Source organism: Paramisgurnus dabryanus, chromosome 5, assembly GCF_030506205.2.
Source record: "Paramisgurnus dabryanus chromosome 5, PD_genome_1.1, whole genome shotgun sequence".
Classification (NCBI taxonomy): Eukaryota; Metazoa; Chordata; class Actinopteri; order Cypriniformes; family Cobitidae; genus Paramisgurnus; species Paramisgurnus dabryanus.
The window spans coordinates 25,090,496-25,234,674 of record NC_133341.1 but is presented as its reverse complement, the minus strand read 5'-3'; the positions used below and the strand labels follow the sequence as shown (position 1 = coordinate 25,234,674).

At 38.4% G+C, this 144,179-nt stretch overlaps 3 protein-coding genes and 2 long non-coding RNA genes across 11 annotated transcripts; 3 read left to right on the top strand and 2 right to left on the bottom strand.

Moving 5' to 3' along the window:
- The first annotated feature begins 12,984 nt into the window (after positions 1 to 12,984).
- arhgap20b (Rho GTPase activating protein 20b) lies at positions 12,985 to 59,925 on the top strand. The gene is made up of 15 exons (XM_065250025.2): positions 12,985 to 13,173; positions 14,116 to 14,186; positions 14,706 to 14,843; positions 14,934 to 15,080; positions 23,937 to 23,978; positions 24,103 to 24,193; positions 24,308 to 24,385; positions 24,728 to 24,794; positions 27,813 to 27,974; positions 40,912 to 41,081; positions 43,122 to 43,283; positions 43,440 to 43,549; positions 46,305 to 46,494; positions 56,234 to 56,348; positions 58,072 to 59,925. The coding sequence occupies exons 1-15, from the start codon at positions 13,090 to 13,092 to the stop codon at positions 59,691 to 59,693; spliced, it is 3,249 nt and encodes a 1,082-aa protein (XP_065106097.2). The 5' UTR covers positions 12,985 to 13,089; the 3' UTR covers positions 59,694 to 59,925.
- A 24,409-nt stretch (positions 59,926 to 84,334) lies between these two features.
- gpr83 (G protein-coupled receptor 83) lies at positions 84,335 to 87,325 on the bottom strand. Its single transcript, XM_073814857.1, has 4 exons — positions 86,796 to 87,325; positions 85,492 to 85,617; positions 85,127 to 85,260; positions 84,335 to 84,818 (listed from the first exon to the last, which is right to left on the bottom strand). Exons 1-4 carry the CDS (start codon positions 87,111 to 87,113, stop codon positions 84,341 to 84,343), a joined length of 1,056 nt encoding a protein of 351 aa, XP_073670958.1. The 5' UTR covers positions 87,114 to 87,325; the 3' UTR covers positions 84,335 to 84,340.
- A 6,387-nt stretch (positions 87,326 to 93,712) lies between these two features.
- On the top strand, positions 93,713 to 136,040 carry LOC141282245 (uncharacterized). 7 transcript variants are annotated; one of them, XM_073814850.1, is made up of 21 exons: positions 93,713 to 93,848; positions 96,851 to 96,915; positions 101,384 to 101,447; positions 101,833 to 101,879; positions 113,274 to 113,339; positions 113,444 to 113,512; positions 113,617 to 113,685; positions 113,963 to 114,031; positions 114,136 to 114,204; positions 117,581 to 117,618; positions 117,747 to 117,816; positions 117,939 to 118,142; positions 118,239 to 118,435; positions 118,530 to 118,563; positions 118,676 to 118,713; positions 133,858 to 133,885; positions 133,976 to 134,173; positions 134,281 to 134,450; positions 135,178 to 135,243; positions 135,383 to 135,407; positions 135,563 to 136,040. In XM_073814850.1, the coding sequence occupies exons 4-21, from the start codon at positions 101,867 to 101,869 to the stop codon at positions 135,580 to 135,582; spliced, it is 1,443 nt and encodes a 480-aa protein (XP_073670951.1). In that variant the 5' UTR covers positions 93,713 to 93,848; positions 96,851 to 96,915; positions 101,384 to 101,447; positions 101,833 to 101,866; the 3' UTR covers positions 135,583 to 136,040. The 7 variants fall into 7 exon arrangements, with proteins under 7 accessions (XP_073670951.1, XP_073670953.1, XP_073670955.1 ...); XM_073814851.1 differs by lacking the exon at positions 93,713 to 93,848 and adding an exon at positions 95,610 to 95,769; XM_073814852.1 differs by lacking the exons at positions 113,444 to 113,512; positions 113,617 to 113,685 and adding an exon at positions 113,790 to 113,858.
- LOC135739183 (uncharacterized) lies at positions 128,531 to 131,737 on the bottom strand. The gene is made up of 4 exons (XR_012336776.1): positions 131,492 to 131,737; positions 131,167 to 131,270; positions 129,048 to 129,119; positions 128,531 to 128,962 (listed from the first exon to the last, which is right to left on the bottom strand). It is a non-coding gene; the product is annotated as an uncharacterized lncRNA (long non-coding RNA).
- Positions 136,041 to 139,796: 3,756 nt separating the features above from the next.
- Positions 139,797 to 143,786, top strand: LOC141282244 (uncharacterized). Its single transcript, XR_012336775.1, has 3 exons — positions 139,797 to 141,138; positions 141,364 to 141,998; positions 142,456 to 143,786. It is a non-coding gene; the product is annotated as an uncharacterized lncRNA (long non-coding RNA).
- The last annotated feature ends 393 nt before the right edge of the window (positions 143,787 to 144,179 follow it).

The following is a 144,179-nucleotide window of genomic DNA, read 5'->3' as shown; positions in this document are numbered from 1 at the left end:
TCACAAGTCAGTCAGTGACTGTGGACAGGGCTTTATCAGTGTGACATCATATTAACAAGAGAATCAAAACAGCATGTCTATTGAGACTGCTCTGGTTTAATAGGAATTATAAAAGGAGGAGTAGGTACTGTAGATTTTTTTCATTGTAAGGTGGTTTTGTTCACACACTGCCAAGACACATCTAAGTGGAAATACTTTGTAAACTTTGCATAAAATGGGCCGTTTAAAAACAAACTTAATACCAGAATAAATATTACAATTTTCATTTGTCACAATACACAGTACAATAGTGAAATGCGTACGACTTTCATTATAAGAAAAACGAAGTGATAAAAAATAATTAACAATGTTAAAAAAGTAACTCTGAATTAGTGTTAGTGTTAATGCATTAATGAAGTGATGTTAACAAACACAGTCACTGAAGAAAAGATAAACAAGAAACAAAAAAAAACACAAAACCCCCTAAACACAACACAAACAACCAAATTAAAGACAAAGTCTTAGATAAACATCAAATCAGATGAGCACATTAAATCACCAAAGGAAGATTAAACAAACATTATTATTTTTCCCTTATTTAAATCTAGTTCATACACATGCAAAAGTTCTTATTGTGAATTAACAGACCGTTATATCTTATTGAAAACAAGTTTTGTTTAAAATCACCATTATGGTAATCAGAGTTTCTTTTGGTTGGGCTCTTGACCCAGCAATCATAAAATTATTTTCTCCTTTTTCAGCAATTGCAGGAATGTTTCACTCCAAACATTTGTGCATTGATTAAGAAAGAGCTTAATGAAGTAGTACTTGAGCTGCAGTTGATAGCTTTGACAACTTTGGAATGATTGTGATTAAAACAAGAAAATGTTGGAGTGGGATAACTTGGTGAAACATTATTCTGCATATTAAATATGATACATCAGTATTAAATTGTATTATCATACAAACCTCAATACAAATGCATAAATTATTCATGCTGAAATGCATGAGTCATAGAGTTTTATAACTGTGTTGATACCCAGCATGCATTGCAGAACAAAGTTTTTTATTCTTGATTATCACCACTTTTGAAAAACATATTCTGATTCTTGATATCTGTAAAAGGTTACACTTTATAAAACATATTTTTTGTTTCTTCACCACTATACTGCTGTACAGGGCGTCGTGTGTTAGCTCAATAAAACTGTACGGGGATTTGTAATCGCTTTAGTCCCCTTTAAATTTCTTTTGAAAACGGCAGCAGGGCAGACCTCAGCTCTTTCCCCTCTGAGACTTTGCATCTGTGCAATACAGTAAAATACTCCAATAAGGTGACGGAGCTAGTGGTGTCTGGAATGCCGAAATTTAATGCGCTACTTTCACTCCCTCGAATAATTATTTTCCTGTTGACCTGTTTATTTTCATGTGTTGCAGCACAGCACATTGTTAAAACAAATATTAAGAAAATATTAACATACGTTGCACATTTTTTTACATAATGATTTCATCTTAGTCTGGTAAAGGGTGCTTAGTATTAGTCTTTCTGTGGACTTAATAAAATGCTTATAAATTGGGCTTTTTCACTGTTTTACAACAGAACTCGACACCATATTTTTATTTCTTGAAGTGATCTTTTTTTTCTGTGTTGATGAGAGTGTGCACGGCATGGTGCTTCCTACCCAACAATAGTACATGTGCACAGATCTAAATGAGTTCCTGTTTGTGTCTTTTAGATTTACGGACAAATACACAATTAACATGTTTCAAAGTAGACGTCTTAGTGACGTAAACAACTGATTATTTTAAAGGGAAAGTTCACCCAAAAATGAAAATTCTGTCATCATTTCCTTACCCTCATGTTGTTACAAACCTGTATACATTTTCTTTGTTCTGATGAACACAAAGGAAGTTATTTTGAATTTTTTTTGTAACTAAACCGTTTGTGCACCGCATTCACTCCCATAGTAGGAAAAAAGAATGCAATGGAAGTAAATGGGGTCCACGAATGGTTTGGTTAGAATTTTTTTTCAAAATATCTTCCATTGTGTTCATCAGAACAAAGAAATTTATATGGGTTTGTAACATCATAAGATTGAGTAAATGATGACAGAATTTAATTTTTGGGTGAACTATCCCTTTAAACATTTTATTGCATTCGGTTTTATAGGCCTACCTGTTGAAGTCTACCTTAATAAAAAAACAAGAAGAGAAAATCTGTCAAACCATAACCATTGACACAGTTCAACAGTGATGGGAATAACGGCGTTATAAGTAACTGGCGTTAGTAACTGCGTTATTTTTTTCAGTAACGAGTAATCAAATAAATTACTGACATTAAAATGCTGCGCGTTACTAAAATTGATCTTACTGTAGTGATTTTCAGCCGCCTTACGCTCACTCTCTCAGCCAAACACTATTTTTCTATTGTGTGTGTTGTGAGAAACATAACGGATGATGATTGGCTTAATTTCCATCGGTAGCCAACCAGAGGCAGAGTTCACAAAAAGGCCCGCCCACACGCGCAGTCCAAGTCCGAGGAGCGAGCAGCAGTGTTAAAAAGTCTGAGCAACTTGATCACTTTGTCGCTAGATTTAGCAACTTTCTATCACTTTAGCGACTTTACAGGACAAATCTAGCTATCTTTTCTGGCGTGGTTGGAGACTTTTGTAGACTGACATGAAAATACGCGTCGTTTTCTCTTCTCAACGAGCAGCGGTGCTGCTGCTGACTGTGCCCCATCTCAAAGCACTGACATGCAGCCCGGTCATCGCGCATCAATCACTCCGAAAACACAGGCGACAGGGCGATGGCAAGTACAACAAGCTCAAAGGTAGCGGTCGCAAACACGAAGTATTAACCCTTGTGCATTGTTCAAATTTACTACCCTTTAGTGTTGTTAGTGGATGAAAACATCCACTAAATTCAACGGCTATAAAAATGTATCGGATGAATATTTTTTCCAAATTTTTTTACATAAATCTGTTAATCAACCTCAGTACTGATCAAAACTACCAAATCTTCACAAAAATTCAATGATTTTAACTCTTTAATTGCCAAGTTTATAAGTGGTGTCACTGATTTGGGGAAAAAACACACACAAAATGACCGATTTTCAATATAAAATGTGATTGTAAACTGGATTTTTTAAAACCTTTTTCACAGTCTTGGGCATGCCAAAGATTGGTAAAAACATTGGCTTTGAAGCATTTTTAGTTTTTGTGCAGCATCAGTTAAAAAAATTTTCTCCCTCATTTATTGTTATTGGCTGTTTTTGCCCCATTGACTTCCATTATAACCACATTTTTTGATTGCAGAGCTATGACACCTTTTTATCATGCATTTTTGAATGTTGTTGTTTTTTCCTTTTGCTAAGAGGTCAAATTAGTCATTTTTACTGTTGATCACCATGTGGCACTATTAACCCTTTAGTAGCCCTGTGCAAAAACAAAGCTTAATTTCTGGCGTGTACATTGTGTTTTATGGAGTATAACTCCATAATAAAAGCATGTGTGTGTGTGTGTGTGTGTGTGTGTGTGTGTGTGTGTGTGTGTGTGTGTGTGTACCTGGTAATTATCACGTTGTGGGGACCAATTGTCCCCACAAATATAGGAATACCAGTGTTTTTGTGACCTTGTGGGGACATTTTGATGTCCCCATGAGGAAACAAGCTTATAAATCAAACAGAATGATGTTTCTTGAAATTGTGAAGTAGCAGACATGTTTCTGTGATGGTTGGGGTTAGGGAATGGGGTAGGTAAGGGGAATAGAATATACAGTTTGTACGGTATAAAATGCATTATGTCTATGGAATGTCCCCAAAAAACATGGAAACCAGAATGTGTGCATGTGTGTGTGTGTGTGTGTGTGTGTGTGTGTGTGTGTGTGCGTGCGTATGTGTGCGTATGTGTGTGTATGTGCATGAAAAAAAGATATTCTGTAAAAATCTTCTCTGCATTAGACATTAGATTTATGAACATCATTATTATGAACACATAAGTGTTTAGTCATTCCAACAGGACTTGCAGCATATCACTTGGTGCTCTCTGCAAGTTTGTCTGGAGGGACAGCAACTCATGCACGAGGGAGGTGAAAAGCTGTTTAGGAGAAGTCTTTGCTAGAAGACCTGGGAAAATCTCTGCAGCAATATTGAGGAGAGAGCATCACCCTCGCACACCAGTTGCTACTGCACTGGTGAGAGAGATTCAGTCTCCTGCAGCTGTCTCTTCAGACACAAATCCACAGACACCAGCAGGCACCAGCAGCTCAGGAGTGAAGAGGGGAACATGCAATTGGTGCAAAGAACAAACATGTCAGCACTTGCATCTGTTGTGGTGGACACACTTGCAGAGAGCACCAAGTGAAATGCTGCAAGTCCTGCTGGAAATACTGAACGCACCCCCGGCACACATACACACTAAAAGTTAGTTTGATTGTTTAGTTCTCCATCCATCCTCTACTCTTGCTTCATTGTTCAATTTATTTGAAGTTGTTTTTGTGTTCATAATAAATGATGTTCATAAATACGATGCAGAGAAGATTTTTACAGAAAATTTCCCTAACCCCAACCATCACAAAAACCCTTCTCCTACTTCACATTTTCAGGAAACATCATTTTGTTTGATTTATAAACTTGTTTCCTCATGGGGACATCAAAATGTCCCCACAAGGTCACAAAGACACTGGTATTCCTATCTTTGTGGGGACAATTGGTCCCCACAACGTGATAATTACCAGGCACACACACACACACACACACACACACACACACACACACACACACACACACACACACACACACACACACACACACACGCACACACACAATAATATGCTTTTATTATGGAGTTATACTCCATATAACTCAATGTACAAGTCAGAAATTAAGCTTTGTTTTTGCACAGGGCTACTAAAGGGTTAATAGTGCCACATGGTGATAAACTGTAAAAATTACAAATTTGACCTCTTAGCAAAAGGAAAAAAATCCAACATTCAAAAATGCATGATAAAAAGGTGTCATAGCTCTGCAATCAAAAAATGTGGTTATAATGGAAGTCAATGGGGCAAAAACAGCCACTAACAATAAATGAGGGAGAAAAAAATTAAAACTGATGCTACACAAAAACTAAAAATGTTTCAAAGCCAATGTTTTTACCAATCTTAGACATGTTCAAGACTCTGAAAAAGGTAAACAAAAATCCAGTTTACAATCACTTTTTATATTGAAAATCTGTCATTTTGTGTGTGTTTTTTCCCCAAATCAGTGACACACCTTATAAACTTGGCAATTAAAGGGTTAAAATCATGGAATTTTTGTGAAGATTTGGTAGTTTTGATCAGTACTGAGGTTGATTAACAGATTTATGAAAAAAAATTTGGAAAAAATATTCATCTGATAAATTTTTACAGCCGTTGAATTTAGTGGATGTTTTCATCCACTAACAACACGAAAGGGTAGTAAATTTGCCCACGGTATATCGTTGAGTTTTAAAAAAAATTCAAAGCATTTTCTTAAAATATATGTAAATATAAGATTTGTCACCAAAAATCATTCAATTTGCTAAAACAGAGAGAAAGTTACGGCCAAATTAAGAGTAAAAAAAACTCTGTAGTGGATGAAAACATCCCCAACAACACATGAGGGTTAAGCACTACTTTTCCATTGTTGAGGTGAAAGGCAGGAATGTTTGTGTAATGTGCAACTTATGCCCGTGAAGAAAAAGTCTCTCCACGTCTGTGGCAAGTAATTCTGATCTAATAAAGCACCTCACATCGTCACATGCTGCCACAAAATTAGTGATTTCTCTTTAGTATCCATTTTAGTCATTTAACATATTTAATTTTGTAAGGGGCATTCAAGTTATTTGAAATATTATTTTATTTTATAACGCAGTAATTACTTTTCCTGGTAATTAATTACTTTTATAATAATGTAACGCAGTTACTAACTCAGTTACTTTTTGTGAGAAGTAATTAGTAACTATAACTAATTACTTTTTAACAGTAACGTTCCCAACACTGCAGTTCAAATGTTGAAATATTTATATTTTAAATGAAATTAAACACACATATTTAATCATCTTTATTTGCTTATATTAATAGATTTTTTAAAGACATTTTAAGAGCTGCAAATTAAAACGTGAAATGACAGTAAAAAGCATGATTTGCACTGTTTTTCACAAAAAAGTTGTATAAAATGATAAACTTCACATATCACCCTTGGTGTTTCGCTGTGGGTGCAATGAACAGCAGGACTTATTGAAAATGCAAATTAATGATCTGCCCCGATGCGTTCGGAGCGGCAGTTTCCCCAGTAAGGACTATAAACAAAGCAACGCATCAGGCCACCTGACTTTAAAATATGCAATCAGCAATAGAAAGTTACGTGCTTTTACTTGTAACTAAATGTGGGTGACGTCTTGTTGTTAATCTTTTCTTGAGTGAGTGTGTTTGTTTAAGTGAAACGCAATAAAAAATAAGGCGTAGACATAGCATGCATATGTAGGAGTTCCCTTTTCAGAAGCAAAATTTATGGCAGGATAGAATTTAAATGCATCAGGCAGGGTAATTAATATTTTTATATTAACCCGTGTTTTTTTTCTTCTTTCTGAAAGCTCTAAAAGTGTTGATGTTGGCTCTGGGCAAGAAATTAAACTTTTAAATGAAAACATAGATTGTCTTGATTAAAATGTATCAATGTCATGTGACTAGGGTGAAAGGTCACATGACCAGATCAGGGCTGCGTTCAGCCCCGGCAAAACGTTGCACAACGTTTATTAAACTGAAACGGTGATGCATTGAACATCCTGTTGTGATGACGCAAGAGTTGCAACTACGGTAGCTGAGAGGCCATTCTTTGTGTTCTTTTTTAAATGTTTCTGAAGCCTGATGAAATCGTTATAAATGTGTGTTTAATACTGTAAAATACCCTCGATGTTACAGTCACTGACCTTGCCGTCCAGAATGAAAGACAACATACCAACTTGAACCCATTGAGAGAGCTGTCTCTTTACTATCGCGTGGTTTTATACATCTTGCCGCTGATTGGGCTGACATTTCTGACACACCCACCAAACAAGAGAAAACGCTTCTAAAACCTGTTGAATTCCGTTGCACACCGTTTCAAGGAAACATGTCGTTCAACCCGGAAACCGTAGCAAAACGTTGTGCACCGGTGTGAGATTGAACGTGCCCCAGTTTACTTCTTGCTTGCACATCTAGAAGAAGATGTCTACCTCAGACTACTACAAAAAGAAGTAAAACATCTTAATTAACAAATAGAACTATCAATTTTGTAGGTGGGGTCACTTACATATATATTTTGAGAATTTTTTTAACGGTCACAATTGTGACCGGTAGTATAACACACTTTTTCTAATGTAAATATGTCTAATTGAATTTTAATGAAGTCCGGCTATGATGTTTCCCACCGGTCACTTTTGTAACCGAGTATAAAACCTAATATTTCACTAACTTAACCAACATAAAATCAAAGAATGCATAAAGTTTGTGTGTTAGGGAGGTCTAAGGAGTAAATTGCATGTATTCAAATTCCAAGAAAAAATTTGGGATTAAACGGGTTAAGGTTTGCACTCGTCAAATAACTAGTATTTGCATCATTATTTAACTCATAAAAAGTAAAAAAAAAAAAACCGTTATTTTGTGTATTTGGTATAATACAATGTGCTTATGTGGTTTATGGTTCAATTAACACATTATTTTCCACATACCGTATGTTTTGTAGCTCCAGATTTCACTCTCTCCCTGAAACGCATGGATTTTGTGCAAAAACTCATAGATTTTTGATGTGTCCCTGATTAGCCAGCTAATCTGTGCGTTGTGATTGGCCTGTGTATCTCTGACGTCAGCCAGAAATGTGACACTCCTCACCATGTTTGAAAGATTTGTGCACAATGCAATGCTGACAGGAGTTATCTTACAGGCTGTAAGTCCAAGTGGGAGGAATTATGATAATGTCGGTCTTGTGTACATCACCAATCCCAGGAAGTAAACTGTTGCCTACAAGTTTGTTGTAGTCCAAGAGATTTATGTAGGAGACGATAACTCGTGTCAACGTTAACTATGTACCTTTTGCATATTGTGCAACACACACACAATTGTAAAATCTCTTGTAAACTCTTTACGCTAATTCCATCTGCTTTTTGTAGATTGCGTTGGACCTTATTGAAATACTGGTCCGCTCCGAACGTGGCAGCTATGGTCTGGATCCATTGCAGATCCGGCCCGGAGTTTATTGCTATCATGTTCTTTTACGTGCACCTTGTCAGTAAATCACCCGTGGAAAGTTTCCCTCCCATCAATGCTTTTTTTTAATTGCGCTTTTACGCTAATATGCCATGTTTAGTAAATCTGGCTCAATGTAAGGGACAATGTATAGACAGCAGGTTGTTATTGCAGAAATAAGCCCTAAAAGTGTGATCAGTATTTTTGTATCACACTGAACGGGCTTATTTCACGATAACAACCGGCTGCCTGTTATCCCTGCTATCTACCTCATAAGTAATGTAAGGAACATAAATATTGATTTGAATGAGCATCCGGGTAACCGTGTGTTATCAGTTTTGAGCGGTTGTTATCTGGGATTAGCAAACCTGCAAATGTCTCGATTGGCCAATCAGAATCAAGCATTCCAACATGCCAGGTAATAATCAATTTTATAGTAACTTTCTTACATAACTGTTGTATGAATATCCCAAATACATTTGGGGTTAAACCGATATACAACACAATAGCATTCTTACTGGTGTGATTCATTACTTAAATAGTGCTTAAATAGCTTTGACTATAACTATTGAAACAGAATTATACCAGTCTGGAATGAAAAACATGCTCGATCTTTGCTGGAATACAGGCAAAAGACATTCAAAAAGTTGTCTGGTGGGTAATTACGATTATAGTGTATTTGTGAAGAGGGAAGAATTGTGCATAATAAGCTTTTGTGGAAATGTGCCGAAATTGTGTGTCGGATGACGATTATGTTAATGCATAGTTGCATTCATAGTGTGAAACTACAGCACAAAGGAGCGGATGTTATAAGGAAAACAGCAGATGGACAAATAAAGATAATCTGAGGGCAAGAACCGACAGACTTGCAGGGTAAAGCTCTCTAAAATGATAGAGTATTCACAATATCACGGAACTTGACACCAGTGTCTTGTGTTTTTTCCTGTTCCTCATTAACCGTCGCAGTAAAGCCTACTTATATTGTATTGTGAGTGATCTCTGACTCACGATCATGACTTTTCTCCAACCTCCATCTTTCACACTGTGGCTGACTACGTGTCACAATGCCAGCAATATTTCAGTCCTACGGTCTTTTCTCACAGTCCGCAGGATAGAGAGATATAGAATTTTCAGTTAAACCCCTCACAGCTCTCACAACTAAACAGCACTTCCTTCGAAGAGACACTTCACCCCCCTCTGTGTTATACGTGCTGTAAAGTAAGCTGGTATACTTAAATGAAATACTACTAATATAAGGGTGGCAAACCCAAGAGAAAAAGTTTTGAGGAGTACATCAAAAGATGTTGATCCTGCGGGCTTTCGGATTTGGTTTGGATCAGATCTTAGCTTCTCACTGTGTCTACGAAGTGTGTGTGAAGATTAAGATCAGCAGAGTGTTTAAACCACATTAGTCATGATGACACACTCGTATCTCCTTTTCTCTCTCACACGCACAAAATGATAGAGATGTACTGTAGTTATTATCTGCAAAGACATATAATATATAGATCTGTTCTTTTTAAATGCATTCCTTTACATTGCCACTGTGCACACAAAGAGCTGCACAAACGGTCTGTGTGTATGGGTTTTGGCAAAACGTATACATTTAATTTTGAATACAACAGATCAGATGAGACTTTTGTGTGCTATAAAATATGGTTTTACTGAAGCCTATGGCTACATGAATGCATTTGGCAGATGCTTTTCCCCAAAGCATAATAATAATTTGTATAGTAAGCAGTGCGTGAAATTCGTTCAGTGCCTATTTTAATTTATAGTATGTATATTAGTACTGCATACGCATCCCCTGGGAACTATGCATGGCCTTGTTACCTTTATTCTCTACCAGTTTTAAAACAATTAGAATTTGTTTGTTATGGCTAATTATAAAAACTATTGCATTTATGAGGCATCCTTACTCTACTAACACCGCACTTTGTGGACTTGCATGAGCTAAACTGCCTGAACACATCACAAATCGGGCATGTTTGTACATTAGTGTTTGCTTAAATGTGTTTGTTGTTGGTTGTGTAATTACTTTAGATTTACACAAAATGCAACAGTGCAGTGGAGTTAAAGGTCTTCCTGGTTACATTTAATGAAAATTCAAGTGTAAGCTATAAATTATAGGGTACTCTTGCTCTTTGTAGGTTGTGGGTGTATATGTTTTCATATGAGCATGAGTGTCCTTGTACGCGTGGTGTGAGAGAGCTTTCAGTATCTCTGTAAATAATCTGATGTGTGTGCAATCACCATTTCAACACTTAAACAGCTAAAGCCCATCTCTTAAAGGGGAACTTCTAATGTCAGTTTATCTTAAAGGGGAAGTGAGCTTACATCATGACGTGTCTTAAGCAAGTAGCCTACTTTCATCAGCTTTTGCTACATAGTGTAGCTATGAATTTTTCAAGCACTTAAATGTCCAAATAATTGTTGGAGGTTTTCACATGGGTATATTTGTAGCAATATCCAACTATACATCGTATAGGTCAAAATCATTGATCTTTCTTTTATGCCAAAAGTCTTTTAGGATATTATCTAAAGATCATGTATGAAGATATTTTGTAAAAAACGTAAATATATCAAAACTTTATTTTTGTGACTGGATGCAGTGCTAAGGACTTTATTTGGACAACTTTAAAGGGTATTTTCTCAATTTTTTTTGCACCCTCAGATTCTAGATTTTCAAATAGTTGCATCACGGCCAAATATTGTCCTATCCTAACAAAGCATACATCAATGGAAAGCTTATTTGTACAACTTTGAGAGGATGCATAAATCTCAAATTCACACAAGAGTTGGATGACTAATTATGTAAATAATGAATAAAATAATTCACTTTATTATGAACACCATACTAATACTGTGTTTGACCCCCTTTCGCCTGCAGAACTGCCTTAATTTTACGTGGCATTGATTCAACAAGGTGCTGAAAGCATTCTTTAGAAATGTTGGCCCATATTGATAGGAAAGCATCTTGCAGTTGATGGAGATTTGTGGGATGCACATCCAGGGCACGAAGCTCCCATTCCACCACATCGCAAAGATGCTCTATTGGGTTGAGATCTGGTGACTGTGGGGCCATTTTAGTACAGTGAACACATTGTCATGTTCAAGAAACCAATTTGAAATGATTCGAGCTTTGTGACATGGTGCATTATCCTGCTGGAAGTAGCCATCAGAGGATGTGTACATGGTGGTCATAAAGGTATGGACATGGTCAGAAACAATGCTCAGGTAGGCTGTGGCATTTAAACGATGCCCAATTGGCACTAAGGGGGCTAAAGTGTGCCAAGAAAACATCCCCCACACCATTACACCACCACCAGCCTGCACAGTGGTAACAAGGCATGATGGATCCATGTTCTTATTCCGTTTACGCCAAATTGTGACTCTACCATCTGAATATCTCAACAGAAATCGAGACTCATCAGACCAGGCAACATTTTTCCAGGCTTCAATTGTCCAATTTTGGTGAGCTTGTGCAAATTGTAGCCTCTTTTTCCTGTTTGTAGATGAGCGGTACCCGGTGGGGTCTTCTGCTGTTGTAGCCCATCCGCCTCAAGGTTGTGCGTGTTGTGGCTTCCCAAATGCTTTGCTGCATACCTCGGTTGAAACGAGTGGTTATTTCAGTCTTCTATCAGCTTAAATCAGTTGGCCCATTCTCCTCTGACTTCTAGCATCAACAAGGCATTTTCTCTCACATGACTGCTGCATACTGGATGTTTTTCCCTTTTCACACCATTCTTTGTAAACCCTAGAAGTGGTTGTGCGTGAAAATCCCAGTAACTGAGCAGATTATGAAATACTCAAACCGGCCCGTCTGGCACCAACAACCATGCCACACTTAAAATTTCTTAAATCACCTTTTGTTTCCCATTCTGACATTCAGTTTGGAGTTCAGGAGATTGTCTTGACCAGGATCACACCCCTAAATGCATTGAAGCAACTGCCATGTGATTGGTTGATTAGATAATTGCATTAATGAGAAATTGAACAGGTGTTCCTAATAATCCTTTAGGTAAGTTTAGGCGCATTAAACAGTTGAAAGGTGCATATTATATCTCTTGATTTTTCCTCTTATAAACTTTCAGAAAAACAAATTGACAAAAAATGGTCCATAGCTGTCACGGGGACACTAATCTTTCTAAGTGGACTGAGAAAGTAAACATATAACTGCTTACGTGACTCAGACTTCCGTATCAATGCTCTGTGGGCGATGCAGGGCATAAAATAAAGTTGTGGAGAAGTTTTTCAGTCTTCATAAGCTTAATCGATTCCCTGGAAAGAGAACTATTTTGACCTCTGTTTACCATGATTTGTTAGCTAAAGAGTTCAAAAATGTTGTTTAAAATGACCAATAGAGCTGCAGCGAGTTTAAAGTGATGCTGGAGTGGTAGTATGATCATCACAAGGACTTTCAAAGCAACACCAAATTGCAGATGATTGCAAGGCTGCAGCTATTTTAATATTTACATTTTCTGTAGTGACAATGGCATCCAGTGGGGGGCCTTGGAACTGCAGTGATCATTGAACCTCCATGTCCATATTTAGAGAGAGTGGGAGAAAGCGTGTAAGCAAAGGGAAATGGAGAGAGAAAGAATAAACAGGGTTATGAGAAGCCCTTGCCAAAGAGGGAGGGTGGATAAGAAGAGGACGGTAAAGAAAATTAAAGAGAATAGGGAATACGTTTTGAAGAATGGGAGATGGGTTGGGTTTCACACATCATCACAAGTTCAAGACCACATCATCTAGGTTGATAAATTCAATAAAAAGTTTCATTTCAGGGAACTGATACAGCTTTTTTGTGAAATAAGAAGATTCAGAGCAGCTTTGCTGAGGATAATTGACTGAGGAAGATGGATAAAAATGAGTCCGCAGTCAAGAGCTTCAAACCCTATTGACCTTCAATCTGCCAGCAGTGGGCCAATGACCAAGCCTTCAGAGAGAAAGGTGAATATACTCACAGGCATTAACTGTTTTGCATGTCTGTGTGAGAAATCTCAGCATAAGATTTAATTTCTATGAAGAGATGTAAAAACTCTTCCTTTCTACGAAAACCAAGCTTATTATGTGAGCTAATGTCATTTTTTGTGATTTATTGTTTTCTATAAAATCATAACGCAAAGATAATTATTTGAAAATATAATCTTGATATCTTTATATATCTTTATGTAATCTCAATTACATTATGAAACTTTAGCCTTTATTTCACAGACATTCACAAAAGTAGGCGTTATTTTCCTAACAAAATTGTTGTGTTTCCTCCAACATCCAGTATGTTGGGGTTGTTGGTTTTGCCTCTGCAAAAAAAAAATGAAACTATTAATCATTATCATTGTGCCCTTGTGCAAACCACCCTGGTAACACTGGGAAAGTTTTCCAGGTATTTTGTTTTTTATGTCATCATCAGTCTTAAGTATGAAAATCTTGAACTGACTTATAGGGTTTGTGTTCACTTTAGCAGGGAGATTATCAAAAAAAAATGTACAGACTCACAGACCTATGTAATAATTTAGCTTATTTTCTTTCAAATTTCTTTCAATTGATTTGTGTTCCCAGCTTGCATGTGTGTGTACCTGGTAATTATCACGTTATCATGTTTATTGAAAGATAGGAATACCAGTATTTTTGTGACCTTGTGGGGACATTTTAAGGTCCCCATGAGAAAACAAGCGTATAAATCAAACAGAATGATGTTTATTGAAAAACTAATGAACCAGAAAGTTTTCTGTGATGGTTGGGGTTAGGGTTTGGGTTCGGGGAAGGGAATAGAATTTACAGTTTGTACAGTATAAAATGCATTACGCTATGGAATGTCCCAACAAAACATGGAAACCAGAATGTTTGTGTGTGTGTGGTTTTATATATAATCGATATTTTTTTAATTTGTAGAACATGAAGTCTACAGTACCAAGAAGAAAAAACGGATCTGCAGTTATTAAAGCTTTCAAAACCAGGCAAAGGTACAAGCAAACAACACATGCACACACACCCACACAGATACACACTTATTCACTGTGTATCTGACCAATCCCTTGGCACAGGCTACAGGAATCACTGTGCCTTATATAGGCAAGAATGCAACAACTGACACAAACACTCACGTTATTAGAAAGTTGGCAATGTGCGTCATTCAGAGAGAGAGAGAGAGAGAGAGAGAGAGAGAGAGAGAGAGAGAGAGAGAGAGAGAGAGACCCAGTCCAGAGGAACGACTAGGGAAGAAAAGCTTTCTTCTCAATTTAACATCAAACGGTGAATCAGGCTGTTAACTAACCCTAAAATTCCTTTAATGTACTTCAGTTCTAATGCACGTAGAACAAGTATGAAACATTTTTTTCATCTTAAAGTGCACACAGGATATGCGAAAAGATACAGTATGCACATATCAAGAGACTCAGAGATTAATTTGCATATCTTGCAAACATGCTTTGTTACTAATAAACAGCAGAAATTAATTTTACATTGTTTTGACCCTTCTACAGCGATAGATATGGGGCATGCCATGTATCCCAGAATGCTACGCTGTTGATGGAAGACCATGCTCATCTAACCAATGGCTTGCAATCAAAAGATAGACTTCTATTACTTTTCACAGATTCTCTTATCGTCGCCAAAACTAAGTATGTCAGTATTTTAGTATGTGCATTTATATTAATATGAGCATCAGTACATTTTTGTTTTTTGTGTACTAAAGTGTGTTTCTTTTACAGGTCTTTATATCTGAAACTTAAAGCTTGTGTTAGACTCTCAGACATATGGCTAGGGTCCTGTATTCATATCATCACAGACAGGAAGGTCACCTCCAAGAACTCGTTTGTGATTGGCTGGCCAACCACCAATTATGTTGCCACTTTTAGGTAGGCTTTCAAAAGCACACTATAGTTTTACATAATTATCATATATGAGATCATTGCAAATAAAACCATTATGCCTATCTTGGTAATTCAAACAGATATAATTAATGGGTTTATTCATTATGTTTGGAATCTCTGGAGCTTTAATTGAAAGCGTTAATTCTCTTTTTTATTGTTTTTTAAATTGATTTTTAACATTTATGTATACAAACATCTTATTACCAACAACACAAAACATAAAAGGTACCAAAAAAGATTGGATAAATAATAAGATAGTGATTCTAATAGAAAGTAAAACCATAAAATAAATATTGCATTTAAAATAATAATTGGTGAATAAAAACACATAAAAATAAAATAAATAAATAAGGTATATAAAATAAAATAAACTACATTTACAGTGTCCAATATGTTGATCTAATTTTTTTTCAGTGTTTTACAGTCTGGTTACCACCTTCTTTCTCAAAGCCTTTAAACATCACATTTTCTCTGCCATGACCTTTACATTTGACCATGGACATGGATTAGCTAGGCCTTGGTTTAATAATGAAATATAACTATTTTTAACAAACATGCTAAAAACATGAAACATTTTTAGGCAAAACAAAGAACAGCTCTTAGCTCATAGCTCTTAACACCTTTAGTCGCACTTCCAAATACGATGAAAAAATTTGCCCTTAGCATTGTTACACCTTTGACACAAGTTAAATTGATGCAAAATTATAGGAGTTATAAAGGTCCACATTAGTCATTTGCAATAGTTTCAATCGTGCACTCATTGTTTGAATCTGAGTTTTTTTTTCATGCCTCGTTTCAATCACTTATTTCAATGTCCTCATTAGCATCCATTCTCCAAGCCTGTAATTTTGTATCCGTCGATTCTTGTGAACCCAAGTTCACTATGCCATATAACAAAGAATTTAATAATTTACCAAAACAGCCTTTTGTCATTTCCTTTTCTTGAATGAACATTGTGGTATATTAAGGGCATTACTTTGTGACTTGTGTATAAAACTACGTAATTGCAAATATTTGTAATAATGTTTTCAAGGCACATTATACTTATTGACTATGCGGTGGTTTCCCGGACAGCGATTATTTTAAGCCTTAGTTTAATTATGAAATATAACTAGTTTTAACAAACGTGCCTTACTAAAAATATTACTTGTGTGCATTTTGAGGCAAAACAAAGAACTGATGTATTTTAAGATATGCCAGTGCAAGTTCTTTTCAGCTTGGACAGCTCTTACATTTATTTTAGTCTAGGACTAGTCTAATCCCTGTCTGGGAAACCACCCCAAAATCCTCAAATATTATTAATTTATGGTTAATTTATAAATTCCCTATTTTCGTAATCCCCCTTTTTAGCCCAGATCTTAAAATCTGCGGCACATCTTCCTGGAATAAATTTAAAGTCACTCTAGATGGGGCTAAAATAAGACAACAGGTTGGGAATTTTTAAATATAGTTTTACATCAAAGCATACTTTGATTATATTCGTCACTATAGACTTTTAAAGATCTTTAAGATCTGATGAGTAAATATATAAATTTAGCGGTAGACCTGATTTTACAATACATTATGTGGTGATAATAAAACATAATTGTTTTAAGTTGGGCCACCCAATAGTACCACTTTAAGTTAGGGCATTGAAGTCCTCCCCTATCATATAGAGAGAGAGGGAGTTATGTGTGTCTATTGTTTTAAATAAATTTAGTAAAACTATTTGTAAGATTTTAAAAGAGGTTTGAGGGGGAGACCGGAATGTTCTGAAATAAATATAAACTATTTAAAATATTTATTCTACCAATTAGGAGTAAAGATGACCAAAATAAATTTCTTCTATTTCGTCTATCATTTTCATTTAATAACATAATAGAACATTTGGATTTATTCATTTTGTAACCCGATATTTTTATTATTTATTTATATTATATTTTTTTAATATTAAAATGTATCTGTCAAAATAATGTGCAGCATTCGTGTAACCGTGTGTTTACGTTTTGAGCGATTGTTATCTGGAAAAACCAAACATGCAAATGTTGCAACTAGTCAATCAGAATCAAGCATTCCAACGAGCTGTGTAATATGGCACATAACACAAGTGAAAGTGCTAATGTACCGAATATCAACATGGCTGTGATTTGATAGGCATATGGCTTAAAGCTTATTAAAGCTTGCCAAACCAGACTACTTCATTTTTAAAGTGGTATTCTTGGAATTAAACAACATCTGCTAAAAATGTAATAGTGCTTTTTGCTTAATTTAATTAGCTTTTTTATTTATTTTATTTCTCACTCCCTACTTAACACATCCACACTCACACAGATGCACACAGTCATTACTCTGCTCATTACTCTGACTGTGCTGATGATTTCTTCTTACTTTAATTGCTCCTCTTGTCCTGCTTGCTCCTTTTGATTTTAAACAGAATCAAAATGGCTCTTTCCTTCAAACATTTAATGATCTTGTGTCCATGATTTAACATGTTAATTTGACTCTCTGCATGTATGGAGGTGCTGTCATATAATTAGACTATCATCAAAAAGTTGATTTATTTCACTAATTCAATTCAAAAAGTGAAACTTGTATATTATATTCATTCATTACACACAGACTGATATATTTGAAATATTTCTTTTAACTTTGATGATTACAACAGACAACTAAGGAAAATCCCAAATTCAATATGTCAGAAAGTTTGAATATTACTTAAGACCAATACAAAGAAAGCATTTTTAGAAATCTTGGCCAACTAAAAGTATGAGCATGTCCAGCACTCAATACTTAGTTGGGGCTCCTTTTGCCTGAATTACTGCAGCAATGCAGTATGTCATGGAGTTTATCAGTCTTTGGCACTGCTTAGGTGTTATGTGGGCCCAGGCTGCTCTGATAGTGGCCTTCAGCTTTTATGCATTGTTGGATCTGGCATAGCACATGTAGGCAGCAGTGGCCTAGTGGTTCATGTAGGTTGTCTATAGACCGGAAGGTTGGTGGTTCAATCCCCGGCTCCACCGGACCAATTGTCGAGGTGTCCTTGAGCAAGACACCTAACCCCAGCTGCTCCCGACGAGCTGGCTGGTGCCTTGCATGGCTGACATCGCCGTCTGTGTATGAATGTGTAAGTGAATGGGTGAAATTGAGGCTAATTGTAAAGTGCTTTGTATGGCCATAGGTCAGTTAAAAGCGCTATATAAATGCAGTCCATTTACCATCCATAAGGCATCTTCCTCTTTACAATAAAAAAAGAAAATGGTCAGGCGAGTTTGCTGGCCAATTAAGAACAGGCATGGTCCTTAAACCAGGTACTGGTAGTTTTGGCACTGTGTGCAGGTGCCAAGTCCTGTTGGAAAATTAAATCTGCACCTTCATATAGTTGGTCAGCAGCAGGAAGCATGAGGTGCTCTAAAACTTCCTGGCGTACAGCTGCGTTGACCTTGGACCTCAGAAAACACTGGATCAACACCAGCAGATGACATTGGACCCCAAACCATCACTGACTGTGGAAACTATACTGGACCTCAAGCAATGTGGAATTTGTGCCTGTCCTCTCTTCCTCCAGACTCTGGGACCTTGATTTCCAAATGAAATGAAAAATTATAGAACACACGGTGTGTGAAAAAGATTAGGGATGCACCGAATATTCGGCCACCGAAAAAAAGAAAGACTTTTATCACCGAAACAATACGGCCGAAATGTTGTGATGACGCAAACAGAAACCGCGACCTGCACGTGCTTGTCTGAAGCAACGTGGATATATTTAACCGCAAAAAGGCGCTAAAGTACGCACAGAGGCACCTGCGGTTGTGTCCGGTCCAGATGTGATCATCACAGTGAGTACGCCCTTCAAAGATCAGAACTCTTGATGTGTAAACTTTAGAGAGAGTCGCGCAAATGTGTCTCATACTGTATAGTCCATTAAAGGTATTGCGGAGGATTTTCTATTTCCGGGTGGATCATCAACACTATTGGTCCTCCTAGTTGTCAATCAGGAGTGTTGTGCAATTGCATTTTTTAAAAATGTGGATAAGGCGGTTCTTTTCTAAAATTCGAGAAAATCCTCCGCTATACCTTTAACATACATGTGCCGAATAAAGCAATGAAAAACAACGTAATGTTTTTATGCTGCGCTGTTTGGGATTCGCCTTCGTTCTCTGTGTGCGCGCGCGTTTAACGGAAAATCTTTCTGTTATTGACAGGGCACATATAAACAAAATTATCTCCAAAGTATTCTTTTTCTAATAAAAACATTTGTTTATGTCTTAAGTGTATGTATAGATTACAGTCACAAACCAGTCTCTGCTTATTTAAAGAGACAGTAACCTCAATTAACCTACTTAAGTCTAACAAAGAGACAAATAGCTCTAAAAATAATATATTTAATTTATACAATAAAGACAGTGTTATGACTCATTTAATTCGATTTCTGTACCTAATGCTAATGTTAGCCCTTATTAATGTGCAGCTTTGTTCTTTTTTATAAATGTTTGTAATTTCTTTATTTGTTATTAGATTTTCCCCACCCCCTTTTTGCTGATCTGAAAAATAATCCGATCCGTGCCTCAAAAACTGTAATGTGATCTGAACTGTGAGTTTTGTGATCCGTCACACACCCCTAGTAAAGTTAGTACACAGTGATAGCCATAAATGCATTTGTACTAATAATTGGTATAATAATTTATTTTGGTGTTTCGGTTTCGGTTTTTCGGCCTTGGTTTCCTCATTTTCGGTTTCGGCCAAGAATTTTCATTTCGGTGCATCCCTAAAAAAGATAGAACTGGCCAGTGATGATGCAATTGCAGTGGTCTGCAACCACTGGTGGAACACCCCCCCAGCAAAATGTGCACTTCTTCCACTATTTTATGAGAAATCTGCCACTCCAGCCATGGATAAACATGGCATGAATGTTCTTAGACAAGCTATTGAATTTTTTTAATCCTGGACAAATCGCAGTCACTACATTTGACCAGCAAATGTAGTGACTGTTAAAAGTTAGTGCAATGGAAATGGAGTTCATGTTGTTATGCTAGGAGGATTACACACAGAAATGGCCCTCTAGAATACACTTGGCGACCTCTTAAGAGTGCTCTGGTTGGACGACAGCACTCACTGAAGCAGAAGTAGCATCTTCTGGAAAGGCAGACTTGTTTCTGAAAGTAGCACACCTAACTCGCACCAGGCGTGCCCACCAAGGGACTCTACTGTCACTTCACAATCTACAGCAGGAAGCTTTTAAGCTTATTGCTGGCCCCAAAGATGAAACTACCTTTATCACTTGGAGACATTACATGCTGACAAAAAGTCCAACTTTCATGTATTGGGATGTAATACTAAGATCTAAAGATCTAAGACCTAAAACCCTCATTCTTATTTTTGTCAGAGCTCACAGAGAAAATAACTTCCTTCTATGTGTAGAAGTTTTTGAAGAACTCATCCCTATATATTTTGCCTTGGACCATACAAACTATGCAAGATGGATGTCTGTCCACATCAGGGATATGAAGTCTTTGCCCAGCACCATCAATGATTCATTTGAAAAGCATTCACACTGGGCTCTTTCAAAGACATACAACAAGTTCTCTGCAATACCTTTCGACCAAGCTCATGAACAAGAGAATAAGATTGTGAAAGGTTGCAGTCGTGCAGTAGGTCTCACAGAATCCAAATGCTTTCAGACCATAATCTCTGGACCAGAGTTGGGAAGATTGCTGAAGAATTTGTAGAGGACTTTTTTCCTAAAAATGACAAAGATAATCCTAAGAACTTTCAGCATCATGAATAGTGTCTTTCCACACAGAAGACATTTTAAAGACATGTAGCCAACCTGTCTGAAACTGTTAAAAGAATGGGCAACCCTTTTTTGGATGATTTTAAAGATCTAATCACTCTTGGGAGTCGCGAAAGTGCAGATGAATCTGTGGGTAAACAGTGTTCATCTAAGGGACTGTTTACACTTGGTAATAAGATGTGTTTTTGTCGATATGATAACAAGTGGACAATATAGACACATCACGTTTACACCTGGTATTTAAATCCGTCTCGTTTGTCCACTTTTGTCTGTTTCTGTCATGATTACTTTGAGGGGGTGGTCTTTGGAAACTGTGGGCGAGTCTCTCTGCTGTCATTTAAACGCGAGCGGGAGTAATGACGAGTTTATATGGACGCAAACTAATATTATGTCAGAGTCCACTGCTTGTGTTGTAAGTAAACATGCTGCACAAAGTTTTGTACATGTATATGTTAGAGCTTTCTCTGAATTTTCAGCGCAATTAATGAAATAAGATTGCGCAACTTTCACACACTTGCAAAATAGAAACTGCGGAGATCAGCCACTTTAGTTTTATCAATGAAAGGCTAAAAAAAGCGCTGTACACCGTGTGTTTGTGCCAGAAGTCAGAAAAGACATATGTCTTTCTGTGTTCAGTATAGGGATGTTGAATTATAGGGATAAGAATTAAATCGATTAAACTTAACGATTGTCGAAAAAGCAAACACTTGTGTGCGGCACTTGCGCAAAGCACATACACTGCCGGTGAAAAAAAACTTGTGATTGACGAAAACGCATGTTAATGCCAAGTGTATACAGCCTTTTAGTATATAGCATTTCATCCTTTTAATATCAACAGTTTGTCAGGCAATCCATCCATGATCCTATCAACAGGAATTAGTTTCAACTCTTTAAGCAAACTCGTCGCAAGACATTAACTACACACAGGAAGAAGATTAGAATGCTTCAGAAAGTGTGACACTCTTTGAGCAGCTGTAAATTGCAATGCAATTTGATTTGGATGAATACTTTGCACATGAAGTACAATCCTTCCCTCTTTGAAATTGAAAAGCTTCACCTGCCAGGCAGAAAGTCTGACTTACTTCATTCATGCCTTGAGCGTCGTGGGCAATCACAGCCACCCTCATGCAAAGAAAGAGCTTGTTGCTTTTCTTACATCTAAGACTGAAGAGTTCAATTGGCCCCCAGACAAATCTCTTTATATCATATCAGGGCAAGATGTATCTTCCTTTGGTTCCAGCAGCAGCATGAGCAGCTGCAATCAAGAAGAAGCAGACACCCGGATTGTGGTTTATTTACAGCATGCCCTGAAGAAATGTGCAAAAACTTCCATGTGTGTACTGTGGACACTGATGTCATTGTGATTCTTGCAGGTTTATTCCATGATTTACTTGTGATTCAACCTTTGACTGACATCTGGGTGGCATTCGGCATGGGCAGATTTTACCATATCAATAGCATATGTAAAGTCTGGGTAAGAACAAGTCTCAAGCACTGTTGATGTTTCATGCCTATTCAGGGTGTGATACAACATTTGTTTTCACTGGAAAGGGTAAGAAGTCAGTTTGGCGCCCTGGCAAGCCTATGATGAAGCCACTGAAGTTTTTGCTTCCCTTGCCAGAAATCCATTCCAAAAATTAGATGCTGCTTCATGGCAGTTCCAAAACCTTGAGACACTGACCGTCATCCTGTCAGTCAAGCCTGATTGTCCAGAAGAAGAAATAACTCTTCTGCCATGGGAGTAGGACAATGTAGAAAACTCACCCACCCACCCACCTGTGATACTTTTATGCAGCACATCAGAAGTTTATCATATTGGAATCTGGCTGACCAGCACACTCTCACAGCAAGGTATTCCTTCTTCAAGGGACTATGATGGACCAAGGAATCAGGATCTTGGGAACCTGTTCGGATGACACTTCCAGAAGTCCCCACAGCCTGCAGGGAACTTATCAAATGTTACTGTAAGGGGGATTGTTCAACCGGCAAATGTGGCAAACCAAGTCTAGACTGCTCACTTATTTTCAAATGCAACTGTAACAACTCATAATTATCAATTACGGGGCCAATAAAGATCACACTGCTAATACTTTGACAGGTATTGAAGCTTTAGTTATGTTAAAGTTCATACACATAAATAAATATACAAAATTATAACTTTGGGATTCATTTGAACTCTTTATCTTGTGCAGGAACTTGAAAATTGCTTTGTTTTTAAGCATATTGCATTAATGATTATTTACTTCTAATATGACATGTTACAAATATATTTTCCAAGGGCTCCTAGGCCAAAATTACACTACACTCTCAGAAATAAAGGTACAATACTGTACCTTTTCTGTCACTGGGGCTGTACCCTTACAAAAAGTACAGCTTTGCACCTAAAGATTTCATTTTAGTACCTCAGAGGTACATACTGGGATTAAAGAGAGCTTATTCGTACCTCAAAAATACATATTAGTATTTCAAAGGTACATATTGGTACTAAATGTTTACATATCTGTACCTAATGGTTCATACAACTACCTTCTTAATAAAGGGTGCTGCTCCACTGACAGCTAGGGTACATATTTTGACTTTTTTCTAACAATGTAGGTCCTAAAGGTACGGTAATCTACCCAAAATTGTATTCTGTTTTTTATTAATGTAAAGGTATCAAACGGAAACTTAGAGTACAGCCCCAGTGAAAGAAAAGGTACAGTTTTGTACCTTTATTTCTGACAGGGTATAATGAATGAAGATTATTATACAAGAAATTTGTGAAAATAAATACACTTTTTTGATGACATTCTAATTATATGACCAGCACCTGTATGCCACAATTTTCACACTGCCAAGATGACATCATCTAAATAATTTTCACACTGCCAAGATGGCATCATCCAAATGTGAACACATTTAGATGGACAAAGTATTGGATTGAGCCACAACAAGTTTTTATACAATTGTACGAAGGCTGATAGAAAGACGATTCAAACCATAATCAACATATCTCATGTTTTTATTAATTCAAAACCACATTCTTGATTTGCATATAAATGTATCATTATCTTTCTCTCTCTTTCTCAAAGTTCATCAGAAACAAAGGACAGATGGTTGCAAGCTCTTCAGTGGTGAGAAATAAACAAACCACCCTCAAGTTTTCTGTCCAAATTAAACAGTTTCTGCTTGAATATTTACTCAGTTTTCCCCATCTGTTTTTTGTTTGTTTGTGTGTAATAATGTCCGATTTCTCAGGCACACCAAAAGAGCCAGGCAAAGGGTCTTGCCAAACGCCATTCTTCTCTACGTCCTGCTGCTCTGCCACCCAGATGACGACAGTCCAGCGGTACACAAACCTCTCCCATACCTCGGGGACCTAAAACTATATCTTTGTTTATATGTAGAGCTTACTTGCGCTCTTTTTTCTTGTTTTTTTGTTTACGTGTTACTGGCTGTCAAGACCGTTGCTGTGGCGGTGGATGTGAGCACCACAGCCGAAAATGTGGTGGATTACATCCAGCAACATTGCAAACTGATGGTGAGTTGTACTTGAAACCTCAGTGTGGTTCTCTTGGTGTCAGTAAACTGTAATAGTAGTTTCATAATAGAGGGTGATACTAATAAGATACTTGGGCATGTTTTTGCATTCATTAACAGCTTGTGGATCTAATTGTGTGCCTATATCCTATATGATACCTAAATTGGTCATCATTTAAGTGCTTCTCTTATGATCTGGATGTCGTTCTATTGCTGAATGATAATGTAAACATCAGTAAATCTGTTGTGCCAAGTTTGTCCATTGGCATTTCCTTTATTTTAATAACGGTCATTTCCTTTTCCTGTCCCTTTCCAAAACATAATAACCACTTCCTGTTTGCAGGGTGAAGCTTCGGACTACCAGCTGTGTGTGAATTATGAACAAGAAGAGGAAACATGCACCCTTATTGGTGATGACACTCAAGAAACATGAACATACAATATGTAGACATTCGACAAAACTATATCTAGATTATGGGTTTCCATAATTATATATAATTCATATCTTGGAAACTTACCTCGTATGTATGAGATGTAAGTGAAATCATCTTGAGAAATAGAAGGAAATTCAGCTTTTATTGTGATTTCAATAAAGTACAGGTAGTTCAGTACACAGTGAAACGAAAGTCACAGTGTCCATATTTTTTTACAGTCAATGGGTGCTTAATTACAACAACACAGAACTACTCCATTGAACATTATTTTTACACAAAGTTAAAGGTCCAGCCTGGGTTTTTAGCAGTATCTAGCGGTGAGATTGTGAATTGCAACCAACCACGCAATAAGTAACTTAGCAATCACAGTTCAAACATGACGGCACCTGAGACAACAGAGGGACGAAACACTCTGTAGAACAGTTTGTCCATTCAGGGCTACTGTAGAAAGATGGTGGCAACTTCCATGTAAGGAGACCCACGGTGTTAAATCAATACAATCAAAATATTGGCTCGATATTTGATAAAAAACTTCGGTTGACGAATGAGAAACACATTCAGAATTCTAATGGGATAATTTCTCAAATGTTCTTATGCCATCCTTTTATAGAGATGGGGGTTGTGATTATTTTAAGATATCAATATATTTTTAGTGAAAGATAGATTATCAAACAGTCTCTTGTTAAATATACTTGACAAATGTCTATTTTAGTTACCCAGAATAAGAGACACGGGTTCAGGACCGGCGCTATAGGGGAGCACTATACAGTCCCCTCAGATCACATTAATGTTGAATGGGATTTTAATTATAAAATGTTCTACTTAAAAATCACATTTACCTAGTGTATTGTCTTCCTAGTGAATAATAAGCTAAAATAGCAATATCAGGACGGTCTATGAGGCAAAGTCGAATTTTGATTGGTCTCTTGACTAAGTGTGCTCCCCACCCTAATACCATTATGGCTAAGAACATTCCAAAATTCCAAGATTGTATATTGCATTAACTAATTTCACCATGGACATTCGAAAATGGATTCAAAAGAAAGAAACTACAGCAACTGCCACCACCTCGGGGTCTGAGCTTTAAAAAATAGTGTTGTGCTGCATTTTTTTGTTGTTGTATATAGCTTTGTAAGAGTGTTCCTTAAGCAACAAAACAATGGCGATGCCTCAGAGAATTACAAGATGTTGTGCAGTATCTTTGCATTGCCTCCCCTTTGATCGAGCATGCATAATAACCTGCACATTTTTTAAAGCATGATCCCAACATCTATAGCAACTAAATTACCATAGTGTCTCATACTTGAGGAAAAGCTGATTAAAAAAAGCTTTTAGTTTATGTTTAAGTACTGTAAAGTCTTGTGAAAATTGAATGTAGTCACCTACCTGATATCATCCAGCATCCAGGACTTTGCAATTACCTTTTTATGCAAGTTGCATCAATGACAACCCAAAGATAGATTAAACTTGTTCTTTAGATTATATCTAACAGCGCTATCCAGGGATAATGGAAAATGAACCAAAAACATTTAGATTCTCACAAGAGATAGAAAGTCTGCTGCATCTCGTATGCAATTTGATTGATGTGCACACAGGCACACAAAGAAACCTCAGGTCATATGTGTACACGCGCAAGGTTTATTTTAAAGGCTACAGAATAAGAGTAGATTGTTTTCAGATAATCTAAAACTTAATCAGGTGAATGGGTGTCGTTAACAGATTCCAAACCAGCCTGATCTTACAACATTATGTGGCGGTTTCCCGGACAGGAATTAGACTAGTCCTAGACTAAAACATTTTTAAGAGCTGTCCAAACTGAAAACAACTTGCACTGACATATCTTAAAATACATCAGTGCCCGTTGTTTTGCCTCAAAATGCACACAGGTAATGTTTTTAGTAAGGCATGTTTGTTAAAAACAGTTATATTTCCTAATTAAACTAAGGTCTACTCCTGGATTAAGCTAATCCCTGTCCGGGAAACCACCCATATGTGAAATACGCATTATTATGCTCAGTTTTGCGTGGCCGTGCCACGACTTTCTTTTCCGTGTCAGTTTATGCCATTCCAGCATCTACAGCTATATTCATGGCAAGAACAAGTTAATCCATACACAAGTTTTATTCAGACAAGTTGATCCATACACAGGTTGGGGGAGGGATCTCCAATCTGCCTTATTTGTACAGTATGTTTTTGGCCTGTTGGAGGACACAGGAAGAACATCCAAACTCCACACAGAAACGCCACCTGCCCTGGCCGGGGCTCCAACCGGGGATCTTCTTGCTATGAGGCAACAGTGCTACCCATTGAGCCCCCGTGCTGCCCCCGTGCCACCCCTGTGCCAGTTTCACTTATTGGTTACTCAACTGTTTTTCCTATTTTCTAACATCCCTTCGGTTTGAGATTAGAACAACTTTCTGTTACATAAAATTACATCCTTACCCAAACCCAACTCTAACCCTAACGTCAGGCGACAATGGTTTAAAAAGCATACGGAAAAATAGTATAAACCAGCACTAAAAGTGACATCCTAACGCAAACAGCAAACCTAACCCCAAACCGAAGCGACAATTGTTTAATAATAGGAAAAACAGTTGAGGAACCATTATGTGAAACTGACACAAAAAAGAAAGTCGTGGCACGGGCATGTAAAATGGTGGAAATACGTGACAATCTCTTGCAAAACTGAGCAAAATAATGCGTGACTATTTCATGGAAATTTGTAAGATCAGTTGCATCCATTGACTTGAATTCCTTTTGCACACATACAATATTTATGCAATGCTAGGTTGTTGTTAACCCAACCATAAGTAGAAACGACTCAGGTTTATTTGTTAACCCAATATGTATTCTTTTCAATGTTTACCCAGCGTTGGGTTAAAAAAAACAGAATTTAGAGTGTATAAAACTGTATTTGCCTCCTGCAGCATTTTTAAAGATTTCCTGCAACGTAAAAACTGATTTGAATCCTAATTTCCTGCCTTTATTTCCCAGGCCATGAGCTTCCATTCTTCATCCTCCATCATTCCTTGCAAAGTCAACAAGAGCATCTGCACACACCCAGTGAGCAACTGCAGGAAGTGTTTAGTGCTGCCCAGCACACAGGAGCCACAAAAACGCCTCACTTCACCCTTAAATCTAGGACACACACTCCTGGTGAGTGCACTTTCTACACACATAAACATTTGTATGCCCGGACACGAATACAGGCTTTAATGTGCAGCTCAAAGAGTGGTCTCCATTGATGTCTGTGGCTCTCCAGAGCTCTGTAGACCAGTCTGAAAAACCCGCTGTGGTTCTTGACTCCAGGACGGTTTAGGAATATAATAGCCTATTAGTCAAATGTCAAAAACAGACATAAATAAGAGAACAGAAGAGCATATTCAATTTTAATGTAATGAAGAGATGCAGATATGTCGGCTCATAAACGGTCAAAAAAGCAATTTTTCACACCATAGTTTAAAAACAGCCGCTAGCTATGACCTGTCAATTAAATAAGAAGAAAAAAATGCCTGAATGAATTATCTGAATGAATTACAATCAGAAAATGTAATCTTTTGTATTTAGTTAATGCAAGTTAATGTAACCACCAAACAGCAGATATTAGTCTGAATAATCAGCTATCGGTACAGTATCGGTGAAAAAATGTCATATTGGTGTATCTCACTGAGACATACAGAGTAGACTAAAGGATTGAGTACAAGTAAATACTTTTTAGTTCATGTTGCCTCAATGCTTATTAAATCTACTGTAAATTTCATACACACCTTTGAAGTTTTCATGCTAAGCTCTTGTTGGGTCGGAAAATAAGCCTATTTATTATGGTAATGTCTATTTTATCATCATGAAAGCATTTGTAAAAGATAGAAAGGTTGAAAAGGAAAACAGCAACCCTGAGGCACTACAATGTTGATGATCAGAGTATGGTATTTTTGATCATTAACTTTAACAGTCAGTGACCTGTTCCTCATTATAGGCAAGATCCCAGTGACACAAACCAGAACGGAGCTGCTTAAATAAAATGGTGGGACTGTTTATAGGATAGGCAGAGCTGAAGTCATGGAAGAGGAAGCAAACAGTTTTGTAGTTTATAATGAACTGTCAGGTTTACAGCATCTTTGACAGACCTGTTTTCGGAGAAGGCAAATGGAATGGCCATGTCTGCAAAGATGGGCTGGATGTTTGGTCTCCAAGGACACTCTTTCATGTTTTATCGATCACACATGTGAAGAGAACAGCAACAACAGTTAATCGTTGTTGGTGCAGCTACTGGACGTCTGAGCTTCTGAGAATTATTGTTGACTGTTATTTAGTGTGTATTAAAATGAACTACCTTTTGCTGTGCTCAGGGCCATAACTGCTATGTTATTATTATGTCTACACTGTAGTATACAGTGGGTACGGAAAGTATTCAGACCCCTTTACGTTTTCACTCTTTGTTTCATTGCTACGGAAGCACACATGCACTATTATTATTTTTGATTGCTTGTTTTCTCTTGATCTCGATCTTGCGTCCTTGTGTTCTCGCTCTACGTCATCATTAACTGTCGAATTTCAATTCTCAAGAACACAAATACAGAGGACGCATGAAAAGACCCGGATGTGTTCTTGATATCGAGGATGCATTGAGTGCAGACTTGCGCGCTGAAATCTGCGAAGGTCAGGTGACCAACAGGAGATCACACACATCTCACTTCTCGTGTTCTGTGTTCTCGCGACCTTCTGTGTTCGTTCTTCCAAGGTCACCTGGCGTGACCAGTCTTCAAGAGAACGCATTCTTGGAATTGAGAAACAGCCATCGCCTTTATTATACATATCTTTAAGGTTTACTTCCTGACTCCTGAGCAGGGAGCTACACTGCGACCAAAATGGTCGCATATGCGACCTTTTGAACTGCCGTTGCGACCCTAATTTTTAATGGGTCGCAAATGTGCTACCTAATGTTTTAGACAATATGCTATGATTTACTATGAGCATTTATTAAAACAGAAATGTGGATTTTAAGAATACGTTTTATAACATGCTCTGACCCATCAACACGTTGGCTTCATTTTGCGTGAAAGCACGTCGTGTCTCTCCCTATCAGTGTGCGTTTGCGTGCTCAGCTGTTTCTCAATGACGCAAGCGCAGTGTCTTCCATGTTTCTGAACTTGAGCAGAGGTCTTTCTTCACTGAGGACGCGGGACCCGTATGGTTCCGGGTTTATATTTTAAATGGTCTGTCGGGTCCGGTTAGGTCCTAGTTTAATTACTTTGGGTCCCAAGTCTGATTAATGTTGTGTTTATAACCCGAGTCGATCGGAAAACGTGCAGATTCAGCGTGCCTCCGGTTTCTATGGCGATGGTTCTTGTTACGACCACGCGCTGCATTTGCTTTCTCACATTTTTTTTAAGATCTTATTATTATTAATAAACCATATCTTTTCTAAAACCATATCCATATTAAGTTTGGACAGAGATTGTAGCAAAAAGCAATGCTAATGTCAAGTCAATATCACTGAACGAGCAAAGCAATGTAAAGTCTGTCACCGGGACAGCAAGTAGACTTTTAAATCTGAAAAAATGAGTGGATTAAGCTTTTTAAATCGACAAGAGAGAAATAGAAAGATAGAGCAAAAGCAGTAAAAGTGCCTATCTAATAGAAATTATTACCATTATAACATCAGTCATAACATCAGTCACATTTATAATCTATAGACCTGCACTGTCTATTAATATACTATACATAGTATTGTATTATATTGAGTTTGATAAAAGGGGTCTAATTGCTTCATATATCAGTGCAAAAACAGTAAGTGTTTTCGTGGTGCTTTGACAAACAGTGTCAGCTTTGTTAATGGCAAAGAAAGTTTGGGGTGGTTAGATTGATGAAATATAATGTGAAATTAAAACTGCAAGCAGTGATGGAAGGGCCCTCGCACACATGACACCGCCACGCCGTGGCATAAGAATTAAAGGGAACAGTAGTAAATAGGCATTTAAGCATGTAAACATAGGTGAACCATTTAAAAGTGTGTGTGAGTATGAGTGACTACATGTAAATATTGGCACGTAGATGGGTTCAGTCCAGGACTCTTATTGATCATTTAAAATGTAGGGCAGATCTGACTTTGAATAATCAGTGTAAAACATGTTACTTCTTGTTGCCAGCAGGTGGCGCTATGGCTATAAGTGACTATTGGCATGTAGATGTGTTCAGTCCAGGACTCTTGTCAATTATGTAAAGTTTGGGACAGATCAGACATTGCATAATCATTGTAAACATGTCACTTCCTGTTGCCAGCTGGTGGCGCTATAACTATAAGTGACTATTGAGATGAAGATGTGTTCAGTTCAGGACTCTTATTAATCATGTGAAGTTAGGGAAAGATCGGACAATGCATAATCAGTGAAAACATGTCACTTCCTGTTGCCAGCTGGTGGCGCTATGACCATAAGTGACTATTGACATGTAGATGTGTTCAGTTCAGGACTCTTATTAATCATGTGAAGTTTGGGACAGGTCGGACATTGCATAATCAGTGTAAACATGTAACTTCCTGTTGCCAGCAGGTGGCGCTATGACCATAAGTGACTATTGGCATGTAGATGTGTTCAGTCCAGGACTCTTGTCAATTATGTAAAGTTTGGCGACAGATCAGACATTGCATGATCATTGTAAACATGTCACTTCCTGTTGCCAGCTGGTGGCGCTATAACTATAAGTGACTATTGACATGAAGATGTGTTCAGTTCAGGACTCTTATTAATCATGTGAAGTTAGGGAAAGATCGGACATTGCATAATCAGTGTAAACATGTCACTTCCTGTTGCCAGCTGGTGGCGCTATAACCATAAGTGACTATTGACATGTAGATGTGTTCAGTCCAGGACTCTTATTAATCATGTGAAGTTTGGAACAGATCAGACATTGCATAATCATTGTAAACATGTCACTTCCTGTTGCCAGCTGGTGGCGCTATAACCATAAGTGACTATTGACATGAAGATGCGTTCAGTTCAGGACTCTTATTAATCATGTAAAATGTAGGGCAGATCTGACTTTGAATAATCAGTGTAAAGCATGTTACTTCTTGTTGCCAGCTGGTGGCGCTATAACCATAAGTGACTATTGGCATGTAGATGTGTTAAGTCCAGGACTCTTATTAATCATGTGAAGTTAGGGAAAGATCGGACATTGCATAATCAGTGTAAACATGTCACTTCCTGTTGCCAGCTGGTGGCGCTATAACTATAAGTGACTATTGACATGAAGATGTGTTCAGTACAGGACTTTTATTAATCATGTGAAGTTAGGGAAAGATCGGACATTGCATAATCAGTGTAAACATGTCACTTCCTGTTGCCAGCTGGTGGCGCTATAACCATAAGTGACTATTGACATGTAGAGGTGTTCAGGTCAGGACTCTTAGCAATCATGTGAAGTTTGGGACAGATTGGACACTGTATGCCTGAGTTCCAGCAACCTGTTTCATAGCGAAACATCAAACTTTGGCTGGCCGAAACAGACACAAATTTTAATACAGAATCAAATCCTTCGCAATTTAGCATCACAAAGGCCTTAAGATGAGACTCGCCAAATATGATGATGATCCGACAAAAACTGTAGGAGGAGTTAGTTAAAGTATGACTGCTGGAAATGAGAAAAACTGAGCCAAAATCTGAGAAATAATTCAAAATAGCTGACTTCCTGTTTGGTTTAGGGAATTGCTCCAAGAGACTTTTTTGTAGGGCTTGTAATAATACATGAGCATACCGAAATTCGTACATGTAAGTTAAACACAGTCCAAGGGCTGCTGCATTGAATATTTGAAAGTGGCGCTAAAACATGTTCCTTCAGGTTGCCAGCTGGTGGCGCTATGGCTATAAATGAAAATTGTTATGTAGGTGTGTTCAGGTCAGGACTCTTAGCAATCATGTGAAATTTGGGACAGATCGGACATTGTATGCATGAGTTCCAGCAACTTCCTGTTTCATTGGAAAACATCAAACTTTGTCGGGCCAGAACCGACACAAATTTTTACGTTGAGTCAAATCCTTCGCAATTTAGCATCACAAAGGCCTTAAGATGACACTCGCCAAATATGAAGCTGATCCGACGAAAACTGTAGGAGGAGTTAGTTAAAGTATGACGCCTGGAAATGACAAAAACTGCGCCCAAATCACAAAAATAACTCAGAATAGCTCACTTCCTGTTTGGTTTACGGCTTCGCTCCAAGAGACTTTTTTGTAGGTCTTGTCATGCTACAGAAGCGTACCGAATTTCGTAATTGTACGTTAAACACAGTCCGAGGGCTGCTTCGTTGAAAATTTGTAGGTGGCGCTATAGAGCCATTTTCCCACGCCTAATTCCAAAGCCTACACCTCATGTAAATTGTCATCACTCTTGACATCTGTGCAAAATTTCATGAGTTTTCGAGTATGTTTAGGCCCTCTAAAGTCCCGCTGAAGTCGGAGAAGAAAATGAAAAATAATAATAATAATAACTCCTTGAAGAACAATAGGGTCCTCACACCCCGGTGTGCTCGGGCCCTAATTAATATTAATTTTCAATGAATCAAAGTATTGTGTTGTGTCACACATGATTAGTCCTACGTCACATGTATAGTAGACCATTATTTGTCAGGGGGTAATAATTGCCCTTTTCACCGGCTACCACCACCAAGTACATTTCAGATCTGTGGGAAACACTGCAACGTTTAAGAAAACAAGGCGGCATGTGGTTTAAAAGATGGCAAGTAAAATAAAAAGCATATCTGTATGCAATACAGTTTCATTATTGTTCATTATTATCCAGACTGAGAGCGCCTTAATATAACTTGAAAAAATATGTGCGACCAAATCATATTTTGCGCCAGTAACTGAAAAAGTTGGTTGCGCAAGTGCCACCAGTGGAAAAGGTTAGTGTAGTTCCCTGCTCCTGAGGTACCTCCATTGTCAGTGTTGGTAAAGTTCACTTTCTACATGAACTAGTTCAGTTCACAGTTCACAAATTTTAAAGTGCCCGTATTATGAAAAACTCACTTTTTCTGGGTTTTGGGGTGTTATTTTGTGTCTCTGATGCTCCCACACGCATACAAACTTGGAAAAAAATCCATCCATGCTGTTTTGAGTGAGATACAGGTTTCTGAATGTCCTCTGCCTTGAGTCTCAGATTGCGCGAGTTAAAACTCAGCTCCGTTGTGACGTAACAAAAAGTTTCGTCACATTCAGTTTGAATTTTCCCGCCCACCACCCCACTCGCAGGTCTCCACCCACCAGGTAGCTAGAGAGCATAGAGCAGTCACTTGAATGAGACCCTCTGTGCTGTTATCATGTCTCACGGAAATAACAGCGCTATTTGGATATTATGGATTATACTTCCACCTACTTTTAAAAACAAAGTTTTAACGCGTGGTTATTGGAACCCGGAATATCTTATATACAGTGTGTTACGACGCAAACAGTCCTCAGATTGTAGGCGATAAGACCTTCATGCGAAATCTGATGTAAACAACAGACTATGTATCTATATTTCACGGATTATAAGCATTTGTGGACAAAAATGGTAATTGGATGTATTTTATTGGACTTTCATGGATCATTCACACATCTGAAACAGACTGGATTTGATTCGCGATCGCGTTGTTTCATCATTAAAGGTAAGAAGTCACGTTATATTTTGCATGTTGTCATCTTCTGTCACAAAATACTACATTTATGATGCTAGAGCTAAAAGCTTTTTGCCAAACTGACCGAGACCGTACGCCCCGGCTTTTCTGACGAGGCGAGCCTCTAATAACTTTACGGTCCGCATAGATATATACACGGTCCGGACCTCCCGCTAGCTTCTAGCAATTAGCATGTGGTCCACAAGCAGTATACATCCCCGCCGGGTCTTAATTTCTGTAATTTGCGAAAATAATGCATTTGAAAATGTTTATAACGGGAATATGTTAGTATTGTCCAGGGAAAACGAGTGTATTGTTCAGACTGCTACATCACAATTTACGCTGGAATCTTTGTGTGTCATGATGAGTTTGACACACCGAGACTGGGCCTTACAGCCCCGGCTTTTCTGAAGATGCTAACCCCCGAGCCTTATAACTTTACGGTCCGGACCTCCCGCTAGCTTCTAGCAATTAGCACGCGGTCCACAAGCAGTATACATCCCCCGCCGGGTCTTAATTTATGTAATTTGCGAAAATAATCCGTTTGAAAATGTTTTATAATGGGAATATGTTAGCATTGTCCAGGGAAAACGAGTTTATTGTTGTGACTGCTAACGTAACATCACAATTTACTCTGGAATCATTGTGTGTCATGAGTTTCTTCTCCTGTAGTGTACTTATTAGTGATACTTTTCTGCATGATTTGTCTGTTGGCAACATAAACCGTTAATAATAATAATATATAAAATAATAACACAGTATGGTCTGTACTGCTCACGATACCACTGAGCATGCGCACGATCACATGACGTTAGTAGTGGGGCGTGATCAAAGGAGCAGTAGCTCATAAATATGTAAGACTAGCTCAAAACGGCACAATCTGAACTGCCCTGAAACAGAGGCTACTAGAGATGGGTAACAATCTTTTCCTACAAGCTATTTCGAGCAAACAACTTTTGAAACATGCTTTATGGAACTCATACACCTATATAACTTGTGGAAAAGCAGTCATAAGATGGACACTTTAAAATGAACTAGTTCAGTTCAGTTCATATTACAAAATTTTGAACTAGTTCACAGTTCCAAAAATTAACTAATTTATAGTTCTTTTTCCCCATATTATTTAAAAAAAAAAATATTGCCATTATAGCCCATATAGAACCACAGACAGCAATTATTTGATCAGTTTTAACACTGATGATAAATGCGTCAGATTTCATCTTCATATCCAACTTTAAATCCTTATCCAACCAGGGTTTACATTAGCATTGACTGTCTTTTAATTTTTGTATTTGCTTGCACATACCTTGAAAGGCTAGCCGGGTGCATCAAGGGGGTCGCACATCGGGCGAGAAGCGCTGCGAGGCGTCGCATGTAGGACAAATCACAGGTATTGCACACCGCACGTGCACGTTAAATAGCGTGAGCTTAGTCAAAGTCTATTTTAAGATCCAGAATATGCGTAAGCAGCCTTTGTTAATCGTTAACGATTTTGAACAAATATGATGTTTGGCGCGGCAGGGATTTGGATATCAGCAGCGTCTAGTCAGTGTTGTTTGATGACGCATGCAGTCTGGTGGCGGTGTTGCCAAATTGGGTGTTTATTCCGCTACACATTAAGGCCTGTTTACAGTGTGTTTTGGACGGGTTTTCGCCTGGAAGACTCTATAGAAATCTGGCACCCTATTGAATGGCATTAAAGTGAGAGAACGTGCCGTTCACAAGCCCCAGAATGAACGAGTTCACAGTAACGTTCATCAGCCAGTAATACAGTACGTTCAGTTCACGTTCGCCCAAAAGATGAACTAGTTCATGAACTTTCTTTCAATGAACTCGTTCAGGCACAACACTGTCCATCGTCCTGTCCCACAGTTCTATGCATGTGTGCGGATGGGGAACGTGATTGGTCGAGCCTGGTCTCATCACTTTTTACCTGCTCCCTGGCTTGTTATTATTTTCACCTGTGGCCCTCATTAGTTCTCCCTATCTAATGTCCTTGTGTTTGATGTACTGGATTTGTGCGTTTGTCTCCATGCCTGTGAGTATTGTGACCAAGTTTTACCTAGTCGAGTGGAGTGTATGTTATAGTGTCAAGTTAATTGCTTAGTGTTTTGTTTGTAGTCTAGTCAGTGTGTTGTATATCTTGTTTAATGTGTTTTTGCCCCCGTATGGGCTTTGTTTTTCTCCTTTCATTTAATAAATTGTAATTGTTTACTGTGAATTGTCTGCGTTTGGGTTTGTCTCTTGAAAAACCCTGACAGAACTGTTTAATTAAACTGATTGGAGTTGATTAGGAAAGGCAAACACCTGTGGATAAGACCTTACAGCTGACAGTGCATGTGAGAGCAAATGAGAATCATGAGGTCCAAGGAGCTCAGAGACAGAATTATGGCAAGGCACGGAAGGTTACAAAATAATTTCTCCAGCACTCAAGGTTCCTAAAAGCACAGTGGCCTCCATAATCCTTAAAGGGAAAACACCATTATTTTTCTATATTTTACTATGTTCTTACCTTAACTTAGATGAATTAATACATGCCTATCTTTTTTCAACGCATGCACTTTTAATCTTTGTACAGCGCTTTGTAAATGTGTTAGCATTTAGCCTAGCCCCATTCATTCTTATGGCTCCAAACAAAAGTTTTATTTTGTGCCACCATACTTACTTGTGCAATTACTCATGTAACAGTCTTTAAATAGGGAAAACATGGAAGTGTTTGGTGGCTTCTAAATTCATCCCTGTTTGGAGTCATAGGAATGAAGGGGCTTTGCTAAATGCTAACACATTTATATTGTGCTATGCAAAGATTAAAAGCACATGCCTTAAAAAAGATAGGCATGTATTTGTCTAAGTTCTGGTAAGAACATAATAAAATATAGCTGCAAGCAGCGATTCGGGGCCAAGCACCTTTAGCGCAATGAGCACCCAAAGCACAGCAAGCAACATAGAAGGTATCAATAACCCAATGCTCACTGACCACCCAAGGTGCATCAAGAACACAAAGCGCAGCAAGTACCCAAAGCGTTGCAATGACAGAGCAGAACCACCGCAGTGCAGAGCAGCAACAGAAAACATGGCAAAAATAGAACATATGTGAACTACAGACAGGTCAAGAAGAATAGGTGGGAAAGAACAAAACTTTAATAGAAGAAATTAACACCTGCCTCAGGTGGGATTCGAACCCATGAACTCAGGATCTCTATGCATACCACGTAGTGGATGCGCCACTCAGCAGACACAGCTCAAGGGGCAGCAGGAAAGAGATTACAGAAATGCAAGCATTGACATATGCCAATCACCAAAGATGTAGAAATGACACCGCAGAGCAGAAATCACAGAAATACAATGTATATGAGAATCAAAAAGCTCAAGTGAGATTGAAGACAAGAAGAACATTCCGTAGAGTAACGCTATAAAATGTAATATAAAGTAATTAACTATGACAAATACACAACATCACAGGGACGATCAACTTTACAGAGGTTTTTCTCAAAAAAATTCCTAGGTGCAAGAAAAATCTGTTCAGTCATTTCTGTGCGGATTGCTCCAAACATTATACGAGCAGAACCTGGCATAAAATAAACAAAATTTGTAAAAGGAGTAGCGAAAAAATCATTTACCATAAGCCTTACAATAACACATGAACAGAATGATGGAAAATGACAAACGAGGTATCGTTGCAATCGGCATAAACCAGTGAATACAATTTCACAAAGAAAATTAATATCCGACAAAGTATTCAGAAATTATGAGCAGTTCTATAAGAACTGTTATAGTTTATAACCCCTAGGTGGCGCTGTATTCTGACTTCCCAGATACAATCAGGACATCATGCCGAAGCTTCCTACCGATTTTTGCGCCAATATATCCAATACTTCAAAAGTTATAACAATTTATGACAAATTTCAAAATGGCGGACAGGCGGTTCGGTCAAACCCGGCATAATACACATCGACAGATGCGGCATGAGGTAAGGAATCCGTAGACACCAAGATCATAATTTTCTGACAAACGATTCAGAAGTTATGCGCAAAAATAGCCTTTTTTCCTATCTCATGACCCATAGGTGGCGCTGTCACCAAATTTGGCATGGACCCCCATTTCATGGTCGACATGAAGCGTACCAAATTTCATCTCGATTGATCAAAGAATGACCGAGATACAGCTTCAGAACCAATTTTGCGTCAATCTCGTTAAGTTCACGCATTAAATACTTTTAAATAAAGAAAAATATCAAAATTCTGTTCAGTCATTTCTATGCGGCTCACTCCAAAGATCACATGTGCCAAATCTCATAAGAATTGAACCAAATTTGAAGGAGGAGTAGCGAAAAAACGAAATACTGTACATTTCAAAATGGCCGCTACTGTAATGGGTGGAGTCTTACTGTAAGGTATTAAAAACAATAAGCATGAGGAGAGCAATCACGTGTACTAAGTAGAATTTTCATAGAGCAAATGGATCATGAGTTATAACCATTTGAACATTGAATTTTTGAGATGATGGTGGCGCTATAGAGTTACTGCTAGAGACCCCATTTTTGGCCAAATGACTATTTATGACCACCACTACAACTGTGCCAAATTTCATCATTTTCCTACATACGGTTCATAGGGCTGCCATAGACACCAATGGCTAAGAAGAAGAAAAAAGTACAATTCCAATAGGTGTCTCAGCACCTTCGGTGCTTGACCCCTAAATATTGAACAACTGTGGTGTTTTCCTTTAAATTGAAGAAGTTTGGGGCAACCAAAACTCTTCCTAGACCTGGCCATCCAGCCAAACTTGGCAATTGTGGGAGAAGAGCCTTGGTGAGAGAGGTAAAGAAGAACCCAAAGATCACTGTGGCTGATCTCCAGAGATAGAGTTTGAGTTTGGCAAAAAACACATGAAACAGAAGAAATGGACAGCATGTGAGTTAAATATGAGTGTCACAGCAAAGGGTCTGAATACTTGTGACTGTGTGATATTTCAGTTTTTCTTTTTTAATATTTTTTTAAAAACATTTCTACATATTTGTTTTTGCAAGATGCGGTGCTTAGTGTACATTAATGAGAGATAAAATGAACCTTTTTGATTGTAGAAAATGGTTGCAATGAAACAAGAGTGAAAGATGGGTCTGAATACTTTACGTACGCACTGTATATATATAAACATTGTCTTAAAGCCAGCCAAGCCAAGCCAATTGTTTCCTTAAGAAAACTATAACCTTTAAGTTAATGTGAATCTATTCTATAAGAGTGTCTCTTTGTTATGAATCTCTAAAGCATTTCATAATGTTAACAAAGACAGTGGCTGTGCATCACAAGGTCACAAGGCTTTTTTCTTAATGTTATTATTACTGTAGATTCTGACCTGCACATTCTGGAACTTATCTAATAGATAAACAATTACCCACACAGTTCAGCTCAGCCTGCACGCCTCACCCTAACCACTCCATAACCATTCACATCGCAACCATTACCACCACTATTAAACTGTTTGACAGACAGCACCTCTTGTTGACCTGTGACTTTTCACATCACAGTTACATTTAAAAGCTAAATCAATTCACTATGCTACAACAGGTGCACCCGACATCATTTTTACATGAAAGATTTTCAGTATCTCAGCGAGAGAAAAAAACTGATTAAACAATTATGTTTGATTGATCACAGTATTACAGAATATTTAACTTTGAAATAAGCATTCCTTATTATCATATAATAAATGATAATAGGTCATTTAAATTCCTGTCTTGTGTAATTTAATGAAGCACTTGATTAAACATAATGGTGCCAGCCGAGGTCATTTATTAGTAATGGCAGTCCTGCATTTGATGCAGAAGAACATTCAGTAATGCAGGCTTTTTTGATGTCTTATTCTGAAAAATCTCATGCTTAATTCTCTCCTCTTGCAATGCTAAATACAACATTACACTCTACATAAGTTTATGGAAAAATAAATAAATGCGGTGTTCGGAGAAGAAATACTTGAGAACCCTGAAAATGATGCATGCTGTGAGAAAACGGGTAGAAAAAGGTCTGTCTGTCTGTTAGTCTATAGTGTATATGTGTTTGTATAAAGACATCATTACACAGTATACAACGTTTTTCAGTCCACTTGCATAGAAGCCAAATTGATTGAACGACGGCGACACAAAACTACCGTGGATCACATTCAAATATCGGTCCCTTGTGAATAATGGACCTGAATACAAGCAGAATAGGGCAGTCAAATGGATCACAGCACCGTGTGTGTGTTTCAGTTTCTTCATACCTACATTCTTACTTTCATTATTGCATTATTGTTTATTCTATAGTGATTTGCACTTAGAGGATTTTGCAGCGAAAGACAGTCAGATTTGTTAAATTCCAATGAAATGAGTGAAGTGACATTTCAATTACTAATAAGCTTCTTTCACCAATGCTTAAATAGGATTTGTCCGTTGTGTTTTATTGTCAGGTACTTTGCTGAAACACAAAAGAAAGAGGTCTCTAATTGATTGGGCTCTAAGGAGGGGACACTTTAACCAATCGGATGACCACGTCGAGCAACACACCGCCTCTCAAAAGCTATTCGGCCAGTCTCTTTCCTCTATCTGTACTAATGGAAACCTGCCCAAGCCGATAACGGTAAGATTTTTTTTTAAGCGATACTCTAGCCAAATATAAAAATTAGCCCATTATGTACTCACCCTCAAGCAATCCGAGATACATATTTCCATTATCTTTAGTAAAAATCCTTGCTTTTCCAAGCTTATAAAGGGAGAAAACCTGGGATCAGGGAACAACTTCTGACTTTGAAAAAAAGTACATTCACAGAAGTAATCCACACGACTCCAATGTGTTAAAGCAACACTATGTAGTTTTGTTACATTTAAATAATGTCTCTAAAATTATTTCAGTGATAGAACCACTTTTAACTGGACAAATTGTACTGTTGCTGCAATCTGAGCAGCCTCCTAGCTGCTACAAGCACACTCTGAAAGTGGCGGTGGAGGGTAGGAAACACAGCCCCGCCCCTCCCCCTGCCTGCAGAAGAGTGTCTGATAACAGGCACTGTTGCGCTTTTCAACCACATGGGGGAGCTGTAAATCATTTTTACATGGAAACTACATAGTGTTGCTTTAATGAAGGTATTTTGCTGTGATATTGTAAGAAAAATATCAAAAATGTTAACTTTACAAACTATAATAACTAGCTTCCGGTAATGACACCATCTTGGACTCACGCGATTTACGAGAGTCATTGCTCAACATTCCTATGGCAATGAACATTCACTATGCTAAAACTCTTGCATGAATAGAGGGTATGCATTGACGTCACTTTTCCACTTATCAGACAACTGACAATTATCAGCAAAAATACTTTAGTTGGACTTGATAGTGACCCTAGCAACTTGTCAACCCACCTGTGGTCAGTGGATGTTGTCATGAATGATCCATTTACTTCTCCTTTCGGTGTCTTTTGGCAGTCTGTAAAACAATAGCTCCGAATTCTTGTTAATCTGTTAGTACAGTCTATCACACAAATGCTTTTTCCCATGTAGACGCGTTTTCCCCATGTTTTCGCTGAATTCTCAATGTACACAAATTCTGCCGCTCTGTCTTTTGCCACTCAAGTACGCGTAACCACAGTCACTTTCGCCGAAGGTAATGTCACACATATAAAAGTTTGAAATCTGTAAAATGGCATTGATTACCGCAAAAGGCCTTTATTAACCCCTTGGAGCCATGTGGATTATTTTTGTGAAGGAAAAATTTACTTTTTTGGATTTCAAAGTCAGAAGTTGTTCTATGATCCCTACTAAAATAACTCCTAATTTGCTGGACATACGTATCTCGGATTGCTTGAGGGTGAGTAAATCATGGGGTTATTTTGATATTTGGCTGGAGTATTCCTTTAACATCCGTACTGTATTTTCCACCATGCTTCAGGATTATCATGGCTCCAGTGCTGTAGATCTATGATCACAGCTTGAAGTATATGGTGTTATTATGGCCATTTCAGACATCCCAAGTCTCCCGGAAGTTCCGGGAGTCTCCCGCATATTGATAGCAGCTCCCTGATGCCCGCAAATTTGTTACAATCTTCGAACGAGCAAAGGTGTCGCGCACATGGCAGAGAGGGAGGGGGAGACCTTGCGTGTGTGTGCTACTGTGTGTCTTATTAAGCATGTAAGACAGAAAGCATCCTGATTGGCCTGTTTCGGTAAATCAACCAATCAATTGTCAATGTAAGCAGGCTTTTATATCTTCTCCCGAACCAAATTAATCAGTGTATCTACATTTTCTAATACATTATTCTAATCTTGTAAACATTAGTTAATGCACTGTGAACTAACATGAACAAACCATGAGCAGCTGTATTTTATTAACAAAGATTAACAAATACAGTTACAAATGTACTGCTCATGGTTATGTTAGGTAATACAATAACTAATGTTAACAAATGAGACCTTATAGTAAAGTGTTACCAATTACTGCATAGGCCTATGGAAATAAATATTATGCTTTTTATTACGCTTATTGTCCTCCTTTCTTTTTTGGCCGGGGGGGGGGGGATTTAAAAGGCATTTCAAAATAATATTTCTTAAAAATCTTTTTTTTCTTCTTTGTAATGTCAGAATAGGCATTTGCCTGTTTATAATGTGTTTTTTTTTTTTCTTTTTAGGACTTGCTATACCTTCTGTTCTGTGAGGGTCCAGAGACGTGTGGAATATTTCGGCGTTCTGCGAATGCAAAAAACTGCAGGATTCTAAAGGAGCGAATTAATTCTGGGAAAAGCTTTTCACTGCATAAAGAATCTGTGTTCGTCTCTGCATCTCTTATTACAGTCAGTACTTAGTCATCCCAGAGCTCAAAGTTCAGCTTTGAATATACATTCACATAGCCTCTCTTATGTCTCAAGAGCATAATTTGCTTTATGCTAAATGCATTAAATTTTTCTTAGATTTTATCCTACATTACAGTATTTTTTTTGTGTGTGTAGGAGTTTTTACGTGAACTGCCTGATGGTGTGTTATGTTGTGACCTCTATGAAGACTGGATGGAAGTTCTCCAAATCGAGGATCAACAGCAAAAACTTTATAAAGTCCGAAGGTGAGAAGAGTTGAATGAGCTAACTGTGCACTAATACACAACCTGTTCACCTGGTTGCTTTATAATTGCACATCAACACTAGACACCAATTATTAACCTTAGCTCTGAGTCAGTTGACAAGTCAGGAAACCAACTTTTCTATGGTATAACTCCACTTGTAGTGTATAATTGTACATCACCCAAAGAGGCCAATTATTAACCCTTGCTCTGAATTGGTTTACAAGTCGGGGACTGTATTTTCCACTGAAAAAAGGCAAGTGCTACTTGTAATATGGTAGCTGTCAGATGAAACCATTACTTTAGAGATGTTTAAAGGCATTTTGTGATTTTTAGGTACTCTTGTGCTTTCCACAGTGATATGCTATTTTTGAGACACCAATGTGTGCCTGTAATCAAAGCTTCAAACAGATGGTGTTATTATTATTATACTGTAGTCCATAACTTTAAGGTTGCAATTTAAGCTTTTTAAGACGTCTTGTCCTTGAAAAGATTTAATACTTAATATTATATATACATAAAAGGTTTTCAATATTTTTTAGAAACGGAAACGGATGCCCAGTTGAGGGAGTGGGTGTAAACATAGCATTTCTCAAAAGCAATTTTTGTAGGGGACACAAGTAATCAACAGGATCTCACCAAGTTCCATGGGATTGTCACAGAATTTTTCCGTGGCATAATCACCGATTTCCCCTTTTTTGTGGCGGCCATACCACATAATAACATAGCAACTATATCAGCAATTCAGCCATGCAACCCAACGGATTGGCGGTCAAAGAGAAACCCATCTGCGTTCCCAAAAATAAAAAGGATAAGAAAAACAAGGACAAAGAGTACTATATCTGATCTTACAGACATCCCCCCCCCCTTATAATCCCATCCACAGATCCAATGTTCCGATCTCACACATAAAAGGGGAGGGGAGATCAACTTGTTTATAGTAATTGAGAAAAAAGACTGAAAACTGTCTTAGCTTTACCTCCATGGCATTCTCACGGATTGGTTACTCAACTGCTTTTTCCTATTTTCAAAGCATTGTCGCTTCGGTTTAGGGTTAGATTTGGTGTTTGCGTTAGGATGTCACTTTAAGTATTGGTTTAAACTAGGGGTGCACCGATATAGCGGGCGATGATGCTTGCTATGCTTCTCAATGATTTATGGTGAAATGCCGCTACATCCAAAAGCCAGGGGTGGTGTCGTGCAGAAACTCAAAATGTGCTGTAGACGAAGAACCACACAAATGCAGCTCCAGGAAATGGCTTAAGGAAATATTTATATTGCTGTTCTTCAAACCTTTTAAGGTATTGATAATAAAGAATATGAATAATGATTATGTTTGACGAGTGTTGCTTTTTCAAATGCATGTTATAAACGAGACAAATTAACAGTGATTTTAGATCGATAAGGAATTACTGATCAAAAGCCGTAGTAACTTACATGAAATAGCTGTGAATAATATCGGCTGTGCGATTCAGAATAAATATCGGCCACGTATTATTAGTGTATATCGGCATTTATCGGTGCACCCAGTTTAACGATTTATTCTTTTATATTTTCTAAACTTTAAACAATTGTGGCCTGGCGTTGGGGTTAAGGTTGGGTTTGGGTAAGGATGTCATTTTATGTAATCTAACCCTAAACCGAAGCGACAATGGTAAGAAAATAGGACAAAACATTTGAGTAACCAATCCATGAGAATGCCACGGGAAAAATGAGCAAAAAAGTCTGTGACTATTCCACGGAAATTCGTGAGATCAGGTTGCAAGTAATAAATTATACATATGTAAGATGTGCACACAAAGGACCGCCAAACCTGTGTGTCATGAGTGTGGAGGACAGAACCCAAGTGCAGACAGCTCTCAACCAAAAAAAGACTTTTCTTATACTGTATAACAAAAACAACCTCAAGGGGGTAAGCAAGGCAAGAATACAACTGATAACATATAACAAAGACAGGGCAAAAAAAAACAGGACCCATGAAGGTGACATACACAATGATCCCCACAAGACATCAAACACAATGGCTTTAAATAGGGAAGAACTAAACTAGGGAACGAGGACACACAGGTGAAGTAAACTAATAATGATTAATTAACAGGGACACAGGGGCCGGGCAAGACTTGTATTTAATAATAAAAGCTATGTGACCCTCCACACCAAAACAAGACAACAGTGAGGGCTGCCATGCTGAATATGAGGGCTGCCATAACCCTGTCACATAAAACAAGTAAAAAGTAAAAATACATACAAAGCTGACAGGATCATTACAGAATTCCCCCCAAACTACAGGCCACCCTACAAGCCACGTGACTCTCCACACGAAAACAAGACAACAGTGAGGGCTGCCGTGACCCTGTCACACAAAACAAGTACAAAGGCATACAAACCTGACAGGATCATGACACTGTGAAGCAAAGAAGAGTGGACTTTTCCCCCAGTTTGCATTTGTATTTTTACTACTTACACAATTATTTAGTTTTTACAGTTTATTTACAGTTTATTTTATAATAATTGTGGTTTTGATAATACTGCATCCCATCCCTCCACAAATTTATGTCTATGCCTGTATACTGGATGGATGGATCCAGAATTAATCAGTATTCTCATCCCTTACATGCTAAATTAAATAATCACTAATATTAATTATTGTTTGTACTTAATATTTGGTATATGTAGCTACATTTATTATAAAATCTGCCTTGCCAGAGCATGTGTGGTTTCAAGATATCCTAGCTTTGTTTTCTGTGTGTTTGTGCAGTTTGCTCTCCCAGCTGCCGGAGGAGAATGTTACCTTGTTGTGTCACTTGTTTGGAGTGCTGTACAGGATACACAGCCACTCACATGTAAATTTGATGACAGCAATGAACTTGGCCCTCTGCGTCGCACCAAACATGCTCTGGAAATCATCCCAGATCAGCCCTGAGCAGGAGGGAAAGAACACCTTGCAGGTAAACCAGTAAAATAGCAGTTACATGCACAAAAATTCATATATACCACTTCTTTACTTGGGTAGATGACAAGTAAAACATATTACACTTTAATTCAACATCGAGGGCCCTATCTTAACGATCTGAAACGCAAGTGCGAAGCGCAATGCGCAAGTGACTTTGTGGGCGGATCTTGGGCGCTGTTGCTATTTTCCCGGCGGGAGAAATAACTCTTGCGCCAGGCGCAAATCAATAAGGGGTTGGTCTAAAGTAGGTTCATTATTCATAGGTGTGGTTTGGGCGTAACGTCAAATAAACCAATCAGAATGCTATCCAACATTCCCTTTAAACGCAAGGGCGCAAGTTCCAATGAGGTTTGCTATTATTATAACGGATTTACCAGGCGCACGCAAGGAGCGGTTCACAGCCGAGGAGACCGACGTTCTTGTAAGAGCAGTCAAAGACAGAAAAGTTGTTTTGTATGGGTATAGGAGAAACCCACCCAAATCAGCGTAGGTTAAACAGGCGTGAGAGGAAATAGGCACAATTGTCTCATCAGCTGGCATCCCCATCGTTGCGTCAAGCGCTACAATTATGTCAGGAGACGGGGGAATCCCAAGCTTGCCAGCATAAATCGGGCACGCCGTGTAACTGGAGGTGGATCTGCCTCTACACAGATCTGCATCCACCCTCACCGCTAAAAGGGTTTGGGGGCTTTGAAATCGGACCCAAGAAACGCAAGCAAGGTCCAACCCCAAAGTACACTAACAAATCAAGTTCATATACATTACGGTTTCTTATGAAAATATTTTAATCGTTATTTGCATGAGAATTTTTTAACGCAGCCATACAATAAATTAAAACTATCACCACAATGATCACCACAATGATTTCCCTTATCTCATGTGTTAATATTTTTTATTGTAACAATTTTTGATTTGCAAAAATAACTGTTGCATCTGTGTAGATTAGATAAGCAAAGTGTGTGCGCGTCGTGCACGCTATACATTATGGTCAAGCATGCGCCCTTAAAATAGCATAATGAACCACGCGCAACGCACCACTGACTTTAGACTATTTTTTTTTGGTCAGTGGCGCAATTGTTTTTTGAAACTGCAAAATAGCATCAGGGATGGTTTGTGCCGGAACACGCCTCCTTTTTTGCGCTGAACCGCCCAGGGAGCGCAAGTTTATTCCCTAGTTGCCGACGTGCGTCTGTGGAGGGAAAAACCCGTGGTGCGCCGGTGCAAAATACGAATGATACATGCGTCACTGACAAAGTCAATTGCGTTGGGTGCAAGATAGGGCCCAAAATGTATTATTATTATTTCTTACAAAACTTTGTCATTATTTATCAATCATATAAAAAAAAGTATAAAAGGTTTAACCACCAAGCTGTTATATCGTCAAACATCACTCTTAATATACGGTTATTAGTATTTCAGTACCGGTGCATCACTGTTTACTTGATTGTTTAAGCAGACAGTATCTGCGTTTACAGTGCAGAGAAACTATGCTTTGAAGATGGTATCGTTTTCAGACCAGTAACTGGAAGGTTATAGATCCAAAGATTTTGATTTAATGCCGCACACAGCATAAAAGCCTCATTTTTCTGGCAGTTTGCTCAGCACCAATGTTATGCCACTAACACGCTGTCTATAAAAGACACGGGAAAAGCAGACCGCTCTCATTATACCCACTGAAGCTGTCTGTAAATGTCTGAGGCACTGCGACTGCTATCTGCTTTTTTGACCGCTTAGACTCAAATTTAATGATTTCACTCACACATATTTAAAAGCTTGGCCTTGAATTTTAATGAACATTTTTAAATATAGCTTACATTTATATCTGTTTCTGTTCTTTTTTATATTTAATTCCTTCACTCTAAAAATGGCTGGGTTATTTTTGACACATAATGGGTAAATATTGGACATAACAAATGCTGGGTTAAAAATGACCAATGTTGGGTTTGATGCTATGCAACCATGGAGTATAATAACCCAGCAGTTGGGTTAAAACAACCCAGCATTGGGTCATTTTCAACCCAGCAGTGTGTTCTGTCCAATATTTACACATTATGGGTCAAAAATAACCCAGCCCTTTTTAGACTGTTCGTATATAACTATATACAGTATAATGGAATATGTGTATTATATAAATAAATGTAATATTATGCAATGAATTTCTATTGAAAATGAAGTTGGAGACTTTTAATATTCAAACAGTTGATTAGTTTGGATACACAGCTATTTCAGTGTTGCTAAATTTATTGAGCACTGAGCATTACTCATTGTTATTGAATGTGCTAAGGCCGCTGCTTCGTCTCTTTCAGAGTAGACTGACTGGAGTTTTTGCTCATTCGGACACATTAAGTGTAGATGGACCTCATCCCTTTTATGCAGTTTATCACTGCTGACATCACAGGTGGATTCTTAAAAAAACCCTGAGCTTCAATGATCAAATAAGCAGTCACTCACATACATTTTCAATGTTGCAGAATGATGCATCCAGAGCCCACTTCAGTTTGCAAAGCACATACATGCAGCTCTTACCTCAAGAGAAACTAGTAATTATTTTCAGCAAGCAGAGTTTGGATTGTGATGCGTCTCATGGCTGCTGGCTAAGACCTGAAGATGCAAACAAATAGATTTCCTGATGCCACTGATAATAACAGTTATACTAACAAAATCATGTTCCTTTACAAAAGTTATGCTTTTGTCAGAGTACATAATAACTTTCTTAATGTCTGAGAAGAAAAGATTTGAGAAAAATCGCCCACAAACAGCAATGATGTTGGTACAGCATCTTCCAGCATGGACAATTTTCAAAGGAGACAAACAAAACCCTGACCCCTTGGTATTGTTGGATTTGGTTAGTGGGTGATATTAAAATTGAAGGCTAGTATTGGGAGGTACAGTATGATCTTATCGGCAGGAAAAGCGAATTGTGAGGTGGGTGGCAAACATGGAGACCGGTTTTAATGTAGAGCTAAAAGCCTTTATTTTAGACAGAAGATAAACACTTCAACCAGAAAAAGAAGATTGCAGCTGCTGGTAGAGTTTGATAATGCCTATTAAATTACAGCAGGCCACTGATAGCACTGCAGCACACAAACAGATTTAATCCATATGTTTGGGAATAAGCCAGTGACATCGAAGCAAAAACTGATTTAGGGATTTATAAAATGTAGTTGAAAAAGCGGAGCTCAGTTTCATTAAGATTGTCAAGATTGAGTCAGTCAGGTTGAGGTGATTCATTTTGACTTCATCTTGCTGGGTCTAGCTACGTTAATCACATCTCACTCATGCATGTTTCTCAAATAGATTAAATATTACGGAAACATTTTTTCATCCGCTGATTTGCGAGTGCTTTCTCTAATTTGGCCTACATGACATGTAAATGAAATTCCATCTTTTGAAGAAAGCGGGACAGAATGGGTTGCCTGGATACCTAAAGATTACAATTCTTATTAGATTCTGGCCACTATAGCAGCTTATTGGAATCTTTGGGTGAAATAGTGAAAATAAATACATTATTGAGCCTCATCTTCACTCTGCAATTGGGGAGCTGTGTATTATGTATTTGGCATTTTATCTAAAGTGACTTGCAGTACATTTAATCAATACATTTTAATAAACATGTGTGTTTCCTTAGATCTAATCTCCCTTAGTTCCTAATGAGGGTCTGGAAACCATGGCCACCTTGAATGGCCAAGGACCGCCCAAGAGGCAATATGACTAACACGTAAAGCAACTAATCACGTTTCTCTTTGTGCCAAATCTCTAAAGTGTATTACAACAATACTTTTATTAAAGCATTTTATTACCGATGTAAACAGAAAAGCTTTTTTTCGATCAGACGGCTTTGTGTTGTTTCCGGGTGGGCCGCTTATGAACGCGACCCACACATCTTCCAGAAATCTTGTATAATTAAATCAATCAGAGGACGACTTTGAAATCTGCTGAAGTGTTTCCAAAAAATTGCTCCATGTGCATTAGATGTTCGGCCAACAATTCATGAGCATGACGTCTGAGGCTGAGACTATACTTTAGATCAAACCCATGACCATAACATATCAGACTCTGTGTGCTATATACCCATAATCTATATTATTATTCAGTAGATCCTTGACCTGTATGATCCATTGAAGGGAAAAGGGATGTCTATGAGCTCATCTCATCTATTATTGAGAGGGCCTACAATACACAGGGGTGCCACTACTTGTAGCAATTTTGTGTTCTATCTTTTTATTTATTCATTTATTCTTTATGCTATTCCAGAATCTATATTCATGGCAAGAACTGGTTAATTTATACACAAGTAAATTCATACACGTGTTGGGGAAGGGACAATTTGGCATCTCCAATTTTGCCTAACTTGCACGTTATTGGCCTGTGGGAGAAACCGCAGTGCCCGGAGTAAACCCATGGTGACACAGGGAGAACATCCAGAAAGGTCACCTGACCTAGCTGGGGCTCGAACCAGGTCTCAGTGAAATACTAATTACCACTTTCAACTGGGAGAGGAGTTGGGATAACTTCCCGGCGAGGAGCGGGTGAAAACAAGGCTTGTATGTATATAAGTCCGCTAGCGTCATGGTGGTAGTTAGCAAAAAGTCTGGCAAAGTCTGGCACTGGCATAGTTTGCTAACAAGTGGCTACAAAGTTAAGATCTAAATCTGGACAAAAATTACATTCTTCTAATTTTCACTGGTGATAAATGTAACCTATTGAATATTAAATGTACTATTAGGTAGTGGTTTGCCCTAAGTGACTTTAACATTACAGCAAACGGAAGCTCTGTGAATAAATTCTATATACCTTTCTTTTTAAAATATATAAGTAATTGTCAGCCCAATTTCACACTGTCTGACTTCTGTAGCCTGTCTTTTAGTTTCTATATCCAGACTTATACTTCCTTGTCAAAGACGTCTCTAATTTGACAGTTTACAATCTCTCACTTTGTGACAGACTGACTGATTCTAGTCTTGAGGCTTAGACTGGATGAAACCATGCAGTTAATTTTGTTTTACTGGAATCGTCCACACCCTCGGTGGGTCCATGTATTATTCATTCGTTTTTTGCTTTCACATATGAAAAAAAAACAGAGAACAACTCCTTTTTTTCGTTTTCTGTTTTTTTATTTATTATGATTTGATTTTTGGTTTCTGTTCTTGCACGGAAATCAGAAAAACCACTTGATATTCCAATTGGGTCCTGTGGGTGGTGCTAAATCTTATTAACAGGATTTGCATTCATTGTTTAAAAAAAAATCAATTTTTTTTTCTTTTGTGCTGCTTCGTTTTTATTATATTTGACATTGAATTAAGGCGTGACGTCACTGATTTAAAAAATTTAGTGTGTGCTACTTTGGTTTTTAAATATTGTAACAGCACATTTATAGGTCATAGCCTATTGAGGTCACGTAGCCCTCCACATGCTCCAAATTCACCTAAAATACCCTTAAACGTTTGTGCTTCGTTTGTGCTATTAAAATTTTTGTTTGTGCTGCTTCGTTTTTATAATATTTGACATTGAATTAAGTCAATGATGTCACTCAGCCCCCCACATCCTTCAAATTCACCCAGACTATTCTAAAAAATGATGTTTGTGCTGCTTTGGTTTTTATATATTAAAAGAACATTTATAAGTCATACTGAGGTCACTTAGCCCTCCACATGCTCAAATTCAAGTCTTAAACATTTGTGCTTCGTTTGTGCTGTTGAAATTTTCGTTTGTACTGCTTCATTTTTATAAAATTTGACATTGAATTAAGGCAATGATGGCACTCAGCCCCCCTCCCACATGCTTGAAGTTCACCCAAAATAGGCTTAAATGTTTGTGCTTAGTTTGTGATGGTTTGTGCCGGGAACATTTTGGTTTGTGCTGCTTTGTTTTTTTAGATATTAAAATAACATTTATAGGTCATATAATTAATTGATCATAAATCAATGGTGGTCAATCATCATCCAAACAACATACAATATTAGGATTTTAGAGTAAGTAACATAAGCCTCATGTACTGGGAGTATTTTCTGACATTCCTTAGAAATATGAAACTATCATTCTTGGTAAACAAATAATATTTTATTTTGATCTTCAAATGCAATTTTCGTATACAAAAAAATTATACATAATGACCGAAAAAGATGTAGGCTGAAGCATTTGCTTGTACGCCACCCAATTCAGTGGCTTTGTATATCAAGATAAATGATTAAAGTAATAAAAAAATCTCTAATTGCCAGGTAATTTTTTGAGCTGTGCAAACCAAAATAAATGACTAAAAATTAAACAGATATTTGTGGGTAAAATGTACACTTTTTTTAGAGAACGTACATCACATAAAATAAGTATTTAACTTATAGAATATTTCTATCCTTAATATTTCTTGTGAATTTTAATCAATATATTTGCGAATGTCACACATATTAAAATTTTTCAAACAAATTTTTACATTGTATTATCTGAGTAAATTAAGGCAATAAATTAAGTAGATCACATGTTAATTTAAAAATCACAGATTAACGGTTTTTAATCATCAGAAGAGGAAACATCTAAAAAACTCTTCAAAAATCCAGGAAAGTGTTGCGCTTGAGTTCAGCACCACTGACATCACAGCTAACGAAGCCAAAGTACACTGTAGTGAAGGTTTACAATAAGTTTTTAAAAACCTGGTATTGTATGACTTCTGGTGACTTCTTTTTAAAATGGCTTGGCAAACAACATTTTTTAATAACATGTTCCTCTGGCAGGGGCGGAGCCAGACATTGTAGACATTGTAGACCAAATAGGGGTTTCAAAGCATGGTCCCCTGCTGATATTTTTTCTTCATTTACGGCAGCTTTATAAACATTTTTTTTAATCTATAAGTGTTCTCTGTGTTGTCATTTTGAAACTGTTACATAACAAAGTTTGACAATGTGATACTTTAACTTTTCTTATCCAGAAATAGGCAAAATATGTTTGCTGTAGGCTTTCCAATAACTATAAAGCTACATAAGAAAGAATAACAATTTTGACTTCATTGACAGAACAATTTCTCCCCTGCTTATGAAAGCATTCTCTCTCTCTCTCTCTCTCTCTCTCTCTCTCTCTCTCTCTCTCTCACACCTATTTACACTGATAGTTATCACACATAAGGATATTTTAATGTTAAAGATTGAGGATTCACATTTTATCAATGTATTTCTGAGGTGAAAGCTTTGCGAATTTCAGTGAAATGCATATGGGCAAAACATGAGCTGCCTAATTAACGATATACTTTCTTTCTCACCTTCTTACTTCTGACGTCTTCAAAAAAAAATCGTACATCCATCTATAAAAAGGGATATGTGCAATGAGCAAGGTTTTACAAAGTTTTAATTCACTGTGATTAAATGTGCTTTAAAAACAACTACCAACGACAGTGTGCAGCAAAGGCAGACTAAACCAGAGCGCTAACAATAGCCATTAGCCATGCAGACATAGGTGTCATTTACACTGGGGACGCTGGGGACATGTCCCCACCACTTTTTGAAATGGCTGATTTTGTCCCCACCACTTTTTGAAAGCATTTGGTTAAAATGTTCTGAAAAATCAAGCAATACCTGTGCGACTTACACTGCGAAAATGTCTTGTTTGTTTTCAGTAGAAATATCTAAAAATTTTTAAATTAAGATGCTTTTTCTTGATGAGCAAAATTACCTGATAAAATAGACAAAAAAAAATACAATTTAAGTGAATTTGTGATTAAAACAAGCAAAAATATATGCCAATGGGAAAATCTTTTTTCTTAAAAACTTAATTAAAGCAAAATGTTTCACCCCATTGGCAGATAATTTTGCTTGTTTTAACTAGACTTATTTTGTTACGTCAATTTGCTCATTAAGAAAATACATCTTGATTTAAGAATTTTTTTATATTTTCTACTGAAAACAAGACAAAAATGTTTTTCAAGAAATAGTATTTTTGTCTTGTTTTCAGTAAAAATATCTAAAAATTCTTAAATTAAGATAAATTAATTCTAGTTTTTAGACCAAAAATATCAAATTTAAGTGATTTTGAGCATAAAACAAGCAAAAAATCTGCCAATTATTTTTTCTTGAATTTAGTGTTTAAGAAATATGTTCAAGATTTTTTGCTTACCCCATTGGCAGATTTGTTTGCTTGTTTAATACACAAAATTACTTACATTTGACATTTTTGGTCTACAAACTAGACTTATTTTCTTTGGTTGTTTTGCTCATCAAGAAAAAGCATCTTATTTTAAAATTTTTTAGATATTTACTTTTTCTTGAAAATAATTTTTTGCAGTGTATGACATTGTTGAGGGTTTTATGCTGACTATTTTTGTGTTGTTGACTGGCCTACGCTATGCCCATTTTTGATGCGCCGTTATTCAATATTTTTCCCGTCCTGCTGTAATGTTTTTTCATCTGATCTTTTGTCCCCACCACTTTTCAACACAAACTGACGCCCCTGCATGCAGATAATATATTTGATGCTATTTAACAGTATTTACATCACATAACTATAAATATACACTTTTACAGTAATAACAAAGGCATAATAATAAAGACACTTTGAAGCATGCGTTTTATTAGCCGTTTCTCAAAACCAAGTACGCCGAACTCGGACTTGTGTCCTTCGTAGTTCGAACTTGCAAGTTCAGACTCGGAAGAACGAACTCCTGACGCGAAATGCATTCTGGGAAAATTCACTTTCATAAGTCCACACAAGTCTCCTCTGATGCATCCTCGATAAAATGGGCGGATCAAGAACACATCCGGGGATTTTATGTGAACTTGGGCTTGATGCGAACTTTGAATTGGAACAGTACTTGGGACTGGCTCTTGAGGCATTGGTGGAGTCATGTGTTGCCAGGTACTACAGTTTCAAATGGGAAACCCCTACTAATATTACTATTGGGGTTCTTTACATGAAATTGTATTTTTGCAGTGCATGCAAAGGTATAAATTGTATCAATGTAGGAAATCGAACCCATGACTTTTGCGATGCTAATGCTTTAGCTTCTCAACATTCAATCATGATTGATGCATCCGTTGCATGCTGATATTGCTTTAAATCCCAATTAAATCCGACTAATTTGATGTTCTCACACAGCTACGTGTGTGCTGAATAAAAGCAGGTGATTTGGGTGAATACCTGTTATTAGGGGTACAATGGTTCCTCGTGTCCAGGACCATAATGATGCCTTTTGTACCGATGACTCTAATGCAAATCATTTAGAAAAGATAAATAACAGGGGCCAATCAATGGATATTTTTCACTAGACAGCATCATCCAGATTTCCTTCTGGGGTCTATTAAAAATTAAATCTCCAATGCAAGTTTTACAGAGCTGTGCACTGACATTTCCAACCATATATTAAATGTCCATTTTTGCTGAAGAAAGGAATCATTTATGATTCATTAATGATTAATGCCTATACGTGCAAACATGAAGAATGTTTATTCACATAAAGACACAAACCAGGGTCACATAGTCTCCGTGTTATGAAACTCTAAACTAATTTATAATCACATTTGAACTAGCAGAAACAAAGTGCCATGTGACTACCCACGCTCTGATGAATATAAAAAGCATCAATCTTTTAAAACTTTTAAACTTGCAACAACAGCTTTGCTTTTTCAGTTAGAGCTGACTTGAACACCCGTCTTTATACTTACTGTATAGCACTGCAGTTGACATTACAGCAGGTTGAGGGCCAACATTGTCTGTTTTGAATATTGATGATGTTTTGTTCTGAATCTGGCATTCAGGTTGCCCAGCTCATCCAGTACCTGATAGAAAACACTCCCAGCATATTTGGAGAGGATATGGAGAGTCTGTTCACCAGGCAGTTGAATTCAGTGCAGGAAACACATGAATGCACAGGTAATTGTGTGGTTGTGCACTTTTTATAATGACACGTGGATGGCTGCTGAGGTAAATTACAGACAGCAATTAGTCTTTCTGACATTTCACAATACACCCACTTCTATTTCTACTTCCACAGTTCACCCTAAGCAGGTAGTGTAAGTAAAAGTCTATTTAGATCGTATGAACATTTTGTAGAACTGGTTTGGGGATTATGCAGGATACTGCAAACGGTATCCTTGCAGGACCTGCCTAAATTAGCTGGATGATGGATTTTGCTGGTTTATTCTGGTTAGTTTATTCTGTAAAGTATTTGCATGTTAATGCAATGAAATCGTTTCAGTACAAAAATACTTTTTTATAAGCTTCTCCTAAAGCCATTTCAGACTGGTATTGAAAGTTCGGTCACGCACAGGATGGAAGGTGAATGTTTGCCCTGTGGAATAGGATTTCTTTGTTTTTCCTTCAATTCAGAATGACCACCAAACACCACTGCTAAAAATAACCACCAAAGCATATTCCTCGACATTTAAATCTGACAATTTTGTTCTTTATGGAGTTTTTTTTCTTATGCCTTTAGACTTAAGTACCCACACAAGACAGTTGGACAAACCCTTTACTCTGTCCAACCAGTCTGTACTATAGAATTATGTTCATGCACTCACAGCAGTCTTTATGGCAGATTCTTCCATCTCTGATTCACTATTGGTTAGTGGGTTCAAGCATAAGTCCCTAACTGTATTATTAGGGGAATAAGCGGACTACCTTTTTAACAGAACGGCTATTTGCATGTTTGTCCATCCTGCAGTATGATTTAATTTGATCATGAAGCATCTGCATAAAACTCACATATATTATCCAGATCTTTTGCACGTTGCACTGATAATGCTGTGCGTCTACAATAAATGCTTTATATACGTTATCCTATCTCATCACTATGTGCATGTTATGCAAATGTCAGTGTACATTTTGAAGAAGAAAATGTAAAGTACTTAAATTATTTTTTGTCTTCTCTTTATGATTTTTTTTAAAGTTATCATTGTTAGCTTTACATTTTTGGCTATATTTTCTGCAATAAAGCTTGAAGTTAAAGGTACAGTATTGTTTTTTTAGCGGCATCTATTGGTGAGATTGCAAATTGCAACCAATCTCAATTTTATTGAGATTTCAACAATTTGAGAAGCTACAATAGCTGCCACAGGACAAACATGTTGCCATTGGCTGTTGTATTTGAATAAATAATTAGGTGAGTCTAAGAAAGGATTACAGGGGCTATTTTGGTGATGTTTTATTCTAAATATTATTTTATTTCATATAATTATGTTTTTATTATTACGTGTAATGTAACAATGCATTAAATTATCTGATTCAAATGTTAAAGAACGTTTTTTTAAGTTACCGTCGTAGAAATCAGTAGTATGTTTTCTGTGGTTAAATACTAGTGAAGATGGCACCTACTCACCAATAGAGAGTGAAAGTGTTCATTCGTAATGAAAGTGTGCAAGTTTTTTTTACCTTCAATAATAAATTTGACCATAAGATTAGGGGGACATGGCCCCCTAATGCCCCCCTTGGCGATGGGCCTGCAAGAGATCCTTCTAAAAGTTACACATTACACCTATATATAAGTAGACTTTCACATGAAAACAGTCAGATGAATCTTCCTAAATAAACAGAATGTAATAAGCTATTATAAATGCTAGTATAATGTATATTTACATGAAAATGTTTTTTTTTCAAGGTGACTCGTATCTCCACCACTCCTCTTCGGAAGACACAGATCAAGATTATTTTGCATCTACTCCTCTCTCACCTGAAGTCCACCCTCTTTTTCTCCCTCTGGCCACACTATCTCTCAAAGAGAGGAGGAAAACACGCCTCTTTCATATTGATATGCGGTCATCACAGGGAACGTACAGCTGTGGAACACTGGATTCAATTACATCACATTCTAGTGCATCTGTAAGCAACGGTAAACTTAGCCAAACACGCGATCGATGCCTCTCTGAGCCTTCCATGTATTCTGCGAAACCTAAAACGCAGATACCAACGCATTCCCCTGTTATCCGACAATCTAGCTTTGATGCCGCAGCAATAGACAGCCAAAATGAGAAATCAGGGGGCTCCGTGGGGTTAAGCCCAGAGCAAAAATCGAACATTTCTGCAATGGGTACAAGGCGACGACGTTACACTTTCTGGAAATCGCCACAGATCCCCAGCCGCTTTAGGCATCCTGCACAGAAGTTGGCCAGCATGTCAAGCCTGTCGTCCGCTACCACTTCCTCTCTCAGCTCATTGGATAGCACGCTCTCTCTGAGCTCTGCCGATCAAATCCCAAGCCCCCAGGACACACAATCCCGTCCTTTTCTGTTTGGGGCTGCTGCTAGACTGCGACCTCTTACCCCAGAGATGACAAGAAAACGGTGGACAAATGTTTTTACTTATGAAGAGGAGGAGAAGGTAAACACGTGGGGTGAGAGAGATCAGGAGATAAAAAATGACAGAGAGTTGGAAGCATCTTCACATGAAAGTGATGCAGAGAGAGGCGAAAGCGTGGACGCCTCGGGCTCTAATATTACAGAGATTAAAGCATTACAACAATGCGTGTTATTGTCAGATTGTCAGAGTCTTGCTGAGAGTGTTTGCAGCATGGTATTTGCCATGAATCCATTAAAGTCATCTGACGCATGCAAGACAGAACATGAAGTGAATTTGCAGAAGCCATGCTGCATACAGACAGTCCCACTGGCAAAGCAGATCGGTAATGAGATACAAGAATCCGATTTGATACAAACACCCGTGGACACACCTGCAGCAACACAAAGGCCAAACATTGCAGAAAGAGAAAACTCTGACAGTTATGTAAATGCACACACAAAAATGCACGCCTCAAGTGGACATAAAGTGAGCAGGATGAAAATAACACTTTTCGATTCTGTAGGAAAGTCGATGTTGAAACATTGTAAGGTCAGAGATCAAACTTCAAAGCGTGTTCCTATGGGAACGAAGCAGGTCGTGGGGCAGGAGTTTACTAAACATGTGGAGGGAAAAGGGCGGGAATCAGTTCCCCAAACACTGTTTTATGGTCATGATGTTCCACTATGTTCTGCACCATCCCAGCAAATGGCACTTCAGGTGAAAACACGCTGTCCTTCTCTTGAAGATGTAGACATGAAGGATGCTGGGTTGGGTAGTGGAGCTGATGTTAGCAGGATAACTAATAGCAAAGGTGTATGCGGTTACTCAGAAGAGAACACTATTGAGGCTAGCAAGTTTGCAGAAACTTTCCGCCACACTATATGCGTCAAGCTTCCCGGCAACTTACGCAACAGAGGGCCGTCGCAGAACAAGCCATTTCCATAACTAATTCTTTTTGATTCTTATATAATCCTTTAATTTGAAAATGCTTTTCAGTGTAGGTATAGAGTAAATCTTTAAAGCCTGCGGGCGTGTTGCATCATGTGTACAGCAGACTGAAATGTTTTGGTGAATGATGTGTAGTCTAGGCTACAGAAATTTCAAGTTGTGAGGTTTCTCTTTTAAAAGGCATCTTTCAAAGGGAGCATGCAGAGAAGGGAGTGCTACAGCTGTGAGAATAAAATGTATTTATCCTTGGGGGTAGGGAAAAGGGGGGTTGGCATGCTCCATGCTGGAAATGATGATTTCTCTAAGGAAACATAACGGAAAGAAAAAATAAATGAAGCTAAATTAACAGAGTTTAATTAGCAAAATAACCAAGACATCGGGAATCAACAAAAAGTGACATGACTGAACATACCTGAATGTGCACTAGAACAGTCATAGAAAAAAACGATGGCAATCACGATTTCTTTCTCTTGAGGTATAGATTTTTGTGCTCTTCAACGTCAAAGGATAAACAGTGGACATTACTATGATAATAAAACAAAAGGTTAGCTGTCTTCAGTGAGACAGTGGGAAAAATATGTAACCCAGCCCATACAGCAAACAACAAAACATGTATCTGGCTTAAATATGTTTAAAATATATGCTAAATACATTTTGTAGAAAGTGTAATTAAATATATTTTCAATTTGAAAATATATTTAGTTTTAACTTTTTAATGTTATGTTATAATATAAAAAAGTTTTTCTTCCAATGCAACATGAATATAATTGCTTTAAAATATATTTATTTCTAAAATAGTTTGAAAAAATATATTGGTGAAAATACAGTTTTGGCCATTTCTTGTATATTTTGAAATATATTTAAAATTGAAAATATATATATTTTTTATGTGAAGTGTTTGTGTGTGAGGGACAAATGGGGTTTGTGTAATTGATAATGATTTGAATAATAAGAATAATGGGTTTTCTGTGCACTAGTATTCTTTTCAAAGCTTTTTATATCATTTGTTGGAGTAGGGGAGACCGGAAAGGGTTGTAACACAGGGTCAGTACCTTGTCAGTTTGACCAAGGAGCCGTGGTGATGTAAACAATATCATACACTGCTTCTCCTTGTTAAGTTTACAGGAGAAGTGCTATGTGACTGTTCGCAAGATTATAGATTTTATGCCAAAAAAATTAAAAGACATTAGAGGGTCGCATATCAGTGCGAAAAGTGTTGCATCACGTTGTGCCATGTATCGTAAATCAAACACATTATTTTCTATGAATGTACAAAGAGTGCCACTCAAAAGTTTAACATTAACTAACATTATATTTGTCCACAATAGATATTGATTAACATGAATGCTAACACATAATTTGCATCTGAAAATTGACTCTGTCTGACTAAGCTTGTGCTATTGAATGTGCACGTCCGGTGAAACAGAGATGCTCGCCCGGTATGCGACCCCCTTTAGTTTAATTTTATGCTTTTGTAAGATGGTGTCAAACCCTGACAAAAGGAAGCTGTATACAGCCCCCAAATGGATTTTTCCATTTTCGAAACACATTTAATTCCTATTGAATTAACATCTAAAACCTTGACTCACCCCTAAGAAAACCACGCCATGGTGTGGGGACAAAAGTGTTTTATTTATACACATTACAGCACTTTCTCATCCCCCTCTCCTCATGTTTTAAAAGGAAACTGTTTATGGAATGCTACATTCTGCATACACAAAGAATCTGAAACTGGTCTTGTTTGCCGTCACATGAAGTGTTTCAATGTAAGTTGTACAATGGGTTTATTAATATAACAACAGAATTCAATGTTAAGGTGTAACAATAAACTTCACCTAATGTTGGAGACACCTCATCTTAGACATGTTGACCAATCACCCACTGTATCTATATTAGGCAACACCCCTGAGTTTACAAGAACCAATCAGTATTAAAGTTCTATCATTATCACAATGCTTTGTTCTCTCTGTATATTTACAAAAAGTGGTTTTATATTCAGAAATTCACCCCATGATGATGTGTCTTGGCAAAATCTAAAGTGCCAGTTTTATACGGGAGCCATAAACTTAGCATTTGACCTCAAATCCCCAATTCTCCCAGCCAAGCGTCCATTTACTGATGTACATTCTGATATTAAATCAGTTTTTAAGTGCAGATTTTAAATAACTGTGTCCTTGGCATAATGATAGCCATAAAAAGTACATATACAAGGTTTTATGCTAAGAGTCATTTGGAAAATCTGGAATAAGTTAGATAAAACCTTTCTGAAAGCACCTAACACTGCTGACAGCTCAGTACAACTAAAGTGACAGATTCATGCCCTTGCATCATATCAGGGCTCAAGGTGTTATCAATAAGTCAGGAGTGAAGACAAAACAATCTGCCTGTTTTTGTTACCCATAGATAGAGAAATGCATCTGTCTAACTGAACATTTAGGTATCTCCTGTTAATTTGCATAAAGCCTATGAGTCAGCCACACAGCTTTCCAATTCTGTTTATATGAAAGAGAGAGTGTATGTTATTAAATAGAGAGTGTATGTTATTTAATAGAGAGTGAATGTTATTAAATAGAGAGTGTATGTTATTAAATAGAGACTGTATGTAATTAAGACAGAGAGTATGTTATTATCAGTGAGAAATATATTATTACCTGTGTATGTTCTAATCACATACTGTAAATGAAATAAATTGAAATAAATTGACATATTATCACAAAATGTTGTTGCCCTAGCCAGCATTCACCCAGAAGATAAGGTAAAGTAAATTTAGAAAATTACCTTTTCATCTGATTTGCTTGGCCAGTGTCCTTGCCATTATCTGGCTCATTTGTTGGTATGCTATTCAGGTTTTTGAAGATCTGGCAAATATTAGTTACATAAATAAACCAAGTACATTTAAATTAGTGGTTCTTAACTCCAGTCCTTGGCCCCCCTCCCAGAATGTTTAAGGTATCTCCTTATATGAAACACCTGATTCCACTCATCAGGTTCCTGACAGAATAGCTGTGTCTCATTTCATTTAATTTAGAAGGTTGTATCCTCACGAGGACTCAGTAAACAGGAAGTATCACGTTGTTATGCCAACACGTTCACGGCAGCGTCGTTGCGCTGTAAATAAATGAGTGAATGTTTTTTTGTTTTGTTTTTTTTATAAATTTTGGAAGAAATTTCTCACGACAATGGGTTTGCTTGTTTTATTTGGGTTAATGCTTGAGTTGAGGCAGATACAACTTTAAAAAAAAAATGAAAGCAAGCTTGAAACTACTTACATTTAAACACCACATCTTCATTTGTATGTACATCTGCCGCCGCCTCTGCCATTTTTTTTATTCAAATAAACGGTTGTTGACCTCAATGCAAAGAATAGTGGGCTATATGTAGCATCAAAGGATACACCTCATGTATATTCCAAATTCCTGTGAAAGAATAGCACATTTGAAGGTCACTTTCAGAGAGTCCTACTTACATTTCTGAAATGTATAGGAAAAAATGATGAAGGTCTCAATCAAAAAGTAGTTTATTCAATCGAAGCAGTAGCAAAGTACATGAAGCACTCGGGGTTCATCGGAGTTGGAGTGAACCCTGAACAAAGTCAGTCTTAACATTTTATACAGTTTGAAATCTGTTTTAGATTATGCTAATGCTGTGCCCTTTGAGATGTTAACAAAGAATACCCATGTAAATGGCCACTCTCACTCTTTGTACTAATTTCCAAATGCTAATGCCGTACCCCTATAACATATGTATATGGCTCAGTTCCTTAAAGTCACCAAAGGAGTACTTAATAAAATGGTCGTATTGATCTGAATATGCTGAATATGGGGGTTGTGGAGTAGAGTTGACAACAACTGATCTAGATGACTATTACTTTATGTAGATCTCACTCACAATAATGTGTGTATGTGTAATATTTATAGGGAATGGAGATAAACACAGCTTGGTCTGTTTAAATTCAAGCAATTTTTGGTTTATTGCAATATGGTTGTTGTCCTGGTTATTCTAATCGGTGTTTCTTTTTATCAGCTTTTTCTCATTTAACTAACCACATTATTCTTTTTAAAATGATTCAATTTGTACGTAAGTCCTGTTGTATTCACACCTTTACAATGTGTAAGAATCGCCTTATTGACTAACTGATTGTAATGTGTTTATTATTGTAATAAAAAATGGATGTGGGCTGGAGGGACGGACTGGGACCAAAAAGTGGCACCGTTCTCACCCACAGTGGCCCACCACACCCTTCTTGCAATTACAGCACACTGGCCCAACATAAATGGTACTAATTTATTATAAACTAATTCATTTGAACTACTGTATCTGCCAATGACATCTTCCCAACCAAGTAAACAAGGTTAAACCTGAGGCTTTAAATTTCATTTTTAAATTAAAAAGGCAAGTAGCTTGCATCGGTGTATTTGCTAATTATCTGTATTTTTTATATGAGGATGCGTTTTCTGTAATACATCTATGCTACAGTATTCATTCATCTATAAACCTTAAACTTTGAGCTGCGTCTAAAAGCTTTGGCATCTGACTTGTTGCCTCGCTGCCTCATAAGGCAATGACTTCGGAAGTTCGGAGGCATGAAGGCAACACTGGGAAAGGCATTTGGACACACTTCATAGGCAGCTGAAAAAAATTCTGTTTGAAATATAAATAGAGAGCACCTTTGTGATAACTAATCCCACATTTGAAAACTACAATAGTAATTTATCGATCAAAAGGTGTAAAAAGTGAAAATAAAACTTAGTTTACACTAAATTTGTGATCCAGTAATTTTATTGGCCGCCATTTTATTTTTCAAACTCGAAACTCCACGCGTACGCCCACGCATAGAACAGATGATAGAGGTATCTCAGAAGACAGGAAGTAAACCAAACATTGGATTCGGACATGTCTTGATGCCTTCCTGTCTTGGAATGCTGCCTCGGGTGCAGCGTGAACAGAAACTCTGCCTTCTTTCATATTATTGGTCAGAATTCTGCTTAGGTCGAATTCGATTCCGTCTTAAGAAACACCCAACTTCTTTTATTTGATTGATTCAAATTCTTGCTCGGCCGTATAATTCAATTGGCTGGAGTCATTCTGTAAACAGAAATTCCTCCTTCTTTAATTTTGATTTGTCAACATTTTGACTGTAGGTATTTCTCAAAGTCAAGGATACTTTCTTGGCATGACTGGTCCTTTCAAGTCACTTCCTTCAGAGGCTAGCCGAGACTCCTTTTTAGCATGTAAATGGAACTGGCTAGCAAGTGCACGTCATTGCGTCATTACGTCAGTAAAAAGCTGTGCTTTCGGCGCTGCACGCATATGATTGTGGGTGATTTGAGAACGCAAAGGATACACATATGCATCCTTTTTCTGTATATGGGATATTTTTCGAACGAAGGATTCAGTCCTTGGTTGAAATTCCGAGGATTCTTGACATTGGAACAGTCCTTCGATGCATGCCGATGACCTAGCATCCTCGAAATTCTGGCTTCCAAGGAACCTTCCTTGACTTTGAGAAACGGCTACTGATGTGCGCTGTTAGACCGCTGCACTAAGCGACTTTGTGTTCTGAAGGAGGCAGCAATGACCACAGGGAGTTACAAGTGGGTCCAAAGAAAAAACACAGTATTTTGTAATCGTTATTATTATTTTGAGTGCATAACAACCGACCCACATTGCTCCATATGACCAGTTCGCCCCTGCGTTCGCGTAACCTCTGATCGGGTATATATAAAAAGAATCTTACCGGCCCACATTAAAAAAAAAAATTGTCCGACCCCTCTGGCATTTGCAAGAATTGCCAGGTGGCCAATCCGCCCATGGTGCTTGCTGCTGCATTTGATGGCTGACATTAGTTACGGCTGACATTTGGACAAGGCTTCACAGTGCAGATCAGGCTTTCTACAAAACAGAAGTTAATCAGTTAATCTGGGTTCTGAAAACCTTATGAAAGTGATGATAGGGACCGGTGGCATGTGCAGTGGATGTAGAAGTAGATACAATACAGATTAACTCAGCTATTACCCTTCCACTGGGTCTGAAAAAGTCAATTTGTTTGTCCAGTTTTCTTTTCTCCACCCCCTTGTTGAGTCATAAAAAAATGTTTCTAGGCATCACAGATGAGCACTGAATGTTCACAGCTGTCTCTCTAGTGCAGGACTATGCAATTTGCTATCTCAACCTTAGAAAAATCTGCTGCTGTTTGTCTGCTGTGCTTGCTGTGACAGAAACACAAAGCTTTATCTGTGCCATTCACACACATAAATACAGCTCACTAAAATTCCACAGCTGTAACATTTTGTTTGGGTTTAAAATGTTAAATGATGATTTTTGATATAAGGGATAATGTGGATAATACGCAATGTAGAGGTGAAGAACCACCAGAAGAGAGAGAGAGAGAGAACGTCTCGGTTACGGATGTAACCCTCGTTCCCTGAAGGAGGGAACGGAGACGTCACGTCGTGACCGACGAATTGGGAACTCGCTTAGAGAGACCAATCTGCTTCGAATACTACTAAAACGCCAATGAACTTGGCATTGAGATATTTGCATAATGCTGGCGCCGCCCCGCCAGGTGCGTATATAAGCAGCAGGTGCAAATAAGGAAATTAGCTTCTTTTTCGCTGAGAAAGCCGGAAAGTGTGACCGGCCGTAACAGCAGGTGGCAGCACCTGTGGCGACGGGACGTGACGTCTCCGTTCCCTCCTTCAGGGAACGAGGGTTACATCCGTAACCGAGACGTTCCCTTTCAGTCGGTCACTACGACGTCACGTCGTGACCGACGAATTGGGAATCCCTATCAAAACGCCACTAGGGGCTGACCTCTTCCAGTGACTGCGTAAAAGCCCTCCGGTTCCACTTAAGGAGGAGGAGGTAGGTTTTAAGGCAGAAGGCCGGGCACTAGATGTTCCTTTAACCCCACAGAAGTGCCAGCGACTGGGAAGCGCCCTACCTGAGCGGGATAGGAACGCTGCGGAAGCCACCACCCGTCTTAAGGGCTAATGGTGGGCGAAAGTCAACCGTAGTTGAGAGAATAAGACAGCCGTGGCTGTGTAAGCAAAGCAGTGCTCTGCTAAGGGAAACGTGGGCTAGTAGGATTAACCCCACGGAAAAATACTCACAATGGAACCCGGTGGGACACAATGTGGAGCCCGAGCCAGACACGTAGGTTCGCGAGGATACAGCTAGTGAAAGGCTGACAGCCAATGCTCCGCAACAAAGGCTGCCAAGGCAGCGGAGGAAGAGCAATTCAAACCATTACGCATTTTTGCTCTGAAGGCCTTCCATACTGACACAGTTATGAAGCATCAGTTGGAGGCTGCAAGCCGACATGCGAGTCTGCTCTCCGTGCCCTCCCTGGTGAGGAAAGAACACGAGAGGATACAGGCTCGATACGAACACTGTAAAATCTAATGAACGTATTAGGTGTCGCCCAACCAGCAGCTCTACAGATGTCTGTTAGCGAGGAACCACGAGCTAGAGCCCAAGATGAGGCAACGCTCCGTGAGGAGTGCGCTCTCAAATTAAAGGGGCAAGGAATACCCTGAAGATTATAAGCCAGGGCGATAGTATCAACTATCCAATGAGACATCCTCTGCTTAGTGACAGCTTTCCCTTTCTGCTGGCCACCATAACAAACAAAGAGCTGGTCTGAGGTCCTGAGGCTTTGCGTGCGATCCACGTAGAGTCGCAGTGCGCGTACGGGGCACAACAAAGCCATGGTTGGGTCTGCGTCCTCCGGAGGCAGCGCTTGCAAGCTCACCACCTGGTCTCTGAAAGGAGTGGTGGGAACTTTGGGCACGTAGCCTGGTCTGGGCCTCAATGTTACGCTTGAGGCAGCAGGACCAAACTGAAGGCACGAGTCGTCAACAGAGAATGCATGTAAATCCCCTACTCTCTTCACTGAGGCCAATGCTAGCAGGGTCAGAGCTTTCATTGATAAAAGCTTCAGACTCACAGACTGCAAAGGCTCGAACGGGGGGGCCTGAAGGGCTTTCAGCACCATGGACAGGTCCCAGGGAGGAATAGAAGGAGGGCGCGAGGGGTTTAGCCTACGAGCGCCTCTTAAAAATCTAATAACCAAATCATGCTGGCCAACTGATCTGCCGTTAATAAGTGAGTGATGAGCAGAAATAGCAGCGATATCAACTTTAATGGTGGAGGGTGACAGCCTACCGTCTAACCTATGTTGAAGATATAAAAGCACGATGTTAATAGGGCATTCTCTGGGGTCCTCGCGTTGCGAAGAGCACCAGGTGACGAAAAGGTTCCATTTAAACGCGTAAGCCCGTCGCGTAGACGGAGCTCGTGCCGCGTTGATTGTGTTAGATACCGCTTGCGGTAAATCACTTAAACCTTGCGCGCGCTCAACGACCACACATGGAGATCCCACAGGTCGGGGCGCGGGTGCCATAATGTGCCCCCTCCTTGAGAAAGAAGGTCCTTCCTCAGGGGAATCCGCCAGGGAGGGGCTGTCGCGAGGAGCATTAACTCTGGAAACCAATTCTTGCTCGTCCAATATGGGGCGATCAGTAAAAGGCTCTCCTCGTCCTGCCTGACTTTGCACAGTGTCTGTGCGATTAAGCTCACTGGGGGGAATGCGTATTTGCGCATCCCCCGAGGCCAGCTGTGTGCCAACGCGTCCACGCCGAGGCTGCCCTCGGTTAGTGAATAAAATAGGCGACAGTGGGTATCGTCCGGCGACGCAAACAGGTCTATCTGCGCACGACCGAACTTCTTCCAAATTAGCTGGACCGTCTGGGGGTGGAGTCGCCATTCGCCGGGGCGCGCAGCTCGAGAAAGCGCGTCCGCTGCTGTATTGAGCGAGCCCGGAATGTGAATGGCACGAAGGGACCTCAGATGCTTCTGACTCCAAAGGAGGAGATGACGAGCGAGATGCGACAGGTGACGGGAGCGCAAACCGCCTTGACGGTTGATATACGCAACGGTCGCAGTGTTGTCGGTGCGTACTAGTACATCCTTCCCTCGCAGCTCCGTAGCGAAGCGTACAAGTCCCAGATATACTGCCCACAACTCTCGGCAATTGATATGCCAGTGCAACTGGGGTGCTGTCCACACCCCCGAAGCCGTAAGCTCGTCGTACGTGGCACCCCAGCCCGTGTCGGACGCATCTGTATGTACAACAGCATGCCGAGCGATCTGTCTCATGGACACACCGGACCTGAGAAACGCGGGGTCCGACCACGGGGGGAATGTTAGGCGACACGCAGGTGTAATGGTTACACGATGGATGCCGGCGCGCCACGCTCTCCTCGGGACTCGATCGTGAAGCCAACGCTGAAGCGGTCTCATATGGAGCAGACCGAGCGGTGTCACGGCCGCTGCTGCTGCCATATGCCCCAGGAGCTTTTGAAATTGTTTCAGCGGGACCGCATTCTTCCCTCGGAATGAACCGAGGCAAGTCAGAATTGACTGGACGCGCTCTTCTGTTAAACGCGCCGATAAATCGATCGAGTCCAGTTCCATCCCGAGAAAAGAGATCCTCTGCGTGGGGCAGAGTTTGCTCTTTTCCCAGTTGACCCGAAGACCCAAACGGGCGAGATGCCGAAGCGTTAAATCTCTGTGTTCGCAAAGCGTCCGTCGAGAATGCGCTATTATAAGCCAATCGTCGAGGTAAGCCAATATGCGAACGCCGCTCTCTCTGAGGGGTTTTAACGCCGCCTCCACTACTTTCGTGAACACACGGGGAGAGAGGGATAGCCCGAACGGTAAAACTTTGTACTGGTATGCCCGTCCCTCGAATGCAAACCGGAGAAACGGTCTGTGACGAGGGAGAATGGACACATGAAAGTACGCGTCTTTCAGGTCTATAGCCGCAAACCAATCTTGGGGGCGAATTGAATTGAATATTTGCTTCGGTGTTATCATCCTGAAAGACCTCCTCTGCAGAGATTTGTTCAGAACGCGCAAATCCAAGATCGGTCGTAACCCCCCGCCCTTTTTGGGTACTATAAAATACGGGCTGTAGAAGCCCGATCTCATCTCGGTTGGAGGGACCGGCTCGATCGCGTCCTTCGCCAGCAGGACTTCGACCTCTGCACGCAGTACATGTGCATCGGACGCTTTCACCGTGGTGAAACGAATGCCCGAGAATTTGGGTGTGTGCCGGTTGAATTGTATTTCGTAACCGAGGCGGACAGTGCGTAAAACCCAACGAGACGGGCTGGGAAGCTGAAGCCAAGCCCCCAGGGACCGTACGAGGGGAATTAACGGCACTACCGGGGTACCCGCGGGGGGGCGGCGGAGCGGGACAGGTGGTACTGCCGGTACGTCTGCTGGGACAGCATAAGTATCTACAGTATGTGTGTGTGTGACACTGACCTGAGCCCGCTGAGGGTGACGGTCGTCTGGTCTCCTCAGCGGAGAGCACAGACTCCGAAGAGGGTGCTGGTGGTCCCGTCTCCTCAGCGGAGAGCTGGAACTCCTCAGAACACCCGCTGGCGATAGAGGAGAGGGAGGAAGAGCATGTGAATGCCCGCTCACATCTCTCTCGATCCTCTGAAGACCTGGAGAAGGAATAGGAATGCACTCTTTTTGTGGTTTTGTGGGTGCCGGCTGAGAAGCCGGCGGAACAGAAACAAAACGAAACCAAGGATTCTCCATCCGGCCCTCTACCGGTGGAGGGAGCGATGCCGTCACCGTCTCCCGAAGAGTGATCCCATCCAATTCCAGGTCGCCCGTCTCAGGGCCGCTTCGATTTCCGTTTACCACGGGAAGCGGGTGGGGCGGGCGGGGCGGGCTGCCGACGGCTGTTCCCCCTCCGTGGCCTGGAAGATGTTCTAGTGGGGGGGGTGGAGGCAGCCGCCGCAGGGCGCCCTCGGCGAGGAGCAGACGGGGCCGCCGGCGCTGGAGGGCGAGATGCAGGTCGCTTGCGCCGGGGCATGATCTGAGCGATCGCCTCCGTCTGCTTCTGGGCGGCGGAGAACTGCTGGGCAAAAGACTCCACCGACTCACCGAAGAGACCAGCCTGGGACACGGGAGCGTCTAAGAACTTGTTCTTCTCCGCATCCGACATATCCGCCAGACATAGCCATAAGTGGCGTTCCTGGACCACCATCGTGGACATGGCACGACCAATCGCCTGCGCTGTCACCTTCGTAGCGCGAAGAGCCAGATCAGTGGCAGCCCGGAGCTCCGAAAGGACAGGCGAGTCGTGTCCTCCCTCGTGCAGATCCCTCAAGGCCTTCGCTTGATGAACCTGCAGCAACGCCATTGCGTGCAGGGCTGAAGCCGCCTCTCCACATGCCTGGTGGGCAGCGCCCGTTAAACCGGAGGACTGTCTGCAGGCACGAGAGGGGAGGGTTGGGCGGTCCTTCCAAGAGGGAGCGTGTGCCGGACACAGTTGCATCGCGACAGCGCGCTCCACGGGAGGGATCCCCGTATAACCCTTAGCGGCTCCGCTGGTGAGGGAGGTGAGGGGGGAGGGCTGAAACGGCCGTAATCTCGTAGAAAACGGCGACTTCCAGGTTCTAGTCAGCTCCTCGTGCACCTCGGGGAAGAAAGGCACCGGTGGAGAGGGTTGTGAAACCCGGGCAGCTCCAAAGAACCAATCATCCAGGCGGGACGGTTCGGGCTGAGGGGGGGGAACCCACTCTAACCCTACGGTCTCCGCCGCTCGAGCGAGCACGGCCACCATCTCTGGATCGAACTCCGGCGTCCCAACCCGACCAGAGGGAGGAAGGGCGTCGGGGTCCACGTCAGGGGGAGGAGGCCCACCCTCGGATGCTGCGGCGTCGGTGGACCCGGAGGGCGGCGCGATGGATTCTAGAGACATCGTAGAACACGACGCTGAAGTCTCCATCGGCACATCAACCGGCTGTGGATGAGGAGGCTGAGAGCTTGAGGACGAATCCCCCGCTCGGCTCAGCACAGTGATGCGCAGGTCGTCTTTAGAGAGCTTCACAGCCGCACCGTGGCGGCGTTCAGCACTCGCATGACGAGGGTTGCGTTTTTCCCGGAGGAAAGACAACCGTCTGCGCAAATCCACAAGGGACATGTTCTCGCAGTGAGAACACTTACCCCCAGCGAACGCTGCCTCTGCGTGCTCGATGCCCAAACACGAAAGACAACGCTCGTGACCGTCCTTCGGACCCATGTATTTGCCGCACCCAAGATCGCACGGACGAAAAGCCATCCTGAAAAGGACGCTGATGTCCGGATATACGAGAGAGTGGCTGCCTTTAACAAGGCACAAAGCTCTCTCGTATCACTCTTTTAGGGAAATTCACTCAGATGCTCAGTTGATGATGCGCACAGGGAAAGGCAACGCACACACTAAACTCAAAACAAAATAAAGATGTAGAGTCGTGGAATTAAGCGAAGCGTCCGCTGTGGTACTGCTAGTCCAACCAACTTCAGCAATCGAATCCCACCAGAGTAGAGTAGCTTCTCAGTAGCAGATACTGCCGGCTTTCGAAGCGATAAAAAGCTAATTTCCTTATTTGCACCTGCTGCTTATATACGCACCTGGCGGGGCGGCGCCAGCATTATGCAAATATCTCAATGCCAAGTTCATTGGCGTTTTAGTAGTATTCGAAGCAGATTGGTCTCTCTAAGCGAGTTCCCAATTCGTCGGTCACGACGTGACGTCGTAGTGACCGACTGAAAGGGAACTATGAATTATGTGATAAAATATGAACACTAAAAACCAAAAAGGCATCCGGTATAGTATTCTAAATGAGATTATTAAATATACGGACCACACATTAAAACTGGCCATACTTAAACTCTTTAAAGGAACAGTATGTAAGAAATTTATATAAATCAATCATAAAATGGCCCTGATTTGTCACTAGACATTAAGAAATAATTTTCATTTCAAATACTTATATCACTGACAACAGTGGTCTGGCCAGGATATTGTCATTTAAAAAGTAGAGTTGCAGCCCTCAACTGATGTTTATGTTGTCATGTTGTAAGTTGTCCAAATTAATGAAGAAGGCCTGAAAATCCCTCTTAATGACGTCTTTAAAATGTATATGGGGGTGTTTGCCAGCTTGCCATATAGCAATTTGGGAGGGGGGTGTCATCTATTTGATAAATATGCCCAGTCCAGCAGAGATGGCATTCACGAAGAGTGGTGTACAGGTCACTGGAACAAGTTCTCTCAAGTATGAGGTTTGGCACATGGTTCTTCCAGCAACCACCTAGTATGGAGTGAAGGCAGTGAAAATGGAAGGCGTTGAGGCGATGTTCGTGCCTCCTATATGTTATTCATGTATCACTATATAGTAATTTGCTAAGTATGCATGGTAAACGTGGACTTTGAGGAGCAATGAGAGGTACTTATTGTGCCAGACACGCTTGCTCAATTTTCCATACATTGATGATGCTGATTATATTATCCCAAAAAAGGCCCAGTCGCCAAAACCAACATCAAAATTTCTAATTACACAACATGCCCTTAGAACAGACTCTGAACTACACATACCTCGGTATAAACATTAGTAACACATGAAACTTAAACAAGGCTGTGAATGACCTGAGAGACACAACGAGCTTTCTATGCCATTAAGACAAACATTAATTTGACATCCCAATCGGAATCTGGCTAAAAATAATCCAATCAATAATCGAGCCAATCGCACTCTATGGATCGAGGTCTGGGGTCCACTCACAAATCAAGACTTCACTAAATGGGACAAACACCCACTAGAAACTGCAGACTAAAATCTGTAAAAATTTGCCACATAATGCCCAAAGAATTAGAACTGTACCCACTATTAAAAAAGACCCATTCAATTCTAAAATAAAAAACGAGTGATACAAAAACTCTTCACTGCAAAGCCTTAAGCTACCAAGATATGAGCCCAGAGAAAATCCACCTCAGCCAACTGCGCTTACAACTGACTTTACAATTCAAAACATAAATAACTGAACTCCAACCCCAAATTAAAATAAATCAAATTATAAAAACACAAAAAGAAAAAATCCTAAAACATTGAGATGAAGCAAAGAGCACATCAAAGGAAACTAGAATGCTATCTTTCTCTAAATAGAGAATAACCTTACGACAGTAAAAGACCCTAAACAAAGAAAAATCAAGGGGTCACATATATAAAGCGTGCATACGCACAAAACAGGGCTGGAAACGTGCGTATGTCAGTTCCCACACAAAGGTTGTGATCTATAAAAAACAAACTTAATGGGAGAATGCTTGCAGGGTGGGATCTGAAGATGATTTGTGTACGCACACTTGCAGGTGATTTGTGATTTATAAAGGGAACATTGCTTCGTTTTATAAGTCTTAATATTTTTTTGCGTATGCCATTTTTGGCTTTTGTGCATACGTAGACTTTTAGTAAGAATCCAGTTTTATAAATGAGGCCCCTGACCATGTACAGACTCAGTTAATATAACCTCACTATAGAGACAGTCAGACAAACCTGATTACCAAAAGAAGAAAGATTGTGTTCACACTGCACACTAAATGAGGTATAAACAGAACTGCAATTTTTAACAGCATGCACAAATTATACACAAATTTGAGAAAATTCACCCAATTTACAAACCCAAATTCACCCAATTTACAAACCACCACAATGACTTTAATCAGATTCAACAAACGGACAAACTACCATACATAGGAGAAAACTCAATAAACTCAAACCTGGCTGCGAGGTAAGTCAGGTCCTTTCATGACTCATGAGAAAAGGATAACAAGTGGAAAACAACCATGACTGGGAAATAGCATTGAATAACATTGCACAAAACTCTGTTTTCCTTTTAAGTGTTACATACTACGGACTCATAGATATAATCTATACCTTCTTTTTTTCTTTTTTAACATACAGTATATTTCTTCGTAAAATTTTTATATAATGTGCTTTGGCAATTTAAAGATATTTTTTACCATGCAAAAAAGCAAAAAATAGTGGTACAGCTTTTATAAATCTGATAAAATTAAAAAGGGACTCTTCAGAAATATGAAGGATGCAATACTACACAGGTACTCAAGATTAATATGGGATTAGCAGAAACAGCTTGTTGTATGTGACCTTCAAAATGCTCCTTCCGCTCCAAATTTTGGATAAACACTCTTCTGGAAATGTGTAGGCTACATGTGTGTTCAGTCCAAAAATGTTCACCTTGTTATATGTGCTACTGTGTATGTTTAAACATAGTGTATTTCTAATGTGTTGTGTACTAAATCAAATAGGCCTAACAGAATGTGGGTACATTCTAAAAATGCTGTGTTGTTTCAACCATTTCTTGGGGGACATATGGACAAACATGTACTGTTGCCAATCATATTTGATGTAAAACTAACATTTTTGCAATAGTTGCCAATAGCTGCCAGAGTCAGATTCAGTGTTTTTGAAAGGGCAGCCAATGGTGTTGTAAAGTCAGAGTTCTGCATTTCTCATCACTTGACATTTGGTTGTATAAATCAATGAAGAAATACTGTTGTATGTGTTACAATCTTGCTTTATAAAGGTCTGCTGTTTCTTTTTTTGAAATGTTTAACCAGCATGGGGCATGGAGTCAATTGCTCTTTTCAAAATCGAAATGACAGGAAATGAGCATAATGGCTTTAAATGTGAAGGCATAGATGTGGCAGCACTGCCACACTCCACAGAATAATTCAAATCAATAAAGGAGTGTATTTTAAAATAATTACATTCTGGCACATTATTTTTGCCTAAGAATAAACACATGAAGTTGTACCATTTTATATACATTTAAATGAGTTAGTTTATATTTTTCCATACAAAATAAATTGTGAATGTAAAATCTGTCCCTTTGCACCTATATAATGGAAACAGAAAACACCAGAAAACATTTATAAGTACATGCGGCATGGCAATATAAATACTTGTATCCTTTACACGTTTCTCATTAACAGCATTAATATTAATATTTTGAGCCCATGCCACTCATCTCTATTTTGACCAGCAGGTGTCGCCAACGTGTGTGGTGTTTCGAACTGCTTCAAAAAACTGAATCAATTTCAAAGCAATTGGATATGCGGTCTATCGCTAATTTTGCCCTTCATGGCATCTCACCTGTTTAAATGACATTAATCTTTAAAGTTCTGCATAAATAAGGATGTGACAGGTGAATTGCAGCTGCTGTCACTCTAGGCTGGTCCTAATTTTATTAGGTTTGCCACGGATATTAAGTCCCCTTTCAAGACCTTTGACAGTATATGACAAAGTCTTTGAATTCAAAAGCTCAAAAAAAAAAAAAACATTTAAAAAACTTAATTCTGTAGTAAAGCATATTTGATTGTATTGTATGTTTTGTAAATAGGGCTTAGGCATCGTGACGTCATACTTGGCGTGGCGGCCATGTTGATTGCCTCCTTTACTGCTACTCGGACTACTGCGCTCTGTTTACATACATACTTCCTCTCAGTCTTGTGTCTTAATTTGATTAATTTGGCCTCATTATTTCAACCATGGTATACCGTTGCTGTATTAATAATTAAGTAACACTTTACATTAAAAATGACAGATAAGGACAACACTTCATTATGTTTTATTCTATGTAGGAAACCACGCATTAACCTCAACCCCTCAGTATGTGTATACATGACATATAAATGACATTTATTTATACGACAGTGAAGTATAACATCTGAATATTAATTTATATAGCTTAAGTCAACATTGAACATTGAAAATAAGGAAAATATCCCGGTTTACTCGCTGAAAATACAGGAAAATTTCAACATGTATCTTTCTGCTGCTATCCCTCTGCTGACAGCAAAAATTCGTACTACAAAACTGCTGCGTTAACCAAGTGAGTTGTGAAGCTAGGTCATACGTGACTTTGCTTACAGATTGGCATGATATCATGCTCTCACAACAACCACGCTGTTATCTTAAAAAGGCTCTTTATTCACTCTTTTTTTTCATATGGATCCAAACCGTTAATAGTTCCGATTTTTTCCACATACCAGTCCCTGGCTTTCCTATTTAACGTATCACAGTAAATTCCACATCCTTTTTGGGATTGTAACATCTTTTTTCCTGCTTTTCATTCTCTCAACTCTGCTGCTTCTTCTCGTTCAACTTGCTGTATGTTTACATTTGCGAGGCCATCAACGTGGCCACCACGTCCCAGAATGCAACGCGGCGCCTAAGCCCTATTGTGATGTCCGTCTACCCCTGTTACCTGTTTATTGTTGTTTTATAATTGCTGTTTTTTCAACTATTTGCAACAATATTTTTTTTTTTTAAAGGCTGGTTTGGTCTCCGCAACCAGGAACCAGAGCCAGCTCATTTCAGTTTCACCCATGTTTCGCCTTTTTACCATTTTCGGTTATCTGTGCGATGACGCTATGTCAAGATGATGACGGCATGCTTCACCAGCTCTGGGCTTCAAAAATACTCTTCATAAACTTAAGGTGACGTCACAGGCACTACGTCCATATTTCATAGCCTATTTGGCCATCTCTCAAATGGAAGGCTGCATCCTTCTGAGGTCGTAAATAGGCTGCATAAGCCCCGGGGCGGATCCGTAACGAAACCTCTCCAAAGTCTGCAGCTCCGGTCTGGATCTGTTGCCGATCCGCCCTGGAGCTTATTGCTATTAGGGATACGTCATAAAGACCGTCTTATTTCAGAATATTAATAATTATTATTAACTATTATACTCAGTTAATGTTAAATTGTTGTAATGACTTGTGAATGTAATGCTCAGTTAACTGAAATAAACCAGGCTTGATGACGCAGCCTGCATATGCGCCCTCCGGAGGATGCAGCCTTTTGTTTGAGAAACTTTAACCTATGTGACAAATAATACTACCTCACATCAGCATTATTATAGGCTTAATTTATATTTTGTTTATGTTCAATCAAGGATTGAATAATTGGTTTTGATTTTCAGTACTTGAAGTTTCACAAATCCACCTTTCTTATTTAGCTCAGTGGTACTTTGATCATGCACATACTGGTGTGAATAATGTCTGATGCATGTCAAGCCATCTGGGAATCACACTTATACTCTAAGGGGCGGTTTCCCAGACAGGGATTAGACTAGTCCTAAACTAAAATAAATGTAAAAGCTGTTCAAACTGAAAACAACTTGCACCGACATATCTTAAAATACATCAGTGCCCTTTGTTTGGCCTCAAAATGCACACAAGTAATGTTTTTAGTTAGGCATGTTTGTTAAACTAATTATATTTCCTAATTAAACTAAGGTCTAGTCCTGGCTTAAGCTAATCCCTGTCCGGGAAACCACCCCTATTTGTTCCATATTCACACCTATTTAGTTTTAAATGTGTTTTGGCTGTTTCCGTTATAGATGCCTGAATCTACATAATAGTCCTTGGGCTTTTTCTCTTCAGTTCCCTGAAAATACACTGTGTGGTATAATACATGATGTTTTTCATTGTAAGTGAACTGACATAAATTGTTTTGAGCTTTCCTGCTGATAAGTGGAACAGAGTTCTTGTTCTAATGTTTTTTTGTTTTATTTTTCCCAACACTATGCCATGCAAGCTTTTATTAAATTCTGTGTTGTGGTGTGACAGAAGAAAGGTCATCTTCATTTTCTTGAATTCAGCATCCACCAGCATTAGACAATGTATTCAGTAAATAAGGTTGTTTCAAAACAAAACAAAGAGGTGTAAATATCTATTTATTTTAAGACTGACGGCAGAACCCTATTCATGAATATCAGCTGACGTCACTCACATCTCAAACTTGTCTTCCGCCATTTTGAGTACCTGAAGTGGTCGCAGAAGAACTAGAAGCTATGCCTTCAATATGTTGTGAGCATCAAAATCGCTATTTTTACAACACTAAGAAGGCTCGACACAACATGATACCTGATAGTACACATGCGTCTTTGGAGACGTCTATTTGATGTCTGCGTTTACATCTGCAAAACGTATTATTTAGATTGTTTGCTCATCCGCAATACATCTCTGAGACGTTTCCTAAATGTCTGTCATACATATTGAAGAAGTCTGCAAGATGTTTTTGATTTAGATTAAAGCAGCTCTTTTTAAGACCTTTATCAGATGTTTTTACACACCAGATGAATTCCAGATACATCTTACAGACGTACGTGTGCTATCTGGGATATTCAAAGTATCACCTGGGTCTCTACACGTGAACTCGAGCATTGAGAACATTGTTTGTGTACACAGAGTTTACTAAAAAAAAGGTTTTGAACAACTGACTTTGGTTGTTTCTGGTGTCCGCTCGCCGCCATCTTGCCAGTCAAGATGTATCGATCTCTGAATGCGATGTAAGGAGAGAGGAGAGTAAAGATGGATAGCTCCTAAAGCATAGTTCCATATAAATGCATGGATTATTGTGAAAAACAATATTGACCTTGAAAAAGGAGCCTCATATGAGATTCATTCACTCACATTCGGAGATTGATTCTTTATGTCTGGCAAAGATGGCTAGCGGACACCAAAACAACCAAAGTCAGTTGTTCCAAACCTTTCTTTTTAGTAAACTCTGTGTACACAAACAATGTTCTCAATGCTCGCGTTCATGTGTAGAGATCCAGGTGATACTTTGAGCAAAGTTTCATGTTGTGTCGCGCCTTCTTAGTGTTGTTAAAATAGTGGTAGTTCGGTAGCAGCGAACAGCAGCTGGAAGAACGCATCAGGAATCAGATAGGGATCGCACCCTAAGGATGATATCTTTTGACAGTCAAGGTGCGAAATGTTTTCTTTCGTAGCAATTTACTGTTTCCGTACGAATCATAGACAGTAAAAGATAAGAAATCTGTAAATCGTAGCAAGGTAGCTTATGCTTGTCAGTAGCCTACTGGTACTCGGTAGGTACTCAAAATGTCGGAAAAAGAGCAGATGACGTAAAAGGTCACATGACTGATATTCATGAATACAGGTGACCAGGGGGCGTATTACAGAAACTTTCTATCTTAGGTCTTAACTTAAGATATGATGTGTTAAGTTAAGATTTTTCACAAATTCATATTACAGAAGCAAATCTTAAATTGATTTAGGATTCTCATCTTATTTCACCAAATCTTATCTCATCTCTAGTTAGGAAATCCCAAATCGCTTAATCATGTTCGGCTATCAACTGTCATGTCTGTTACCAAGCAACCAGCAGCTGCTGCTACAGTAAACAAAAGAATTGTCCTTTTAATTTCAATGGGCCAGAAAAATACATTTCATTAAATTCATAGTAATCATAGTCTGTGTTTTTGTATTAGTGTTTTAGCACATCATCTATCAGTAACCATTCAATTTAAACATTTAGCAAATGTGACTAACAAAAATTAAAAAAAATATTCTTCCTAAGTGCTAGGATACTATTGTACATTTCAACATTTAATAGAGACATGACAAGAAATAGATGCTGAGTCAAGTGTGTACTGTATTCACTATAATCCCATCAAGTGTTCACGGATAAGATAACTGTTTTTTAATAATGAGGGATGACAGAAATTGAAAGATCGCTCCAGTAGTGAGAAACATTGTGATTATGTGAATGTGTGAAGGTAAAAAACATTCAAAGAGTAATCCAAACACAAACATTGATGTTTTTCATTCTCCACTTTGTTAAAAATGTAATGTCATTCTCCCGCAGCTCTATCATAATGTGATTGTTTCAGCTGGCTCTCATTAAAGTTTTAAGTTAGGACACCTGTGAGGTTACCCTAAAGTTAAGACCGTTTTTAGGATGTTTTGTCAAGTTAGGATGCTTCTGTAATACCACTTTCCTATCTGCAGTTAAGATAAGATAATGCATTTAGGAACATCATTCTGTAATAGCTTTTGTCTTAAATGAGGTCCTAACTGAAATTACCATGGTTACCAAACAGTTAAGATAAGATTTTAAAGTTAGGACTTTTCTGTAATACGCCCCCAGGGCTATATTCATAAACTTTTATTTTTAAGCTATATACGTTATTAAACATTTTATATACTGAAGTTTTTGCTTTATTAAAAAAACTGTTAAATATTTCTTATTAATAATAATAAGAAAATTTATAAATATATTGTAGATTTTGTGTTCCAGCATAGTTCACATGAACAATATAGTTTGTGGTGACAGAGTATACCAGCATTTTCAATGAATACATAGAAAGATATGCTCCCCACAAAAACAAACATAAACTTCAATATCCAGTGTCATTTGTAATATATTAAAAAGCATTTTTTTTCTGCTGCCTATTTACATAGTATAGAGTATGTATATATATATATATATATATATATATATATATATATATATATATATATATATAGCTGGAATCCAAATACATGGCACTTCTCCATCCATAAAAACAAATGTATAACTAAACGATAGCTATGTTGACAAACAGATCCATCGGTTTATAACCCACAATGCTTTAAAACCACAGATAGAGCCAAGTGTTTTCATTTTTTTATTTAATTTAGAACACAGTAAATACAAGCTTTTGTTTCAAAATGCTTCTTCATTTTCTACTGTTTTCTTATTTGTATGTTTTTGAACAGAAGCAGGATTTACCTGTTAATAGAAAGCTCTTGGTGCAATCATCAACAGGACACATATAAAAATATAAAGAAACGCAGATACTAGCGTTTAACTTGACATTTCAGCTTTTAAGAGATGCACCACATTAAACTTTACAGGTCCCAGGAAAAGAAACATTTTCATATATTTTGCAACCAATAAGTTGGTAACACATACAAAAACATATCATTCAAGACCGAAAATATCTTGGAGCAATGCATATAAATCACAACACACCAGGGGTAAAAAACATCTGACATGGCAACTGGGAAATCAATTTAGAAATTGATTCATACAGCACTGTGAACTCCAATAGACGTTCTTACACATGCACAACACATGGATGAACACTTACCCTCTCACACTAACATCATACATGATCCAACAGCAACAAAGAGATTAAATCCATCACAAATAAAAGCAGAAATACATTCAGTTCTCATTTTGTACTTCAAAGCAAAAAAGCATCACCACCGTATCTTACAAGAATGATACAAATAGTTCAGACAAAAAAATATGACATCGCCATAGGACAAACATCAATGACAAAACTTGACACATTTTTCTTGTGCTTTAAAATGTATATGTCAATAAATCAAACATTTTATAAAATTTTCTCAAGGCTCAATATCTGTCAAGATGAAGATTTTTAATACATCAACAGATTTAACCCAGTCTATATACCCTAGTTTGCATACATGACCAATATGGGGGCATTTTTTCATTAATTATTGTCAGCCCCAAAAAAACGAAACTTCAATACAAAAACTTAAACCTGAGTCTCGACCACATATTACATACGGTCAGAATAGGCATAACATTACAAAAGCAACTCAACTGGCTGGAAGAGGGCCTGTATGCTAGAGAGAGAGAGAGAGAGAGAGAGAGAGAGAGAGAGAGAGAGAGAGAGAGAGAGAGAGAGAGAGAGAGAGAGAGAGAGAGAGAGAGAGAGAGAGAGAGAGAGAGAGAGAGAGAGAGAGAGAGAGAGAGAGAGAGAGATCCATATTTCAAAAAATTGTAAACTTGATAAGCAGTGGCAGCTTTTCAAGGGTGTGGCTCGTCAATTCAAAATATGTGTTCGGCGAGTCATGTAAACTTATGTGGATCATGCGTGATCTCAAAAATACGAACCTGCTGCAGACGCTTCGAAGGTGTTTATGATAAAAGAAACCCTCGCGTTTGCCAGATACTCACTTAATCTCATGTGTAATCATAGTTTAGTGTTAAGTGAATGTCTTGTGAGTTTTTCGTAAATGTGAGTGTCTCTTTATCATAAATCTTTTCGACGCGTGTGCAGCAGGCAGGTATTTTGACAAGACACATGATGCACATGGTTCCATGATGCAACAAACACATATTTTGAAATGACGAGCAACACACATGACACTCCGAAAACATATTTTGAATTTGCGTCCCTCGGAAGAGAAGTCACCAGCTGCCACGGTTTATAATCAAGTAAGAGGAATTTTCACACATTTTAATGCAGTGTTGCCTGAGAATTACTCATGCAAGGATTTATTTGATTTTCATTTTATTTTTAGTATTATAAACAAACAAACAAGCAAACATGTTCAGTAAACAAAATATAACCCAAATTAAAATGATGCAATAGAGGCAATAAAAACATATGTACATTATTACAAAAAGATGTCAAGTAATAGCCAGTGGCGGCTCGTGACTGCTCATCTGAGGGGCGCAAATTCAAAATGTGTGTTTGGAGTGTCATGTGTGTTGCTTATGTTTTCAAAATATGTGTTTGTTGCGTCATGTGAACCATGTGCATCACGTGTTTTGTTAAAATAAGTGCCTGCTGCACACGTGTCAAAACCGTTTATGATAAAAGAGACCCTCACGTTTACAAAATACACACAAGAAACTCTGATTACACATGAGATTATGCGAGTATCTGGCAAATGCGAGTGTCTCTTTTATCATAAACTCTTTCTACACGTCTGCAGCAGACACTTATTGTTTTGGCAAAACACGTGATGCACAAAGGATCACTCGCACGCAGAACACATATTTTGAAATTACAAACCACACACACGACGGGCTACATACATGTTGCGACGAACTTCGCATCGAGCTCCCTCGAAAAAATAAGTCACCGGCCGCCACTGGTAATAGCCCATTAGATTTCGAACGTAAAATATAAGTATATAATACTTGATATTGTGTGCTTTAAGTCAATTCAAACCATTCTACAATCATTAAGGCATGTTCTCCTATAGCAGTCAAACCATTTCTTTCTTGAAAAATATCTACCTATATGCATCCTGACCATGTTATCATGGTTTTTGCACTAAAATAAAAAAGAATAAATGACAGCCTTGGGTGTAGTAAATGATAAATCAGGAAGTTGTGAAATGAGAGAGTTTAGTGCCTGAAAAGTGCTAATAGAAACAAAAGTATGTACTGTAGTATGTGTTGTAAATGTACTTTTCCCCGCAGTAGTTATTTTGTCTAGAACAAAGCACTCACATACCTCATATGGTAATTTAGTCTTGCCGCAATAGTTAGCCTGTCTGGAACCGAGCTGAATTAAACCACTATAATGTATGACACTTGCATTACATGCGAACGGCCCTTACGCTAATAGAATTCTGTTTTTGTCTCCCTGTCTCGTCCTCGACCCCGAGGACAATGAGACAAACAGACCCAGTTCCTGTTGCTGTGAAGGTCAACGCACCACTGATCTACTGGCTGTCCTTCAACGTGATGCCCAGCCGATGCGCGACCAACGACCACCGGCTGAACCATTTTAATCCGCTTACCCGCTTCCTATCCCTACCGTGTCTATATATACATATATATATATACATATATATATATATATATATATATATATATATATATATATATATATATATATATATATATATATATAAATATTAATCTCTCCCTAGGGTTTTTTGTCCTTCTATGATTTTTTCCCAGTGGGTTTTCTCCTAGGGGTTTTTTTAGTCCCAGGGAAAGTCAGCCAACTTTGGCTTAACTTAGCACTTTACTGTATACGTGACATTATTAATACGCTCGCTTACAAGGTTTATCCATAGCCGCTTTATTCTACTTCTTATACTATGTATTGATTTACAGTGTTCTCCTCTACATCTACTCATGTAAAGCTGCAACAATTGACAATTGTGAAAAGCGCTATATAAATAAAATTGAATTGAATTGAATTGTTGTGCTTCCTTAGGATTGCTGGATAGCGTTGACCTTGGCTAAGCGTCCAAGTAGAGGAAGCGCTCTGAGTTCTGCACGAAAGTTGTGATTGAGCCATGAGTAAATGAAGGGGTTATAGCAGGTAGAGCTCATGGCCAACCAGTGAAAGGTAAAGTACACGGCATTATTGGCTTGGATCATATTACTTGACAGCAGCACCACATAACAATTTAGTGGGAACCAGCAGACCGCAAACACGGCCACCACTGCGATTAGCATCTTTAAGGTCGTCTTCTTCCTCCTGCGAAGGGCAGCCGATTGAGCCAGCGTGACATCACCCACGGCATTTCTGAACCAAACCTTTTTGGCAACCACAAGGTAAGATATGGAGATTATTGCTACAGGCAAGACGTAGAGAAGGATAAACGTGGTGAGATCCAGATACTTCCAGAAGAGATCAGAGGGGTGTGGAAAGTTAGGCAGACATACCAGCCGTACCCTTTTATTGCTAAAAAAAGACAAAACGAAAAATCTTTTAGCGTGACATTTGTCATGGAACAAAAAACAAGCATATTTTTCTTCATTTTATGCATTGTAAAAAAATCTTAATGTGGACATGCTTCCATTCAAATTTGGAATATGGCATTTACAAAGCTTTTAACAAGAAGGAATAATCAGAGGTGTTAAAGGGTGAAGGATTAAATACAACAAGAGGCTTCACTGGGTGAAATGGTTTTCTGATCTATTTTATGCTGTTAACTTTCTCTATTCAGGCACAATTGAAACACTTCAAATGAAGGTAGGAAGAGTTCATACAAAAATTCAAAGCGAATCAGTGTCTGGTAGATTGCATGAGGTAGAGAGAAGCAGGACCCCATCACCCAGATAACCCCGATCCAGGCCACTCCCTTAACCCGAGACATCCTCTTTCTCATCGGGTGCATCACCACCTGATAGACAACAGCGTTATCACTTGAGACTGCACATTGATCACTCAAAATGTTTTCTTTAATAAGAAGTCTTTATGAGAGATTATAAATGACTCATGAACACAGTGGTGTTGAATTAGTTGAATTAGTTATTTAACTTATGATTATATCTTAATGAATGTGTTTGAATAAGTGTGAAAGTGTATATGAGTAGGTGTGTGTACGAGTATGTGGAGTGTACTGTATACTTACCTGATATCTGTCAATAGCGATGGCAACCAGTGTGAGGGCAGAGACATGAACAGAGCAATACTGTGCAAAGCGGCTCACATGGCACATTGCCTTCCCAAACACCCATGTTCTGTGTACAAAGCGCACCTAAACACAGAATTAGGTTAATTATATGTAAACAAATGCACTACAGATTAAACTTTATTAACACTTAATAGTTCACCCAAAATGATTTTTTCACCCCCCTGTTAAATCTGTATGAATTGCTTTTTTCTGATGAACACAAAAAATATATTTTGATAAATGATGGTAAGCACACATCTTATTGTAACCATTGACTTTCATAGTAGAAAAACAAATATTCCGGAATTATTGTGATAAATAATGGTGAGTAGGGGAGAGTGGGGTAAGTTGTCACAGGTAAATATTCTCTATTCAACAATATACTACTCCGTAATGAGATAAGATATGAAAATGTAATGAATACAACATATATGTCCAAGACTTCCTTCTTTCATCTGGTATGATCCATTGTGATTTATGGTGCTCAGTAAATGTTAGACATTATGTTAAGTTTAACTTAACCCGCTCTCCCCTACACTGTACCTATTGAATTCCATATTATTTTTTCCCACTATTGAAGTCAATGGATACAATCAGATGTTTGCTTACCATCAAAATATCTCATTTTGTGTTTATCAGAAGAAAGAAATTCATACATGTTTAGAACAACATGAGAAATGATGACAGAATGTTTGGGTGAACTATCCCTTTAAAGACTTTTCTAAAGAGATAGACTTTTAATGTGGTGTATTTATATGTTCTCCCACATATGGTATTTCCCTTAGGAAAAATTAACCATTGCTTTATTATAGATTATTTAGATTAATTACATTTGTATTACAACAGTTTTACTATAAATACAATGGCTAAACTATGGTTATTGTGGTAAGACTATTTGTGGTTACAAATATCATACTGTGGTCCTGTAGTAAAACCCTTTATTATTTTCATAAGGGATTTTTCTTGCATGGTATTTGCAGAACCATGATATTTGTGGTTTAACTACTAATACAAATATCGATCAGGCAAAAAAAAAAAAAAAAATCATGGTTAATACACTTTTACCAAACTAAAATCATGGAGAAACCCCAGTGCAAATTGTTTTAAACTTAAAAAAATCTATGTCACAATAGACTAATTTATTGAAATGGCGCTGAAATTTTATGTAAATAAAATCTTAATATTACTAACAATGACAATTCTATAATATATATTCTTTTCCTTTTATTCTTCGGTAAATAAGAAAATCTTGTGAAACTCACCAGTGTAAAAGGCGTGTTGAGAACAGTTATAAGAATGTCAGCAATGGCTAAATTCATAATAAAAAAACTTGTGACTGAGTGCATTCGTTTATTCTTAATAACAACGTGACAAACCACCAAGTTTCCAAAGAGTGAGATGACGATAATAACGGAGTACGCGACGATAAGCAGCGCTCTGATTGTCGGTCTGTGTGAATCAGACTCATAACTCGCTCCTCTGTCATATATCTCGTCCACTGAGAAATTAAAAAACGAAGAGTAATTTTCCAAGATAAAAAACTTAAAGAATAAATCCACGGAGATGTTTTTGAAAGTCATTGTGACGAGATCTCCCCAAGGTAGTTGGCTCAATCCTCCGTTGGACACAGATTTGAGAAGTGAAACAAATCAGGAGATGGTCACATTTACCGGACCCCAGGCATCATCATAATCGCCGCCTTCACTCAACGCGCTGCTTACGCTTGCTTGCAGAAATACAATCCGCGCGCATTGCACTTGTAACATCCATGCGCTCACACGTACTTTTAACAAAATTTCGTCACGTAAGGCACTGGTTTTGCAACACCCAATCGGAATCAATTCATTGTCTACATTGCCAAATCTAACATAGGCTGGCAGCATATGACAGAAAGACTGGCTGTGTAGGAGAGAAAGCAGGTGGTGGCTGTTTACAGTATATGAGGCGTGCTGTTAATATCGCACAGTCTGCTAGTTGTCTTCTTTTCAGCGAGTCCATTGGTTGCATATTTTAAGCAGCTTTGTTAAATTTGCTCAGAAAAGTCCAAAAGAGTGACTTACAAGGGGGACAGACTAGTTTACTTTAGAGGAAAATGTTCTGTTTACACAACAAGAGGCTACCTTAATCTTTTCTTTTCAGTTAACATTATCCATAAGTGACTTTGTACAGAACTGTGCAAAAGTCTCAGGTCACCACCAGCTTTGTCGTATTAGCAGTTTTTATGACTACAGTGCCTTTTTTTTTTTTTTTTGCTTAAAATACAACCAGAAAATACTTAGAGGAGACTGAAGTCCAGAAGGTTCTGACATAATCTTATGGCATATAATAGCATGTGAGTAACACAAAAATAATAATAAAAAATAAAAGCAGTTTTGGCAATTAGCAAGCTGGCTGGAAGTCACAGTATGAAAGCAATGTAGTTAATTAATTAACCATTTGAAAGAGGAAACATGAATTACACAGATCACAGATTACAATGTACTGATGAAAACTTTTTGGGAAATGTTAATGTTTAGTATTGCTACTAAAGAAAATAAAAAAGAGTGGAAAAAGAATACTATTAAAAAAGAAAATTGTGTAATTTTCCATATTCATGGTTGTTTGTTGGTTCATTCATTTTCATCATGTATGATACTGCATCATTTTTTTTTAATCCATTTTGGGTTATCTCTAATTCATGCTACTGTGAAGAAATTATGGTAGTTTACCTGGAACAGTGATCCTTAATTCATACATTGATTTTAGTAACAAGACAATGGGTCTCATTCACAGATGTTTTCAGGAACAAATCGTGATTCAACAAAATTTCTTCAAAATGTATGCAAAAATTCAAGAAAACTTAAAACCACTCGTACGCAATAATCACGTACGCTATAATAATTTTATATTATAATATTTTCTGTATTATATATTATTATACATGATCTATATTATTTTTATATACATTATATTATACATCATAATAGCCTAGTTATTTTTTCTACACATATAAAGAAGATGCACGCACATATTGTGAATTAGGCGGAACGTTTTCATGAGAAGTTCAAGTGTGCGTAAATACGAAAACGTATTAGTGAATGAGACCCAATGTCTCGGTTACATATGTAAGCCTTGTTCCTTGAAGGAAGGGAACGGAGACATCACGTCGTGACCGACATTTTGCCAACTCGCTGGAGAGACCTATCTGGTTCTAAAAACTTACAAATAGCCCATGAATGTTGGCATACGATATTTGCATCTGCCGGCTCATGTAAAAACAAGAGGAAGGTGCAATGCATAATCAACTCTTTTCGCTGAGAAAGCCAAGCATCTGTTGCCCGGCTGACTTAGCAATGGTACAGCAAGCTGTGGCGACGAAACGGTTTAGATTTTAATCCCACAGATATTACACATAGGAACCGCATGTAGAGGTCGCTCATATGGACGCCAGGCCTTAACACAAGTTTTTAAAAATTCAGCAGATGAAAAGGCTGTCAGCAAATGCTACGTCTGGCTGCCAAGGGCGTTGGAGAAGTACAAAATTCTACTTTTCTTTAAAAAAGGATTTAAGGCACTAAATTAGCACTATAATTACGCTGCAAGCTAAAACACGAGCCGGGGCTCGCAGTGTTTCCAACGGTTTGAGGTAAGAACACCTAGTAAACGTGTTAGGTGTCGCCCAGCCCGCAGCTCTACAAATGTCTGTCAGCAAGGAACTGCAAGCCAATGCCCAAGAGGATACTCCTTGTGGATTGTGCCATCAAGTTAAATGGGCACGGTGCCCCTTGCATCCGATAGGCAAGGGCAATAGTGTCCACTATCCAGTGGGACATCCTCTGCTTGGAGACGCTGCTGTCCTCTGTAACAGACAAAGAGCTGGTCTGAGGTCCTAAAGCTTTGTGTTCAGTCTATGCACGTACGGGACAGAACAAAGCTAAGGCTGGGTCTGCCTCTTCCGGGGGCAGCACTTGCAGGCTCACCACCTGATCTCTGAAAGGAGGGGTGGGAACCATGGGCATGTAGCCCAAAAAGGAGCACGCTGGAGAGCTTTCAGCAACATGGCCAAGTCCCATACGGGAATAGAGGGAGGGCAAGGTGGATTTATTCTCCTTGCTCCTCTAAGGAACCTAATGGTGAGCGGACATAGCAGCAATGTACACTTTGATGGTGGAGGGGGACAGCTTCCTCTCCTGTTGCTGCTAAAGGAAAAAAAGCACGACGTTGATCGGGCATCTGGGGGGGTCCTCTTGAAGGGAGGAACACCAGTCCACAAACAGGTTTCATTTCAGCGCATAAACACATCTCGTGGATGGTGCCTAAGCTGAGGCGATGGTATTAACTACCTCTTGAGGTGCCATATTGTTCCGGGAACCATGGGCCAATATGGAGCCACCAGCAGGATGTGCTCCTCATCCTCTCTGACTTTGGACAGTGTCGATGCAGGCTCACTGGGGGACACGCATACTTGCGAAGAACCTGGCCTGCTGTGTGCCAGTGCATCTGAACCGAGTGTTTCCCCTGTCAGAGAGTGGCAGTGGGTCATCTCTGGGGAGACAAACGGGTCTACCTGTGCTCCGCCAAAAGGTCTCCAGATCAGGTGGACCATGTGGGGTTGGAGTCACCACCGACCAGGTCACGCTGCTCGTAAGAGGGCGTCGGCCGCTACATTGAGCAAACCCAGAATGTGGACAGTGAAGGGACCTCAGATGCTTCGAACTCCACAAGAGGAGGTTGAAGGCGAGTTGTGACATGTGATAAGAGCGCAGACCACATTCGCGGTTTATATACACAACTGTCGCAGACTTGTCTGTGTGGACTAGGACATCTTGTCTCGAATCTCGCTTTTGAGGCAGTCGAGTACAATATATACGTTCCACAACTCAAGGCAGTTGATGCGTTTTTGCGTCAACTTTTTGAACAACATCTTGTAGAGTGCAAGGTTCGAAAAGCGCAAATCCAAGATCAGTCGTAATCCACTGCTTTTTCAGATACTATGAAGAAAGGGCTGTAAAACCCAAACCTCATATCGGCTAGAGAGACTGATACTATCACTAAAATATGTGTTCGCAGTGTCATGAGTGTTGCTCGTCGTTTTTTAAAATATGTGTTCATTGCGTCATGTGAACCATGTGCACCATGTGTCTTGTCATGTGTCTTGATGATGAAAAAGACGCTTACGTTCACAAAATACTCGCAAGCCACACGCATGACATGTTGTGATAAGTTTCAGATTTTGCACCCTCGAAAAAGAAGTCACCGGTCGCCACAAATTCCTGAATGTGGTTTAGCAAATGTGGATTGTGTTTTGGGGAACAACACCACTTCTGTTGCCTAAATGCGCGCGCAGGCTATTTGATCAAGTGAGCTGCATGGTCTATTATCGCAATATACAGTAAAGTGCTGTTTTAGTGTTTGAGAACCCCTTGAACAGTTCAGAGTTTCTGTTGTTAAGAGTAAAAAAAAAACATGAAAATGGAAACAGTGTGCAAAAGTAATATTTCCCTACTTGTCAGTGAACTACGGCTCTGTGTAGTAAATGTCGCTCCATCTGAAAGCAGCTGATGGCGAGTTACTACTAATCAAGGAACCGCCATTACTGACGTGATGCGGGTTACAATCGCATGCGATTAATCGTGCAGCCCTATCCTAGACTAAAATAAATGTAAGAGCTGTAAAAACTGCACTGACATATCTTAAAATTAGGGCCGGGACTTTAACGCGTTAATTAAGATTAATTAATTACACAAAAAATAACGCGTTAAACATTTTAACGCATTTTAATCGCACTTATTAACGGAGTCATTCGTAAATGCTGCAGACCCTGTTTTAGTTCGAGAACTCCGGAGTTGTGCTGCAGTTTAAATAAAAGTAGACGGAACCTAAACGAACAGCTGATTTTAACGGGACAACGCATCAGTTTCAAAGTAAAAATTATTTATTCTGGTAAATGGAGGTTTGCAACGGAGGTTTTGCCCAATAAACATCTACCAACAAACTACAGATTATTTTAACATGTATCCTAATGTCTGTTATATGTTAATGTTTGAGTATTGCTGGGTTTAAATATTGTTGTAATGTTGTTTTGTTTCAATTTAATTAGCTTATTGCGAGTTTAATTTAAGTTTTGTTTGCTACTTTAAAATGAATTTCGTTTCAAATAATTTGTCTACTAATTATAAACAATGTTTTGTTGTTAGGTTTTGTGAATATAAATTAAAAAGAACATTAAAAGCAACACCGTGCATCTCATTGATGCATATGCTACCGAATGCCAAAACATGCAATGAGTAGCCTATATCACTTAAAAATCAGCTTGGCAGTCCCCAGAAATTACATTTACACGCGCATTTAGAGCATATAGCAGCACGTTTGATTTGCGGTGTGCTTAAGACTTTCAAAAATCAACTTCATATTAATTTTAATAGGCTACTTTGACGGAGGACACGCACAGAGAATAGCGACGGCAGGTAAAGGAAAAAAGTTAAATGGTGTTTTTCTGACGAATAGAGTCAGTTTGTAAGAACATTTTTAAATGGACTATAAGATCATCAATATGAACTCTGAACAATGAACTATTATAAACATAACAGCAAGAAAACCTGAAGAGGATCTTGCAACATTAAAGAAACAAGCATTTATGTAGGCTAAAGCTATATATCACCTCTTATTTTTTAATTTTGTTAAGTTTCAATGGTAAGACTAAAAGCGCGTACATTACGCAGCGCTTTTCACATCTGAATCCCACTTAAGAAAACTATAAACGATGTGCAACTTAAAAATGTGCATAATATATTTTTTATATTTTAATTTTAATATAGGCTATATAGTATATTATGTTTTGTTGTTTTTATACGTGAGGTGGGGGATCCGCGCAAATAGGTACCGGAACACAGACAGTCAAAACAACACATTAGTGTTGATTCTGGGACAACAAACTGCGTCATCCTGGAATCCACCCATCTCTGTGTTATTATTGAAACAACACATTTTGTGTTACTTTTAACACAACATGTTTTATACTTGAACACAAAATCAACACAAAATGACACATAATGTCTTAAAATTACACATAATGTGTTAAAAGCTTACCGCACAATGATGTGTATAAAATTAACACATCATTTCTAAGAGTGTATACTAAAAATCCATGTAAAAAATTACTTCTTAATGTTCTCAGGTCAAATATTTATATGTGATTAAAATGCGATTAATTTAGATTAATTAATTACAAAGCCTCTAATTAATTAGATTAATTTTTTAATCGAGTCCCGGCCCTACTTAAAATACATCAGTGCCCTTTGTTTTGCCTCAAAACGCACACAAGTAATGTTTTAGTAAGGCATGTTAATAATTAAACTAAGGCCTAGTCCTGGCTTAAGCTCCCCGTAGAGCATGTTGTTGCACACATTAAAAGACTTTTGTCTCTGCAGAATGTAGGCTCGGCTTTGGCCCCATTTAAGTTTACTGTCAGATCCCCAGATTCGTGGGTAGTCCATTATCTCCACATCACAGTCATGTATACAGACAAGTAAAGTTGGGCCTTTATCTCCTAAAGTCAGTTGCTAGTGCTTTAGTTGCAGATCCACACCATTCAACAAATTTGTTTATTATACTGTATGTAATCTCCTGTCTACCCTCAACAGCAGAGTCATCAGAGAACTTCTGCAAGTGAAATGACTTTAAACTTGACAGTATAGTGACATCTAGTGTTGCGGGAAAGCATATCGTAGGCTAATAGTAATACAGATCCATGTTATATTTCATGTTCTTGATTAATTACAATAATTATATCTGCATGTCTTTAAATTTATAATTTTATATATCAATAAAAACATATATCATAAGTTTCATCTTGCTTAATGGACTTTGAAAAATTGAAAGTGCTGACTTTCATGTTGGTACATTGTCTCTTAGTGCCCCATTGTGTAATAAGGAATATAATATAATATTAAAAGACCTACTGAGCTGATTAAAATGCAATATTATCATATGTGCAGTGCCTGTCGCAAATCACGACCAGAATTAGGAACCACTGATTTAAAGGTTTCCCGTTTAAGTTGTGATGCATGTTCTCAAATACTATCTTGTAAAAAGCCAACATCTTCGGTTTATACAAATGTATATGCTGCACTGCAGTAAAGCACACTGGGGGAAAACAGCTGCAGTAATAAACTGAAAGTGAAAGCATTTTTCAAGCAGGTCACACCCGCATGACTTGGCTTTCCAGTAGCTCTACACCTATTTAGAAACAGCTAACACGGTAGCATCTCTTCAGTGTGTAGACGATAGCCATAACGTTACTTCAGCTTGAGCTGAAGCGCAGCGTTTTGAGAAAGGTAAGTGAAATTCATTCTGAAATACATTGTAAACTATCAATCCTATTTCAAAGGTTGAATCTAATTTATTTTAAAGCTGCATAAACTGGTTTAACAGATAAATATTTTTCCTTACGAAATGCTAGACCCACTAACGTTAGGTTTTGCATCAGCAAAACCAATATCGCCAAATCATGGTTACACTTTAACATTATAATGGTTTATTTTAGTGGGATAAGGCAACATTTTCTGCAGACCGTAATGCATTTCCTGAATCTGTCGATTTAAGTGCTGTAGTATAGAATACTGTGGCGGCGTTTCACGAAAACCTAGGGTATGGCAAAAATTCTTCGTACAAGAAGGCCATTCAAATAACGAATCTATGAAACCACATTATATCCATATGTGTACATACTCCACCAACCTGTATCATACTATGATTGCACGATTGTACACTTACTGACAACAATACGGAAGCAATACAAATGAAAAACAAAAATAGAAATCATGGTTGTTTAAAATACTTTTCAAATGTTGTCATTCTTAAGTGCAACTCCAGCAACAGATAAACTAAAACAAGAAAACATAATGTAACATCCCTTCACAAATCTTGTCATGAAAGCCGCCAATAAACACTTATAAAAACACAATAAAGACTTTTAATGATGTGATATAGAGCACACGTAGTTAACCCAGCAAGCTAACCAACTAAGACTAAAACACTAAGTAAAACTCTTAGTAAAACAGGGCTAAATGCAAAAACAAGTCTTACCTTTTGAGGTCGTGCAGTTTTTATTCCACATGTCGCCATATTCAAAAACGCGCGCAAATAATTAATACAATTCACTTCGACTGCGCTAAAATTTCCCAGTGTAAGAGAACATGTTTATTTACAGTATCCACAGAGAACAAATCATTTTACTTCTGGAACAATGTATGCAATATGCATTGCGCGAGTGTGGGGGAGAACCGTGAGTATGTTTGAATGTTAAAACAAAAAAAGGAGTTTACTTGCGAAAATAAAGATGATAACAACAGCGGTCATCATGAAACCTCCTGCACAATTCAAGCTGCGCTGCAAGAACGACAGGCTGATGACATCAAAGTACCGCGAGCGTGAGGCGAGAAATCATCAGAGGAGTTTGCTTTCAAACCGCTCTCGCGGCACGTTGATGTCATCCACATGTCGGTTCATGTATTATAGCATGAAGTCGAGCACACGCGTAAATTATCCATATTAGTGATGTACCAATGTTCAGATATGTTCTACTGAAAATATTTAACTAATTATTTTTAATGAGCTTCATTATAGCCTGTTGATTTCTGGTGTTTTGTCTGAATGCTAGGGTATGGCAACTGCCATACCCTGCCATACGCAAACGCCGCCCCTGGTATAGATTACTGTTTATGCGGCGTAAGTTTTTGATAACTTGATTAGCGTAGAAGTTGGTGTCTTTGAGCTTAAATGCGAAGTTTTAACTTAACGAAGAGTATTGCAGTAATATCAGTATTCGTTTTAAGATTGCAATGTTTTATATAAAACTATACAGTCCGCGCATGCGTATAAGGTTTTGATCGCTTTCAGTCTTAAATGATGAGTAACCCCTATCTGCAAACCCGGAGGCTGCATTTTTTATACCGCTATAGTTTATAGATTTTCCTCACGTTTACGTTGACAATCTGTAAAATCAACGCGCTTAAATTATTATTATTCATAGAAAAGCACTGGTGGTAAACAACTGCAGTAATGAAACTGAAAGTGAAAGCACTTTTCTAGCAGGTCACTCCAGCATGACTGGCTTTCCAGCACATAACAGTGTAGCTCAACACCTACCTATTTAGAAACAGCTTTAGAAATCTTCTCCAAGAAGAGGTTGACATATTTTAATATACATATCTGAAAAACGTTAGCATCTCTCCAGTGCTCAGCATTTTAAGAAAGGTAAGTGAACTTCATGCTGAAATACATGTTAAACTATCAATCCTTATTTGATTTAAAGCTCATCCACTGGTTTGACAGGAAAATATTTTCCCTTACAAAAAAAATATATATATTTTTAAATAAAACAAAAATCATGGTTAGTATAGTTAAACCATGGTTACTTACAACAAATGGTTTTGCTTTAGTAACCTTAACTATGGATGCATTTGTAGTTTTTTTAAAAACATGTAAATGTAAAAGCTTGTGCAGGGCTCCAGACTGCCCCCAAATGGTGGCATTTTGCCCCTAAAATTTGAGAGTGTGCCACTGAATTTTACATCCAGTCGCACATGTGCAACCAGTAAATTTGACCTTTTTTTCCAAAAGTGCACAATAAAATGTGTCACTGAATTTAAAACAGCACATTGTACTTTCTGCATATATCATTAAAGTATTTATTAGTAATACAGTGGAAATTAGTAGAAATGTGAATATTTGGTTAGCATGTTGATTTACGGTGTGTGCCACTAAATTTTCTGGTTGTGCCCCTAAAATTTTCAGTTGGGGGCCACTGTGCTCCTAGTGAAAAAAGTTAGTCTGGAGCCCTGTTGTGTGAGTGCTTATTAAATTAAACAAGAGAACCTGCTGATTATACTAGTTATATAATTCATTTATTTGTTAAAGGAACAGTATGTAGGATTGTGGCCCAAACTGGTATTGCAATAACAAAACTTGTGGCTAAAACTGGTACTGCAATCACACAACTGGTGGCCAATACACAAAATGACAACATAAACATCAGTTGAGGGCTGCAACTCCACTTTTTAAATGACAATATCCTGGCCAGACCACTGTTGTCAGTGATATAAGTATTTGAAATGAAAATGATTTCTTAATGTCTAGTGACATATCAGGGCCATTTTATGATTAATTGATATACATTTCTTACATACTGTTCATTTAAAGGTGCCGTTTTTCATGATCCCATTTTCCAAACTTTAATTAGTGTGTTATGTTACTATTAGAGCATAAATTAAACCTGCAAAAGCATAAAGCTCAAAGTTCAATGCCAAGTGATATATATATATATTTTTTTTTACAGAATTTGCCATTCTACAATAGACTACAGTAAACGGCTGGTTTGGACTACAGGCCTCTACTTCCCAGGTATAGATGTTTCAGCAGTAACAACACAAATATACGGCTTTTGTGGAACAAACGTTTCTTCCGGTAAACAAAGAATCAATAACAATAGTCCTTTTAGAAGAGTTTATTTTTGATAACAAGCAAAATAAATAACAAGTAGATTACCTTAGTTAAAATCATAGCTAAAGCACCATTGCGACCAGCCGTTCAGGGGGATAAAAAGTCAATAACAGACACACATTAGGCCCATGTCGTGGTCTTAACTAATCAGAGATAGTGAAGGGCGAACCCCTCCCTTTGATTGGCTGTGCTCCAGATATTCCTGTATGTGTGTGTATGTTGGAAAATGTGTGCGCACTGCAGTTAGACAGAGAGGTGAGTAGCCTTGGCCCATCAGATTGAGACATCTATGAGTGGATGTAGCCGCAGATAAAAAGAATGATTGGAAACTTTTAACCGTTAAGGCCTGATCCATCTGAAAATCATAACCAGTGGTCTGAACCTTCAACCTCCCAGGTTATGTCAAGCCCTGGTCTGGAGATTCGGCATTAGGTAATTAATGAGCCACATACAATCGAGTCCGAGCCAGAGCATAATTCTTATAAAGAAAAATGGCTCGAATGTAAACCCAATGTACAGCAATGATAAGTTACATTAAATTTCTTTATTCTTTTATTATTATAATCACTGAAAAATTTCTATTTAGGATTTTAATACCACCTTTCTTTAATCAAACGTCTCAATTTACTTTCTTTTTATTAAATGCCTTTCTCACAAAATGAAACTTGCCTAAAAATAAGCTTTACCAGTCAAAATAACAGTACCAAGATATGTCAGATCCACATGAATTATGTCTTGTAAATATGTTTTATGTAATTTAAAAGGGTATATTTATAAATGTTATGCATAACAAATGCAGACCTGCCAACCTGTACGCATTTTGCGTAGCAGGTACTCATTTTGACCTCAAAGTACGGTGGTACGATTTGTCACTCTAAACTACGCAAAAACCTGATGACGCCCTTTGCCGCGCGAAGTACTCAAAAGAAGCAACAGAAAAAATAAAAATATGTCCAATCATAGCACTGGGCTCATCCACCACATAGAAAGTGTGGATGATTGACAAGTCGTATGGCCAATCAGTAAGAGTCTGCTATCGATGGAATCACAAAATCCAGCGTGATCTCCTTCCTCCACCCGCAGTTTCTGACCATCTTTTTCAACGGAGAGTCAAGACGTCTGACCCGCTAAGGTAAACTGGTCAGGGTGGATGTGCAAATAATGAAATAATGCATTAGCTTAATCCTTTGACGTCGACGGTCGCGCGGGCTCCGTTTCATAACGTGCACTTGACCGCAAGATGCGCTAACATTACTTCTGATTTGTAAATGAGCATCATTTATAATTGAGCGCTTACGAAAAAGTACAATGATTTTACCATGGGGAGAGCATCCAGTTTTAGTCATATAAAAACGGAAAGTTCACTCTCAGTGAAGGGAATTCACCTGACATCCGAGTGAAGCGGATTAAATGCCTTCTGAAATAACGCGCTCTTGATAATTGTCAATAAAATAAAACGTCATATACAAACCACATCAAATAAAGTTTTATAAATGGAGAATATCTCGTGTCTCGAGCGCCCACGTGATAGGTGCCTATGCCGTACTGTACTGCAATGTAAACAAAGCTACAATAAATTACAGACAGACAGACATACAGTTAACAGCACTACTGTCACAGTTATGGTTGAATTTAAAGCAGTATTAACTCTAAAATACTGACTTAAAGGTATAGTTAACTTAAAACATGTAATTCAGTCAGAGTTTACATAACAGAACAGACCCATCTAAATATTTATGAGTTTCTTTATTGTGTGATACACAAGTTATTTTAAAGAGTGTTGATAACCACAGTGTCTGGTCCCCACTCCATTATATTTTTTGCTAGTCAGGGAAAAACAAAAATTTTTGTCTCAATTTGTTTTCTCAATTTTTTTGTGTGTGTTTCACTCAAGAAAGAAATCATGAAGGTTAGACACAATATGAGGTTGAGTAAATGATAACAGAATGTCATTTGTGGGTTAACCATCTCCCACTATTTAACAGTAATATCACTTTTAACAGTGTTTGTGCAGACATGCTAAACTTTGGAGCATACAGAATTTAACATTAATAATGTTATTAATCACCATGTATGGCAAATTTGGTTAACATGATTTTATTCACATTTATAATAATTTTTAAAGCAGATTATGGCAGGATGGGGAAAAAGTGAGTGCATGTTACTTTGAAAGTTACCAAGAGGTGTGTGTGCGTGCATGTGTTAAATTATATGTTAAAAACCCGTGTTCTGTCCTTTCGGCCGATGCAACTGTACTCAAAAAAAATTTCCAAGGTTAGCAGGTCTGCAAATGTTTTTTTTTAGTTTCACCAATTTTCTGTTTGTCTATTATTTACTGTGATAACATTTGTGTTATATCGTCCTCATATCGACCATACAGCTTTCTTAATATCAGCATCGGCCTTAAAAAAAAAACAACACATATCGGTCAACCTCTACTCCAGAGCATGTCAGCAGGTGTAAAGTTATACAGAACAGCAAGTATGTTAGATAAGCACACCATCAAAACAGGACAAATAAAGGGATTTATAATAAAACTTACTTTATAACATCAAAAGTCAAGTGTTTTAAACAACCATGCGTGATCTAATGTGTCTTTGGATCACAAAATGAGACAGAATAAAAACAAATTTATGCTATTCATGTTAAAGGCTATGCTCAATTAGCATATAACATTATAAATATAAATTATTGTTATAAAATACCTGACATAGCGTAAAGAACACAGATAAATCATATATAATTTCAATCGTGTTTATTGCTTTAAAACTTCAAAACATCTTAATTTGCCTGATATTGAACAAAACAGCGATCTCCACGTGACTGTACATTGATGCGTCTGACCTCTTGACACTACGTCTTCTCCACTAAGTTAGGAGTGTCATTATGAAGCTGTCTGGCAGTATAGCGTCCTACAGCTTCACGTATGAATGAAACTGAGTGTTAATGGCTGTAGCCTCCAGCACTGCTCATATCGCCGTGTTTGGAATAAAAATGGATTAAATATTACCCCTCCCTGCAGAAATTTAAAGTAAACATATACAATTTTATTAACATTTCTTCAAATATGCACACTTTGAATTTCATGATGACAATGCAGAAGTATTTTTCTCAATGACTGTGACTGAGGGTCATATTTAAAATTAAATACTCAAATACAAATTTATAACAAAACTTACACCATTACTGTCACTATAGGATTTTCAGAATAAAAAAAGGTCAAAAACTGAATTTTAAGTCTTAACCCTTTTTAATGATGTACTGTATAGTAGGGATGCGTGATAATTCACATGCGATATCATGCGCATCTCATCAGTAAAGCCGGTTCCTTGATTAGTAGTACATCACCTGCTTTTCAGATGGAGCAGCATTTACTACAAAAAAGCCGTAGTTCACTGACAAGCTTAGATAGGACATATCGCATACATATTGTACAGGTGATAAGTCTGCGATATCTAATACGAAATTGTCACGATTGTACCTTTTGCATATTGTTAACATATTGTTACTAATACACACTTGCACATCAAAGGAAATGTAAAATTGTGAAACGAACCATAGGTGCCCTTTAATTTTACACAGTAACGTTTGCTTGACATTAACTACAGATTGTCTGCCAAACCTTTCACATAGCATGGCTTCATTTTTAGAAAACCAAAACATGAATTATTTTTGACAAGGTATTTGTTCCAGAGTTCAGTTTAGCCACTAGTCAGACCATTAAACAAACAGAGCCCAGAAATTAAGTTCTGCCCAGACGCGTAACCGCGACAAGTGCATCCTCTAAAACCATCTATATGACAACAATATTCTGAATTTTTGACTAAGCTCCGCCTACCAGAATATGTGTGACCTTGTTGTGCTTCCACGGAGAAGAGGAAGAGTTGCATTAATAGAGTGTTTTTTGTCGCCATGCCAATCCCCTTTGTTTGGCCTTTGCTGAGGACAGCTTCCTTAATCTGACGTGACCTTTCCGGACAACGTGCGCTGAGCTGCTGTCGAATCACAACACACTGCAGCAGCTACACAATCAGAACTCATTACGTATAAGGAGGGACTTCATAGAACAAGGAAGCCAATTTTTAGGACAGTGAAAACAATGGTATAGAGAAAGTAAATTGTGTAAAAATACTGTGAAAAATACAGAAAACACGGAAAGAAACTTTTAACATAATCATGATGTTTTTCGATGTCCATAATTGGGCCAAACACAAAGAAAGTAAAAAATATAAACTTAAAGGAAAATGTGTTTACATTAAAGTGCACAAGTTGCTGCTTAAAATGTTTAATTTCTAAAATATTTTATTTCTCTAGAGAACATATAATACAGTTAAATTGACTGAATTTCACAACTTTTGTGTTTCTGCAGATTGAACGTAGAGTCAAAGGAGCCAAAGAGGGTGAAAATAAATAATAAGCTTAACAGCATTTAGGTGAGCTTGCATCTTATGATTCATTCTGATTTGTAAAAACTCACAAAATAACTGCCTGTTAATTGTTCATATTAAAGTTCTGATTGAATTTGGGGATTTACTGTACAATGCAATAATGTCTCTGTGGTTAATGGTATAGCTGTATATGGATAAAATAGTGGATTTGTGTATGTGGATTCAAAATGGTTTGTTAATATTAGTGATGGTTATATAAAAGAAATTGTTAGCATCATGGTTTAACAACTAAACAATGACTTATTGAACTACAAAACCACAAACTCAATGTTTTTACACTTTGATTGTGGCTTGATATGCAGTGTGAACACCCAAAACCCATTTTTCCATCTTTACACTGAGTCTGAATTTAACAGCTGTGTCTTTGCAGGCCACAGGTAACCGAGTCAGTGCAGCCAAATATAATGGCTTCTAACGGTGAGTATGCATCTTATGAGAAGTCTTGCAAAATAACTGATTATTTAATTAAAAATTTAGAAATCTTGACATTAGGGGATTTTCACGGGTCAACAGCAGGGCCGGTTTTAGATATTTGGAGGCCCTAGGCAAATTCATGTTGGAGGCCCCTCACACCCCTCTAATTTTCAACTGAACTGAAGATACCCGTATAATAATAACAATCACTTTTACAAAGTAATCAATAGAGGGGTCTGAAAGAGTGAAAAATAACTAGCTGGATAATATTAATTTAATGAATAATTGACCCTTCGCTAAAGGGCAATTTATAGTCATACGTAGGTCATACGCCGTAGCTACGGCGTAGGCTATCCATAGCCTGTGCGTAGCTCTGCGTAGCCTGAAGCGCACCTCACAAAATTCCTAACAGCGCGTCGGCTCTACGCGGACTGCAAGCTCTGTGATTGGTCCACCAGAACCCCTCCCGTCAGGTAAAAAAACTGCGTCATAGGTATTTCCGTTTGAGACGGTGAAAACAAAGATGAGCCAAGTTGAGGAGTGATTTAACTCAAACTGCAACATAAGTCGCTGTTTATTTACTTCCATCATTGCTGGTCTTCTCAAATTATACACAACAAGTTGCTATTTCTTCTTCGTTTGTGGGTTAACTTGCTTAGCTTCTTCTTCTGTGACGACTTCTGCTGCTACTGTGGTTACACGCGTGATTACTGCCAACCAGCGGTTTCGCGTGTATTTGCACGTCGACGCGGACGGCGACGCACAAGTATAAATGAAAACCGACGCGGAACCTACGCCGTCGCTGCTACGCCGTAGGACCTACGCACGACTATAAATCGCCCTTTAGTCCCGCCCCCCTTAGTTACTGTTGCTACGCCTGTCAAGCTGTTGCACCTGGCAAGTTTATTACAGTATGTATGGACCGGTGTCAGACATTCCTAAGGAGATAATTAGTCATTTTTGGCAAACAGGTGAAAATCTGAGAGAGCAAGACAAAAGGGACTGCAGTATGCATTCGAGGGATATATCCACGACATAATACAACCGAATAGAGAATAATTTTATCAAAATTGAAGCTAAAGCCTATAACGTTAGGTCTCATATGCTGACCATTCAAATGGAAAACACACAAATTGACAGAGGTGGAAAGAGTAATAAAATATTGTACTCAAGTAAAAGTAAAGTTACTTTAATAATATTTTACTTAAGTAAAAGTAAAGTTACTGGTTTAAAAATCTACTCAAGTAAAAGTAAAAAGTAAGTCATTTTAACTTTACTCAGAATCAGAGTAAAAGTTACTTTTTTTACAGCGGGGAGAGGTGGAGGATTCTAGTATAGTTCAAAAACGACAAGGGAATATTAATCTCAAACTAGTTGTTTTTAATTGTAGGAACATCTTTACAATTAAAGTGCAATAACAAAAAGTTAATAAAATAAAAAGCTTTTTTAAACTAAGAAACATTTATGGAATTGTTTAATGATTTTTACATGTGAGTTATGCACTTTTGAAGGTGGTCAGCAGCTAGTAAATACAATCACTATTGTAAGGTTGTAATTGATGTATTCCTGGTAACATACATTATTTTATTAAACTATAATTTAAATGAGCATATAATGAGATGAGTGCCATAGCTATATACTTTTGACACGTTTATTGTCTTCTAGCTTCCCTGACCTGGGTACCTGATGTCAGACCTTTATTCTTCTTTCACTCTCGCTCACTTCTCAAGGACGTTATGAAGTTTTGTTTGACTTGACGCGAAGCTGCTAGACCTCGGAAGATAATGCGCATGCAAATGAGCGGTAAAAACCCGATCGGCTATTTCGTACTCAAGAGCATGAATCCTACCTTTCATAGGAATGAAACACTCGCTTCGCGTAAGTGTAAAGTGGTCGCTTAAATATGACCAGGGGTTTCTTTCATAAGATTTGAACTGAGGCGGGTCTGCATTAGTGCGCGCCTGTCTCGTCCTTCTCCATGGTTCTTTTTGCGCGTTCCCCCGCCCATCAATCATCCGTTGCGCGTCTTTATCACCTTGCTTTTTTAAATATTTTTTTTACTCAGTAACGGATATGATTTAAAATGTAGCGAAGTACAATGCTTTAAACAAAACATACTTAAGTAAAAGTAAAAGTACAGATTTTAAAAACTACTCAAAAAAGTAAATGTACACAAAAAAACTACTCAATTACAGTAACGTGAGTAAATGTAATTCGTTACTTTCCACCTCTGCAAATTGATTAACAGCTTTGTTCATGAATAGCATGGTAAGTGAAGTTTGTGAAAATACTCTAAGGCTACGTTCATACTGCAGGGCTTAATGCTCAATTCCGATTTTTTGAAAAAAATAGATTTTTTTGCAAGGCCGTTCACATTTCCAATAAAATGCGACCTTTTGTGATCTCCTGTGTGAACGTGAAATGACCCAGAAGTGACCCGCATGCGCATAAGAGTACTCCACGGTCAAGGACATCACTTGTAAGCTAACGTTAAACATGGATGTCAACAACGGTGTAGTCAACAGTGGAGCTCTTTTTGCAATATTAAAGTTATTTTCCCAACGGAGCCAGCACAATTACAATCTTCTGTTTTTTTTATGTAAAATGTAAGGTAACATTTGTTTAATTATTCCTCATATCATTTTAAAGCCACGATCTACAGAACATCACACAAAAAACATTTTGATAACTACACCTAAAAAAAATAAAGGAGATCCTGCCTTGGAAACTCCGGCTACAATTCAGTGTTTTTATATAATTTGGAGATTTAGCCCGTCAAAGCAGTCATGACAAAAAAAACGACAAATGAGAAATGACAAATAATTTGTGTTTGTTACTATAAATGATAAAAACTAAGCTTTATATACAATTCATTAAACGTTAATTTATAACAAGAAAAACACTGAAATTAATGATTTTATAGACACTACGCGTTATTATTTAGCATAGAAATACCTGCTTCCTTGCTTTGACTTTGATCATCTCTGTATTCACTTTAGATACAGAAAGACCGGATGAAATTATTTATTTCAGGAATCTCTTTGCTATCATTTGAAAGTGAACACACGAAGACAGTCGTGTCATGCATAAATATAGGTTTGGTGCAGATATTTTCCGTTTCAGCACCGAAATTTAAAGAAACGGCTTACCTGTTTTGTAGTTTAACTTTTGACAAAATAACCAGTTTGTTTTAAATACATTTTAAAAACTTATACCCGTCGAAAAACATCCGTTTTTTAATGTTTAGTTTGATGAACTCCTAAATATGAGACGAAGAGCACCTAGCACGTTCGGCTAAATTGCATGCGCAAGCATGGCCAGCACGCAATAGCGCAACATCGATACAACAAAAAGCAATCCAAAATTTACAGACTTAAATTAGATCAGAATTTACGTTTATTATAAATACAATTTTTTTATAAAATAAGGTTAGAAGTAACAAAGTGCAGAACAAATGTGCAAAATGCCTCAAGTGCACGGAAACAAAACACAAGCCAAATAGATAAATCAGATAACCCAGAGTGATTTATAAATAAAATAAAGAAATTATTAAAAGAACGAAAGTATAGCCAGAATTGCCAGCTTTGTCTTTTAAATGTAGAAACAAAGAGGCAATGGTTTATAAACATAGAAACCTCTTATGGACGTGTCGACCGGTCACAGAGGTTGTTGGATTTATAAACGCATTTTAAAAATATTTATTGAAAGCTGCTACTTCACATATTATTCGCAGCATTATAATAATATGCTATATATTAATATATTTGGAGAACGCTGTTATATGTGAAATCATATAACGTGTGCACCCATACGGCCAAAATTTAATGATGTGGAGCAGTGTCGCCCATGGTTGTTGTTTATCTTATCGTTCTTGCCTACTTCAATGCAGAATTATGACGTGTGTAGCGTATCAGTGACGTACGGGTCGGATCCATGTGGCCTGGCCGTTCAGACGAAGGTCGCATTTCAAAAGATCGGATACGTATCGGATTCAGGACCACATACCCAAGTGGCCTGGGTCACATTTGAAAAGATCGGATCTGTGTCGTTCAGACTGTCATGAAAAGATCAGATACAGGTCGCATTGGGGCAAAAAAATCGGAATTGGGTTGTTTCAGACTGCAGTATGAACGTAGCCTAACATATATCATTCAAACAGTGGCATAAACACAAAATCAGCCTGACCACTTTGCAATGATAACATTCTCCCGCTTGTAGAAGTAAGTTAACCCCAGGAGAGCCTCGATCGGATTGGGGTACTCAGGGGTAGGCCGTCTATTAACAAAATGATAAAATATTTTTTTAAGTATGTCAGTCAGCCTATGTCTTGCCTTTAATCATCTTATTTTACATTTAAATATATGCATTATGAACAAAGAACCATCATTATTTGCAAGCAATGATGTACTGAGTTAGCTAGCCAGCTAACATTAACGTGCTCTTACATTGGAGCAAACGTATGTGTTTTTGTTAATCCTGTTGATATTTTGTTGTAAATTCCACACTGCTTGATCCATGTCCAACATTTCACTTGGGTTTTAAATTTCGGAAAGGAAAATCCACCATTGTGTCCAATCTCTTAGGATACAAGGTATTAGATTTACACAATCATTCATAATGCTTCGGCATGTTTCCCTCACTCGAAACTTGTCAGAACCCCTGCGCCTAGTTACTGTTGCAAAACCACGATTGGCCTGTGGCGGTTTTTGGGTGTGGCTAAGTGAAGGGTCAATATCACTGGAATAATACATTGTCAGGAAAGTAACAAACAACACGCCTTTTTTATGGAACAACAAAGTTAATCGGAGGTGGTCCAGGTTGGGTGGGACTGGGTGGGGTTTGCGCTGGCTGCACACACGGCTGGGGCTGGGCTGGCTGCGTACACGGCTGGGGCTGGGCTTGGCTGCGCACACGGCTGGGGCTGGGCTGGCTGCGCACACGGCTGGGCCTGGGCTGGCTGCACAGATTCTGGCTGGGGCTGGGCTGGCTGACCCATGAGGGGCAAAACAGGACAAGTTAAACACAACACTAAACTGACACTAAACTTAACATAAAGCCAACAATAAACGTTTCAAAACATTTAATAGACTAGACTAAGATAACACTAAATACTTACAGGCAATGACACGGGAAATACAACAAGCCGAATCGGAACAGCAAACACAAGGACAATAAATAGGGAGAACTAATGAGGGACACAGCTGAAATCAATGACGAGTAAGAAAGTGACAAGACAAGGGAAACACGTGACTGGGTAAAAAACATTAGAAGCCACGTGTTCCTACACAAAACATGGTACTGTCAGAACCCTGCCACAAAGACTATAATACAAGACATGATTCTGACAGGATCCTGACAGTTATAGCTTATGAAATGGCTGTTGACAAAGCGCTGTTTATCTATGCTATATATCTATGTTTCAAACTTATATAGCTTGTGGAGGTAGTAAATAATTTATATATTTTCACAGAAATTTATTAAGATGTTTTAGCGAAATAATGTTTATCAAGTAAATGTTAATAGAACTTAGAGTCAGTCTTTTTAAAAGTTAAAAATTTGTAACCGCATCGTTTTGTGACACACATTTCCAGAGGTGTAAAGTACTTGAGTAATTTTACTTGATTACTGTACTTAAGTATTATTTTGGGGTATTTTTACAGTTAAAAATCAGTACTTTTACTTTTACTTAATTACATTTTTTAAAGAAAAAAAGTACTTTTTACTCCTTACAATTTTATTTACAGTCAAAAAGTACTTCTATTTTAGAGATCTATTTTCCCTTGCTCTATCAAACCTATTGAATTGCGCTGGTGGCCAGTTTAATTTAAATGTTATTTATTCTGGAGCCTTTGGACCACACTAAGGAATTGTCCAACAGTTCATCTAATGATGAAGATTTTTTGCCTCTTTGAAACCGACAACACATGAAGTGTGACACTTTTCCTGCTGTTAGCAGCCTCCATCAAGACTAATACCTTGTTCACACTGTCAGTCCAAATTTTGGTGCATATCTAATTTGACAGACTCACTGTCCACTGTCCAAATTCCGGATTATCTGCACTGTTTCTATGGCAATGACGTCGCGCTGGCATGACAATCTGCCTTGACGTCTGACATGTTTTATGTGACGTGACAGCATGACGTAACCGAAAAGCTATACAAATGCGATCAAGACGGTAAGACTGAAATCGATTTCCGAAAAATGCCATTTGAAAAGGATTTCAAACTACCACTGGATGTAGCCTGAAACGGATAAGAAAAAACTGATTTCATGCGGTTTTTAGCCGTTCACCGTTCTAAATGTGATTGGATTCCTGTCGGATATGCACCAAAAACTGATTTGGACTGACAGTGTGAACAAGGTGTAATACACCTCTTCCTGCATCGGCTGCCTGTGAGAGGCTTGATAGAGCTTGAAATTTAAGTTAAATTCGAGGTTTTACAATTTTGAGTAGCATGTTGCATATTAAAATTCATTGTCATTGTCACGGATCTCCGTATTTTTCTGTGTCTGTACCACAGACTTTCTTTTCTGTGTCAGTTTCACGTATTTGTTACTGAATTGTTTTTCGTATTTTCTTACCATTTTCGCGTGGGTTTGGGGTTAGAACGACTTTCTGTAACATAAAATGACATCCAAACCCAACTCCTAACCCTAACGTCAGTCGACAGTTGTTTAATATGGAAAAAATATTATAAACCAATAGTTAAAGTGACATCCTAACCCAAAGCCCAAATCTAATCCCAAACCCACACGAAAATGGTTTAAAAATAGGAAAAACAATTGAGTAATCAATACGTGAAACTGACATGGAAAAGAAAGTCCGTGGTACAGACACGAAAAAATCCGGAGATCCGTGACAATGACATGGATTAATGAGCAAAAAATTCTGTGACTATGCCACGGAACTTTATGAGATCATGTTGGAAATTAGGTAGTAGTCTTATAATTTGATAATGAAATACAATTAAATACAAACAGTTTTTAATACTCAAGTACAATTTTAATGTGGTACTTTTTTACTTTTACTCAAGTAAAATTTTGGCCAGATACTTTTACTTTTAATTGAGGCCAGACTACAATACACCCCAATGGGGCTATTTTTTTCCTTTACTCCTATCAAAATGAAACTTTACACAATGAAAGTACCCATGGAAAGTAATTTTTTTTGTATTACAAGTTGCTTTGAAAATTAAATTTAATATGCAAATGAGCTATACACTAATCGAATATGCCCAAAATACACCCAAAAGTAACTTTTTAGTATTACAATTTCTTTTGAAATGAATTTGAATATCCACATGAGCTTTACACTTATTTAATATGTCCTAATTTGCATAGGCAGAAACATCATTCATATGTTTGATAAATATATCGCCCCAATGTTCATCCAATCATCCTGCTGCTTTTATACTGGCCTCTAACCTGAAAACTGCCTGGCTTGGTAGTTCCTGCCAGCTGTATAACCCCCGTCGGTATAATCTTCAGGGTCACGGAGGAACACAAGACTCCCCACCACGACAAGGTAGCAACAGAAGGGGAGGCCTTTTTTGTGTTTTTGTTTTTTGGTGATTTTGTTTTTACAACTTTTTTTTTAAATCCAGCCTGGATCCTTGACCCCTTCTCTGTGGCTCTTGGTTCTGGCACCTTCTATATCAGTTCCTGGTTTGTTCTTTGCTTAGTTCTTCCCCTCTGTGTCATATTCATCTGATTAGGCAACTGTGAGTTTGTACAGCTATTACCACAACATTCTCCACAAATGTTAGTGCAAGGGAGTCCATGTTTTTTGCATTTGCATCTCTTTGTGCTGCAGCCTTTCTTGCAACTAGACGTAACTATCAACTACAAAAGTGCAGCAGTAAGTAAACATGATTTTAAAGGCGGAGTCCATGATGTTTGAAAGCCAATGTTGATATTTGAAATCACCTAAACAAACACGCCCCTACCCCAATAGAATCTGGACCTTCTGTTGATAGACCCGCCCACGCTCCTTACTGCTGATTGGCTATAAGTGTGTTTTGGTAGTCGGCCCGTCTCCTTTTCCAAAGTGTTTTTCAAACATCGTGGACTCTGCCTTTAAATGGTATGGATCAATCTTTCTGCGTATGTAATGATTGAGCTGAAGTTTAGAGCTGCTGTGTGCATCGTGCCATCCAGAACTGAAGCCCGGAAAATGCCGCTATAAATTATAATGTGGTTATAATGTAACGCTATAGCCTATAATGTAAGTGAGCATCTTATTTATGTATTTATTTATTTTTTCAATTCAATTTTATTTATATAGCGCTTTTCACAATTTGGTACCTTTTAGACCTATGCAAATGTGTATAGTCATAGCAGTGATTAACAATCCCTACTGAAAAATTCAGCTAAGACTAGCATAAGCTGGTAGCTGGTTTTTGCTGATTTAAGGTGGCAGTAGCTGGGTTAAGCTGGTCATCCCAGCCTGGCAAAAAGTGACCTGGTGTTGGCTGGTTACGCTGCTTGGCTGATCAGTCATTATTGGCATTAATCTCCCATCCAAAATATGGCACCCCCAATGTTTTGGGTCCATAGGTTCACTTCCCCCTTTCCACTTCATAATTTGGTGAAAGACCCGAAGACTATGGAACTTTGCAGCTGCTGACGTTGGAGGGAGAGATTGAGCTTCCACTGGAGATGAGTTCTGAGTTACTTTAATAAAGAATCGCCTGTATCTCAGCATGTCCAGTGATTCATCCTTTTGCCCCCATACAGTGATACTAGAGCTTTTTCACCTGCAATGATGATGCCTTTTCCCACATTTTCCTGTGACTGGCTGAACACCTTAGATTGTTTGAGAAAGCTAGTGTCATTCTTTACTTTTTTCAGTGCCATACCTTTCCTATGCCAAATAGACGAGATGTAGAATTACAGCCTCAAAATGATTGGGGTTGGATTGTTTGAAGAGCTCGATGTGTCACCTTGAACGGAAAAAGTCTGAAATCATTTAGTTGCTTTTAAATAAATATCTATAATACGGTAGTGTTTTCGTTCCCTGATTAAAATGTAAGTATGGAAAACAATCAATTACACACTTTTTTTAAATTCTGAAACAAGAGGATTTCAGCACTGACCCATAATAGTGCCCCAACAAAATAAATGGCCAATTGCACTGCATTGTAATGAATGTATTTTGCAATGCAATTTTTTTACCCATATCAATGCTGCAAGGAAACCTCAGGTACATTTATGCTGTTATACTAGTGACCTTAAGAAAAAAGGTATCAGTCTTTCTTGTGTTTTGTTAATGCATTTACTGTGTTTATCTATTTTCTAACTTAACATGCATTTAAATTGTACAGATTTTGCTAGTGCTGCATTTCAGATTGCTTTAGTGAGGCAATTTTATCAGATGAATATAACCCAGAGGGGAAGAACCAAGTAAAGAACAAATCAGGAAATGATATGGGGGTGCCCGAACCAAAAGCAACAGAGAAGGGGTTGAGGATCCAGGCTGGATAAAAAACATAAAAAAAATGTAAAAACAAAAACACACACACAAAAAAACACAACCCTCCCCTTCTGTTCAGGCTTGTGTTCCTCCGTGACCCTGAAGATTATACCGGCGGGGGTTATACAGCTGGCAGGAACCCACAAGCCAGGCAGTTTTCAGGTTATAGGCCAGTCTAAAAGCAGCAGGATGATATATTAGGACATATTAAATAAGTGTAAAGCTCATGTGGATATTCAAATTCATTTAAAAAAAAACTTGTAATACCAAAAAGTTACTTTTGGGTGTATTTTGGGCATATTCAATTATTGTATAGCTCATTTGCATATTAAAATTTAATTTTCAAAGCTAGGAGTAAAGGAAAAAAATAGCCCCATTGGGGTGTATTGTAGTCTGGCCTTATTGGCACACATTTCGGATTGATGAGAAATTAACATCTTTCCTCAACTAGGATTTCTTGGGACTTTTAGTATGTTGTTCTGGACACCTCAAAGAAATGATCTATGCTGAAAAAAATTATTTTACAATTACTTCTATTTTTTGCTCCAAAATGAGTTAGTTTGCCTGGACTATTAGGGGTGTTGTGATTCTCCAAATCCTTGATTCGATAACATTTTCGATTCGAAGGTCACGATTCGATTCAATTTTGACTGGCTGTAGCTAGACTACGCCACTGGTTATAACGGTTTTATCTGTTAAACAAAGAACTCTGGAGGGATTTGTTAAGGCTGATTATATGAAAGAGAAAGTGTATGCAAAGTGATTTCATCTTGGATTGGGTGGTCGTGCTGTAAAAGTTTTGCAGTTAAGACCCATAGATCATTAATAATGAATGAAGAAAAGAAGTCGCAATTAATAGAAGAAATATTTACTGAAGAAATCTCATTTGCACATCATCAGGCATGTGCTCACATAGACATTAAAGGGGCTTGAACAGCTGCCTATTTTTCTGTATGTGTGTGGGAGACTGCCGTTGTGCTATTCTTTGAAACAACCGAGATGATTGTAAGTAATTATGTCTAAACCAACACAAAGTACAACTTAGAACACATGTGTCAAATACCAGGGCCGCAGGCCAAATCAGGATATAAGCTTTTAATTGATCTTGGCCCACTTTAATTCGGAATGTGCAGCATTGCACTACAAGTCCCAGCAAGCACCATGGACGAGCTGTGGGCTAAACATGTGATCTCCGCATCTCACATGACACAGCTGTAGTCAGGATTCCAGCATTAGTGACAGTACAAATGGTTTCAGCAGCATCACTGTTCCTTTATATCGAAAACGTGTTAAATTGCAAGTGGCCAGTCAGCCAGAAAAAGACAAAAAGACAGTGCGTTCATGTCAGCTGTGAGTTTGTATTAGCCTACTTAATTCCGACTAAACAGAAGACTTAGGGGCGGTTTCCCCGACAGGGATTAGCTTAAGCCAGGACTAGGCCTTGGATAAATTAAGATATTAGAGTCATTTTTAAAGCATAATTTATAAATAAACATTACTGATGTGCATTTTCAGACACAACACTCGCACTGATATATTTTAAGACATATATGTCAGAGCAAGTTGTTTTTGGTCAAGGCAACACTAACATTTAAGATAGTCTGGGACTAGTCTTAAGCCCTGTCTGGGAAACCGCCCCTTAATGTTTTATTCTTTCATTATGGCTCATTTGATCATGAACGTGTAAAAAAATAAACGAAATTTAACTTGACAGGCAGACTTTTTGGGAGATATAAAGTCAGTAGATGACCGGTATGTTTATCATTAATTGCCACAATGAGACGCACGCGGGTATAAATAACACATAAGTACGCCAACAAGTATGTGTTTCTCATGTGAAATCCTGCTGCTTTCATGAACTGTACTTTACTTTTCATACACTGAGTATAAAATGTGCCCATGTCATGTCTGATTAAATCTGTAGATGGAGGTGCACCAAACTTGGGCACAGCCCAGCCTGCGTATTCAGAGCAGACTCCACCACCAACAAGTATGTGTTTCTCATGTGAAATATTGCTGCTTTTATGAACTGTAATTTACTTTTCATACACTGAGTATAAAATGTGCCCATGTCATGTCTGATTAAATCTGTAGATGAAGGAGGTGCACCAAACTTGGGCACATCCCAGCCTGCGTATTCAGAGCAGACTCCACCACCAACAAGTATGTGTTTCTCATGTGAAATACTGCTGCTTTTATGAACTGTAATTTACTTTTCATACACTGAGTATAAAATGTGCCCATGTCATGTCTGATTAAATCTGTAGATGAAGGAGGTGCACCAAACTTGGGCACATCCCAGCCTGCGTATTCAGAGCAGACTCCACCACCAACAAGTATGTGTTTCTCATGTGAAATACTGCTGCTTTTATGAACTGTAATTTACTTTTCATACACTGAGTATAAAATGTGCCCATGTCATGTCTGATTAAATCTGTAGATGAAGGAGGTGCACCAAACTTGGGCACATCCCAGCCTGCATATTCAGAGCAGACTCCACCACCAACAAGTATGTGTTTCTCATGTGAAATATTGCTGCTTTTATGAACTGTAATTTACTTTTCATACACTGAGTATAAAATGTGCCCATGTCATGTCTGATTAAATCTGTAGATGAAGGAGGTGCACCAAACTTGGGCACATCCCAGCCTGCGTATTCAGAGCAGACTCCACCACCAACAAGTATGTGTTTCTCATGTGAAATATTGCTGCTTTTATGAACTGTAATTTACTTTTCATACACTGAGTATAAAATGTGCCCATGTCATGTCTGATTAAATCTGTAGATGAAGGAGGTGCACCAAACTTGGGCACATCCCAGCCTGCGTATTCAGAGCAGACTCCACCACCAACAAGTATGTGTTTCTCATGTGAAATATTGCTGCTTTTATGAACTGTACTTTACTTTTCATACACTGAGTATAAAATGTGCCCATGTCATGTCTGATTAAATCTGTAGATGAAGGAGGTTAAGATTTGCTCTTTAGTAAGCCAATACTTTGCAAAGCCATGCTGTTTCCTAAATACATTTTTATGATCATCCTGGCTTTCGGATGAAGGGGGTTTGAAAGGATAAGGAGAAATGGTGTGGACCCATCAAAATGTCGTCTTTTTTTCAGCTTTGACACTGAGGTCGGCCATAAAAGATTTCTGTTAGTTGCTCGAGGTCCCTTATCTGATTGAACTGGACATTTGTTTGTGTTAACCAAAATCCAGTCCAATGTAGAACACCCTTCTCAAAGGCAGTTGGGGGGGGGGGCTGAAATGCTTGTTATCTGCGGTTCCTACAAAAGTTTAGTGTTAAGTTAGTATCTTGTGAGTATTTTGTGAACACAAGCGTTTTTTTTATCATAAATCCTTACGACACGTGTGCAGCAGGCTTGTATTTTGACAAGAGGCATGAGGCACATGGTTAACATGACGCAACAAACACATATTTTGAAATGACAAGCTACACATATTTCATCAAGCTGAATCTTTTATGGACCCATGATCATTCATGTTTCCTCGCCGGTGGCAAAAACGCAGGCCTCACGTGGTTCTTGCTTGGCATCCCGTGTTTAACTCCATCACATCGGATGATAATCCTCCGATCTAACGTGAACGCTACACACCACCACGTTTTTCAAAGCACATTCAGATGTGAAGTCATGTCTCTTCAGCTGCACTAAACGCCCCCAGACATGGAAGATAGTGCCATCCTTATCAGTGCTTTAAGTGGGCCGGAACGCCCCGGTACTCAGTACCGCCACTTCTAAAAATAGCTCATGAGCGTACCACCACCTCTCCGTGCGCCCAGAACGTGCTTTTAGCGTACCGGAACGCTCATTTGCACATCTGTTTAAAAATCAGAGGTTTAATTTAATCCTTTGGCTGCGCTGCCGCTTTTCAGAGCGCCCTTAATGTACGCTTTCTAATTCGTCCAACCGAGAGCAGAGACTACATTACCCATACACCCTTGCGTTTACAAGTTAAAAGCGCATGCGTCAGTCAGTCAGTGTCAACGTGCTCTGGAGAGGTGTTTGTTTGTGTGTGAAACGCGCAACCATAGCTGCTCGGTTCAAATGAAAATACAATGAACACGTAATATGCCCTCCTTGTTTTAGACTCTGAGTAGTAAAAGAACAAGGTCAGAATCAGAGGACTCGCTGACATCTCACCAAGCCAGAATGACAGCTGCAGGTCAGACGCAAGCCTTGTAGGTACGAGATAATCTCCGCTGTCGCGGCTGTCAGTTTGATTCCCCTCGAAGCAACTTCGGATTTCCTCAGGCGATGTGCAGAAAACATTCATGAAATTGTAATATACATTTAGTTTAATTGCTAAACTACAAGTAAACGAAATTTCAATGAATTTGAACGACGTGCACAGTAGTTTTACCACCCGCAAAATGGAAAACAATGGGACAAAATAAATGACTTTAGAGTTTCAAATGGCCAGTATTTTGTTATTCTTTACCCCATAGACATGGTCTTGGTGTCATTTTAAAGTTTTTTTTTCAAGCTCTTTCTATCTGAACAACTAGTTTTAGCATTTAACCATGCTGAAAATTGTACTCACATATCTACCTTTTGCACATTTTATTTATGTTCAAAAGCTCTTTCTACAGTAGCTCTTTCTAATGGTATTTTTTCAAAATCCTTTTGCACATTTTATTTATGTTTTATTTTTAGCTCAAGCAAATCCACAAATTTATAAAAGGATTTATTATTTTTTACAAGGTCGTCTGTTGACTGCTGAATATAAAACCCCTTCAATATAGGAGTCGAGTCAGCAAAAAAAAAAAAAATAGAGTACCGGCACCTCTTTTGGGCCCCTTAAAGCACTGCTTATTCTTCATAGAAAACCTGTGGACTCGCTGTCCTGACAGGCTGGAGTTTGTGAAACCTCCTCTAAGACAATAATTTACCAGGACGATGATAAATTGAAATCCAAAACTACCGAAAACACACCAACTTGGACTGCTTTTACTGAATACCAACTCTGGTATTACTGAATACCAACTCTGCACTGAGCCAACGTAGAGCCTATAGAGCCTATCCGAATTAAATTTTTGTAAAGTGTTAGAACGCCAGTATATGTCGCATGTGTGTAAACAACCAGGCTAAAATGGTAAAAATCTTCATACTTGTTTTTATATAATTTAAATAATTAAGAACCTCTGTTTTAAAATGCGTGGTTCAAGATTCTGCCCTTGACTACGTCACTCATAGGCAAAGCCCATCCCAACAGTGGTGACCATCTGCCCAATTTGCATAGACACAGCCCTGGCACAGAGTCCGCCATTGCTGTATCTAAGCTTTAGCAGCTGGAGTTTTACAGTGCTCTCCGCCAAAGATGTCTGTTTCACATCACATGCCTGAGCTGCTAATCAGGAGAGCGGTCGCAACGCATGTCCATTGTGCTTTTACACATGACCAAGCTTTTATGTTTAATTTGCGGCTCTTCCAACGGCTCTTTTGCTTGTTCAAAAACGCCATTTTAAAGCTGGCAAAAGAGGCTTGAGCCGTTAACAGCATTCTAATGCAGTTATTAATGAAGTTATTAGAAAGAGAGCGAGAGCGACAGAGACACACACAGAGAAAGAAAGAAAGAAAGAGCGAGCGTGAGAGAGAGGGCGAGCACGAGAGAGAGGGCAAACGCGAGAGAGAGGGCGAGTGAGAGAGAGAGACAGAGAGAGATGTGTGAATGAGGCCTTTTCAGTGCGTCTCTAAACAGCGCTGTTATTGCCTCAGAAAATCATCTGTCATGTCGTTTGTGTTAGTCTGTTATTACAGTTAACTATGCAAAGTGATATGGAACTGTAATGCGGTCAATAGAGCTGCCTGGAACCACGTTCGCTGTTCGTTTCCCAGAAAATAATTGCACACCTCAGAACAGGGATGGGCAACTTCGGTCCTGGAGGGCCGGTGTCCTGCAGAGTTTAGCTCCAATCATAATTAAACATACCTGAAGCAGCCAATTAAGGTCTTACTAGGCATTCTAGAAACGTTTAGGCATGTGTGCTGAGGCAAGTTGGAGCAAAACTCTGCAGGACACCGGCCCTCCAGGACCGAAGTTGCCCATCCCTGCCTCAGAACGTTCATCAGCCAATCAGATACAAGCATTCAACAGACCCATAGTATAAGATGAGTTAAAGCAGCTATAAAGAATGTGTTTAAAGAATAAATATATATAATTGTAAAAATATTTATACTTTCTTTCCCTGTTAATTAAACCACAAAACCACAGACCAAGGACAAATTCAGGATGCAAAGGATAGAATTGAGGTAAATTTGAAAAACTATTACACTATTAGATTCTGCTTCAAATGCTTTAATATTATATTCTCTCGCAATCACCCAAATTAGTTTCAATTCAGATGTGACTGAATTTTACAACTATTGTGTCTCTGCAGCACAAACCTAACTCTGTGCTAGTAGATACAAAGAAGAATCCGTGGAACATTTGGAATAGAAGTAACACAGGTAAGTCTGTATTGAGTTGGCTTATAAAATAATGTTAGTTTTACAAATTTTACAGTAATTTAAGTGAAAATAAAAAAGTTTTTATGGAATACTAACCAAAATTCCAAAATGTTTTTGTTTAGAAAATATCAAACTGTTCTGGGAATTGGCTGGAAAAACAAATGACTCTCACAGAAGTTTTATTGACACTCTGATAAACCAAATTCAGGACATAAAGGAAGTTTCTACAGTGGATGAGAGTAACACTTTTGTGGTTTTCTGTCCTATTGTTTCTCGAGCTGGAACTGATATTGAAGCAGCACTGAAAATATTCAACAACTCTACAGGTTGTTTGATCATCACCACATTGTTGAAAAAAACGAAATTGTCATGTTTTGATTTTTCGAAAAGAGAATAAAGGTGTTAAATGTTTTTATTAACAGCCTCCTCAAAGTTGAAAGTTCTAGTGGTGCTACATCACACATTTGACCCAGAGAAAACTGTACCAGACAGCAGCAGATGTGTTAACAGGACGGATATACTGACAGTGGACTGTTTGTTTTATGAGGACACAGGATTACTGGAGTGTCAGAAAAATCATGATGCAATGAAAAACGTTTTTGACTGGTTAAAAAAGCAGGTATTTAACAAAATGTGCCATGAATTATAAAACCATGCTAAAAAATAATTTGAACATGTTACTATTTACTAATACTATACTTTTTTTTTTACAGGGGAAGGAAAAAGGAATCAAAGTGTTACATAAAAGTATGTTAAAGAAACTTTTGCTGTAAAATACAACTTAAATACAATTTGTGTTTGCTGTAAAACCTATTGTGCAGTTACACACTTAACATTTTTAACACTTTAACTAAAACAGATAGAACTACATGGATTACAAAGGGTTTATCTTCAATGGTAAGAACAACTTTTTTCTTGTAAAAATGAAACTGATAAAAGGCTAAATCAGTTTTAGAATATGCAATATTTCAAATATTTTGTAACATTTCTGAAATACTACTTTAACATGAAGAACTGACGCAGTTTAATGAATGTATTTTAATTGTTTAAGTTTTTACCCTATTTAAGCTCATTTTTTGAAAAATACTTTGATCCGGTCTTCGTTAAATATGCTGAGATAAACACAGTGAAGTGTACACACAGAAACGCTTAGGTTACTCACGTAACCCCGGTTCCCTGAAATAACGGGAACGAAGCATTGCGTCAGTTAGCTGACGCTATGGGGGAAACTCCTGTTTACTCCGTGACTGAAGCCTATTGGTTAACGTCTGTACAAAGTACAGACCAATGACGTTTGAACCCGCGCGCGGGAGGAACGCGTCCCTATATAAGCGCGGTTCAATCGTCAGGAGCTCATTATTATTCGACTGAAGCGCGCAGCCGAATAACACTCGCTGCGTAGACGTTTGTAGCACGGCAAGAGACGCAATGCTTCGTTCCCGTTATTTCAGGGAACCGGGGTTACGTGAGTAACCTAAGCGTTCCCTTTCAATACGGTTCACTTCGCATTGCGTCAGTTAGCTGACGCTATGGGGGAACGTAATCCCATCACGCCGTGCATACACAACGTACTGAAGTGCCTTACCGGAGAGACACTGCGTGTGGCCCTATACCCGGCATATTCACAGCTTTAAAAGCAAATGTGTAAGCACCATATAAATTGTTGACGCGCACACGGTGGGGTTTTAAACGCACCGGGGGCACATAACATAGCACAAGACGGCGAGGTACGCGCCGCGGCTGTGCGAGATAAGTAAATTCAGAGTCACGTTGGTGAGCTCGCTGAGCGCACCGTGGTGTACACATAAAACGCATGAGCGTGCATGATTGAGCCGAGAGAACCTGCGCTCGTAGGGCAGGGACGTCTAAGCTGTACAATCTGACAACGTAGACGGCGAAGACCAGCCGGCCGCGTAGCAGATATTAAATATAGATATAGATACCCCTGTAGACCAAGTTCATGAAGAAGCCAAACTCGCACAGAGTGCTCTATATAGGACATAGCTCATAGAGGGGCGTGAGCCAGTGCGATGGTTTCAACGATCCATCTAAATAACCACTGTTAGCAACAGACATACGTAGTGAGTGATCTGCGAAGCTCACGAACGGCCGATCTGACTATAATATGCGGCAGAACGGTTCGTAGCGTGGGATTATACAGATACCACAATAGTGTGAACCCCGGTGCACCCTCGAGCGCATCGGGATGCATATAGGTAGTATTATAGTGCACAGATCGGTGAGCTTTCCAAGCGCGCCGTAAATGTGTATTGACTATAAATTGCACGGGCACAGGTGAACACTTGAATACATCGTGAATGCATATAGATGAATCAGAGTGTTATAATGCACAGGCCGGCAAGATTCTCGAGCGCGCCGTCATGTGTTCTGATAATAAATTGTGCGCACACGGGTGAACTCTTCAGTGCACCGTGAATGCGTATAGATAAATCAGTGCACACAACGCGCCGTGAATGTGTACAGATATGATTGATGAACGTAACGGTGGGCACCCAACGCACCGTGAACGTACACAGATGAACAACAATGTATGTGTCACAAAGCATAACACAGCTGTGTATACAGGTGAGCTTTCCCAAGCGCATCTTATTGTATACCAAAATGTTATAGCGTGTACATGTGAGCTTCTCTAAGCGCACGGTGGACGCATATAATTAAAACCCATATCGTGCATACAGGTGAGCTAATGGGCGCACCTTTAATGCAACAAACCTCAGTAGTGCGCGAAGCAGGGATGTCGAAGCTGTAAACTGACAACGTGGACGGCGGGGACCAGCCGGCCGTGTCACAATTGTCAAATGAGAAACCTCTAAGACCATGCCCATGCTCTAAGACAAGTGAGCATAATTGTCACGGGAGGTGATAACGTCAACGATCCATAAATAGCCTGTATTGACAGGTGCTCTAGTGAGTGATCTGTGACGCAGATAAACAGCTGATCGTCTGATGTACGTCAGACGTATGTGTCATACAGGACCTTGGACAGTTCCAGAGCGCTGTGCCTCGGGCACCGTCCGCATCTGAGAAATGACAGGCTTATGAATAAAGTGAATGGCCAGCCGTAAAAGCATGGTTCGCTGTTACCGCCGCCGTCCGCATCTGAGAGATGACAGGCTTGTGAATTAAATGAATGGTCGGTCGTAAAAGCGTGGTTCGCTGTTATCACGGCCACATAGATATAGGTAGGGGAGAGAGCCGCCGTGCCTCTGTAGTGAGGAGAAAAGTGTTCCACAGGCGATTCGCGGGGGGTTTTGACTTTCAAATGTCACTAGACAGAATGGATCAGACTTTGCATAAGGACGCCTCGTGAAAGGGGTCCTAGCAGCTTGTGTCAATGTGTCATAAGGCACGTAATGTAGGTCGTGTCCCACGGATGCCATCTCCGCACGCCCATCGTAATGGGTTAATATTGGTAGTTTAAGCATGAGATGCGTATCACTCTGATTGAACATAGCTTATAAAGCGATGCAATGAGTTTATAAAGGAGATGACTCGTCAGCTTGTTCAGGGGGCGAGATCTCAGTCTGGTTCGGTAAATAATGAAACCACCGTAGATTGCCCGACCGCATTATCACAATAACACGGTCGAGAGTGCTGCAGTGCTAAATCATCCTCATAATGTACCGTATTCACAGTACAAGGTGATTTATATGAGACAAACGGCATTCCACGCGCCGAAGGCTGATTGCCGTCGTAAAGCGTGTTCAACCCACAGCAAATGCTGGGCTAGCTCGTAATGACAGCACTTCATGCAGCCGTGTGTAACTTAAGCAAGCTTCCCGGCCGTCAGCTCGGGGCGGGACCTTTGCTTAGTCAAACTGAAGTGGACTTATGAACAGAATGCCACGATATTCAGCTTTCTGAGGCTCGTTAGAGGGGTACGTGTGCCCGTCTTAAACGAGATGCCGCGCGCGTCTGACTGTGCGCGCGCTTTAAGCTTTGAAACTTATTGTGGCGGGTAGCAAGCTCACTTGAGGTTGATATTACCCTTAATATCTCCGAGTATTGGAGCGGAGGTGTGAGCGTCTTCGGATCCGCTAATATAAATCAGCTATATGGCCGAAAAACGTCATAAACCGCTTGGCTGTAAGCCTTTGAGTGGCCGTCCGGAGAGGGCGCGATTCAAACGCTTGGAGCCATGCAAAAGTCTGAGGCTGTCCTTCCTCTAGGAAGAGAGAATAACAGCCGTAAGACCGTGCTCGTTTGCGCCATCAGCATCGTAGCGGAGAAACTGAGGTGGGCTGCGAGCGAATTTGGCAGAAAGGTGTTAGAGACACCGTACAGTCGTGGGGTGTCAATACACATATGGCCAAACCGGGGTTTTTTCGGCTAGCGTCGATAGAATTATGGACAGCGGGCCGTGTGTGCGTATTACTGATTGCTTGTCAGTAAGGCGATAAAGTGTTTAGAGACACCGTACAACCGTGGGTGTCAATACACAGTATAGTAAGCACGGAAATTACTCTTTTTAGAGGAATTAAATACCGTTCGCCACTATAGTGAGGTTGCATAGCCGACAGTATTACACAGTATGTTTGGATAAACAGCACACAGAAAACATTACAGGGCAGTCCAGCCGAGGCGTGACATAACCCCTTTTCTCCCAGACAGTTTCGTTCTCTGTTGATGCAGCTGTGCTGCGGAGACCAGAGCTCAGCCGTTCAGGTGCACAAGCCTCAGTAGTGACGGTGACCGAACGGCTCACGGAGCAGAGCAGTATGTCTAGGTGGTTTAATGTCAGACTGAACCCATCGCAGAGAGGAAGTCTGCCGTGAGGCCCGCGGTTTTGCCGTTTATTAAAAGGGCAGAAAAACCGGGTATATATATATAAGAATGTACCAATATTCAGCGCACTGATATAGGACGGGACTGAATAAAGGGAGGTATTCGGGCCTCAGTATATTATAAACAAATTCGTTCTGCCTCTGATTCCGTCTAAACCAGAGAGAAATTACCAGGCAGACGAAAAATGAGCTATCTGAAGTGAGATCGGCTCAGGCCAGTAAAGCTCTATAATAAGTGTTTTAGCGCTCCAATAGAGGCGTGTCCGCCTTATCGAGCAGACGAATGAGAGGGGAGGGGCATGAAGCTCTCTTATAATGAGTGTTCTTGGTGCTCCAATAGCGGCGAATCGGCCCTATCGAGCAGACGAATGAGATCGCGCCGCTCCAGAGGGGAGGGGCATGAAGCTCTGTAATCGTTGAACACTGGACAGCTGCATTTAGAGGCAGCGAGCCGTAATACCGCGTGCTAGCTAAGCCGTTAAGAGACCTCACCACTGTGGGGAAAGGAGCGAGGGACTCCGCGAGCGTGGAGCACGAGTGGCTGTGCTATGACAGAGACAGGGGCAGACCGCCCGTGTTTGCTTGTCGTATGCATCTATCCAGGTCTACGGTTCCCCGCTTGTTCATCTCAACAAGAGAGGAACGGCAGAGGGGAGCAGCAACACAGACAGAACAGCCATGCGTCGTGACGGTATCACCCGATGCACTCGGGGGATTAATATATGTGCCAGAGATCTCGCCACTGAATTTGAGAGGAGCGAAGGGACTCTGTAAGCATGAACGGTTGCGGTGTGACAGAACACAGGGGGGGTTAGTCCGTGTGTGCTTGTCTATGCATCCATCTAGTCTCATGGCTCGCCGTGTGTTCATCCCGGCGAGAGAGGAACAGCAGGGGGAGCACGAAACATGGATAAGACAACCAAAGCATAAGCGCGGTCCCGGCGTGGGAGGTGCCAGACCGGTAACGCGCTCGGAGGAAATTCATAGCAGAGAGGCTCACCGAGCCGCTGTGCTGGACGCTATTACAACAGCGCCTGCTCTTTTAGCTTATAGCTTTATATTAAAAATATTGATCTTACCGGGCGGCCGCAGGGGAGACCTCGTCAGGCGTGTCCGCTGCACAGGGCTCGTACCACGGCAAGCGAAGGCTATCTTCGGTTCTCGGCCGGAAAGCGGCAGGGGAAGACGCTAGACCTGGACTCTGCTATCTTCGGTTCTCAGCCGGAAAACGGCAGGGGAAGACGCTAGGCCTGGACTCCGCTGCAGGGCTTTTGTCAACGGCGAGGTAAGGCTTCTTCTTTTCTTCGGAGCAGCGAGAGGTTCGCGCTGAAGGAGAAAAATAATGAGCTCCTGACGATTGAACCGCGCTTATATAGGGACGCGTTCCTCCCGCGCGCGGGTTCAAACGTCATTGGTCTGTACTTTGTACAGACGTTAACCAATAGGCTTCAGTCACGGAGTAAACAGGAGTTTCCCCCATAGCGTCAGCTAACTGACGCAATGCGAAGTGAACCGTATTGAAAGGGAACACAGATCACTATTAGCTGTGTTGCACTTTCAAAACATTGCTCTGCTAGAGCAACATTGGCTCAGCCATGAGTGGATAAATATGTTGAAAATTATTATTAGTTTTGCAATTTAGATTAGTGCTGCTCATGGACATCCACATGAAGGTGGTTCCATGATTTGAACCACTGACCATTTGCCCTCCCAGGCAGAGGTGACCCTTTGGTGCAAAAAAAAACAGCACGGTAGTTTGAATGATTTAACTGAGTTTTCTATTAAGCAAACAACAATTCAGTGTTACAATCATAAGAGTAAGCAGTAATATTTTATTTTGACCACTTTAGGCTGCACACACATACAGATTTCAAGCCCGATTTGCACCCTCTGCAATTGAAAGAGGTACGAGGTCCGAATAGTGTTTTACTGTAACCATTTTTTCCCCAAAAAAACTTCTGGTTTGTGGTGTCTTGGCGATATTTTCCTGCTCATAATCGCGATGGAGCCTCCCCGATCACAAATCATGTTTGATATTTATGAACTCTTAATCGGGCTGCCTCCGACATGACAGCTGCAATAGGCAATGAGAGCGTGCAAGCTTCAACTGGTTGTTGCGTCCTTTTATAGCTGAAGCAAGACACCCACAAACATGACATGACAGAGGTGTTACTATGGCAAGTGCTTTTATGTGTCATGCAAGAACTACCACAACATTATTTGTTTTTCTCAAGTCACATTTCTCACAAGTTTCTGTGAGATATTGCGTCACTTTGAAATTGTTCCTACAATCGGGTTTACTGGGTAGACGCGCATGACAATTTCATTTGATTAATTATGCAGCCCTAAAAGAGTCCCTATTACGTTGCTAAAAAGAACATTATTTTGTGTATTTGGTGTAATGCAATTAGGGCTGAAACGATTCATCGAGTTACTCGATTAACTCGATTCAAAAAATTCCTTGAGGCAAAAATTCTGCCTCGAAGCCTCGTTAAATTCCTATGACGCGCACTACACGTGCCGAGATCTGATTCACATGGACCTTCGTTCAATGTTCAGGAAGCACGTCATCTTTTACTGTGACACACTTAGACCCTCTGTTTTTTGTGACAACGGAAAACTGCTTGGCGATGCTTGTGTCAAGCTCCTCCGGGAGTTGAAGGGACTCCAGATTGACGCTCCTTCCCTCAATTGCTTTGATAACAGCCCTCTCTCGCTTTGTGGCAAGCTTCATACTGGCCTGATCAAATCTTCTGTCCAGCTTCGCCAATATCACATCAATAGCCTCGGAAAAGCTAAGTTGCCAATCCACTGTTTGTGCGCCATGCATCACTGCCTCTGGCTCTCTAGTTTGGCGTAGATGAGCTGGGGTTTTGCTCCCTCGTCCTTTGTTGCCTGAAAAACACCCTGACATATTAGCTGCTCCATCAAAACAAAATCCTTACTAAATTTGAAACTGCATGTTGGCTGGAAGGGCTCGTCTAATCCAATCACGCTTGGTTGGGTTGCGGGTGCTGGCCAGGCCGGTGCAACTGCAGGCATAGGCGGGCGGACAGTCTCCTCATTCTGGCTGCTCTCTGTTGTCATGGTTGCAGTATGGTTTTTCTTAATCACTCCTGGTGGTGGTTTAAAAAAAAAATCTGAAATCCGTTTCTGTGCCATATTACCTCCTCGTCTTTTCTGTCATTAAATGGTAAATGGTAAATATTAAATAGACTGCATTTTATATAGCGCTTTTAACAGACCTATGGCCATCCAAAGCGCTTTACAATTAGCCTCACATTCACCCATTCACGCGCACATTCATACACCAACGGCGGTGTCAGCCATGCAAGGCGCCAGCCAGCTCGTTGGGAGCAGCTGGGGTTAGGTGTCTTGCTCAAGGACACTTCGACACTTGGCCCAGTGGAGCCGGGGATTGAACCACCAACCATTAGACTATGTAAATTTATGCTGCATGGAATGAGCGGGAAACCTCTTTACTCTGCTACCGCTAGCCTGTCTGCCTGACGTTGACAACGCAACTTCCGAGCCTGTGTTGATTAGGCCGTAAAGTAATAAAATTAAAATCCAAAATACACGTCATAGCCTACATGTGTCAAAATTATTTCCTAAAATATTCATAAGGAATTTATATATTGTGCAAAATATTTTTACTTGCAACGCGGCCATGGGCTACAGGCATGATGACAATATGATATTAATAAATACCACTTACCATTCATAAGTTAAATGGACTTCGTCGATGATGATGACTAGCAGGTTGGTCCTCAAGACGTGGCTATCATGTCTTGCCATATCCAAACATCCTTCATGGATATTTAATTGTTTAACGCCAAAAGTTGCACTTTTTTAAATAAACTTGCATTCAAAACTACTTAGAACACTATCTAAGGCTGCATCGAAAAGTAACTTCGTGTCTGCTGCTGTGTTGGATAAACAAAACTGCTTTGGTGTGTCGCATAAACGTCGTCATCGTCTTGCTGCCTCCTCCGCGTTCTGTGATTGGTTCCCTATTTCAGGGGAAAAATTGGTCCAGTTTCCATGCTAGACTTGCAGCATAAATAAATTTGCGCGCAAGGCAACGTGGGGAAACCCAGTCTAATATACTGCAATATATTATATGTACCATCAATATATTATTCCATGTATTGCCAATATATAATATATTGGAAAATGGAAAGGAAAATACTGTATTTCAAGTAATATATTGGTAAATGTATTTTTCTTTCATAAGGGCTGGACATCTGGTCTGTTCATGTTCATGTGTTTTGGAGGAGGCATGGCTTTGGATGGCGATTTGAATGGAGGGTGGGATTGTGATTTCAGTGCAAGTACAGTGTAGGCTACCGTTAGCATTTTTCAAAATCAGATACCCTACCTTTAAGGTGCTTGCACAAACAAACTGTTAGGTCATTATTTTTAGAGGACAGTCTCACGCAAACATTCTTGTAAAAACAACAGCCTTACCCAGGTGAAAAAAAAGTGCACTAAAATACACTTTATTTAAGTACACTTAGTACACTTTTCCACAATATACTAAAAGTGCTCTATTTTCGCACACTAATTTTGAACTTAGTATACTAAAAAGTAGTATTTAGTACTTCTTAAGATGAACTTAATACCATCTTAGTGTACTCAACTGTGCTATTTTGAGACACCATGAAGTTGAACTAAAATGTATTTTTAACATACTATGTCTGTATTTAAAAAATATATATTTAATTATAACTTGAAGTACACTTGAACCCACCTTTAAGCATTTTTAAATATACTTTAAAGTATACTAATGGTATGTTAACATAATATTCCAAATGTATTCCCAGGTGAAAAAAGTTCACTAAAATACACTATTTAAGTACACTTTCCACATTATACTAAAAGTGCTCTATTTTCGCACACTAATTTTGAACTTAGTATACTAAAAAGTAGTATTTAATACTTCTTAAGATGAACTTAATACCATCTTAGTGTACTCAACTGTGCTATTTTGAGACACCATGAAGTTGAACTAAAATGTATTTTTAACATACTATGTCTGTATTTAAAAAAATATATTTCATTATAACTTGAAGTACACTTGAACCCACCTTTAAGCATTTTTAAATATACTTTAAAGTATACTAATGGTATGTTAAAATAATATTCCAAATGTATTCCCAGGTGAAACAAGTTCACTAAAATACACTATTTAAGTACACTTTCCACATTATACTAAAAGTGCTCTATTTTCACACACTAATTTTGAACTTAGTATACTAAAAAGTAGTATTAAGTACTTTTTAAGATGAACTTAAAACCATCTTAGTGTACTCAACTGTGCTTTTTTGAGACACCATGAAGTTGAACTAAAATGTAATTTTAACATACTAGGTCTGTATTTAAAAAATACCTTCAATTACAACTTGAACCCACCTTTAAACATTTACGAATCTACTTTAAAATATACTAGTAGTATGTTAAAATAATATACCAAATGTATTCCCAGGTGAAAAAGTTCACTAAAATACACTTTAAGTTCACAACCTTAAGGTACCAAAAGCTCTTTATTTTCGTGCAGTAAATTGTGCTTAATATACTAAAAAGTAGTATTTAGTACTTGTTAAGACAAACTTAAGACAATCTAAGTGTACTCAACTGTGCTATTTTCTAAAATTGTATTCAGTTACAACTTGAAGCACATTTGAACCCACCTTTTAAACATTTATAAATGTAATTTAATAATTTCAGATATAATAATATTACATAAATAATATAGCATACAAAAAACAAAATGAAATAATATATTGCCCACACATTTGTATACATAAAATAAATCATTTCTAATGTACTGTATGTGACATTTGAATTACAGTCAAGTTTACTATTAGAATTTTATACATGTACTATTTTACCTGCATGTTTGCCACCAAAACATGTTTTAACTCATTCTAAAATTATACCTATTCTGTATTCATACATACGAACCGGTTTCTTCCATCATTAACAACTAATTAAATGTTAAAGAAACAACTAAGTATGTATTTACTGCTATTGAAATGATTTTACAATATAAAACAAAGATCAGTGAAATGCAATGAGCTACTTTTATCAAATTGTGGAACATTAATACATCAATATGAAAAGTACACTATGAATATGCAACCATTGAATAATTATATAATCATAATGATGTAATTCTCTAAACAAAAAGTTACTGGACAAATGCAGAAGTGCATTTGAACTTACTCGAGATAAACCTACAAATGGCTGAACCAAAACACAGAGCAGTTTAAATGTCACGTTTAAGTGGAGGGTCACTTCTTCTTGCCATTCAGACACTGAAGACTTAATCACAAGGTCTGTGAAAAGGAAACAGAATATATACAAAATTAACCAATAATTAATGAACATATGCATTAGAATTTTGTTAACTTCTCAGTTTACCTTTTAAAGCTTTGACTGTGTCCTCATCAAGCTTGACATGAGTGTCCGTTTGATCCGTCGCTACATGGCACTCTACAAGTTACATTGAACAAAGGGTTATAGGAGGCTTAACTCACTGACACTGATATAATGCAACCTGTGTGTATTACAGGATATTCTTTACTTTGATAATTGTGTTTTATTTTAACCAAGGGCATTTTCCATTGACATGTCTATTGTGGTCTTGCTTACAAGAAAAGTTCACCTCTGTTTAAGGAGATTTAAGGAAATCAGAAGTCATGCCAATGGACTCTATGCACGCTTAACTTCCACATTTGACTCAAGGCTGCTCTTAAGTTTCTGATGCGGGAGATTTAAAGCAGAGTGACAGCAGAATCGCTAAAATTACTTGTTTGCTGGATTTACCCAAATTTACAACCTATGATGTGTGAAGAATTGTCCAGATGTGCAAACTGAGAAAGGTTGCAAGTTTTATGTGTTGTCTTATCTCTGTAATCATTAAGATATATTCAGCTAGCCTGTACTAGCAGTGCTTACATTGTGCTGTTTTTTACAATTCGTCCAGCAGGCTAATCACGTTAGTAATATATTATTGTCTTTGTAATGTTGTCTAAAAGTGTCCGGTCCAACATCCAATAGGAAAATTCAACTGCAGTACAGGGCTCAAAATTAACTTTTTTTTGGTAGCATTGGTGCTCACAACTTTAAAGAGTTAGGAGCACCAGCAAAAATTTAGGCGCATCCATCCAAAAATTAAAAAGCACCACAACTACAATGTATATGTTAATAGATTTATTTTATTAAAATAAAATGCAACCACCAGGCTTTACATATCCTATGGCAAGCTTTTAAAATTTGGTCTTTTATTTAATTTTTTTTACTGCATAGATTCCTGAATTAATACCCAACTGCTTTTGAAATAGTATAGCAATAATAATTTACCAATTACAGATTACAGGTAAAATGATTAAGATTACAATAGAAAATCTAGCAAACACGTAAAACACTGATTAATTGGGACATTTACAAAAGTGACCTTAATATAGAAGGCTTAATATAGAAGGCTAATATTAGTATTGATAACTGCATTACCAGGATGCTATTACTACTAAATATGTTTTAAAAAATATATTTTTTTATAAAAACATACCATCAACATTGTCGTGTTCCACATCAACATGGACCACAAGGATGTTTGTCGGATGTCCATTCACCAGCGCATGCGCACATACACTATCAAACACTCTTTGATAGACAGGTCGGTGTCTCCATCAATAATGAACACATTTGTCATGACACTATTTGTGTTTTTGGCACTTTCGCCATGTTTAAGCAAGGTCTGGCGCTTAAAATGTTTTGATTCCGCCACCAACGCCGTTTTACAGGATTTACAGTAAACACATTAAGTTACATCGAGCCATTTTCATAGCGGAGACACTCGAAATCTTTAAGCCACTCTCTCTGAAAGGTTTAACGTCAAGTCTTATTTTCCGGTGGTGGAGTCGCATTTGAATCCGGATCGTCGTCATTAATTACAGTAGTAACATTGGCTGTAGTCGGCTTGTTCTCGTCATGCTCGCGGTGCGTCTTATTTTCGCGCTTCATGTACCAACGTAGCACGGCAACAAGGAATGACTGACGCTCATATTAGCCAATCTGCGGTCTTCATTAAACGTAAGAACTTAATGGTGAAATTTGATTGGTTATGTAACGTTGGAGAGAACACTGAACCTGGGACAGCAGCACGCAGCATCACAATCTAAATCAAGTCGCACCACAACAAAATGGGCAGTCGCAGAAATGCTCCCAAATATATTTTAAGGTCGCACAGATTAAATTTCGGTCGCATATGCGACCAAAATATTCGCAATTTCGAGCCCTGACAGTAGCCACCGTTCAACCTGAAGAGGGCAGCACTCAGACGTTTTTACAACATATATTGTAGTATTGAAACACTTTATACCCAAATGTCAAAAAACTTACACTAAAAAAGCATCATTCTTACAGATCATTAACTAAAAAAGTTGGTTTAGGGTTTAGTTACTCTATAAACATTAGCATTAGAAAAACACAAAAGTTATCTAAATGTTATACAAATACTGTAGAACTAAAAACTTACCACCAAGAATAAGTATTTTTACGGGCTGTATCTTCATCTGTTCATCTCTACTTCGACTTATTAGATATTCTCGGCTCTGATTGGTCAATTTGAATGCCGCTGTGCTAAAAAAAGACAGGCTGTTATGATTTCTGAAATACAACAAGAGAAATGAAATGCCTAACTTTACTCACAAAAAAAATGTAACGTTATGTTCCAAAAGCCACACAACATACACGCTTTAAGAAGCTGGGTTAAAATTAAGACATACTGTAATACTAAATGTTCTACTTATTTAATAGTTCACTAAAAATAAAAAGCAAAAATCTGTCATCACTTAACTTACCCTCATGTTCTCTCATTCATCTTCAAACAAAAACCGATGTACTTTAATGAAATCCAAGAAACGTATATTTCCCCTCGATGTCAGATCCACTTGATACTTAAAAACTGCTCACATTTCAAAAGGTTAATCGCAACAGCAATAAAAAACATCGCCGAAGTAATCCATGTGAATCGCGTTGTTTCAGCCAAGTCCTCTGATGATCACTATATATAATTTAACAGTTTTAGTTTCAAATTTTAATCCACATTTACCAACGATCATGCACGTTGTGTATCGAACAACTGAATCAGGAAGCCAATGTGACGTACTGAATCCCAAGAACCAATGAGGTTTAGTCAGGTCCGTCACGTGTGTTGTTTGAATATAAACACTAACAAATTTATGTGGATTAACTTTGTAAAATCAATATATAATGCAAGTTCAATGATATGATGTTGAAATTGCAATGTTAGCCTATTAAAATTAATGTACATGTTTAAAAAAATATATGTTTTTTTCTAAATACACTAAAACTTCTGTAAAAGTATGCTTGTGTTTAACATACTTTTTTTTAAAATGTGTAATTAAACATATATTTTTTCCCAGCGTACCTCTAGTGCTCTTTTTAGAAATACGTTAAATGTATGCTTGAGTTTAGCATACTTTTAAAAAGTGTAATTAAACATATATTTATTACCAGCTTAACTCTAGTGCACTTTTTAGAAATAAATTAAAAGTATGCTTGAGTTTAGCATACTTTTAAAAAGTGTACTTAAGCATATATTTATTACCAACGTACTTGTAGTACACTTTTTTGAAATACATTTAAAAGCTATTTAACATATTTTTAATACACTTTAAATAAGCACGTTGGGAATACAAATGTACTAAAAACATATTACTTAAATTTTAAGTATATTTTTAATACATTAAATACTACTTTTTTTTCACCTGGGTATGCAGCCTTAGAACTTTCTGATTCTGAAAAAAGTTATATACCTGCAGTCACCACAATACAAGTCTATTTAGGGCACCCATTTGGCCTGGATTTACCTAAAAGCACAGGATTCATTTTGGGAAAGTTTTATTTTCCCCCTCGGAGCCAGGCTGCTTTTCTTCCCAAGCTGCCCTTCAATTGTAACGTGTGTTTCACTTTAGGGGCAGTTCACATTTCGCGGTCATCTACAGTCAGTTACAAAAATGTTGTGGGGGGCTAGTTACATGGGGGTATGTCAATGTTACAGCCCATAACCATAATAACAACATTAACCCTCAAATGGTCCTCGTTTTCTGTTTACAACTACTGGCCCTTGGGGTCTATATGACCCCAAAATTGAAAGCATAATTGTAAGAAAAATACACATTTTCAAGTATACAAATAATATATCTTTTTTTTACTTCTCATCTATACAATAAAGCTGTGTTTTGAGAGATCTAAAGTACTTTTGTACCTGTTTACCACTAAATTTCTCAACTACACCATTAGCTTGCATGTGAAATGTAGATTTTTTTATGAAAAACTCACGTAAATGATTATCTAAATTTAATTAAAATCGTTTCTGCATATTGATCTAGGTGTTAGGTGTAGACACACAAACACACACACACACACACACACACACACACACACACACACACACACACACACACACACACTTACATTCAGTTAAATTCCTGGGGCATTTTGTAAAAACAGACATTTCAAAATGCATCAAAAACTAAAAAAATTCTACTATTTGAAATATTTATTTTTAATACCCTTTCTAATGTTTCTATATACATAAATTCACAAAATGTATCAATAAAGTAGTGATGTGAGCAGTTGCCCATATCCAGTAAAATGAACATATGTATGTATGTATGTATGTATGTATGTTTGTATGTATGTTTGTATGTTTGTTAGTTTGTTTGTTTGTTTTACTTGCATAAGTACACACAGTTTCAGTAGTTTCCCACAGTTCATATACTAGAGCCAGCCACGTTTTCTCATTTAAGTTTGGTGCGAAGAAACATGATCCTAGACCAGGAGTTATAGGCAGCTTTTCCTTGTAAACACAATAAAAAGCAGGCAGTGGTTTGAGTAAAAAATTCCACAGTGAATTGCAAATACATCATCTCAAGTTTGCCTTATACAGGCTCCTCCCATGACCATTTTTCTTTTCCTAGGTTACATAAGGTTTCATTCATTAGGTAATGAATTAAACATTATGAACTTGCAGTTAACTTTTTACAGCATTTATTAATTTTGGTGAATAGTGTTATAGTGGTTATAGTTGGTTATAGTGTTATATTATGTATTTGTTTTATTATTTTGTGAACAACCTTTTTTTTGTTTTGTTTTATCCTTTAATTTAATAAAAACCACAATGTCTACATTTTCTGTACAGGGACCGAATTCTGGAGCTTCGAGTGTTGGTAGGATAAAATTACCTACATTTTATCATTTAATTTGCAGTTTGTAATAATGACATTTAATTTAAAAACATAATTTGTTTTGTTTTACAGATCCACCGAACAGTTCTTCAAGTAGAAAAACAGGAGACCCACAACACAATGATTGCAACCGTGTAGCTGAAAAACTGAGCCAGATTACAGGACTGAGTATGATTTCTAAAGAGGGGGAGAGTAATATTTGGAAGATCTATCCTGTTTCTTCTCAAACTGACTATGATGCTGCTTGGCAGGACTGTAACAATACACCTGGTGATGAGTTAATGAGTTTTCATTGACATTTAAGTTCTTCTTTACTTTCAAAATTTTTTTTTGTCTGAACACTGATCCATTGTTCTAATTAGAATGTTTTTTTTCAGACAAGCATGTTCTTGTTTTGCTCCTCTCTGAACATGTTACAAACGTAGCAGCAGACCGCCGTTTTAAGGAAAGGCCAAATACTATTGTGGTGGACTGTGCTGTCTCTGAGGGTGGAGAATTAATTTTCCGCACAAAACTTCAAGCAGTTTTAAAATTGCTCAGCACTGAGGTGATTTAATTTTTCTGTATAATTATATGTTGGTTATGTATATATAAAAAGTATGATTGAATAGTTTGTAAGGGAATAACAGTTAAGATGTAATGAAGACCACAAGTCCGAGATGCAATTAATCCATCTTTATACTGACTTCTGCATGGGTGGAGCCATCATGGTAAGGGACTTCTTGTCAGATGCTTTGCACTTTAGTTTCCTATTTGTTATTAGCTAGATTAAGGTATTAATGATTGAGAAAAATGCAGACTCTGGAAGAATGTGTACTGTTTAAGTCTGACACAACGGTCATCATACTACTGGTCACTATATTCTGCTTTTTAAAAACTCATTAGTTTATTTATTGTTACTTATTGCAGTGATTCTCAATCCTGTTCCTGAGATTGAGTGCAAAGTGCAAAGCAGTGGGTCTAAACAGGATTGAGAACCATTTATTGTACAGTACATCATGTTAACACAAGCAATGTCTTTTTTAATACTAAATTATTTTATTGTAACTGAAATTATAATGAGTAGGATATACACTGAGTGTATATATGTGTGTATACTCTACCTACTTAGTGTAGTTTTATGAGAAAAAAATGAGTGTGTATAAACCATAAATTATAAAAGTCATGAAAGATTTATTATTGTCTTTCAAGTTGTTTCATTGCATTTATTTCGGTTAACCATTCTGGTCCTTTTGTAAAGTGTTACATAAACATTATGTTTTTTATTCTTTGAGTCGGAGCAAAGGATTCCAACAAAGGGCAGTCAGCAGCACCAGGAAACAGACAATGAACAGCAGAATGTAAGTGTGTGTTTTTTATTTTTTTATTTTTTTACTAGGCTTCTATGTCTTCTCTAAACAAATTCAAATGAGATGTTTACATTATCAAGAACTATTTTAATTTTCATATTTGTATTTAATGTCATTTTCCTCTTCACAGCGCCATGACAATGGGTCAAAACCAAGTAGGTCAAAATCACTTTGTATATTTTGTTGTTTGATATCCAGCCTGTAATCTATGACTTTTGATATAAAATATGATCATCGGTTTAATTGTAGATATGCGAGTTTTATGTATTTGATCTGGTTCATAAATTAGTACTTTTTGTTTGTTTTTCAGATTCCTGTACAGTACAGTAACTTGAACTCCAATGCAGTGATATTATACTTATCTTGCATTCATCAGATATACTTGTTCACTTTGGAAAACCAACGTGTGATCTGGTTTGATTTGTGTTTCAACAAATGTATGTTATAATTAGCTGCATAAGTCCTAATGATTACCACAGCATGCAAATTAGAAAATATCTTGAATAAATGACCTGCCAGAGATCATTATACTATAACTATTAATACAGTATCTAGACATTCTAACCTACAGCCTTTGACTTTTTCTATCATATCTGCTTGTTAAAACTTGTAATCAGTACAATGTAGTACAACGCTTTATGTTCTATATCTTATAGGCATAATTATAATACTTTGTTTATCATTTTTATTTTACCAAGACATAATTAACCAAAATGTTTAGGAATAATTGTTTGCTCTTTAATGTGATGTAAATGAAAGTTAAGTGTGCAAATAAATAAGAACAAATATTTTTTATTGTCGGATTAAAACCGTAGATCTCCAAAACCACTAATTTTCAGGAAAGTTTTAGATAATTAAACACTGAATTGACAGAGTTGATACTATAAGAGGGAGTTTTTTGCAAGTGGATGATGGAGATCTGTTATGTTGGACATTAGAATGAGCACATCTGCTGCAGTCAGTTGTTCAAAAGATTATAAAACACTAATCATGGCCTAATGCATTAAGACAGCGACATTAAAATACCAAATTCATAGCATACTAGTTGTTGGGTTAAACCTGCTGGGTTATTATGCTGTGTTGTTTAAAGAGGCTCACGAGCTTCGCGCCCCATGTTTGAGCCACTGGAAGCAGTTGTTTCAAGGTAAGTTTATATGTTTTTGTGAACATTTCATATGAATATAAACAAGATTATAACATTTTGCGAGACAGCAACGTGTTAACTTATACAGATTAAAATGACGGGTGTAATTTAGAGGAATGACGACTGTTACATCAGATCGCCATTTACACCTAAACAGTATCAGATGAAGAAGTCAAAAGTAGAGCAAATTCTAACTGTACTTATAGCTTTCTTTTTAGTGGAGGCTGATATTATATTCAAGTAATTTTGCTGATCTTACAGGAATCAGAGAATACAGGTTTAGAATTAGAGAATTTACATTTGTGGATGTAAAATTTACTTAGAAAAATAATTTTTTTTTGGGGGGGGGGGTCAGTGTCATAAAACTCAAATACAACGTTTGTCAAACGTACTGCAAAATCTGGCAAAATCTTACACTTAACAAACACATCAATATCTTTCCAGAACTTTTGTATGTAATGACATGACCAAAACAAATGCACAACGGTTTCTAACAAAAAGAGCATGTAAACTCAATGTCAGCTTTAAATCTTTGTAGAAACCTCTTTACAGGGTAAAATCTGTGTAAGAGCTTGAAGGAAATTTCTTTCACTTTGTTTGTGAGGAAAATATTTTGTTGTTGAGACCAGATTTTTGTCCAATTCAGGTAAACAAATAATTGATTCCAAAAAGAAATCACAGATGGAACAGAAATCCAGTTCCTAAAAAATAATGATCTTATAGTTTTTTTGCTTTCGACTCAGAGAAGCATATTTGTCCAACAGGAGTATCACAAATTTAAGGAAAGGATGCAGTAGGTACTGAAGAAAAATCTAAATTTTTAAAAACCTTACATAAACCAGAGGGAATAGCTCCCATAACTATAGCAAACTCTTTTGGTGTTATCGTATTTGGTATTTAGTTAGAAATTCTGCATATCTTAACAAAAGACCCTTCTCATTAAACAGTTGCTTCACCAAAAATAAACCATTATTAAACCAATTATCAAAAAACAAGGACTTATTCTTGAATAAAATGTTCTTATTGTTCCAAATAAAGCATCTTTGTTGTGAAAAGTTGTGCTTATAAATTAAAGCCCAGACTAAGAGAGCCTGACGATGAAAATTGGATAGTTTATTTGGTAGTTTTAATATATCATAATTGCAGGTTAAAAGAAAATGAATACCACCAAAATGTGAGAATATAAGTTGGGGGAAAACATTCCATATAGAAGATGGTTTCGCTAGATACTGATTCAGCAACTGTGTTGTTGAGGGATTTAAAATCAATGACATTCAGACCACCTTTATTATAGGAGTTTAGTAAGACTGATTTCCTCAGATAATGAGATTTATTTTTCCAAAGGAAATGTATTAAAATCTCATTAATTAGTTTAGATGTTTGTTTGTCCACATAAAGAGACTGGGCTGAGTAGGCCAAGCGAGATAGCCCCTCCGTCTTAGTGAGTAATGTTCTACCTTTAAGTGATAAGTCTCTTTGTAGCCAACAATTATATTTTTTGTGTCTTAGTAATAATAGGTTTGAAATTTGCAGAACACCTATCATCTTAAGTAATTAATATACCAAGATATGTAACCCTATTTTTTACAACAATATTCTCAATCGATGTAAGAGAGCAATCCTTTTAATGGTAACAATTCACACTTATTAAAATTTAAATTTAATCCTGAAGCTGCAGAAAAGGGCTGAAAAATATTCTAAGCCAATGAAATTTGTGACGAGTCATAAGAATAAGGCTGTATCATCTGCTAGTTGACTAATTTGTATTATATTGTTGCCAATTTTCATGCCCTTTAATTGACTATTATTGACATGTGTGCTAAGGAACAGTGTTGCAATTAGGAATAAATAAAGGGAGACTGGACATCCTTGACGAACTCCCCTTTTAAAAAAAATCTGTGTGAAGTACCATTACTTAATTTGATAGAACTATTTCCGTTTACATATAGCATTTGGACCATCTTGCAAAAGGAATTACCAAAGCCAATTTTTTGTAGAGCCTCAAATTAAAGTTTGTGTTCCAATGTGTCAAAAGCTGTAATGATCTAAAAACAAGACGAAGCCATCAGTCTATTAAATCTGAATAGTCTAAAATATCAAGAACTAATCGTATATTATTTGAGATGTGTCTTTTTTGCATAAACCCTGACTGTGTTTCGTCAATGATGGAATTCAAAACACATTTTAGTCTTTTGGCCAGGACTAATGCTATAATTTTATAGTCATTATTTAATAATGTAATTGGGCAACCCAGTCTCACCCCATGGCGTCAATATTTGACGACACTTGACCATGCGTCAATATGTTGACGCGGAGGGTATACCTTTCGCGTCATTTTTTGACGAACTGGGGACTTCAATACTATTACAGTTTTTTACAATCACTTTGCTACTATTTTCAGAACCTTGATGTCATTTTTCAAAACTCTAGATACAAAACTCAAAACGGTAATCACTTGTAACACAGGCTGTCTAGTGTTCAAAACATTGCATTGTGCATTCACATCTTTAAAGACATCTTGCACTTGCACAATCATTGTTTCAAAACACAAATGTACTGTGAAATACCATGGAAACATAACTATAGATCACCCACACACAAGCAACTGATAGTTTCACTAAGTCATTGTTTGTACAATCAGTACAGTTTTTTACAATCACTTTGCTACTATTTTCAGAACCTTGATGTCATTTTTCACAACTCTAGATACAAAACTCAAAACGGTAATCACTTGTAACACAGGCTGTCTAGTGTTCAAAACATTGCATTGTGCATTCACATCTTTAAAGACATCTTGCACTTGCACAATCATTGTTTCAAAACACAAATTTACTGTGAAATACCATGGAAACATAACTATAGATCACCCACACACAAGCAACTGATAGTTTCACTAAGTCATTGTTTGTACAATCATTAAGTATTGTAGAACAAAATTGGTGATACAGATTTCATTATGGTACATGTAGAGCAAATACATATCTGTAAAAGTTCTGCAGTAGTAGAGAGAATACGACAGACACATTGGAATCATTGAACAAAGTTTGTAATGTATTGATGAAAACACTACAGTACAATCACAACATAGGTCACATCATTTCACAATCTGCACTCAATCATCAGTAACAAGTTGGCATCTATACAGTACAGTGATAATTGGTTCATGCTCCATGCTTATTGGTTACAATGAACCTCATTATCTTGAAACTTTCATGATTTTCAGTAAACATGGAAGATTCTTTGTCTGTTTCCATACAACTATTACGAATAATGCAACAGTTACTTATCATTTTGGGCAGTTGTATTGATTGATAGTAAGATCATTGTAAGAAAATGAATAGACACTTATTTGAAATGAGATGTGTGAATAGCCTTTTGAAACAGTCGTACTTTGATGTTAAGTTGTGTCATATTGAACATGTGATTTTGGTTGAATGAACAAATGATCCAAGTTTTATGTGTATTGTATCCAAGCAATTGAGAAAAGAGTTAAGAGTTTTGAAAAATGTGCATTTTGATCTTTGGTTGTGAGTTTTGTGTCTAGAGTTGTGAAAAATGACATCAAGGTTCTGAAAATAGTAGCAAAGTGATTGTAAAAAACTGTAAGTCCGTTGCATTCTCTTTCCTATTTTTTTACCATTTTCGCGTCGGTTTAGGGTTGAACAATCAAAAATCACTGGTGATTTTGCTGTGTGTATTTTACACCAATTACTTGTGACCTAGTTCAAATTAAAATGTAACTTCCTTTTAACTGCATAACGAGGCGAAAAAACAACTGACTTCGCGGAGCTCAAGAACAGGTGTCTGGTCAGAGCGCCATCTTGGACCCTCCTCCTTCTGTAACTGTGGGTTTACACCAAACGCAAAGCGTGAAATTGCATCGCATTGCTCGCTCTAGATTACTCACGGGATTTAACTTCGTGTCATGCAAATTTTTCGCTCAAGGATCCGGCGTCTACTCTCTCAGTGAGCGGCAGGGACAAACAGGATTATTCAGTTCACCGTCGGTACGGCAGGTAACTCGTCGATAAATGAGTACAAAATATGTATATTGTATGTATATTGCTTATATGTATATTGCTTGGTCCTCTCTTTTAAAATGAAACAATAATTTAAGTGTTTGGACATGAACTTGAAAACATAAATGTATTTGTCACCAAGACGGAGGCTGCGTGGAAGTGACTATCGGTTAACAAGTTAAAGGAACAGTATGTAGGATTGTGGCCAAAACTGGTATTGCAATTACAAAACTTGTGGCTAAAACTGGTACTGCAATCACACAACTGGTGGCCAATACTCAAAATGACAACATAAACAATAGTTGAGGGCTGCAACTCCACTTTTTAAATGACAATATCCTGCCCGGACCACTGTTGTCAGTGATATAAGTATTTGAAATGAAAATGATTTCTGAATGTCTAGTGACATATCAGGGCCATTTTATGATTAATTGATATAAATTTCTTACATACTGTTCCTTTAACAAACATTTATATGTGTTATGATTTTATATGTGTTATTGAGTCATATTTAGTTACTATTTTATATTAATTTGATAATATTTTTGGGTTGTCTCCTGTGATTTCAAATTTATATTGACCAACCCTCTGATCTGTGGCTGATACTGTATCAGATGTGATGTTGTTTTCCCATTCTTCTTTCTAGAGTGTGCAGAGTTGGTCGAAAGGTTTTTACGTCCATCCATTGATGAGGCTAGCAAGGCCTTCATACAACTTCAGCCAGTAAGTATAACATTTAATAACTCCTATTTAAAATGTATTGGCAATGTCTTAATTATCTGCTACATTTTAGTATTGCTGGACTTTATAGTCAGATCATGTCAGGGATGCAAAAAGAAGCCTTATAATTTGTATTAAATGTATAATTCACTTGGCCCACATGTTTTTCTGAATACTTAAATCTGATCATTCAGTTCAGACCACTAAAAGTTTTTTCCTCTTTTGTAGATTGCAACAAATGTGGTGGAATTTCTTCTCTGGACAGAATCCTCTAAACCCTTTCCTTTCGTCCTGGCCATGGGAAACATGCACCAGATCTCTCAATCTTTTGTAATTATTAATGGCTAGCTCTTGAACAAACCACACTACCTACAGCTGTTGATGTATGTTTTAAGTGAGGGGCAACCTTCTGGTCTCTCTGACCAATACGAAAGTGACTTAAACTGCAATTCAGCTAAGATGGTGACGGCACGCATTGCCTACTTTAAGCTTTAAGCAATGCGGAGACGTTTTGCTCGCGTGCGTGCATGTGCTCCCTATGGCCAGGTTAGCTGGGGGAGGGGTGTCTGGTGCTCAGGATAATCGCACATGGATGTATTCACCTTATTTTCACGACAACAAAGGCGCCGCCATTGCGCTCATTTTGTCAACATACTTCCGGCCACATACACGATGAGAAGCTGAGGCAGTGGCTGAAGGCGTTAAACCTAAAAAGCTCACTCAAGTGCCCTTATGTTTGTCTCTCATCAATTTTAACGGACGGGAAGCCGACTGAGGAACACCCTTATCCCGAGTAATAGTTTGGCTACGATGTTCCGGTAACTTGAAGCCACGCCGGGTGTTGAGAAGGCAGTCAGTTTCAGGTAAGCTAACTTAGCTAACTATGTGCTTGTTCGCCTAATGTTAGATTTGTGATGTCCGTTCTATGAATACACTTAAGATCAGTAACGTTAGTTATAAAATGCAATTATGTTGAATGATTTTCATTGCCCACCTATATTTTTATATTTACGATAGTACAACGAGAAAGTATAGTAAATTACATTACAGTAGCCCACGTGATTCCTACAAGTTACCGAGATTTCAGATGCTAGGAGGTCAGTTCATTTCTCATTCAGATATTGATAATGACCAAAACGACATATTATTTAACACTGAAGTTGGAGGTTGTGCATGTGTATAACGTTACTGCGTCTTTTTAATGCATCTCTCACACACTGTTCTATTTAAGTATGGGTGCCAGTTATATATTAATTCTCATGATTCAAGTTTATTTTAAATGCTAACATAAAAATGTTTATGGTAATATTATTTTCACAGATACATTGATGCGTGTCAGTAATGCAGTGGACAACTGTGAGGATGATACAATCAACATGTTCCTAAACTGTGATGCAGAAACACAATGGGAGGATCAATCCGTCTCTGACCACAACTACACTTTAAAATCACAACTCAACCTGAAGCAACCTACATCTGATATGTGAAAACAATGGTGCTGTTTTTGCAGACAGGGCTTATCCTGGTCCCAGGCTAAAATGCATATTTGAGCTAGCCTGGTCCAACCAGACTCTCGTACATTCATTTCATTTGTAGAGAGAGTCTGGCCACGCTCCATTGCAAAGCGTTACTTCCATTAAGGAGGGTCCTTTGTTGAAGTTTAAAACTATTGGATCTGCCCAGAGTCACTCTGAATCTGCCATAACCAATCGCTAACGAATCAAACTTTTCCCGAACCCAGTGGGGAGGAGGGCCATAACGTGTCTGGCGAACGACCTCAACGTCATTGTTCTTAGACACCCCCCTCTGTTCGCTGATTGGACCTGCAGATTTTTGCCGGAGAAAACGAAACTCTACTCAGCAGTCCCAGACGTTGTACTGAAGCGAAATGAAAATTAAGCGGAAGCACAAAGGAGGGCGGAGCCAGGCTATATTTGAGCTACAATAATTTAGAAACACCTGTTACTGACATACCTCAGCATATATGAGTACCTTTGTTTTGTCACAAGATACGCACCAGTCTTGTTTATTTGTAGGGTTTGTTTGTAAAAACTAAAATGTTCTAATATAATTAAGGCCTAGTCCTGTAAACCCTGTCCGAGAAACTGCTCCAATGTGTTGAGCTGGCACAAATGTACATAACTCTGCTGAGAAACAACCACCTTTATTAGCTTTAAACAGGGCTGATATTGCATGCATTACATTCAGTTGCTGAGCACTTTACCAGTACAAACACCAACAGCTTCCAGATAAACACTTGGGATCAGCTCCTGATGACTCTGATAAAGCTAGTCTTAATTTATTGCAGCGTGGTCTTGCTGAAAAGTTAGATGTTTCTTAGTCCATAGTTATTTTTATAAACCTTTAGTACAGTATGTGATCAGTAAAGTTACATTAAACCTTCATATGTGATCAGATGTTACCTGGCTGTCAGGCAGTTATATTAAACCTTTACAGTGTGATCAGATGTCATGCAGTAATATTAAACTTTACAATGTGATCTGTTGTGCAGTTATATTAAACCTTTACTATGTGATCAGATGTTACCTGCCATGCAGTTATATTATTAAACCTTTACTGTGTGATCAGATGTTGTGCAGAAATATTAAACCTTTACAATGTGATTTGTTGTGCAGTTATATTAAACCTTATGTGATCAGCTGTTATCTGTCATTCAGTTATATTAAACCTTTACTATGTGATCAGATGTTATCTGTCAGGAATTTCTTAAACCATATGTGAGCTTTGTAGATTCCACTTAAAAGGATTTAAGTCTCCTGATTTGAAGGAATAAGTCTTGGCAAGTTTGCAAATGATTTCTGTCGTGGTACATTACAAATGAAAACGAATAGGTGAGTTATTGGACTGGCTGCGTGCACATTTGCTTTAAAAAAAGACAAAATCACTGTGTAACAGTACACGACACACTGTGTAAATATTTGTAGGTATAGCCTAAGTACTTTAAAAAAGTTTAATGCTGCTCCATCAACCCCTGACAGGACGAGGTAGTTAAATATGTCCTATAAGTTACCTGCTCCGACCAC

Excerpts from the sequence above, each read along its gene's own strand:
- arhgap20b (XM_065250025.2), top strand. The coding sequence starts at position 13,090 with ATGAGTCCGCAGTCAAGAGCTTCAAACCCTATTGACCTTCAATCTGCC. Across the intron at positions 24,795-27,812 it reads GGAAACATGCACCCTTATTG|GCCATGAGCTTCCATTCTTC; the intron begins GTGATGACACTC and ends TTTATTTCCCAG. Across the intron at positions 43,284-43,439 it reads TCTCTGCATCTCTTATTACA|GAGTTTTTACGTGAACTGCC; the intron begins GTCAGTACTTAG and ends TTGTGTGTGTAG.
- gpr83 (XM_073814857.1), bottom strand. The coding sequence starts at position 87,113 with ATGACTTTCAAAAACATCTCCGTGGATTTATTCTTTAAGTTTTTTATC. Across the intron at positions 85,618-86,795 it reads TCAACACGCCTTTTACACTG|GTGCGCTTTGTACACAGAAC; the intron begins GTGAGTTTCACA and ends TTCTGTGTTTAG. Across the intron at positions 85,261-85,491 it reads TCGCTATTGACAGATATCAG|GTGGTGATGCACCCGATGAG; the intron begins GTAAGTATACAG and ends GTTGTCTATCAG.
- LOC141282245 (XM_073814850.1), top strand. Across the intron at positions 114,032-114,135 it reads GCAGACTCCACCACCAACAA|ATGAAGGAGGTGCACCAAAC; the intron begins GTATGTGTTTCT and ends TTAAATCTGTAG. Across the intron at positions 114,205-117,580 it reads GCAGACTCCACCACCAACAA|ACCAAGGACAAATTCAGGAT; the intron begins GTATGTGTTTCT and ends ACAAAACCACAG.